This window comes from Heloderma suspectum, chromosome 9 (genome assembly GCF_057233095.1).
Source record: "Heloderma suspectum isolate Gila_16-S chromosome 9, 16-S_ref, whole genome shotgun sequence".
Taxonomy (NCBI): domain Eukaryota; kingdom Metazoa; phylum Chordata; class Lepidosauria; order Squamata; family Helodermatidae; genus Heloderma; species Heloderma suspectum.
The window spans coordinates 1615413-1755116 of NC_139466.1; the positions used below are offsets into that span (position 1 = coordinate 1615413).

At 51.5% G+C, this 139704-nt stretch overlaps 5 protein-coding genes across 16 annotated transcripts; 2 read left to right on the plus strand and 3 right to left on the minus strand.

The window, feature by feature from the left end:
- The first annotated feature begins 403 nt into the window (after positions 1-403).
- Positions 404-19889, plus strand: LOC146338304 (tumor necrosis factor ligand superfamily member 10-like). 4 transcript variants are annotated; one of them, XR_014784784.1, is made up of 6 exons: positions 404-3796; positions 11728-11874; positions 12638-12674; positions 13202-13312; positions 14517-15310; positions 17302-19889. XR_014784784.1 is itself a non-coding variant. In XM_084813432.1 (5 exons), exons 1-5 carry the CDS (start codon positions 2798-2800, stop codon positions 14951-14953), a joined length of 1731 nt encoding a protein of 576 aa, XP_084669558.1. In that variant the 5' UTR covers positions 404-2797; the 3' UTR covers positions 14954-18935. The 4 variants fall into 4 exon arrangements, 2 of the variants coding, with proteins under 2 accessions (XP_084669558.1, XP_084669559.1); XR_014784783.1 differs by having other exon boundaries at positions 14517-15343; positions 17302-18932; XM_084813432.1 differs by having other exon boundaries at positions 14517-18935.
- CLCN5 (Cl-/H+ antiporter 5) lies at positions 18912-69273 on the minus strand. Of its 7 annotated transcripts, XM_084813424.1 has the most exons (14): positions 69188-69273; positions 55364-55513; positions 48172-48324; positions 39946-40097; positions 39137-39236; positions 38731-38921; positions 38393-38515; positions 37136-37342; positions 36604-36684; positions 35292-35834; positions 34142-34328; positions 22906-23304; positions 20269-20485; positions 18912-19304 (listed from the first exon to the last, which is right to left on the minus strand). In XM_084813424.1, exons 2-14 carry the CDS (start codon positions 55506-55508, stop codon positions 19214-19216), a joined length of 2589 nt encoding a protein of 862 aa, XP_084669550.1. In that variant the 5' UTR covers positions 55509-55513; positions 69188-69273; the 3' UTR covers positions 18912-19213. The 7 variants fall into 7 exon arrangements, with proteins under 7 accessions (XP_084669550.1, XP_084669553.1, XP_084669552.1 ...); XM_084813427.1 differs by lacking the exon at positions 55364-55513 and having other exon boundaries at positions 69231-69273; XM_084813426.1 differs by lacking the exon at positions 55364-55513.
- Positions 69274-87110: 17837 nt separating this feature from the next.
- LOC146338306 (regulator of cell cycle RGCC-like) lies at positions 87111-99983 on the minus strand. 2 transcript variants are annotated; one of them, XM_084813438.1, is made up of 5 exons: positions 99885-99983; positions 96866-97024; positions 96083-96169; positions 88518-88580; positions 87111-88010 (listed from the first exon to the last, which is right to left on the minus strand). In XM_084813438.1, exons 1-5 carry the CDS (start codon positions 99910-99912, stop codon positions 88003-88005), a joined length of 345 nt encoding a protein of 114 aa, XP_084669564.1. In that variant the 5' UTR covers positions 99913-99983; the 3' UTR covers positions 87111-88002. The 2 variants fall into 2 exon arrangements, with proteins under 2 accessions (XP_084669564.1, XP_084669565.1); XM_084813439.1 differs by lacking the exon at positions 87111-88010 and having other exon boundaries at positions 88510-88580.
- A 1836-nt stretch (positions 99984-101819) lies between these two features.
- On the plus strand, positions 101820-113533 carry LOC146338307 (ras-related GTP-binding protein A). 2 transcript variants are annotated; one of them, XM_084813436.1, is made up of 11 exons: positions 101820-102047; positions 103007-103170; positions 103393-103426; positions 103626-103725; positions 104864-104930; positions 105642-105864; positions 106563-106658; positions 110017-110139; positions 111148-111239; positions 112643-112758; positions 113034-113533. In XM_084813436.1, exons 3-11 carry the CDS (start codon positions 103400-103402, stop codon positions 113129-113131), a joined length of 942 nt encoding a protein of 313 aa, XP_084669562.1. In that variant the 5' UTR covers positions 101820-102047; positions 103007-103170; positions 103393-103399; the 3' UTR covers positions 113132-113533. The 2 variants fall into 2 exon arrangements, with proteins under 2 accessions (XP_084669562.1, XP_084669561.1); XM_084813435.1 differs by lacking the exon at positions 103007-103170.
- A 3681-nt stretch (positions 113534-117214) lies between these two features.
- On the minus strand, positions 117215-130322 carry LOC146338308 (uncharacterized). The gene is made up of 7 exons (XM_084813434.1): positions 130045-130322; positions 129070-129247; positions 126016-126159; positions 125556-125678; positions 124755-125000; positions 119498-119623; positions 117215-118674 (listed from the first exon to the last, which is right to left on the minus strand). Exons 1-7 carry the CDS (start codon positions 130188-130190, stop codon positions 118414-118416), a joined length of 1224 nt encoding a protein of 407 aa, XP_084669560.1. The 5' UTR covers positions 130191-130322; the 3' UTR covers positions 117215-118413.
- Positions 130323-139704: the final 9382 nt, after the last annotated feature.

Below are 139704 nucleotides of genomic sequence, written 5' to 3' on the forward strand. Positions count from 1 at the left end.
GTACCTGTGTGTGTGCCCCATGCATGCACACCTAAGAATAAGTGGGCTCTAGGGCAAGGAATGAATTTGCCACAAGACTCTTGTTGGTTTTGCTGCCAGAGATTGGTAGGGCTGTCCCTCTAGACTCTTGTCGTTTTATGCTACAGCCCTGAACCTGACACCATAATGGTGTCTAACAGTGTGTGCTACACATTTTGCCAATTAGCTGCAAATTAATAAATTAGTATTCTGGCCCAGAAGATGAAATGCAAGCCTCATCTAATGCAATACATCTTGTAGCTTCATCTCTGAGAAAAGGGAGGTTTGCATCCTGAGAAACTCAAAACAAAGGAGACCATTTACTGGACAAACAGCTGTGGGGGAACATCACAAAATAGTGGCATTAGGACAGCCTTTTAAAAAAATGCCTTGCTGATTTTTAATGCCATAATTTAAAACTATTCACTAACCTAAACAGGTTACAACAGCTGGGATTGTTTAGCTTGGAAAAAAGGAGGGTCAGGGGAGACATGATAGAGGTCTACAGAATGATGCATGGTGTAGAGAATGTGGATAGGGAGACTTTTTTCTCCCTCTCTCAAAATACTAGAACCCAATGGGGTCACCCCATGAAGCTGATTGGTGGAGATTCAGGACAGGTAGGACTTCTTCACACAGTGCATAGTGAATCTATGCAACTCGCTATCATAGGATGTGGTGATGGCCACCAATTTGGATGTCTTTAAAAGGAGGTTGGACAAATTCATGGAGGAGGAGGCTATCGATGGCTACTAGTCCTGATGGCTCTGTGCTACCTCCAGTACCAGAGGCAGTGAGCCTATGTACACCAGTTGCTGGGAACATGGGTGGGAGGGTGCTGTTGCGCTCATGCCCTGCTTGGGGGTTCCTGGTCGACAGCTGGCTGGCCACTGTGTCAACAGAATGCTGGACTAGACAGACCCTGGGTCTGATACAGCAGGGCTCTTACATTCTTACGAGAGCCTCACATTTCCTTTCCATGGAATTGCTCCAGCCAAAGCTCAGAAATGTCAACACGAGTCTCAGATTTCCTATCTGTGACCTTCCCTCTGATTGGCTGAGGAGTCAAAGAAATACTTGCCAGGTTGCAAATTGTTTGAGCTACCACAGATTGCCTTGGTCTCCTCAATCCCCCCCCCCTCTTGTGCCTTGTGTGGCATTCCAAGGCTGACCTCGTTCCAGTTTTGCCTCTGCTTATCTGCTGTGAGTCTCTGCAGAACCTGGAACCCTCCCCATCCCTGAGAAACTGAGCATCTTGCCTGGCCCCACTGATGGCTGTGTGTCCTCCCCTTTCTGTCATTTGGATTCAGTGATGTTGTTGGACTGCTGTTTTAATTGGCCACGGATGAGCTTTTTTTTTATCACCTGGTCACAACTGGTAAACCTCCTGCAGCACTTACAGCCTGTTGCCTGTAACTGCTGACCCCAGGGCAAGATGATTTTTATATTTACTACACCTCTGCAACAGATTAGAAATCCAATAAAGTGGAGTTGTGGTGAAAATGTCTTTGTCACATGCCTAAATGCTGATGGATACTGCTACTGGCCTTCTCCCCATGTGCTTGCCTGAACACTGTGGCAAGCTGAAGGCTGTGGCCACGTGGGAGACAATTATTAGTAGCAACCTGCTGTTCTGAACCCCTCCCCGCCCCTTTGGCTTCCTCAGCTGCCCCCCCCCCCCCCGCTTCTGCTCATTGGAAGGACAGATACTGAAGCTGAAGCTCCAATATTTTGGCCACCTAATGTGAAGAGAAAACTCTGGAAAAGACCCTGATGCTGGGAAAGACTGAAGGCAAAAGGAGAAGGGGACGGCAGAGGATGAGATGGCTAGATAGCATCACCGATGCAATGAATATGGACTTGAGCACGCTCCGGGAGAGAGCGCAGGACAGGAAGGCCTGGCGTGCTGTGGTCCATGGGGTCACGAAGAGTCGGACACGACTGAACGACTGAGCAACAACAACTGACACCATTGATAGCCAGCAAGCTGAAGTCAGACCAGTACGCTCCTCCTGTGCATGAAATGCTTACTATAGGCATTTGCTCCCCTGGGCTAAAAAGGCAACTATTTTTATAATGACTGAGGGATGACTTGAACACATGCTTTCCCTGCTCAGAAAATTTCCCCTTCTGGGAATAAACATATAATCCACATGCAGATTGTCATGTCTGATGGTTGCACATGCGTCCATTTCACCGCGTACTGTGCACGAATGCTAGGGAACCACGCCACATCGTGGCTTCCCAGCGTGAGGCCCTGGTGTGTGCTCACCAGCCATGGGTGGCAGCCTGCACACAGGCCCCACGCTCATCCCTGTTCAGAAGTGCTTTGTGGAGGAGCGTCCAGAGTCCTCAAGCTGCGCCCTTCAGTTTGCTGCATGCATCATCGCCCTTCAGTTTGCTGCATGCATCATCCGTAGCCGAGTGGGAAGGGGTCATCCATGGGAGTTCTTGGCATCACTCTGTCTGTGCATTCACACATGCGCTCGGATACCATGTGACCCATGACACTGAGGGGCTGCTTTTATCATTACCCCACTGAAATGAGGCCTCCCCCCCCCCGACCACCCAAACGTGGCAGAAATCATCCTAGCGCACATGAGCGCCACTCCAGCGAGCGCCATCGGCATGGCAGCGGCCCCGCCCCACTTTGGGCTTCCAGCAGCAGTGGCGCGGCTGCGCCTGCTTGGGAGCACACCTGGACTAGCTTACGGTGCCCAGCGCCTTCCCGGACGGCTCAGTAGCTGGCGGGCCCAGGCCGGCAGGCCCCGAACTGCCAATGCCAGAGGCGGAAGAGGGCTGGAGACGAGCAGGCCCTGGGGCGGCGGGGCGGCTGTGCGAGCGCTTCCCGCCTCTGCTCCTCCCTCGCCGACGCGGACGCGGCCCTTCGGCACCCGCCTCGAGAGAGGGCCCGCTCTGCGCCCCCGCGCTCCGCACTCGCGCGCCGCGGATGCAGAGGGCCGTTTGGCCGAGGGGTCGCTCGCCACCGCGTGGCTGTAACCGCGCGGCAAGCCGGCCCCTCCTCGCCGTGCCAAGCCTGCGGAACTCTCGCCACACGCCTGGGCCGGGACTCGCAGTCCAGGGCCGCAGCGGGGGAGCGCGCGTGTGCGAGGGACCCCGCGCCGCCCGGGGGGCCACGCTTTCCCGTGGCGAGCGAGGCGCCCCGCCCGGGGCCCACGGCGAGCGGGGGCGGGGCGCCGGGAGCGGGTGGAGCGGCGGTCCCCGGCTGGGAGGCTGGGGCGCCGCGCCGCTTGCGGGGCCTGCCGAGGCCCACGCGGCCAGGCGGCCTTCTTTGTTTATCCGCCGCCGGGCTGCCCCGCCGACCTTCGCCCCCCGCGCCGCCCCGCCCCGCGCCAAGGAGGCGGGCCTGCTGGGCGCCTCGGAGCAGACCCTCCTCCCGGCCCTGGAGAGACGGAGCGGGCGGCGCGGCTGGCGCTGGAGCGGGCGAGCGCGTCTGCGGCGGGGTAGCCGCGCGTCTTGGCTGCCGTCGGGAGCGGCTGCGCCCCGGATCGCCCGCCGGATGGCTCCGTGGCTCGGCGCTGAGGTGGCCCAGGCGGCGGCCCCTGCGGGCCAGCAGTACTTCCGATCGGACAGCAGCGACTCGGCCTCCCGCATGCTGGGCGCCGCCGAGGGCGAGGCGCCGGCCCGCGCCGAGAAGCGCCGTCGGAAGAAGCGCTGCAGCCCGGTCTGGCTGGCCGTGGCCGCCATGGCCATCCTGGCCTTGCAGATCGCCTCCACCACCGGCCTCTTCGTCTACTTCACCATGTCCATCGCCAAGGTGAGCGGGGCCGCCGCGGAGGCGGGGCCCCGTCGGGGTGCGATCCGCAAAGCGCTTCACCCACGGGACGCGCAAGCCCGAGGCTGCCGCCGAGATGGCCGGAGGCGGGCGGGCACGGCCAGCGGCGCGGCGTACCGCACTCGGACGGCAGCGCGGCAGCTCTCGGTCCCAGCGGGAAGCAGCGCTCGGCCGCCAGCAGCGGAGGCGGGGGAGGGGCGCCGGTCGGGTCGGGCGAGGCTTCGCCCCCAGAGCAGCCCGTGGCGGCCCCTCGAGGGCGGAAAGGCGCCCCTGGCACCAGCTGCCCGCCTCTGGGCTCTCCTGTTGCGGGCGGGGCGACGAGAGCCCCTCTGCGCCCCCCGTCTCCAGCCGCACTCTTCGCCCCCTGCTGCTGCCCCAGCTGGATGTCGTCTCGGAAGCTGCGGCCGGGGTTGCTTTGTCGAGAGGGGCCCTGGCGGCGCCTGGCGTGGGGGGCGCTTGGAAGGAGGGCCCTTTGATGCCAGCGGGGCTTCCTTCCCAGGAGCTGCGCCGCGGGGAATCGGCGCTCGGGCTGGGGCTCTGGAGGCGCGTCCGGCTGGGATCGTGATGGAAGCCGCGGCGAGGGAGGGGCTGGAACGGCCGGATCCAAACGCCTCCTAGAGAGTCAGGGAGCGTGTCTACGACAGATTGGGGCGCTTCTGAGGCGCTCTGGAGCGGCAGAATTCTGGGCGGGGGGGAGAAGTATTTCGGACCTGCGGACCCCCCCCCCCCCGCTTTCCAGGTGCCTCGACAGGTTTTGAGCAGTGGCTGAGGGACCGAGCGCCCTGCAGGGAAGCGAAACCGAAACCCCGCGGCCCCCCCCCCGCCCTTCCGGAGAGGGGAAGCAACAACAATGGTCCGGGCAGCAGACCAGGGCAGGGCCGTCTGGCCTACCCTGAGCGCCGCCTCGGCTCTCCTTTACAAAAAAATCGGGCAGAGGTACGCCCAGGCGGAGCCCGACCCCCGCCCGCGAGCCCCAGAGTAAAGCCACAAGGATGTCCCTGCTCCCCACTCTCAGGGTTGGAAGAAAAGCATCCCAGGAGAGCTAAGAACAGTTGCGTACTCTTGAGCAAACTGGTGCGTTCCAGATATTTTGGACTACAATTCCCATCAGCCCCAACAACAGCCAGTGGTCAGGCATTGTTGGAGCTGTACCCCAAAACATCTGAAGGACGCCAGGCCACCTCCCGCTGCCATAGCCAACAGCACGCCTGGCAACGGGGGGGGGGGAGGCTGCAGTAGCGCCTTTACGGCCGGGGGGGGGGGGGCTTTGCTTGGCCATCCGAAGCAGCTGTGCTTTGCTAGCCAACGGAAGAGTATGCAGAAGTCACACTAAACTGAGGTGTGTGATGGAAGGAGTGGGCGGGGGCGGATACCTAAGGAGAAAGAAATAAGGACACGCTGGCTTTACATCTGCCCCATCTGTGCAATTCCACCTGGATTCTCCCACCAGCTCCCACCAGTTGCTTGGCTTGGGAGGAGTGTGCAGCCTCTCTTGGAGAAGCCCCTGTAGCATTGGGGTGTTGCCATTTTCTTGCTGCTTTGTGTCATTGTATGTCGGGGAGTTTAAACCTCGTTTAGAAGCACCTTCAGGCCATTTTCACAGGTAATGCCTAAATAGGTCTCTTCACTTGACTGCAAAATCTATATCTTTGAGGCGTGCTAACACCATTCCTAAGTGCACTCAAAGAGTGCATAAGAGGTTCAGAAACAAAGTTGCTGTCTTTATTTTTTATTTAAAATTATTTTTAGGCTGTCTTTAAGGGTAGAACTCTCAAGGCAGCATATGAGATAAAAACCATACAAAAGTATACAAATAGGCAATAAATAAATATACAATAAAATCCTATAAAACACAACAAAAACAGATTACACCAAGAAAACCTGTAGCCCACAGGTTATGGGAAGCCCAGCACAAACAAGTGGGTCTTTAAGAGGGTGAGAATGCTCTACAGTCATATACACACTTTCTTGGAAGTAAGCCCCATTGAACTCAGTGAGCCTTACTTCTGAGCAGACATACATAGAATGCCACTCCCACCCTTTCCACTTGGGGTTGCTTCTGAGGGGCTGGCTTTAAGGTGGGAGAGGACACAGTGCCACCCCCAGCTTAAAGCCAACCCTAAATGGGTTTTTACTGAATCGTAAGGGGATCCTTGACATTTGCTTTTTGATCCACCATGCCTTCATATTAGGATGGGATGTTAGATTTCAACAGAGGCATACATTCTTGGTTCCAGATGTCGTTTTGAAGATACCCACTTTAGAATCCTGCAGCAAAATGCCTGTGTGAAAGGGAAATGGTGTTTTGCAGCTGCTGACCTCCCTTGTTTTTAATGAAGGGGGGCAGGAACAGAGTTACCTGTGAAGTCCAACTCATTGCTGATAAGGACGTGATGGTTGTGTGAGAATCGTGCCTTCTGTCCCTGGGGTAAATGGGAGAGGAGTTATCTCTGACTAATCAGGCTGGATTCAGGAGAGTTGCATCAGGCCAGCATGTCAGTTCCACACTTAAGGGGTGTATTTATTTATTGCACTTTTAAACCACCTAATAAGTGAAGTTCTCTTGGTGGTGTACAATACATTAAAAATACAAACAATAAGGCAATGAATAAAAACAGCACATAAGAAATGTGCTTACCAGAAAAAAGATGGAAAAAGCAGTGGGAAAACACTGGAGGGTAACAAACTGAAGACAGTGTCATCTGGACCCCCTTGCAAAATGTTGAGAATGAGGCAGGGTGATGGTGCAATAAAAGCCTCAACTGGAAGCCCGCCAAACATTGTTTTGTATTTGATACAGCCATGAATATCTGTCACCCCAAGAAAGCCATGGCAGGCTGCAAAGAGTGCAAGCGCACTTTTGCAAACACAGAAGCGTGACTCCAGTGGCTAAGATAAGGAGCACAGTGACTTGCAGGCATCAGAGTTGCTGATTATCCCCATAGGGCTTGGGAAGGAATTTCACCATTCCTTGAAGACAGGCTTTTGCACAACTGGAAGAGTGCCTTTGGGCTCCTCCACGGTAGGTTGGCGGCGGCTGCAAGTCCTCTAGCCTGATCTTTTGATCTGCAGTGGAATGCAAAAATGGGAATAGAGTCAGGTCCAAGGGATTCCGTGTCAGCGCAAAGCAGAGACTTGTGTTGTATTGGTACAGGAATCCAGGAAAACTGTACTGGGCAAAGTCCAAGTCAGGTGTGGATGGTGGAGGGGCGGAACCCACATGGTCTCTCAGGAGGGTGGCAATGAAAACAGACATTTTCCTGCAAATTGCATGTTTAAGGGGCAAGTCAGAGAGTATTTGCTCTGCTCCCTTCCCTTGGGCCAGCAAGCCGGGCGAGGCTGCAGCAGCCAGATGTGTGCGTGGCAGCAGTTGAGAGCAAAGGCATGGGACACAGCTGGTCCCCAAGCACCTCTATTGCTGCTCCAGGGTCCTCCAGTGGGTGGACCAGCCCTAGACCTCATCAAAGTCTGGCTTATTTGTGTCACCTGGAACAAGGGTGAGGGTTGGAGGAGAACAGATGCTTGAGAGGGAGCGTCATTGGATGAAGCTACCGAAAGGACAGAAGGAACTGTGGCTGCCTAGTTGGATGTCTGGCCTGCCTTATCTCTAAGGCTTCTGGGGAGTTGTTGTTGTTGTTGTTGTCGTCGTCGTCTGGGGAGTTAATCACACACAAACCACATCAGTTAAGGATAAAACTGCACTGATCTCATCTACGACAATTGCAGCAAACAGCCAAAGGTAGCCAGCCGGTGGGAGGGGGCTCTGCAAGAGTTTCGAGAGAAGCTGGTGCCTCGGGAAGAGAGCCCACGCGCACCTCCACTGTGCCTCCCCTCTTCCCTGTGCTGCGTCTCTGGGCTCTCGCCTCCCTCCCATTGGTGCCGTTGCTGCTCCGTGTTGCTGCTGCTGCTCCCCTGAAGAGCCACATCGGCCATAGAAAGTAGCTGGCGCGGCTCTGCGGAGAGAGAGCCAGGCCCAAGTGCCTGGCTCTGAGGGGCCCTTCCCCAGCACCAGGCATGGTGGGAAGGCTAGGTACTTGGGCCTGGCTGAGTTGTGCCGGCTGCTTTTTACCGCCAACTGGGTCTTCAGAGAGACCGCCCGCCCTCTGGATCACCCTGACAGGATCCCCAGGGTGAGCCAGCGAGTGGGTGGCTGCTGTGGAGAGCCCCGCTGGCTGCTCTCCCTCTGGCGCTGCTGCTGGGGGGAGCAGAGCTGTTAGTGGGGCCTCGGGGCTCTCTGAGCACCTGCTGCTGTGGTGCCAGTCTGGGCGGCAGGTGAGAGGCCACCCTGGCCAGTGAGCGCTCCAAACCACCCGCCCAGCGGCGCCTGCAAGGGGGCCTCCCACTGGTGGTGGTGGGGAGCGTGTAGTCACCACTCCTCCCACTCTGCCGCCTGAGGAGGGCACTTCACCCTGCTTCATGGGAGGGCCGGCCTGTAGAGAAGCCTGCGGTTTGGGTGGGTGAAAGGGAGCTCCTTTTAAAGAAGCTGTGGTAGACAAGGTACTGGAGAAGCGCCTTCAAGAAGCAGAGGAAGTGCCCAGGACCTCCCTGGAGTGTTGTGCCTTGTGTGTCACCTTTCTGTGCAATAATTAACCACTGCTGGGAAACCCATTTCCTTGTAACTTCTCCAGGCCGGCCCTTGCAACGTTTATGGACGTTGTTGTCAAACCGTTCACTGAACCTTCAGACAGAGAAAGCCGTGCCTGGTTTCCTGCATTGCTCTGGGCCATGGTAGGGTTGCTTCCCCACTTGTCAGTGTTTGTAAGCCTTGCCACCTTTGTGAAGGATAGAGGCCCTGTGTCTTAGACAGCAGCAACACACGTCCGAATCGACAGGTGAAGCATAGAAATGCAGTGATCAGCACAGCTTCACCTGTTGATTTTTGCCTATTCAGCTGTTGAAAGCCCAGTGCCTCTGTCCATAAAGGCTGGCAACTGTCTTGAGGAATGGCGCCATTTCTTCACATTCAGAGGTCTGGTTTGTTTGATGGTTTTTTCTGTGCAGCCCCTTAGTAGTGGGCAGGACCCCTAAGAACAGTAGCTCTTGCCCCTCATCCAGCAAAGGGTCAGAGAACAAAGGGGGTATATATGTGGCGGCTTTGACCAGTAATTTCATTACAGGTACTGTGGTCTCCTGTGGCCCTGAGCACCCCACACATCTGGAGCCCTGCAAATCAGAGATGAAGGGGTCTAAAGCAGCAGTCCCCAACCTTTTTGGCACCAGGGACCGGTTTCGTGGAAGGCAATTTTTCCACGGACTGGGGGGGATGGTTTTGCTGGTGGACTTCTGGCTGCTGGGATGGAAATGGCGTCCACTATGCGGACACCGTTTGTTTCCCTGTTCTTTGCAGTAATAGGCTACGTAAAGATTTATGTAGCCCATTACTTGAAGAACAGGGATGCAAATGGTGTCCGCGTAGCAGATGCCATTTGCGTCCCAGCGGCAGGAAGTCCGCCAGCGGCCGGAGCTGGCTGGCAGCTGCAGACTCACCGTGGAGCAGAGCCGGCCGGGGCCAGCAATGATTCCTGTGGGGAGGGACGGATCACCTCCCCCTCGCCTGCGGACCCCCGCAGACTCAAGCTAAGGGGGTTTCACACACCCCTACAGCCCGGTTCCTAACAGGCCAAGGCCCAGGGCTTGGGGACCCCTGGTCTGAAGAACATTTGCTGTTTACATGTCTTTGTGATGAGCATCTACAGCTGCCAGTTGCTAGCAGTCTCCCGCCTCCTCATAATCTCTGCTTATCACACAGCAGTTGATACATGCAGCCTCAGGACTCTTGGAGAAAGTTGGCAACAGGTCTGCCTCTGTGTGCTCGGTTTTGCAGCTAGGGAAGGATGGGTGGAGCCATTTTAAGTAAAGTTTCCAAGCATGTTTTCAGCAGCTTAGTTTGGGTCTCATTTCCCCATCAGTTCCTGCATTGTTTCCAAAGTTCTGCGAAGTGTAGCCTCCCCGGGACTGAAGAGGCGCCCAGGGCAGGCTGGCGATAGCCATCCTAGGGAAGGCTCTCTGATGCGCCCCTTGCAGGGACAGTTGCAATCAACTTGCCCCTTGGGTGCCGGTGCTCGTCGCTTTTTGGCAGTAATCTTGGCTGTGGTGATCTCTTGAGTATGTTCAGCAGCCAACGTAAATCAAGCACCTCGGAACTCTACGTTTGCCTCTAGCACTCCATTTTTCACACATCAGCCGTAAGTGTACATACATGTATGAATCAACAGAGAGGGAGGGTGCCAGCATCATTAAACATGGAATTAACTTCCACAAGATGGACTGATGGCCACCACTTTGGACAGCTGTAAAAGGTGATTTGACAAATTCATGGAGAATAAAGCTATCAATGGCTACTAGTCCTGATGGCTATGTGCTACCTCCACTATCAGAGGCAATATTGCTCTGTACACCAGTTGCTGGGGAATATGGGCAGGAGGGTGCTGTTGCACTTAATGTCCTGCTTGTGGGTTCCCGGTCGACAGCTGGGTTGGCCGCTGTGTGAAGAGAATGCTGGACGAGATGGACCCTGGGTCATCCAGTGAGGCTGGGTGGTGGTGAGGATACTGAACAGGTAAAAGGACATCCTTCTCCACACAGGATATAGAATTCACTTCCACAAGATGTGGTGAAACTGTCAGCTTGGACAGCTGTAGAAGGGGACTGAAGAGATTCATGGCAGACAAGGCTGTCAGTGGCTGTTAGTCACAGCTATATATTTCCTGCAAGATCAGAGACCTTTCAGTACCGGTTGCTGGGGAACACAAGCAGGAGCGCCTGTTGCTCTCCTGTCCTGCTTGTAGAAAGTCCTTTGGCGGGCTCTCCCACACTGGAGGCGTTCAAGACGAGGCTGGACAGCCATCTGTCAGAGATGCTCTGACCTGGATTCCTGCGTTGAGCAGGGGGCTGGACTCGATGGCCTTGTAGGCCCCTTCCAACCCCACTATTCTATGATTTTATGATCAAGCTTCAGGGGGCTTCTGCTGTTAGCCTCTCGCCCTCTTGGACTGCCCACCCGAGAGGCTTCGAGAGCCTTCTTTGGGATGGGCCTTGATCACACAGTGGTGGGTCACGAGGAGCAGCTGCCGTGGCCGTACAGACCATGCGCTGCCCCACCATCTCCCTTGCTGACAGGTGCATGCACAGTACAGCGGCATTGTGTTTTGTGTTTGCACCCCGTGCTCGTTCTGTGAGGCCTGGCCCAGTTCCTTGGTGACCACTAAAGCAGTGCCCTGAACGCCTGGTTTGCAAACTAGAATGAGTCCGTGTTTGGGCATTTCACTGGACACTCCTTGTGCCCCTCAGTCTTCCTCCTCCCCATGTGCTTGGCCAAAACAGACCTCCCGCCTTCTCCGTTCCTGAGCAGCGGCTCCTGGCCAGGTGTTGGAGTGTGGGCAGCCTCATGGCAGGAGAGGGGGTCGTGTGGAGAAGGGGGCTGGGCTGCTAGGCCCCTGTGTGGACCTCCTTGGGTCAGGAGAGAAGCTGCTGCTGGCTGTCAGGAAACAGATGGATTTACTTACGTGGCTTTCTAGCCTCTGCTAAGGCCTGGGCTTGGGATAAGCTACATTATGCATAAACAATATGGATGGATTCATGTCCTTAAAAAGAGGTCTTACCAAAGTCTGACATGGGAGTCAGAATTCATGTGGGAAATTGCACAGTTCTTATGCATTGTTGTTGCATGTGATGACCCTTCCCATATGCCAACTGCTGCATGTGGGAGGTGTGCCCCGGACTCTTGCAATTTTAGCCAGACGAAACAGCCCTAGAGGACCGACTGTGTGAGGCAGCAGCAGCAGCCTTGCTGGAACCTTTCCTTCCGCAGGTAGAGGCACATGGCTGACTCCTCTGCTGAGGAAGCACTGCACGCACGCACGCCCCCGCCCCATCTAACAGACCCTTCCTTGCCACCCTCTTCTCTCTCTCAGCTCAGAGCTCAGGCCCAGGGGAGCTCGGAGGAGCTGAGGTGCCTCCTGCTCCTCAACAGACTGCAGGAACTCCCCGACATGGAGGAGCTGATCGGCAGCCACTCCTGCCTCAAGCTGGCCAGCAGCATCAAGGACTACGTTGCCATGGTGAGCCCTGGGCAAGGGGAGACGACGTCACCCCCACACAGGACTTGCGGGATTGGGAAAGCCCCCAAAGAGGCCCGTAGCCCCACACCCCCAGCGCCTCCTCTCATCAGCAGCAAGAGATCGCCTGCCTGGAATGGGAGGTGCTTCACAAGCACAGGCTTTCCATGGTCACATCCGCCCCTGCCCCATAGCTACATGATGCTGGCAGACAAGCCTCATACCTGTGTCTGTGTGTGCAAGTCACTTTCAGAAAATGTAATGAGAAACCATCTCACTGTAGACCGACTGTCGGAAATCAATGAATGGCCTACCTAGGCAGAGGAACATGTGTGGGGGGGCATGCCGCTGAAGCTGCTGTGGAGGGGTGTGGGCAGAAGCATAAGAACAGCCTAGTTCAGGGTGGGAGGGGGGCACACCACAGATCTGGCAGCCAAACCTCATTTTCTTTAACCTGAACAATCCTGCCCCAAACACAGGCACGCCTACACAGAGGCTTTGCCCCACCCGCACCTTTCCTCCCCACTGGTCATGCATGAGATCAGCAACTTTGCTCCGTCAGAATCCACTCTTAACAGCTGGGGGATCTCACTTGGCCTGGCCATTCCAACCAGGGCTCTTGGCTTCTGGTGGTTGGGGACCAGTGCACTGGGGCCCAAGTGGGAGCGGCCCATGGCCACTTGATGACCAACCTGGGCTGATCAGCACCAAAAGAGTCTTCGTGCTCATTATAAGTTCTGAATTCCCTTTCTTGCTCCTGTTTCAGGTGACTGAGAACATCGTCCGCAAGAGCGCTCAGGGTGGTGAGTCTGAAGATCATGGGGTTAGGCAGGATGGCTCAATGCCTTGGGGCTGGGGAAAGGAAAATACAACGGTGTGCAAGATAAATAATGGGCAGATCATCTTGGATGGAAATGGTGGCACGCACACCCGTTTCTCCAAAGATGAAGCACTGAAAGGGGTGGGGGAGGCATGTTCCACCCATACAGGCTTTGCTGGGTGCAGAAGCTAAGATTTGGGTGTATGGGGGGCGGGGGGGCTAGAGGAGGAATGGCATTCTCCCCACTCGGGCGTGGAAGGGGGCTTGTCTGATGTTTGGCAGTGTCATCCTTTGGGTTGAATGTGTCAGCCGGGAACCAGGAGAGATCAGCAATTGCCCTGGTCCAACTCCCCTATGAGGCATGCAGTGGCTTTTCTTGTGGGGAGGGCTTCAGTACCCAGGACCACTCCCAGCTGCTCCCCCATGGCTTTTACACATTTGCTCTTCCCACGAAGGCCCTCCAAGGGCTCCCCTAAATGCTGACCAGGATATCTTACCCTTGTGCTGCAGACCACTCCAATAAGCACACCAACTCCACAGGTGCGCCACTGGTGAGCCAGCAGACGGGCGGCAGACCCTCAGCACACCTGACGCTCTGGAGACAGAGTCCATCTGAGCCAGGTGAGTCTGGCTGTGTAAGAGGCCACTCTGACGTGGGAGGGGGGGTGCACATGCCCATGAGTGTGAAACATCTCTTGGGCATCGGTCAGTGACCGTCTTCGATGATTTCTTTGACTCAAGCATTGTGTTCAGGCGGTTCCTGGTTGCCTGTGAATTCCCGGCAGAGCACATGAGAGGCCACCTGGGTTCAGCCCCGTGTGGATTTAAGAGCTCCTAGCTGCCTCCGGATTGGGCTAGGGAAGCCCAGCAGAGCAGCAGGCAACTGCTCCCGGGAACTCCTCCTCCATGTCCTCCTGCTCGACTCCAGGGTCTTTGAACGACCATACAGGAAGGGAAGAAGGCGCCTGCTACGGGATCCAGTCACCGGCCCATCTAACTAGTGCCATCTACTGCATCCTTCCCCAGCCTGGGGACCTCCAAATTTTTTGGACTACAACTCCCACAATCCCTGCCCATTGGCCATGGGGTGGAGGCTGATGGGAGCTGTAGTCCAAAACCTCTGGAGGGCACCAGGTTGGGGAAGGCTGGACTGCCGTGATTGGCAGTGGCTCTGAGGTCTCCCCCGCTGCTGCGCGGAGCCCCTTCCAGTGGGAACGGCGCATGTGCCACTCCGGCACCGTGGCTCCTCATCAAGCGGATGTTCCTGTTTGCAGCCATCGCTGCTGGTGTCTGTGAGCAGATCTCCACCAACGTGTCCATCAGCAGCACTGCAAAGGCAGCAGCAGCATGCCTTGTGTAAACCAGTGACGGTGGAGGCCTGGCCCACACAGCAGGGGCTGTGGACCTTGTCACTTGTTCCCATCAGGGTGGCCAGAGCACAGACCTGCCCAGCGTGGCTCAGGCCATGAGAGAGAATTCAGGAAAGGAGCACTGGGCTGCCCCATAATCCTCCTTTGCAGACAGCCTATCCAGCATGCCCCCCCCCCGCCCGCCCGCCCGCCCGCCCGATGATGTGCTGGGCTGCAGCTCCTGTAGTTCCTAGCCAGCATGGGCCAGAACCTCTGGAAGGTGCCAGGTTGGGGAAGGCTGCTGTAGGAGGGAGACTCCTGCCCCAGAAAGTCTGTGGATTGAAAGGCCTCATGGGTATTCCCAGAGCTCATTACCTTCTGTCATATGATATAGCCTCTTCCACAGCTGTGCCGGTATCCCCCCCCCCCAACACGCACAGCCTCTCTGTGATGCCCCACTTCTGTTTTCCCTCCAGGGAGCCTGGGACTCTTTGGGGAGCTGCAGCAGTCCTGCCAGCACCCCATCCACCACTGGGCCAGCAGGACCATGCATGCACACCTCCAGAACCTCACCTATCAGGATGGCATGCTGCAAGCAAGCCAGGCCGGCACATACTACGTCTATGTGCAGATCTACTTCCGCTACCCCACCGAGGGCGGGGACCCCCGTGCCTTGGGGCACCAGCTCGTGCAGTGCGTCAACCTCCAGAGCTCTTACGGGCAGAACATCCTTCTGCTGAAGGGTGTGGGCACCAAGTGCTGGGCGCAGGATGCCACCTACGGGCTCCATGCCCTTTACCAAGGCGGCCTCTTTGAGCTAAAGGCCGGGGACAAGCTCTTTGTCTCTGTCTCCTCGCTGGACGTCAACTACGAGCAGGCAGGCAGCTACTTTGGAGCCTTCCGCCTTGCGTGAGGGCAGGGGGCGCTTCTCAGAACTGCCTCCGGAGGCATCGCTGCTGCCTGGACGTGCTGATGTGCCCTGCGGGGCCTGCTTGGACCCAGCAGGAGGTGCCCACTGAGCCCAGGACACCAGCCCCCCACCCCTGCATACTGTTGCTGTGCACGTCCGTGGGGCCTTCTGGGGCTGGAGAGCCACCCCCCCCCCCCATTCCAGCATGGGGAAACGGCTGCAAAGCGGAAAGGAGCAGCTGGCCTTCTGCGGATTTATGGGAGCCCCATCCTGGAGTAGCTCTCTCGGTTGTACGCCTTCTGCCACAAGCCCAAGGGAAGTGGAAGGCAAGGGGGAGAGACCGCTGAGGTCACCCAGCAGGTGAGAGCACTTCCCCCCAAGTAGGTGAAGCAGGTAAGGTAAACAATATGAGCCAGTCCCTTGTCACTGGCCATGTCTAGCTGGCAGGTATCCAGGCAGGCTGCGGAGTTTGCAGGGCTTTCAGGAGATCACGATAGCCAGCCTTCTCTTCTGTAAGACCCACCTATGGCTTACTTTCCCCTAACCCCAGAATTCTTTCAATAATTTCCATTGAAAAAGGTAGGATTCACATTCCAATTGTAGCAGGACAAGCAAAGCTGACTCTCAACCACTGGCCTGCTCCAGGGTTGCTCACGCACAGGACTTCTCTGCACTTGCAGCTCTCGTTCAAGTCAAGTGCTGACCGCTTTACGGAGGCTGCCAACTGCATAGGCAGGAAATGCAGGTCAGCGTGCTAACCATTCGCATAGCCTGCAGGCATCTTGAGAGGGAACAGACTGGGGAGACACAGGCATGCTCCCTCTCCCTGCAGCGCCTGCACCTAGGTGCACAACCGCATCTTCTCATCACGCGGGGTGGGGCGCGAGGTGGTGTTTCGAGTTTACACATTTGCTCCGGTAACCCAGGCTGAGGCTGCCGTGGCTGGCTGACGCTGGGCAGGGAAGTGCAGAAGCTGGCTGCACCAACTTCCCCGTTTGGCTTTGAAAAGTCCCAGTGGCCAAATGGGGGGTGGGGGGGTGTTGCCCCTAGAGCTGGAACGTTGTGGAAATCGAAATGGTTGTTGGTTTCATGTTCCAGTACCTGAGTTTGGTGGGAGCTTCTCGCTGTCAACCTAAACATCGGTGTCTGCGTTGCATTTTAAATACGGGAGTTACAGCTGGCAATGTAATTGGAACGCTGATTTTGTGGGGAAACGTTCACCGCTAAAACGTGCTAGCCCAAGAGCTTGAAGTAGACCTGGGTACAAAAGGAACTGAGAAGCTTTGCAGGAATGTGAAAAATGCCAAGCAGCATTTCCTCGCTTGAGGATGTTCGTCTAGCCTGCCGGTCCTGTTGCAAAAAGACGCCCATTGCTCTGCCCCGTGGTTGTTTCTCAGAGGCAAATGTTACCTGAGAGAATGAGTTCTGAGGAAACACGAGACGATGTAAGGATGTGGCATCCCCGATTCGGCAAGGTAGTTCAAGCCAGGGAAAGCTGCCACCAAGTGCACAAGCCCCTGGGTGTTGGGGGAAGGCCACCTTCCCAACCGGGTGCCCTCCAGATGGGTTGGGCTGCAGCCCTCAGTCAGCATAGCCAATGGCTGGGAATGACGGGAGTTGCAGTCCAACCCATCTGGAGGGTGGCTGGGGTGAGGGATACAAAACCTCTTGCTGCGCTCTCCAGCCCACTCAGCCACCCATCAGGGTGGGTCTACAGGGGAAGCTGCTGCAGGGCAGGGCAGGGGCCTGGCTACCCCGCTATGGCTTATCCTGACTGGCAGCGGCTCTGCAGAGTCTCGGGCCAGGCGAAGCCCCTTTCACCTCCCCTGCTACCTGGCCCTTTGAAACTGGCGATGCCAGGGATGGAACCTGCACTGAGCCATGGGCCCTCCCCAATAGGCCTGTGGAGGAGGGATTGTAGCCCAGTGGTGGAGCGGTTGCTTTGCACGCAGAGCACCCCAGGTTCAATCCTTGGCATTGCCAGGTGGGGTTGAGACACAGTCAGTGTGGACAACACTGAGCTAAATGAGCCAATGCCTGAGGTATGGGGCAGCTTCCTATGTTCCAGATCCTCTTCTCTGGGATGGCAAGGAAGAGGGTGGACTGCACCTTCTGCTGAAGTATGGGATTTGGAGGTGGGGAGAGAGAGAGAGATCTCCTGTGGCTTTTCCTTCCTGCCAGATTAGGCTTCAGCCCTTGATCCAGCAGGCAGGAACCACAGCAAGGGAGAAGTGCCGATCAAGACACCGGCCAGGCCTCTGGGCGGCTCGGCCACCTTTGCTTTTTTTAAGTTGGCAAAGAGTCTTGAAAACCAACACAGTTGTTACAGCATCTGTTTTTGTGAACTGCAGTACGCTTCATTAGATGTGGCCATGTCTTGTGCTTCTAACTGCTGCTGACATTCAGAAATTGCACAAGTGAAGCTTTTCCCACCACCTCCCCCAGAACTGTGTTGCCTGCTGAATTTCAGTGTGTCGGGCTGCTGCTAAGAAGTCCAGGAGGAGGAGGGGAGTCAGGAAAACAGTGGCAACTCTAATTTCCCCCTTGTGGGCCACAGATTGTTACATCCACGGGCGCTGCAGGGCAACCCACCCTAAATCCAGTTTGCGTCAGAATGAACGTGAGAAGATGGCCTGCGCTCCAGGCTCTGCACCAGGTTTTGACCATGCAAAATCTAGACCCCAGGATCTGTCCCTCGCCCGAGAGAGAAAATATTCTGCACCTCAAAGGCACCGGATGCCGCTCTAGACTTCCCTTGAAAATCAAGGACAAACGCCCAGTCTCCCCGGGCACCTTGCTCTGGTGCTGAGCCACAGCCCGGATGGCAATTGTAGCCCAAGCCTGCCAGTCCTACGGCTTCTTCCCCAGCACCCCCTCACATTTCGTCGGCGGCAGCTGGGCCCACAGCAGAAGTTGTGCAAGCAAATCTGAGTCTCTGGAACCATGGATTCGGAATACAGTGGGCCTTCCCCCTCCCTGAGGTTAGCTGCCTTTGGCCAGGAGTTTGGGTCTCCGCCTCTTCCCCAGAAACTTTGCCAACAGGAGGAAGTTACAAGCGCAACAGAGAGAGGAAACGAGGCTCTGACCCAGCTGCCTCTTCAAAGAGAACTCCAGGCTGTGAACCAGGGACAAAGGAGGGCAGTTGGAGAGAGAGACGGCATGAAGCCGCAGGATTAGGGAGGCCGGCTATGCCGTCAGTTACACCACCCAGACATTTCAGCAAGGCTCTTAATAAGGGTGAGGAAAACAGGAGAGAGTCAAGAGAGTTGAGGCAGGGAGAAAAATGTTTGCTGGTGAGACACAGGACTATTTTGGAGAGCAAGCTCTGACGTAGCCCGTCTAGAGCTCCAAAAGAGATGTGAATTGACCCAGCCAAATTGTGGAAGAGCTAATAGAGCAAAAAGGAAACATGCAGGGCAACTGGGAGTCCAAGGGGTGATTGAGGTGCCAAAGGAGGAGTCTCGGGAAGCCAAAGATGGTGTGTGCATGAGCTAGGCCAGCCCAGCCCAGCCACATATGTTTTTGGTGGGGGAAGAAGTGGAATGTTTGGGAACATCTGAATCTCTAGGCTAATCTATTAATTAGGGATGCCAATTCCTGTTGGTTCTTTGGGCAAATTTAAGCAGGATTAAACTGCTGCAGGTCCATTCACTGTATTCACAAAGAACTTGTTCTGACTTGGAGCAGAGTTCAAAATAAACTTGGAAAGGGTTTCTCATTCATGAACTTCCAAAATAAAACTGTAAATGGGCACTGAATGGAGGTGGTTTTGAAGCTTAGTTAAGCGTAGATCTGAGCTTTGTACAAGTAGCAACTTGCAGTATAGAGCACTGAGGTCTTTCATCTGCAAGGTATGGACCAACCCCCCTACCCAGTTGTTCATCGGTTTCTGCAGAGCTTCAGAAAAGGCTTAACTTCTCTCTCCCCCTCAAACTTGATAAAGAAGTGTTACGTTAAAAATAAAGCAACAGGCTTATTCAGTTATATTGTTTCTTTTACTCCTTCATGGAATCTCTCTGAATGCACCTTCAAAAGAATTATATAATAAAGTCTTCTAAAGAGAAGATTAATTTCCACAGATTACATAGTGCAATTGGTTATCTTGTAGAAAAAAATAAAACATGATTATCGTTGGCTCCATACAGGGAAACTGAAGACTGCTCCGGATTCTCAGTAAAATGAGAAGCAAAACTTTGGGAGTCCATTCTGTAAAGTTCCTTGGGGCGGGGAGAGGAGTGTTGCATCCCTCCCCCTTAGCCATGTTCAGTTGAACAATATGGAGTCTGGATCCTGGTTTGCCATTTGTGCAATGTGCTTTAATACATCCTTTTTGGTAATGATCCCCAACAGCTTCCTGAAAGAGAGACCATCCACAAAAGCCGTTATTAAACAAACATGAGAGACTCTTTTCCCAACTCTGCCTCCTCATCCGTTTCCCACTCTTGGCAACAAGAAGGCAACACATCTTTCAGAATTCAGTATCCCCTGACTATTAACTGAGCCCCATTAGCACCCATTCACTTAGAAGAAATGGATACCTGCCCAGTTATGAATCCAGAGAAACAGCTAGCCAAGTTCATATTCTCTCTCTCTCTCTCTCTCTCTCACACACACACACACATACACACACACACACTTAGGTGAGCCTCCTACCCCCTTTCCCAGAACTGCAGCTCCCACAGTTCCTTGGCAAAGCATTGCATCAGCTGAAGAATTTCATAAATGGATTTTAATTTGTAGAACAGTTGAAAGCTCAAGGTGCAATAAATTCACTGCCCAAAAATGACAGGCCTTTTAAGGAAGTGACATTAAAAAAAGGATGACAGTTGGACACACAAACCTGAGTTTGCAGTAATTGTGATGCCAGCTTTTTTGTTTTTGATATTACTATGTGATGTGTATCATTTGTATATACAATATATTCCCCACTATTGTCAGGTAACTGTCTTGTCTCATTTTCGTGATGTACTTCAACAAAAACGGCAGCAGAGAGACCCTTGGAGCGCTCCTGCGCTCACAATGGCAGGCAGCAGAAGGTGCCGCTCTACGGTGCAGCGTGTCTCCACGTGAGGGGCTTGGGGCTGCTGCACCACCACCACCACCCATGTCCAGCAGCCGCTCCCAGAACAGGGCATTCGCGGGATTCTTCCCTCTTTTGATCGGGGGCAGCTTGGAAGGCGGGTCATGCGCTGGACAAGAGTGCAGTGCAAAGTGAATCAATGTGGGAACAGGAACATTTGCACGACACCACGAAGCAGCACTCAAGGCAGCCTGTGGGGGCTTGAGAAGTGCCCCCCCGCCCTCTGAGTTGCTCTCACCCGTTGTGCGTGACCAGGCACTGGCGTAGCCCAAGCTTGCGGAAAATGTCCACCACAATTTCCATGGGTGTTTGGTCTGTCACGGTGAAAGGGCTGAGGTCGAGGATGCTCCGGAGCTTGAGAGTGGACGGCGAACTGGGAGGCAGCGGTGGGGAGTGGTCAGCGAAATAAATAACAGAGCTGCTCACAATTCCATCTTGCTTCTTCCGGGCAGTTTCTGGCAGAGGGGGAAAAAGATGCTGTTGAGAAGTGAAGACGCAGGATTCATACTGACTGGCACGCAAGGCCTGCCTTGAGTAGGTGTGGCACCTGGGGGTCTGGATTGTGGGGTTAATTTGTGGATGGTCTCTGGGAACTTTGGATCTTTTTGAGCGCTATAACTTACTTTAGTTTTATACTGCCCTTTATCTTACAATATCAGGCCAGTATATAAAATGTAACCCAAAATCCCAGTAAAATATACAGTAAACACAACATCACAACTACAACGACAAGAGGGAGGAAATGCATGCAATAGACAGCTCACGTCAATCAGCTTAAAACGCCTCGGCAAACAAATTGGTGTTGACCTGGTGCTGAGAAGAGTATAATGCCTGTACCAGTTGCACCTCCATGGGGAGGGTATTCTACAACTGGGGTGCCACAACAGAGAAGGTTCCTTTCTCATTGCCACATTATGTACGGGTGGTGCTTGGAGAAGCCTCCACAGCAGAACTCAAGACACAGGCAGGCTGATATAGGGAGAGGCACTCCTTCACTTGTTGGGGTCCCAAGCCATTCAGGTCCTTCAAAGCTAAGCACCAGCCCCTTGAATTGGGCTCGGAAGTGGATACGCGGCCACTGCAGCTCTTACGATTGGCAAAACATAACTTTACCTTGCTGTACTGGTTACAATTCTGGCAGATGCTTTCTGCACTGGCAGAAGCCAAAGTCATTTTAAAGGGCAGCCCTGTGTGCAATGCATTACAGTAGTCAAGAGGTTACAGGAACAGTCATAGCTGGTGAACTAGCCAAAGCTGAAGCTGGTAAAAGGTGCTTTTAGCCATTAAGGCCACCTGGGAGTCTCTGCTGTAGGAGAGGGCAGGGCACATACTCTGCTACTGCAGCCTGCAAGGGCTAGAATAGCACCAAGAGCAAAAATTGGCGCTGGAGACGCCTGTAAGAATACACGTTTCTACCCCAAGGCTATGAAAATGTGTGTAGGCAGTGGCTGGTGAAATCTCAAGAGCAGGGTGGGCTGCGCAGCCATCCCAGCATGGATGGGGGCCTCAGCAACCGGACTGCCCGTTGTCCCAGCCCGAGTGCCAGGAGAAGCACCCTGGACAACACACAAGAGCAGCCACGCAGGATCAGACCGAAGGCCTCTAGCCCAGCATTCTTGCCCCGCAGTGGCCAACCGGGTGCCCGTAAGCAGGACATGAGCCCAAGGGCACCCTCCCGCTCACTTTTCCTAGCAGCTGGTATCGAGAGACACACTGCCTCTAATACCGGAGGTGGTATACAACCATCATGACTAGTAGCCATGGTAGCCTTCTCCATGAATTGTTTAATCCCCTTAAAGCTTCGGCTATTGAGTGGTATAGAAATGAAATAAATAAGCCATCCAAGTTGGCTGCTTGTGTAGCAAATGTCGTAGTTTGTGATGTGTGAAGTATTTCCGTTCATCTGTCCTGAATTTCCCATCACTCAGCCTCATGGGATGACCTCGTTGGGCTCTAATACTATGACAGAGGTACCTATCCACTTTCTCTGCATCATGTATAACATGTAGATAAACGTGTCTAGTTTATGCCAGGTCAAAGAATTCAGCTATTGGAACAGAACTTGGGTGACCTGCTTACAGACATTCATTCGTACTGTTGGCCCAGGGCTTTTCCTCAGTTCCCCTTAATGGGTGTGCATTTCTGGGCACCCAAATTCCCCAATAACAAGGTAAGATGAAGTGGGAGGCCTCTGTGAACGCCAAGCAAACCACCACCCACATCTCTGGCTGTGTAGACACGCGGATCAGCATGGTCAGTGATGCTCTGTCTCCATAACACTGGTGCAAAGGAGACATACTGTGTCACAAACAGCACGGCACTGTGTAAAAAGCAAGATGCCTCGATATGCTGTGGTAAAAACATAAACAGAGCCCTTAAACTCGATCAGACCATAGGCCCATCTAGTTGAGCCTCCTCTTTCCCCACAATGGCCAAGCCACCAGGTCTGGGATGCCCACAAGCAGGACATGAAGGTGATGAATAGCCCTCCCCATTCTGTGCTGGGAGCTTGCAAGCAGAGGGCCCATAGCAGTACCCATCAGAAGGCTTTGTGCAGTTCATCTGTCTTCTTCCGTGGCAGGACACCCCCTCCCTGGGGTAATATTCTGGGGGAGCCAGGGCCATGGTGTGATAAAAGTTCCACCTGGAAGCACCCCCGGTCCCTAAACATGGAAGCTCCACTTAGCCATCATGACTAGTAGCCACGAGCAGACCCCCCCCCCCCCCCAATGTGTCTAGTCTTGTTAAAGATGACGGTGGGGAAACCTCACCAACCTCCAGAATGGAGGGGAAAATCCTTCCAGATCCCAACCGCCTGCAGTTCAGGTAGGAGAATGAAAAGACCGCCCCCCCCGCCCCGCATCTGCTCACTCACCAATGGAGAGGATGAGGTCTCGCCTGAGGACAAACCCAACAAGCCGCTGGGATTCCCTTGACACCACCACCGGGTAGCCACTGTAGGTGGTTTCACTGATGATGGCCTCCACATCCTCAACCACCATGGTGTCCTGTGTAAGGACCGTCAAGGCTGGGTCGTTGCGCCGCGGCCTCATAACGTCCATGGCCAGAGTCTTGTGAGAGAACTCCTCCTTGGCCTCCAGGAAAGGGTAGCCGTTCAGGCGGATGTGGGCATCATAGATGCCCTCCCGGCCAATGGCATCTGCCACCCACTTGCTGGTCATGGCGGCAGCCATCAGGGGCACAATGTATTCCAGTCCTCCGGTGAGTTCAAACATGATGACCACAAGGGAGACCGTCATGCGCGTCACTCCTCCTGCAACACACACACACGGCCATGTGCTGGTGAGCAAGAGACATGCTCCCAGGGAACATCCCACACTTCTTCACCCTCCTGTTAATCAACAAATATCCATTGCAGCCCACATGCACCCTGTGGAAATGGCCAAAATAGGGGCGGGGGGGGCAGAATGCTCAATACATCGACTTTGATGTACATTACAGAAAGATTAAGTTCCTAGTCCTTCTGACAGCAAAGGAAAGCTGGAAAACTAACAGGCCACCATTACTGAACTCGCAGGTTTGTGAGTAGGAAGCAGCCTCTGGTGGCCATCACTAACTCAATAGCTCTGTATATCAGCAGGCTGAAAAAAGTCAGCTAATAAGGTATATATATGGTCAGGGCAGTCCTGCCACTGGATCCGGCCCATGTTCAATCCAGTCCAACATCCTGTTTTTACCACAGTGTGTTTTTACCAGATGCAGCCAGGAAGCCCATAAGCAGGGCGATGAAGGCAGCAGCCTGTTCCCACTGCTGTAGGTCTAAGTATCTGGAAATGGAGGTTCCATGTAGTTATTATGGCTAATAAAGCAAATCCTCCAGGAATTTGACTTACCCCTTAAAAAAGCAAACTGTTTTGTGAAAGGCCACTCTAACAACATAATTGTCACTGTCTATACCCTTCCACCCCTTCATGGACCACTGCCTTGTTGTGGCGAAGGGGCTTGTGTAACTCAGTGAAGCCACGAGCTATGCTGTGCAGGGCCACCCAAGACGGACAGGTCATGGCGGAGAGTTCTGACAAAATGTGGTCCACTGGAGAAGGAAATGGCAACCCACTCCAGTACTCTTGCCAAGAAAACCCCATGGAACATATCACAAGGCTAAAAGATATGATGCCAGAAGATGAGCCCCTCAGGTCGGAAGGTGTCCAATATACTACTGGGGAAGAGCAGAGGGAATTTCCAAGTAGCGCCAGAAAGAGTGAAGCGGCTGGGCCAAAGCCGAAAGGACACTCAGCTGTGGATGTGTCTGGTGGTGAAAGGAAAGTCCGATGCTGTAAAGAACAATATTGTTTAGGAACCTGGAATGTAAGATCAATGAATCAAGGTAAGCTGGAGGTGGTCAAACATGAGATGGCAAGATTGAACATCGACATCTTGGGAATCAGCGAACTAAAATGGACAAGCATGGGCGAATTTAATTCAGGTGACCATCATATCTACTACTGTGGGCAAGAATTCCTTAGAGGAAATGTAGCACTCATAGTCAACAAAAGGGTGGGAAAAGCAGTACTGGGGTACAATCTCAAAAATGATAGAATGATCTCTATCTGCTGGTGTTAACATTCAAAGCCCTTAATGGCTTGGGGCCAGGTTATCTGAAGGATCGCCTCCTCCCATATGTGCCTGCCCGGACCTTAAGATCATCGGCAGCGGCCCTTCTCCATGAGCCCCTGCCAAAGGAAGGGAGGCGGGTGGCTACTAGGAGGAGGGCTTTTTCTGCTGTGGCAGCCTGGCTGTGGAATGAGCTCCCTAGTGAGGTTTGCCTGGCACCTACATTGTATTCCTTTCGGCGCCAGGTGAAGACCTTTTTATTTTCCCAGGCATTTTAGCTTTCTAAACTTTTAGCTTTGCTGTTTTAAATCTGATTTTAAACTCCTGCACTGCTGCTAGGTTTTATTGTGGTTGTATTGTTATATTGTGGTTTTAATGTTCTATATATTTTAAATTGTTTTATTGTGTGCTGTTTGGTTTTAATTTTTGTGAACCGCCCAGAGAGCTTTGGCTATTGGGCGGTATAGAAATGAAATGAATGAATGAATGAATGAATGAATAAATAAATAAATAAATAAAATCTCAGTACGAATCCAAGGCAAACCATTCAACATCACAGTAATTCAAGTCTATGCCCCAACCACTGATGCCGAAGAAGCTGAGGTTGATCGGTTCTATGAAGACCTACAACACCTTCTAGAGCTAACACCAAAAAAGGATGTCCTCTTCATCATATGGGATTGGAATGCCAAAGTAGGAAGTCAAGAAATCACCGGGATAACAGGCAAGCACGGCCTTGGTGTACAAAATGAAGCAGGACAAAGGCTAATAGAGTTTTGCCAAGAGAACACGCTGATCATAGCAAACACTCTTTTCCAACAGCACAAGAGGCGACTCTACACATGGACATCACCAGATGGTCAATATCGAAATCAGATTGATTATGTCCTTTGCAGCCAAAGATGGAGAAGCTCTATACAGTCAGTCAAAACAAGACCTGGAGCTGACTGTGGCTCAGATCATGAGCTGCTTCTTGCAAAATTTTGGCTTAAATTGAAGAACGTAGGGAAAACCACTAAACCATTCAGGTATGACCTAAATCATATCCCTTATGAATATACAGTGGAGGTGAGGAATAGATTTCAGGGATTAGACCTGATAGACAGAGTGCCTGAGGCACTATGGACGGAGGTCCATAATATTGTTCAGGAGGCAGCAACTAAATCCCTCCCAAAGAAAAAGAAATGCAAGAAAGCAAAGTGGCTGTCTGATGAGGCTTTACAAGTAGCTGAGGAAAGAAGGGAAGCGAAAAGCAAGGGAGAAAGGGGAAGATATATCCAACTGAATGCAGAGTTCCAGAGAATAGTAAGGAGAGACAAGAAGGCCTTCTTAAATGAACAATGCAAAGAAATTGAGGAAAACAAGAGAATGGGAAAGACTAGAGATCTCTTCAAGAAAATCGGAGACCTCAAGGGAACGTTTTGTGCAAAGACGGGCATGATGAAGGACAAAGAAGGCAGGGACCTAACAGAAGCAGATGAGATTAAGAAGAGGTGGCAAGAATACACAGAAGAACTATACAGGAAGGATCTTAATGTCCCTGATAGCCATGATAGTGCGGTCACTGAACTTGAGCCGGACATCCTCGAGAGTGAAGTCAAGTGGGCCTTAGGAAGCATTACTAACAGCAAAGCTAGCGGAGATGACAGTATTCCAGCTGAGCTATTTAAAATCCTAAAAGACGATGCTGTTAAAGTGCTGCACTCAATATGCCAACAAATCTGGAACACACAACAGTGGCCACAAGACTGGAAAAAGTCAGTTTACATTCCAGTTCCAAAGAAGGGCAACGCCAAAGAGTGTTCAAACTACCGCACAATTGCGCACATTTCACATGCCAGCAAGGTTATGCTCAAAATCCTACAAGCTAGGCTTCAGCAGTATGTCAACCAAGAACTACCGGGAAGTATGAGCTGGGTTCCGAAGAGGCAGACGAACTAGAGATCAAATCACCAACATTCGCTGGATCATGGAGAAAACAAGAGAATTCCAGAAAAACATCTCTTTCTGCTTCACTGACTATGCTAAAGCCTTTGATTGTGTGGATCACAACAAACTGTGGCAAATTCTGAAAGAGATGGGAGTACCAGACCACCTTACCTGTCTCCTGAGAAACCTGTACGAGGGTCAAGAAGCAGTAAGAACCAGACATGGAACAACCGATTGGTTCAAAATTGGGAAAGGAATACGATAAGGCTGTATATTGTCGCCCTGCTTATTTAACTTATATGCAGAGTACATCATGAGAAATGCCGGGTTGGATGAATCCACTCCCAGCAGCTGAGTGGGCGGGAAGCTTCAGTCTGTTTCCTGCCTCCCAGCTGAGCAGAGCAGAGCAGAGCAGAGCAGAGCAAGCTGGTCCAGCTGGTCCAGGGACTAAAGAAGCAAGCAAGCTCCCAGATAGAGAGCGACCAGAGCGAGCGCACAGGGGGAGCAAACAGGAGTTGGCCAGGGGAGTTGCAGTGGTTGAGGAGACAAAGGAGACAGCGGCTAAGAGGTAAGTGGGCTGCAGGAAGCCCAGGGGGCTGCCCTTTATCCTTCTGATTGGCTGTGAGCTCACCAGGTGCTTCTGAGAGCTCCAACTGAATTGGGGGGGGGTGGCCTGAGTATCCCCAGCAGCTGAGTGAGCGGGAGGCTTCAGTCTGTTTCCCACCTCCCAGCTGAGCAGAGCAGAGCAGGGCAGAGCAGAGCAGAGCAGAGCAAGCTGCTCCAGGGACTACAGAAGCAAGCAAGCTCCCAGAGAGCGAGTGGACAGGGGGAGCAAACAGGAGTTGGCCAGGGGAGTTCGGCGGGGGAGGTCAAGGGGGAGGCCCCTAACATTTTTTTTATTATTTTTTTTCATTTTCATTTTTTTTATTTTTTAACTAACTTTTTTCCATTTATTTGTCTTGTAACACACACTTCCACACCAGTGGGACTCTGCTTTTAACCTCTACTGAGTAGAGGAACAGGCGCAGGTTAGTCTAGAACAATCACAGAGCTAGACACAAAAAGGGAAAAGAGGCTATGGAAGGACAGGACTCTCCAGTGGTGATGACCTGCAAGGTGTGTGCAATGTTTGTTTTCTTGCCTGAGAACAACATGGCCTACACCTGCAACAAGTGCAAGTTGATCACGCTGCTGGAAAAAAAAGTAAGTGGACTGGAGCGGCGACTGTCGACCCTCCGGGGAATAAGAGAACACGAAGAGTTCTTGGACAGAATGGGGGAACTACAGCAGCAAAGGAAAGACCAGAAGCTTGAAGAGCAACAGCAAGATGAGGCAGAAGTGGGAAATGCTGAGGTGAAGAAAAATGGAGTAGAGGATACTCCTTGGAAAAGGGTGACAGTTAGGAGAAGAAGAACTAGACGCCACTCTGCACCAGTGGAAGCAGTGGAGCTGTGGAACCGATTCCAGGTACTTGTGGATGAGACTGGAGGACAGCCTGCAGAGGAAGAATCACAGCGGAACCTACATGAGAGCGAGCAAGAGGCTGAAGGTCAGTCAAACAGAGGCGATGAAACCCAGGCCTACAACAACAAGAAGAGAAGAGTGGTAGTAGTGGGAGACTCCTTGCTGCGTGGGATCGAGACCCAAGTATGTCGCGAAGACCCGTGGACTCGCCAGGTATGTTGTCTCCCGGGAGGATGGATTAGAGACGTGACTGAAAGGCTGCCTGCACTCATAAAGCCCACTGACAGGTATCCCTTTCTTCTCATCCATGTGGGAACAAATGATACTGCCAAGCGGAGCTACGAAGAAATCACGTCAGACTTTGAAGCTTTGGGAAGGAAACTCAAGAACTTTGGGACCCAGATAGTTTTCTCATCCATCCTTCCACTAGTTAGAAGAGGGATAGAAAGGGAACGAAAAATACTCCGGGTGAATGACTGACTACGAAGGTGGTGCTGACGAGAGAGATTTGGATTCTGGGACCACGGGCTATACTTCCTGGAAGATGGGCTGTTGGCAAGGGATGGGTTGCACCTCACAAAGGATGGGAAGAATGGGTTTGGCCACAGCATGAAGAACTTCATCAGGAGGGCTTTGAACTGAATCCTATGGGAAAGGGAGATGTCATGTTGGGGGTAACAATGGACGTAGGCGCATGCACTGCAACGGAGAGAACAGCTCTGATAGCGCCCAATGATAGTCTTCAGACACATGTAGGAAGAAAGCCAGACTATGAAGCACATGGTCTTCGATGTCTATATACTAATGCCCAGAGTATGGGAAACAAACAGAACGAACTTGAATTCTTAATACAGGAGGGAAATTATGACTTGATAGGTATAACTGAGACTTGGTGGGATAACTCCCATGACTGGAATACAGCAATTGAAGGATATAACTTGTTCAAAAAGAACAGGAGAAACAGAAAGGGAGGTGGGGTTGCACTGTATGTGAAAAATACATATCTCTGCACAGAAATACAGGAGGATGAGCTTGGTAGCCCCATCGAGAGCATCTGGATCAAAATAAATGGAGCAAAGAATAAAAGGAACCTGGTGGTTGGTATCTACTACCGGCCACCCAACCAAGGAGAAGACGAGGATGAAACTTTTGAAAAGCAAATAGCCAATGTTTTAAGGAAGTATGATGTAGTAGTAATGGGGGACTTCAATTTCCCCAATATTTGTTGGGAGACAAATTCTGCAAAACATGGCCCCTCCAGGAAATTCCTGACTTGTGCGGCGGATAACTTCCTCCTACAGAAAGTAGAGGAAGGAAGTAGAGGATCGGCTATCCTTGACTTGATCCTAACCAACAGAGATGACTTAATGGGTAAAGTAGCAGTTACAGGAACTCTGGGGGAAAGCAACCATGTTGCACTTGAGTTCTTGGTTCTAAGGGAAGCAAAAGCCGAGTGTAGTCAAACACATACCCTGGATTTTAGGAAAGCTGATTTTAATAAACTCAGAACAATGATCAGTAAGGTCCCATGGCAAGCGACTCTAATGAGAAATGGAGTCCAAGACAGGTGGGAGCTTTTGAAAAAGGAAATTCTCAAGGCACAATCACAAACAATTCCAACAAGAAAAAAAGGTTGAGACAACAGAAGAAGCCAATGTGGCTTCACAAAAAGCTTATAGATGACCTGAAAACAAAACAAAAAAGCATACATATAGGAAGTGGAAGGAAGGACAAGCAACAAAGGAAGAGTACAGGCAGGTAGCACAGAATTGCAGGGATGGTGTCAGGAAGGCTAAAGCTGAGAACGAGCTGAGGTTAGCGAGGGATGCTAAAAACAACAAAACGGCTTTCTTCAGCTACGTGCATAGTAAAAGGCAGAGGAAAGAAATGGTTGTTCAGCTATTAAATAAGGATGGCAAAACGATAACAGATGACAAAGAAAGGCAAAGGTGCTCAATTCCTACTTTGGCTCAGTCCTCTCCCAAAAGAGGGTCTATGACCCCCCTGGCAAAGGCGAAGTACAGGCTGAAGGGGCAGGATTGCAGCTTGAGATCGATAGGCATATGGTCAAGAAACACCTAATTACTTTGAATGACTTCAAATCTCCAGGGCCAGATGAAGTGCATCCTAGAGTAATAAAGGAACTGGCAGAAGAACTCTCAGAACCGCTGTCTATTCTCTTTGAGAAATCATGGAGGACAGGGGAAGTGCCAGATGACTGGAGGAGGGCTAATGTTGTCCCTATCTTCAAAAAGGGTAAAAAGGAGGAACCTGGGAACTACAGACCAGTCAGTCTGACATCAATCTCTGGGAAAATTCTGGAGCAGATGATAAAGCAATGCATCTGAAAGCACCTTGAAAACAATGCCGTGATTACTCGAAGCCAACACGGATTTGTCAAAAACAAGTCCTGCCAGACAAATCTGATCTCACTTTTTGATCAAGTCACCTCCCTTGTAGACCGTGGGAATGCTGTAGACATCATATACTTCAACTTCAGCAAAGCTTTCGACAAAGTGCCCCCTGATTTCCTGATGAGCAAACTAGCTCAAAGTGGGCTAGATGAAACAACGATCTGGTGGATCCACAGTTGGCTACAGAATCGGACTCAAAGAGTGCTTATCAATGGGACCGTCTCAAACTGGGGAGAGGTAACGAGTGGGGTACCGCAGGGCTCAGTCCTGGGCCCAGTGCTCTTCAACATTTGTATTAATGACTTGGAGAAGGAGGTGCAGGGAATGCAGATGACACAAACTTGGGCGGGATAGCTAATACTTTGGAAGACAGAAACAACATTCAAAGTGATCTGGATAGACTGGAGCGCTGGGCAGAAAACAACAGAATGACATTGAATAGGGATAAATGCCAAGTTCTGCACCTAGGAAAAAGAAACCAAATGCACAGTTACAAGATGGGGGATACGTGGCTCAACCACACTACGAGCGAGAAGGATCTTTGAATTGTTGTCGATCACAAGCTGAATATGAGCCAACCATGTGATGTGGCTGTAAAAAAGGCCAATGCTCTTTTGGGCTGCATTCTTAGAAGCATAGCTTCCAAATCCCGGGAAGTACTAGTTCCTCTCTACTCAGCACTGGTTAGGCCTCATCTGGAGTACTGTGTCCAGTTCTGGGCACCACACTTTAAGAAGGATGCAGACAAACTGGAGAGGGTTCAGAGGAGGGCAACAAAGATGATCAGAGGACTGGAAACAAAGCCCTATGAAGAGTGACTGAAAGAACTGGGCATGTTTAGCCTTGAGAAGAGAAGACTGAGGGGAGATATGATAGCACTCTTCAAGTACTTGAAAGGTTGTCACAGAGAAGAAGGCCAGGATCTCTTCTTGATCATCCCAGAGTGCAGGACACGGAATAATGGGCTGAAGTGACAGGAAGCCAGATTCCGGCTGAACATCAGGAGAAACTTCCTGACTGTTAGAGCAATACGACAATGGAACCAATTACCTAGGGAGGTGGTGGGCTGTCCCACACTGAAGGAATTCAAGATGAGGCTGGACAGCCATCTGTCAGGGATGCTCTGACTTGGACTCCTGCATTGAGTAGGGGGTTGGACTCGATGGCCTTGTAGGCCCCTTCCAACCCTACTATTCTATGTTTCTATGAATCACAGGTCGAAATTAAGATTGCTGGGGGAATTATCAACAACCTCAGATACGCAGACGATACCACCCTAATGGCAGAAAGCGAAGAGGATCTCAAGAGCCTCTTGTTGAGGGTGAAAGAGGAGAGTGCAAAAGCTGGTTTGAAACTCAACATTAATAAAACTAAGTTCATGCCATCTGGCCCCATCACTTCCTGGCATATAGAAGGGGAAGAAATGGAAGAGTGACAGATTTTATTTTCTTGGGCTCCAAGATCACTTCAGACGGTGACTGTAGCCATGAAATTAAAAGACACTTGCTCCTTGGGAGGAAAGCTATGGCAAACCTAGACAGCATAGTAAGAAGCAGAGACATCACCTTGCCAACAAAGGTCCATATAATCAAAGCTATGGTTTTCCCAGTAGTAATGTATGGCTGTGTGGACTGCAAGGAAGGCTGAGTGCCGAAGAATTGATGCTTTCGAACTGTGGTGCTGGAGAAGACTCTTACGAGTCCCCTGGACTGCAAGGAGGTCAAATCAGTCCATCCTAAAGGAAATCAACCCTGACTGCTCATTGGAAGGACAGATACTGAAGCTCAAATATTTTGGCCACCTAATGCGAAGAGAAAACTCACTGGAAAAGACCCTGATGCTGGGAAAGATTGAAGGCAAAAGGAGAAGGGGACGGCAGAGGATGAGATGGCTAGATAGCATCACCGATGCAATGAATATGGACTTGAGCACGCTCCGGGAGAGAGCGCAGGACAGGAAGGCCTGGCGTGCTATGGTCCATGGGGCCACGAAGAGTCGGACACGACTGAACAACAACAACAAATACCCTTCCTGGTTTTCATTTCTCTTTGACCTCGTTGTTCACAATCATTCCCCCAATGTGTACACATGCTTGCAGCAACTCAGGATAACACTTCATGTCGTCCACAAAAGGTTAAGCCATAACACACGTTGTTATTCTTTAAGGTGCCACAAGGCTCTTTGTTGTTTTTGCAACACTACTGACTTAACACTGTATCCTGTGGCAGGATATAAATTTGCTATGTCACATAATATAAAATTCTTTAAAACTGACTTGATTAAAAGCTGCTCACCTGATCGACAGGGTGCCAACAGCAGCGCGCTGGAAATCCAAATCAACCTGTTAAAATGGCTCCAGTGCCCAACATTCATCTCATCTGAGGTCTAAATAAATATGGTTGGGATTATTATGACTAGCTGCTTAAAGAAAGTTACTTTTTAATAGGCGCCTTTAAAGAAGGCCCTGCTTCTGAAGAGAAGTGGGTAGAACCTGACTGTGGTAAACCAAAACAAAACTTATCTCCTCCACTGAGTTCTGTGCCAGGCTGCTATGTGGAGTTTAAGATCAGATAAAAATACCAGTGTCAAGGCTATTGCTTCGTGTTCAAATGCCAATTAAAGATGGCTCCCAAAACGCCTTACAAAAGTTTCAGAACAATCATTTGGTTTCAACACGGAATCAGTACTTCAAAAATATATCTTCTTAAAAATCTCAATTACAATTCTGCTCCCCCTGCAACTAAATGAGCAGAAACAAAGATGCATGTTTCATTTTGTGGAGTGACAGGCATGGTCGAAATAATAAATTATGGTGAGCGAGGATGAGGAGAAAGGACAAGGAGCCACTTCCTCACAGCTCTCTGCTATAGCTAGGTAGATCTGCCGCGTTTTAAGGGCTTGCTCCAGCTGAGGAGTCCAGCTAGGGGTGTCAGAGAATTTCGCCACGAATCTCGGGGAGGCCAAAGGCCAGTGCATTCGGCCCCCCGAAATCGGTGGCGAAACGGTCTGCCACCCCCTCCCCCGGGACGGGACTTACCTTGTGCGAATCTCCCTGGCGGCGGCAGCTCCGGCAGCGGTTTGGCGGTGGTGGCTGCGGCGGCCGGTCTTCCGACCAGCTGCCGCCGCTGCCATTTCCAGTAAAAAAAATACCCCCCCCCCAAAAAAACGTGATAGGCTACGTAAAGATTTACGTAGCCTATCACGGCTAGATTTTTAAAAAATACCGTGATAGGCTACGTAAATGTTTACGTAGCCTATCACGGCTGAGTAAAAAAACCCCCAAAAAACCGCGCGTACGCAAATGGCGGCGCACATGGGCGCCGCCATTTGTGTACTCGCGGTTGTTGTTGTTGTTTTTTTTACTCAGCCGTGATAGGCTACGTAAACATTTACGTAGCCTATCACGGCTGACTGCAGGGACGCAAATGGCGGCGGCTATGGCCGCCACCATTTGCATTCCCAGCCAGCCAGGATTCGTGGCGGGAGGGACGGGGCGCCTACCCCCCGGCAAGAATTTCGGGGGGGGGGGAGGGACGGGGCGCCTCCCCCCCCACCGAGAATCAAATTTCGGTTCAGGTAAGTGACTTTCGTACATCCCTAAGGCCAGCTGCTCCAGCATTCAAACTCGTGGTTTTTAGCAGAGGATGCTGGGCCCACCTGAACAGGGCCAAAGCACCAGTCCCAGGGCTGGGCTCTTATGCCTGTGACACGAACCCCCCTGCCACTCACCTAGGCAGGCGGCAGCCCCCACCATGGCGTAGAGGCCGGGAGTGATGCAGTCGGCCCCTGGGCTGCACCATCCTCTGAACATGGCCCAGTCGTGGTGGTAGTAAGCCAGCTGCTCCATCCCTACCCCCAACAGCCGGCCTGCAATGGCTCCAACAGCCATGCTGGGGATGAAGAGACCCGATGGCACCTGCAAGAGAAACAATCTCAGCACTGCCTGCACAGGGAGCTAGGGTTCTTGTGCCCACAGGCAGCAGCAAATGGCAAGATCTACAGGAAACAAGCTTTGAATGTGCTGTGCAGAATGGGCAGAAGCAGCAGCCCCACGACTCTGGGGAAAGGCAGACTCTAAACCCGAGCACACAACGCTGCACAACCAGCACTGCAGAGGGAAACTCAGCCATCCCCCCGCCAAACCCTTTTTGGGATTATGTGGAAGAGGATGTTCACTTTTGCATAAGAAATCGCATCAATCCCACACGTTGATAGGTCATGTTGCGGAAACATACAGGTGTGTAGGCTCTGCCTGTGGGACCCACACGGCTTCCTATAAACAAGAGGCTTCTGAGTAGGAAAGCCCTGGATCATCTTGGCTCTCTCCATTTTCATTCTCTTGCTCCCATGGATCTACTTGATCTCTCTGTCTCTGCTCCAATACCCTCGTCTCACACTGCTGGAACACCTGCTGTCCCAACATCCACCTGTATCCTTCGTTCAGTACATGTGTTTATTGCATTTCAACTCCATCCTTCTTCCAAGGACCCCAGGCAACATGCATCGCTCTGCCCTCCCCAGTTTATTCTCACATCAACTTTGTGAGACGGGCCCGCTGCTCCTGCCAATGGAAGATCATTCAAGGAGCTTCATGGCTAAGTAGGGAGACAAAGTGAGGTCTCCCCACTTCTAGTGCAAGACTAACTACTACACCACACTGGCTCTCTTAAAATGCCAGATAAAAGCTCCCCGCTTCCAACTGATCTGGAGTCTTCTGCATTTCCCACCACTTCCCTTCCGTGCCTCGTCTTATCCAGACTGTATGCCTGAGGATGAAGCCTGTGGAATTTAAAGACACATTCTGTACAGCACCTCGTTTGGACGGATGCTCTATGGTATGTTATTGTTCCGCCTAACGTCTCATGCATTGCTTACTCACCTTCATGCCAAATGTGAATATAGTGATGAAGGCTTTCAGGAGGAGGGCCAGCGCCAGTTGCCACATGGCTGTGTGGACCCCCTTGCCTGCTGCCCTGTCAGGAAGGTCGTCGCCCTTGGTGCTCTTGGAGTTGTTGAGGTAGTCACAGAGCTTGGAGGAGTCCAGAAGGCTACAGTCATTGAACAGCTCCGAGATCAGCTCACTGGTGCTCATGCGGGTGTACTCATTGGGGAAGGCCAAGATGGCCGTGATGGCCGTGACCACGATCACCTCCACCACAGGGTACCTGCCCAGCTTGGTGGTTTTGCGCCTCCGGCACCAGGCTATGTTACTGCGGATGAAGAAGGCCCCCCAAAGGCCCCCAAAGATGCCCAAAAGAATAAAAGGCACCAGCTCCAGCAGGTGCCATGGGGTGTGAAACTCCACATAGAAGAGGACAAGGCGGCTGTTCCCGAAGGGGTTGATGGAGCGCAGGGTGAACGCAGCCACCAGGGCAGCAAAAAAGGAGCGCCACAGCGTCTTGAGGGGGAAATAGTAGCTGACCTGTGCAGGGGCAGAACAAGAGATGCAGGCTCAGGCTTGTGTTCCAGGGCCTCATACCAGAGACTCTGTTTGCTTTGTTTCATGAGTTCTAAAACCACAACTGACTCCTTCACTCACTCTGAAGCCAGGAAGGGCTAGAAACTGGCTTTATCGCTGTAAAGGCAAGCTCTTCCTTAGATTATGCTTTTGCATGGAACAACAGCCAGATTGCAGAATATTGTTCATTACTAGTAGCGGCAGTATGTTTACATGTCAATTTTTCCTGATTATGCTCAGAGCAGCTCACAGAAAGAGTAAAAGCAAACCAATATGCACAGCTGTGCACACTGGCTCCAATCCAGCGCAGTGTAGGAAGCTGCCTTACTCCAAGTCAGGCCCTGGATCCATCTAGCCTAGTATTGTCAACACAGAGTGGCAGCAGTGGCTCTCCAGGGCTTCAGGCAGGATTGTTCCCCAGCCCTACCTGGAGATGCTGCCAGGGATGGAACCTGGGACCTTCTGCATGTAAAGCAGGGGCTCTGCCAATGAGCTGCAGCCCCCGCTCCCCACCTTGCATTCCAGGATGCAGGCAGAACTCAGGCAAGCGCAGTCCTTCCCGCAGATCTCTAATGTCAAAGGCAGCTCTGTATTTGCAACATGCAGAGCCGCTCCAGGAACCAACGTCGGCGTGGAAGGCAAGAAGCAAGAGAGCCTCTCCCTGGCTCAGGGGGCCCACGCCTCTGAAAAGGCTGAGCACGCAGGCCAAGAGCAAGTCCCAAGGTTGCATTACCTCTTCTAGACTGAACAGGACACCTCCGATGGGGGCACCAAAAGCCACCGACACACCAGCAGCCGCAGCAGCTGACAAGACCTAACAGGGGGAGGGAGAACAGATCAATCGCATGCTCTTATGCCAAAGAGTTCAGTGCGGCTACTCTCGACATCTCAGCTCTCCAACAGAAAGAACACATCCTGGTCTTGAGTGGTTCAATGCAGCTTCCCTTTAGGCATTGCATAGCTGTATCAATTTTGTGACAGAAGCTGGAGCAAAGATGCCAGAGGAGGGAAGCGGAGTCCATCAGTCCCAGCAGGGCAGCTCAGCCTGACCCAGAACCCCCCCACTCCCCGCTCTGGGGACTGTGCAGAGTCAGCCACGAGGCCAGCCCCCCAAAACAAACACAGTCACCACTTCACAATGCAGTAAACTGCTGCATCCAAGGGAGCGTGGGGGCGGCAACGGCTTCATCGCTTCCAAGAAATGCATGCCTGGGCTGGGTCCAATACACGAACCTCCCGGCAGGACGTGGGAGCCCCGTTCTTACCTCTCGGCGCTTGGCCTCGTTCTTCCTATACTTGGTGAAGAGGTGGCAAAGGATGTTTCCGCAGCAGCAGGCAACATGCACCAGAGGCCCCTCTTTCCCCAAGCTCAGGCCTGACGAGACGGCCAACACCAGGGTGATGGTCTTGATGAGCAGCGTCCACTTGCCCAGGTAGCCCCGGATGATGAAGCCGCTCAGGATGGTTTTGATCTGAAAGCCAAACCCAAGAGGACTGCAGCAGCCGCAGCCGCACAACAGAGGCTGTGGACTTTACTCTGCCGCAGAGCCACCTTGATACCTCAGGGCAGGAAACACGGCGAGGAAGGTTACCCCCATGTTCAGTATGGGCAGGCTGATGTCAGGACCGTGAACTCAGGACCTGAGATGTGGAAGATATTCTTCCAGACGTTCCACAGAGCTTCCGCCAGTTATATTCTTACTGCATTTTAAACTTCTGTTCTCACAGAGAGAAGGGTTAAAATACAGAGGCAGTAGGAATATAAACCCCTACTTGGGGAGACACCGTAGAAGGTCCCAGGTTCAATTCCCCCTGGCATCTGCAGTTAAAAGGTTCAGATTGTTGGGGATGGGAAAGGAGACTCCAGAGGGCCAACTGCCAGTCAGAGTAGCCAATACTAGGCTAGATGGACAAATAAATAGCCAGCCATCAGTCCATTTATCCCGTATTGCCTACACTGACCAAGTCTCCAGGGTTTCAGGCAGGGTTTTTTCCAGCCCTACCTGAAGATGCGGGGGGAAGGGGGTGTTAAACCTGGGACCTTCTGCATACAAAGCAGGGGCTCTACCCTTGAGCTATGGCTCCTCCTTTATAGGAAGCCTACCGTAGCTCAGTGGGTAGAGCATGCAGAAAGTCCCAGGTTCAATCCCTGATATCTCCGGTTAAAAGGAATAGATAATCAGAGATGGGAAAGCAGACTTTGCTCTGCTTGAGACCATGTTGGGCTAAGTGCGTCCTGGTAACAAGCAGCTCCCTATGTTCCCTATTTCTGAATTGGGGTTTTAGCAGAGTAGCCCTGCTCTCTCTGCCCCATTCTGTCCATCATGCAGCAAACAACTCTTGAGTCCAGCACAGGAAGTCACCTAAAGAAGACTTCAGGCAGGGGCATGGGGAGGCAGGCTCATCCTCCTGAACTCATCTGTCAGGAGAACCAGCACTGCTTTGCTTTTGGCTCAAACAAACACAGTTCGAGGGAGAGAGAGGGGGCAGGCTTGCCGGTGGAAACCAGCCGCCGGACTTACCTCTGGGATCCCTGAGCCACAAGCATATGGCGCAAAGCCCCTGACCAGCAACACAGCGAGGAGAGAGAACAGCAGTGCCCAGAGGACATAGATGACGTAGCTGAGGATGTAAGCAAGCGCCCCCTAGAAAGGAGAGACAGGAGGACACCCCATCAGGCTGCTAAGGCATCAGATGCTTCTCAGTGAGTCAAAGGTTGTACGATCACTGCCTCTGTACACACATTCATTTTTCCCGCCCAGCTCTGGTCGAACAAGGTAAATTCAGAGGTGTGCATTAAGATATACAAAGTCCGCCCCTGCCCCAACACTTGGAACCGCGTTCTGCTCTGGCTACCCACCCCTTCTTCCTTGCCGATCAGGAGCTGGGCCCAGGTCCTCCATTCTGGGCATTTGTCCCTGTCCTGGAAGGTTGTTTCAGGAGAGTTCCAGCAGCAGTGCTCGTGGTTATACCAGAAGCCATTCAGGCACACCCCTTCCTTCAGGTCTGTCATCCAGTGGGCAGAGATGTCGATCAGGCCAGCTAACGCCCCTGCATTTGGAAGCCAGGAGTTTAGTAACACAGGAGGGGGTGGCACGACCGAGCCGTCGATCAGGGAGTGAACTGCCCCGGCCCTCCCAGCACCACTTCCACTGACATGGGGCGTTTGGGGTGATGAAAGTAAAGATCCCCTGCATCTGCTTTTCATTTCAAGCCCTGGGAGTGGGAGGAACGGAGACTAGGAGGCCACGGCTCTGCCCTCTCACCTGCCAACAGCCCAATAAGCAACATCAGCAGCCATCCTGAGAAAGCATCGCTGACACTGTGGATTAGGGCCCATGTGGACTCTTTGCTTTTATTGGTTATCTGGAGAAAAAGCATTTGAGAGGCAGAAGTTAAGTATCTTCATCAGCACTCCTGGGCAGGAGGACTACACAGAGCAGTCAGTGTCCTCCAGATGGGTTGGACCGCAATTCCCATCATTCCCAGCTGGGCGAATATGCACAAAAGTACGATCGGAGAAAGATCTCCTTTTGAAAGGAAGGGTGAGGATGAAAGCACGAGAGTGCAACAGGTACCGCACTTGCGAGGCTCCCACTCACAGCTTTCTGCAGTACAGCATCAAAATAAAAACAGGGACTGGTGGAAAGGGCTTCCTCCCTCCCGCCCCCCCCCCCCAAAGAACACAATCTGCTGCTGTTTCCAACAGTGCAATGCTACATTCTTCTCATGGGGCAGACTTTGCAGCCAGATGCATGCCCAGTCTCTCAAAAATGTATTGTGAGTGTCAAAGGCCTTTACATATTTTCTCAACTCCGGTTCCTAATTACTTGCTGCTGGCCCCCGGGGCTTTGAAATATCACCCCTGGCCCTGCTTCCAAGCGTGAAGACACCGATAGGCACCAGCTGAGATCTCGAAGTCTGCACTGAGCTGCCGACAAATCCTCATCCCCCTGTGCTACAAATGCTCCTGTCCTCATGGTGCCAGAAGGAGACCTTCAGAGACATGACAGCGGAGGCAGCAACTCCTTTTTCCCAGCTGCAACAAATCAAGCCCCCAGGAGTTCCGACTGACCTCTCTGTGCCTGTCCCGGTCACGAGACTTCTCGCGCACCCAATCTATCGTATTGAAGTCTTCATACGTCCCCACGCCAGGGACCGGCTCTTCCAGGAAATCCATCATCTTGCTTGCACCATTCATCCCACCTCCATTGTATGAGGAGAAACCTGCAGAGCGGACAAAGAACAAGGTAGGCTCTTGACTGAGGATAGTACAGCTTTCACAGGCTCTAAGGGAAGGAAGGGAAGCGGCAAGCATAAGATTTGCTTGGTTGAGTGAAACCGAGGGTCCATTTGGAACCCCACCTCCAGCCAGATGCCCTGGGAAGCAGAGCATGACAGAGCTGTGGATCATCCCCACCATCTGGTAACCAGAGGCAGACTGCTTCTGTAAACGGAGGTTCCATTTCAAACCCTCCCATCAGTATCTGATTCCATCTGCCTACAGCAGAGGGAGGGAGGGTACAGCAGGGCCCACCCATCGGCTTTCCTGAAAGACCAGCTCCATTGGACGCCTCCCTACATCACCTGTCGTCTGGCAGCAGCCATTAAATCAGGCTGCAGCTGAGGGAGAGAAGGGAAGCAGGGGTACTCCAGCGGCCCTGCCAAAAGACCAGCTACTCTCCCTCTCAACTGGTTCCGCTCCGGCTGCTTACAATGTAACTTTATTGTTCTCCGGCTGCTTTACAATGTAACTCCAGCTGCTTACAATGTAACAGTGTAACTTTAAGAACTGGTGAGTGCATTTCCTTGTTTTCCTCTTCCCACCTCATCCCTTTTATTTTTGGTGTTGCGTTTTTTAAATTGTAAGCCTGCAGACAGGGACTTTCTTGTTTGTTATTGATCGTATGAGAGCTGCTCTGGGAGCCTTTTTGGCTGAAGAGCAGGGCAAAAGACTTCAACACACACACCTACATACTTTGGCAGGCCCATCCTCTATGAGATACCCAAGAGGCTGGTGGCGAGGGATTTCTCCCTCCAAGTACTGGTCTTCCCCTGCCTATGGAAACTGGCACCTGCTGGGATTCCCTAAGCCATGGCAGTTTGCGCTGCAGTCTCATTAACTGGTTGGCTGCTGATGATTGAGTGAATGAGGCCCTGAGGACACAGTGAGTATAAAACATGAATTTATTTGCAAAGGCATGACCTGCTTTTCTTTATAAAATGAACTCAAAATGGCCTACAAAAAAGTTGAAAATATACACACAGTAAACACAGTCCAAACTACAAAAGTCAATTTCATATAACAAAACAAAGGGCAGGAAAATAATTCAACATAAAAACCAAGGAAACAAAACTTATAACCCAGACTAAAAAGCCTGGCACAAAAAAAAAAAAGGTTTTAGCAGCTCACCTGAAGTTTGTGGGGTGAATGTTTGCTTTATTGTTTGCTTTATTATTTGTTAATTGCATAATAAAGTTATTTTGTGAACTGTCCTGAAAACATTCACACTGATACAAGTATTTTAAATCAACAAAAAGGTGTAGGTACAGGCAAGGCTCGAGTTTAAAACGCTTCAGAAACAAAGCCAAAGGGGGAAAAGCAGGTCCTGAAGAAGCAGTCGGCCTTTCTGTTAAAGATCGTCATGGCGAGACTGCAGATTTAGTTATACGTTCTCCATGTCTGGCCCAATTCTGTTGCAGCACAGACACCGATGCACGTGTGCTGCAGGAACTGCATGGGCACCTTATTCATGTTTTATCCATTTTAAAACCTCTCTGGGACAAGGAGGTGAGACTGAAATGCTATCCTCTCCTTCCGAAAACGACACCGTCTCCTCCCAGATGAAGCAATAAAGTGCAGAAAGCTACATAGAACTAAAAAACACCCCCACATAGTAGAAGGTGGGGTGCTGTGCATAAGGACAGCCCCACAGGGTCTGACCAAAGGCCTATCTAATCCAGCATTCTGTTCCCGTAAGGCAGGGGAGGGCAACCTGGAATCCTAGGGCCACCTCAGACTAATTCCTAACACCCCCCCCAACCTAATTCCAAAAGCCCTCTACATGCAAGCAGTTCAGACCTCTGGCAAGGCTAATCTGTCCCTTCCCTGGCTGCCTGCTGGGTGAGAAGGAATGGGGGGAGAGAGAACAGAAAACAGCAGAACAGAGAGAGAGATGGCAGAAAGAGAGAATAGTGGCAAACCCATTTTTGGCTCAGGCCCTGCATGTTGCTGGCTTCACCCCTGCTCACCAACAACATGCGCCTCCCAAGAGCTTACTCACAAGGGAATGTGGCCCTCAGCAGAAAGAGGCTGCCCACCCCAGCTGGAGTGGGATCCCCAACACAGAATTTGCCTTTTTCACAGCAGCTGCACACTGGGTTGATATTTTCATCAAGCTATCCACCATGACCTCCCCTTGCCTTTCCTGGTCAGTCACTGCCAGCTCAGACCCCATTGGTGTAAATGTGAAGTTAGGATTTGTTGCCCAAATGTGCATCACTTTACACTTGCATACACTTGCAATCGCATTTCCCATTTTGATGCCCATTGTCCCATGTCGGAGAGATCCTTTTGGAGCTCTTTGCTATCTCGCTTTGTTTTGGCCACCCTGAATAACTGGCCAGCAGAATGCCTCCTGCTCACTGAAACTTCATTAAATAACTGGAGAGATGTGCCTGAATCCAAGCAGAGCCCCCAGAGGGGCACGTGGCGGCAGCAGCCAGAGCACCCAATGCAGGCGAGCTAACAGACCTGGGAAAGGCGTTCCACTCGTCTCCACCTTGAGGTCACTAGGCCAGGGAAGCCTGGGGACCTGCTTCTCCATATGCGTTGTGAAGCACCGCTCCCCTGACTGCAGCTCTCTTGCTGCTGCAGCAAGCAGAAACGATCCAGAAATGCTCTCCTTGAGACCACAGAAACGAATGCGAAGTCCAGAGAGAGCAAAGTCATTTTCACAAGAAGGTGACGGGGCCAAGTTAATCTTTAAGCGACTCCACGCTGAGGAGAAGTCGGCCAATGGGCAAGATGGCTGCTGGATCTAAAAAATTCCTAGCACTGCTTTCCCCGCTGTAGCAAAAACGGAGATGTGTTAAGGACAGCTGTGACGGCATGGGAGGGCAGAGGAATCAGGATGCGCCAGTTCTCTGGTTCCAAATTGCAATGGCCCCATCCCAGAAATGGCCTCTCATCACCTCTCTCCCCCTGCCACCCCAAACCCAGACCTTCCTTTTGTTCACAGTCTCTGTGGCTCGGAGCCTTGACAGCACACCGCTTGGCCAGCGTTGCCAGCAAAAGCCAACTGTTTAAAGCAGCACATTCACCTCCCCAATCCCAGCGACCTTCCCAGCAGACAACAACCCTGGAAGCAACGTCTCTTCAGTGCTACTCCCGTGTCATGTGACCTGCCCGTGAGCAGTTTGGAGATTTGGAGACCGGCAGAGAGAGAGACAGAGGGGCTGGTTTCCCTGAAGGAGTCCCACTACTTTACAGCGAGTTGCATGATGTCATCAGAGGCTCCACCTGTTTTCTCCTCCCACAGGCAAGCGCCCAGCAATTCCCCTCTTCCCATAGCAGGATGGTGCTCTTTCGGACAGCAGCCTCCTCCATCCCTGGCACTGCCAAGCACAGCTGCCCCTGTGGCTGACCCAGCAGGCTGGGGTCCTCCGAGGCAGCTGCCTCACCTTCCTCTCAACTTGGAGACAAGCCTGAGGAGTCTGCCTGGGACCAGGTAGAGGGAGCTGCGGCAGCCTGCCTGCGGACGTTTCCTCCCCTAGCGCCGTTTCCCCGCCAGGCTGCACCGCAGGGGCCGGAGTCAGTGCCGGAGAGTGTGCTGCCACCCAGCAGCAGTCCATGAGTCCAGCTGATCATAAGGTGCCCTCTTGTGGAAGAGGGAAGGTCCCAGCTAAGGGAAGGAGAAAAAGCACCTTCCATTAGCAAAAACAAAAAGCACAACAGGTGAGGGGGAAAAGAACAGGAGCTGGCAGGCAGGCAGGCAGGGAGCTGCTGAGGCTCCAGGCCTTTTCCAAACAGCATTCTTAATGGTGGAAGCAAGCTTCCCAGTTCCACAGAACTTTTCTTTGGGTGCTTGTGTTCGGGGCAAATGTTAGGACCAGGTCCTGGAGCGCCAGAGGTGAAGCGATGCTTTGCAGCTGTGTTACAAGTATTTCATGTGGGCCTCTTGCCCTACACTATGCTGAAATGTATTGTTCTTCTTGTGGGGAGAGCAGCTTAGCAGCAGCCTGGGCACTCTGTCTGGTATTTGTTAATGTTGCTGTGAATGCTTAGGAACACAAGAAGCTGCCCTGGACCAAGTCTGACCACTGGGCGGTCTAGTGTTGTCTACGCTGACTGGCAGCAGCTCTCTGGACCTTCAGGCTGGAGTCTCTCCCAACCCTTCATGGAACATTAGAAGAGCCCTGATGTGCGACCAGACTCAGGGCTCATCTCGTCCAGCATTCTGTTCACACAGTGGCCAACCAGCTGCCCTCAGGAAACCCACAGGTAGGACATGACTGCAACAGGACTCTCCCACCCATGTTCCCCAGCAACTGGTGGATACAGGCATGCTGCCTCTGATACTAGAGGAGGCATATAGCCATCAGGAGTAGTAGCCTTATCCATTGATAGCCTTATTCAAGATTTGTCCAACCCCCTTTTAAAGCCATCCAAATTGGTGGCCATCACTACATCTTGTGGAAGTGAATTCCCTAGTTTAATCCTGCACTGTGCGAAGAAGTCCTTCCTTTTATCTGTCCTGAATCTCCCACCATTTACCTTCATTGGAGGACCCCACTGGGTTCTAGTATTATGAGAGAGGGAGAGAAATGTTTCCCTATCCACTTTCTCCACACCATGTATCATTTTGTACTCACCTCTCATGTCCCCCCTTACTCGCCTTTTTTCCAAGCTAAACAGTTCCAGAAGTTGTAACCTTCCCTCATAGGGGAGATGCTCCAGCTGCTTGATCATTTTAGTTGCCCTTTTCTGCACTTTTTCCAGTTCTACAATATCTTTTTTTAGGTGTGGTGACCAGAACTGTATACAGTATTCCAAGTGTAGTCACACCATAGATTTGTATCAGGGCAGTATCATCTTGGCAGTTTTATTTTTGATTCCTTTCCTAATTATGCCTAACATGAAATTTGCCTTTTTTCAGCAACTGCACACTGGGTCGGCACTTTCAGTGAGCTGTCCACCACAACCCCAAGGTCTCTACCTTGGTCAGTCTTTCTTGATGCAACACGCATCACTTTACACTTGCCTACACTGAACATTTGCCATTTGGATGCCCATTCTCCCAATTTGGAGAGATCTTTTTTGGAGCTCTTTGCAATCCCTTTTTGTTTTAACCACCCTAAATAATTTGGTCTAAGCAGCCAGCCTGGCCACCTTACTGCTCACTCCCAATTCCTGGGCATTTATGAAGAAGTTGAAAAGCACTGGTACCCATGCAGATCCCTGTGGGACCCCACTGTTTACATCCCTCCAGTGGGAGGATTTACCATTCATTCCTACTCTCTGCCATCGACAAAGCCAGCTCTGAAGCAGCACTACCCTGTGGCCTTGGGTGCGGGGGAGAGAATAGCTGGGAGCCACTACCTGCATGGGCAGGTGCAGGACCACTGCAGGCAGAAGCAAACTACATGCTTCAGGATACCCTGAAACAGCTTGCACAGCAAAACACCTACAAAAGAGCCCCGCATGCCCACAGTGAGGGGCTACAGCTCTCTGGTAGCACACATGCTTTGCATGTAGAAAAGGTTCCCTGTTCAATCTGTTCTTTCTATCACAGACATCGGAAGACCAAAGATAATAGCCGGAGTTTGGGCTTAGCAACACTTGGAAAGCTCCAAAGAACTACCTGCTTTCATGTACAGCCTCAGGTCTCTTAAAACTTGGCTTGGATGCTCATTGATGAAAGAGGCAGCGTGGACGAGGAAAATCCTGTGCTAGCAGCTGGCCTCCAATTACTACCCACTGGAAAAAATGCATCCCACTGGCAAACCAGTCTGCTGGGGCTATGCTCCCGCTGGATCCCAGTGTCTTCCCACGTGCTGGCCAAGGCCACCATCCAGCTGGCTGGAGGCAGCAGGGGTTTGTGGTGGAAGTGCTCAGTCGAAGACGAGCAGCGTTCCTTGTGGAAGGCCCCAGGTTCAATCGCTGGCATGTCCTGGGAGGACTAGGGGGGAATCTGCTGAAGCCCCGGAGAGCCTTTGCTGCCAGTCGGTGTCGACAGTACTGGGTCAGATGGACCAAGGGCTGACTCAGTATAAGGCAGCTTCCGGTGTTCTTAAGCAGACGGTTGGTGGCCATCACCACTTATTCACTCAAGGTGCTAGGCATGTGGTTGAGATTTTGCCCCTCACAGCATGTACAACAATGCCATAAATGTCACAGAATCACAGTGTTGGAAGGTACCTCAAAGGCCATCTAGTCTAACCCCCACCAAGGCAGGAAATCTACTACTACAGCACCCCAGACAGGGGGCCACCCAGATTCCGCTGAAAAATCTCTAGGGATGTGGACTCCACTGCCCTCTTGCAATTGGGATGCACTGGGTTGGCTCCTACCTCTGGAGCAACAGAAAACAGAAAAGTCAGGCTTCAGGCTTGGGCATGGGACAGAAATGGCCTTGGTTGCCTTGGTAGATGATATGAGGAGGGCTCTGGATAGGGGTGAATGCTCCTTCCTTGTTCTCCTCGACCTCTCAGCGGCTTTTGATACCGTTGACCACAGTATCCTCCTGGACCGCCTGGAGGGGTTGGGCATTGGAGACACCGTATTGCGGTGGTTCCGGTCCTTCCTCTCTGGCAGGTACCAGAGGGTAGCACTGGGAGAGGAGGTTTCGGACCCGTGGCCACTTACTTGTGGGGTGCCACAGGGTTCCATCCTCTCCCCGATGCTATTTAACATCTATGTGAAGCCACTGGGGGCTATCATCAGGAGATTTGGGGTGCAGTGTCATCAATATGCGGATGACACGCAGCTCTACCTCTCATTCAAATCTTCACCAAGGTTGGCCGTAGAATCCCTGTCCAAATGTCTGGAGACGGTGAGTGGCTGGATGGGGAGGAATAAGCTGAAGCTCAACCCTGACAAGACCGAGGTACTTTTGGTGGGAGACAAGAGGAGGCTAGGGGATGTTGACCTGGTGTTGAATGGGGTACAGCTACCCTTGAAAGACCAGGTCCGCAGCCTGGGGGTCATTTTGGACTCCCAGCTGTCCATGGAGGCTCAGGTGTCAGCTGTGAGCCGGACAGCGCTGTATCAACTCCATCTGATATGGTGGCTGCGCCCCTTCCTTCCTGACCATCTGCTTCCATTGGTAGTACATGCCTTGGTCTCCTCTCGTTTAGACTACTGTAATGCGCTCTACGTGGGGTTACCCTTGAAGACGGTTCGGAAGCTGCAGCTGGTACAGAACGCAGCGGCTCGCCTGATTAAAGGCAGCCGCCGGTGAGATCACATCACTCCAGTGCTGAAGGAGTTGCACTGGTTACCAGTTGTTTTCCGGGCCAAATTCAAGGTGTTGGTTTTGACCTTTAAAACCCTATATGGTTCCGGCCCAGCCTATCTTAAGGAGCGCCTCCAGCAGCACCAGACAGGCCGCTTAACAAGATCAGCCTCGGATGGCCTTCTCTCTGTCCCATCAGCCAGGACAGCTAGACTGGTGGGGATGAGGGAGAGGGCCTTTTCTGTGGTGGCCCCCACTCTGTGGAACTCCCTCCCTAGGGAACTCCGTCATGCCCCCTCTTTAATGAGCTTCCGTTGTGCATTAAAAACGTGGTTGTTCAGGCAGGCATTTGGGGTGGGTTAGGGTATTTTAGAAAATGTTTTTATGGTAGAATTTTATTGTCTTAAACTGTTTTATTGTATGTTGTACATCACCCAGAGTGGCTGGGTGACCAGCCAGATGGGCGATTAATAAATTTAATAATAATAATAATAAAACAAAGTTGCTCCACCATCTATGGGACAGCCCCTCAATTATCTGAAGATGGCAGCCATATCACCTCTTTATAGTCTCTTCTCCAGGCTCAACATTCCCAGCTTAGCCCCCAGGCCCCTCACCATCTTTGTCGCCCTCCTCTGGGCATGTTCCAATCTGCCGACATTTGGAATGAGACCACAGCGGCCTTAAAATTGCCGAAGGGCTGCTTCCTCCCCTGTCCCCAGCCATGAGCTCAAACAGACATCCTATTTTGACCGAACCAGAAGCAGCAGCTGTAGAAGGAACTCCGTCAGCAGAAGCCTTTAGAGCGAGGAAGTAAAAGGGGGACCAGGCGACCTCAGCATTACCTTCTGCCATCTCTCTGTCCAAAGGAGGGACATCATCCACCAAGGAGAAGTCCAACGTCCCCCCTGCGACCTCCACCATGTCTTCATCGCTGGTGCTGCTCTGGAAACTCCCTCGTCGAAAGCCTTTATTATCCATAGCTTGTGCCCTGAGACCTGAAGTGGAGAAGACACAGATGTTGCTGCTGCCAAACATGGCAAGGACAACACTGCTAACACCCGTGCCCTGAGTCCACCAAGCCAGCCAGAGCTGGTGAAGACCTTGGCTGGCCTGGTATCCATGCAATAAGGCAGGCAAGTGTCTCTCAGTGAGATAAGCCTAGAGCAGAATCTGGTCATTGAGATCTGGTATTGGGAGAACCTTAGATTTTGTTTTCAACGAGCATTAGGCTTCTAACTCTTATGGTACGGGCTGAAGGGTCCGACAGTCCTGAAGAGGGCTTTCCATGTCCTTCCAGACACAAGGATTCTGTGCGCTGCCTGGCTCTGATTCTCCACCCTCTTGTCCTTCCTTCTCTTTCCCTGTGATAGCCATGCTCCAATTTGCCTTTGCAAAGGAAGCTCTGGGGGGAAATATTCGGAGTAGTGCAAGATTGCAAATACAGCAACTTAAATGAAAAGAAGCCTTCTCAAAATGTCACTTTGATCAGCAAGTTAAAAATCTTAAGGCTTTTCCAGGTTTTCCCCCAAGTCATCTAAATGAGCTCTGAGACAAAGATTTCGGATATATAGGGCAGATAACATCTCAGTCAAGAACATCTGAGTTCATCAGCATGGTTAATGCCAATGCAAGGCGAAATGCCAACTTCTTCCAAGGTCAGGAGTTCAAATCTTGTAGTGGGACGTATTAAAACGTACTCTGTGCTGCTGAAGAGGATTTTAAAAGGGTAAGGGACAAGGGACACAAGAGACCTGGAAAGCGCTCTGCAATGCACTTGGAGAAGGTTAATTAAGGCTACAGAGACAGCACAGGTTAACTTGGCAAGAGCTTTCCTGGGAAGCATTTTATATCGTCAAAAACTCTTAAATGAGCAGGGAAGGCTCCTCTGCAGAAGCACCAGGGCATAGAATCAAGATGCAAGAAATTGGAAAGGGGGGGGAGAAAGAGAGAAGCCAAGTGCATGTCCATCTTTTCAAGTCCTCTTGAAAAATGACAGCAGCAAGTTTCCCAGCATTACCATTTGTGTTCTCTCTCCTCCGCCCTCCCCATGTTAAAAAAAAACTTGTAATATGCCCACGGCTCTAGACTCTGCAAGTAAGGGCTCCTGCAACATGTGAAATCACGAAATGCAGCCACTGTGGCAAACGTGCAGGGTAGCACATGGTCATAATTTGATCAGGAGATTGGGGGGGGGGGCGGTAAAGGGAGAGGCCCCTGGCAATTAGCCATACATGGCTCTCAGGAACTTTAGTCACCCTCCATGTGGACGTTTTTGAAATTGGAAAAGCAGCTGGAGAGGAGTGGTGGGAGGGAGGAAGAGAGATGAGAGGAAATTAGCATACTGGCCATGCTGGACGGGGATCATGGGAGTTGTAGTCACACACATCTGGAGGACACCAGGCCGGGGAAGGCAACTCCCAAGAGACACTCTGGTCTCAGGCCATTTATTTATTAGGGCTTTAAAGGCCATTCCAGCACTCTGAATTCAGCCCCAAAACAAACTGGTAGCTAGAGCACCTGGTAAAGGATTGGCATAAAATGAGCCAGTCCCAGACAAAAACTTTGCAACCATGTGAGTTTCCTTGCAAGCTGAGGCCTTTCCACATGGGAGAATTGCTCCAGCCTCTGATCACCTTGGCTACCTTTTGCACACAGTTTCCAGCTCTACAATATCCTTTCTGAGGTACAGCGACCACAACTGTCCACAGCACTCCCAAGTGTAGTCGCACTGCAGATTTGTATAAACTATAAAGGCACTCTGACACTGGCAGTCTTATTCGCTATTCCTTTCCTAATGACCCACAACATGGAATGTGCCCCTCTCACCTAAGCCACACACTGGGCCAACATCTTCACTGAGCTATCCACCAGAACCCTTTCCTGGACAGTCCCTGCCAGCTCAGACCCCATCCGTGTATTTGTGAAGACTGGATTGTTTTGCCCCAGTGTGCATCCCTTCACACTTGCTTACACAGAATGCATTTACCCATTCATCCAGTTTGGAGAGATCCCTTTGGAGCGCTTCACAATGCTTTTTCATTTTTACCACTCTGAATAATATGGTGTCATCCGCAAACTTGGCCACCTCATTACTCAGCTCTACCTCCAGGTCATTTATGAACAGGCAGGCAGGCAGGCTGAAGTTGGCAGAGCTGCAGCTCAGCCAATCTGCACCACACACTAGTCTTGTTGCACATGCGGGAGAGTTCCTCCATCAGCAACTTGTCCCCACTAATTCAAACAGTCTTAAAATCAGGACTGCCAACTAGCAGGAGCTAGCAGGACCTTGGAAGTTTGGGCCGGGGGATGTGCAAGGCAAATAGAGGGGGAGATCTATGGAAAATCTAAAGCTCTGGGGGCTTTAACAGCCACAGAACTGGCTTGTTGTGCCATGATGACATTGTAACAAATGCGCTTTTGAAGGATTACCTTGAATGCCCTGCAAATACTCGTCGGAAGACAGACATTCAGCCACGTTGCAATCTCATCAGACTGCAAACAGTTATTAAAAAGGGAAAGACTGAAGGCAAAAGGAGAAGGGGACGGCAGAGGATGAGATGGCTGGATAGCATCACCGATGCAATGAATATGGACTTGAGCACACTCCGGGAGAGAGCGCAGGACAGGAAGGCCCGGCGTGCTATGGTCCATGGGGTCACGAAGGGTCGGACACGGCTGAACAACAACAAATGCAAAGTGATTGGGCTGTTGTGTCAACACCATCAGGACTTGGCCAGATGCCAGCGCAGCAACACCAGCATGCAAAAAACAGCTGCCCTTTGGTGCAAACGCTGTGCTGTGGCTTCAGTCGCAGAATGAGAATGTCACATCTTGAGGGCTACAGGGAGGGGAGGGGGGCGTTTGCCAGCAAGTAACTGTTTCGTCATGGTTAAGATGCTGGATATAAATAAGCAAAAGCTACCTGAACAGAGACACAACAAGCAGTGTCACCTGGGTATTTCATTAGCGTTATTTGCTCTCCCTCCAAGATCCAGGCAGGGCTTTTTTCTTTCTTTTTTTCAGGAGAGGGCAAGGGTGGGAGGGAGAACGGGCATGGGGTGTGCAGACATGGGGTAAGCAGGAAGAAAGGTGTGGAATACCGGCTCCCTCACAGAGGACCAGGGAGATGTGCGGAAGCCCGGCAGCAATCTGCGGCAGCTTGTGTCTGGCCCTTACCTGGACGGTGCCCCAACACTTCTGAGTCGCTCTTACTACCTACCAACAAGGCTACGCATCCGGGTCTCCTGGAACCATGCCCAACTCTGCACAGTGGACCACACTGCCTCTGGGGTGGCGGCTTACAAGACAGGGGGGTCTGTTCTAGTGTTGCATGGAGGACAATCTTTGGCTGCTTTCCTACAGTGCTTAAGATTATCTTGCCACAGCAGGAAGGAGGCGTGCCCCAAGATTGGCCATGTCTAAACTGTCCCAGAGCATGGCAGGGCAATTCTACACCCCTCCAGACCCATTTGCAGTCAGCCATAGGCAAGGATCTCTTCACACGTCACTGCGGCAAAAATGAAGGCTAAACGCAGGAGACTGTGGGGCCCAACATCACAGCCACAGCCTGGAAACAGAGGCACATCCTTTGAGTGGCTCCGCGTGTGACCCTTCTCTTCTTTTATTTACTTTACGTTTCCAAAATATACCGGCCAAGTAATCAAGTTCTATCACACACGTAGGAGAGACAATCATATAAGCCTACAAAACAGATCAAAAGGCTAATGGTCAGCATTGAAATAGTTAAGTTCTTGGACCCAGGCACCAGGATGTCAGGATGTCAAAACTGAAAGAGTGGCTTTAACAAGGGGCTGTTCCCTCCAAGAGGAAAGAAATATTTCTGAGGATATCACACTTCCAGGAGAGGCAGGCTCCCCCTGGAAATGCTGGTCAAACAAGCTCCAGACATTCCCAACAGGGTCCTTTGTAGCAAGTATCTGACTCCTTTAGCTGCGTGGCTGGCAGGCGTCACTCTTCTCTGCCAGACGTTCAACATTCCTAGCTTCCTTAGTTGTTAGTAAACTCCTTTTTGAGGGATGATTCGCACATGCTCCCACGTCACTCAATGACTTGGCAGCTGAACATGAAAACAGCGTCCACTGAAAACAGTCTTGCATTTGTGGTGATGTCACTCAATACGAGTGTTCTTCTACCTGCAGTGCAGACCCAAAATGGTTCATGCATACCAAGACTTGATGTTGCAGTCACTGAGTGACAAACACATATGCTTAAATGCACCTTTTTAATGGGGGGGGGGGATTTTTACAGGCAGGGAACAGTGGCTGAAATTCAGAGACTTAGCCAAGACTGCCCTATGAGTCCTTGGCTAAGACTTCAACTTTGGTCCAGGTCCATCACTCTCTGTGTGACCACACCACAGTTACAGGGGGGAAGGATGCACGGTGGCCCCTCCCAACAAGACCAATGCGATGTTTGTGTCTACCTCTTCTACCAGGAGTAACTATTACTGATTCGACTCCCATCTTCCCTCAGTGAAAGTATTTCACTTCTGCAGCATTAGGGACACAGGAACGTAGCAAATTGTCTAATACTGAGTCAGACCCTGGGTCCATCTAGCCCAGTATTGCCAACACTGACTGGCAGCAGTGGCTCTCCAGGTTTTCAGGCAGGATTCTTTCCCAGCCCCACCTGGAGATGCCATCAAGAATCAAACCTGGGACCTTCTGCATGCAAAGCATGAGCTCTACCAATGAGCTACAGCCCAGTTTCCCACTTGCATTTCAAAAGCACAGTTCTGCTGAATATTTACTGTGAATACACCTGTAGTCCCATATGTTGTCTTCACCTGGTGCACTGAGGGAGATCTTACCACCACTGAGCTAAGCTAGGACATGATCCACAAAAAGGCATCGTATGTAACATGCGAGCTTGCCTTAAGGAAGCACCCTACACACAGCTAGCACTATGCAAGAATACACACCGATGTCATGGGTGCCCAGTGCACAGAGCAATTCAGCTGCAGGTTCTCCACATGGACAAGGAGGTGTGCCTTTGCAAAGACCGCAACAACGTCTGCTACCTTCCAAACTCATGATGCCTTTAAGAGAAGTGCTGGCAGTTTCATTAGCTACAAGCACTCTATGGGGGCTCCTTCTTAATCCTCAGAAAGGAGAGCATTTCAACAAAAGTCAGGCACAAACACATCTCCAGTTGCTGTAATAAACAAGCGAATAGCAGAGAGAAGAGAATGGAACTGGCCAAATGCCTTTTTTTTTTTTAAATGCAGGATGATGGAAGAGGTCAAGTGAACACCCAATGAGCAGCCCATCTCATCAGAAATGCAGTGAAGGGAGCCGTCATAACTGGATGCATTCATCTTCCCCTCTGGTAATTGCCACCATTTTAAAAAATACCATTCAATTCCGCCAACGTAAGAGAGCTACTTCTCCTGTCGGACCAGCGGGGCTGGGGACAGCAGAACAGGGAATCGAGTTACAAGATCTGACTCAGCGCTCTCGTTAATTTCAGCTTGGAAAGACATCTGTGGGGTTTAAAGTTAGTTTTCCTGTGGAGCACAGAAAATACAGTACTTTGTCTCCCCTTCCGCATGCCAAATTCTCTTTGGCTTGCTCTCCCCCACACCAGCCACAAAGGACGTTTTGTTCCACGTGCAACTATTGTGCAAAGGCACACTTATGTTATGGCTGAGGTAATCATTGTTCACTGGAATGTTGTTCAGAGCAGCTGCAAACCACAACGCAGATTCGGAAGTTTTCAGCAGCATTAAGCTGAAGCCTCAGATCCAAGATGCTGCCAATGCCATCAAAGCCAGACAGCCTCCAGCATGGCTGGCACACCAGGAATCACGCTTTGGGGATATTATTCTTCCCATACAGGACGAGGTGGCTGCTGCTCTACGGTCAGAACTTTCTGATGCGGGCAAGCCTGTTCTAAACATGTCTCAGTTTTGGTCCACAGATGTGGATGAAGCTCCTTCACTCTTCGGTTCAAAACCAGCCAGGGTCATGCAGCAAAGGTGCTATGTGCAATCTCTGAAGTGTGCGGACTGTGCAAGGCAAGAGATGCGTCGCACTTCAACCATGCTTCATGTGATTTCACCAAGAGAGTCGAAACAGGCAAATAAACGCTACTGTTAAGTTACTCCTCTGTCCAATTACAAGCTACAGATATTTGCTGAATGTCCCAAGGCAGATGTGTGACCACACTTCCACAGGTTTACCCTTTTCTCTGCAACAGGCTCCAGCTGGGGGCTGCCTCTCTGGCTGACTGTCCCAGAATGCGTTCTTGTCACAGTTCAAACATTTCCTAGGACAAGCGAAAGGCCTCCCTCTTCCTCTAAAGGTTGGGTTAGCCAGTCCTGGTATTTTAGCTATTCATGTGAAAACTGGAGGGAAATGCCTCAGAAGGAACACCAGACGGGCCTTCCCTAGGTAAGCTTTCCGTATTGACCAGAAAGTCTGCTCTAGAGATGAATGCATCCTTACAAAAAAATCAAATGATGCCAATACATACAAAAAACAGGCACGTCCAGGATCTTACGCGTGACGGTGTCCGTGCTGGTGGTGACTTACCAGGAAAGGGATCTAGGGCTTGGGGTGGAGAGCTCCATGAAAACATCAGCCTAGTGTGCGGCTGGTGCAAAAAAGGCAAATTCCATGTCGGCAATCATTAGGAAAATAACTGAAAATAAAACTGCTAGTATCATAATGCCTTTATACATTAAACAGTGCGACCACACTTGGAATACTGTGTACAGTTCTGGTCGGCACACCTTAAAAAAGATACTGTAGAGCTGGAAAAGGTACACAGTGGGGAACCTCTGAAGAAAGGTTACAACATTTGGGTCTTTTTAGCTTAGAAAAAAGGTGAGTAAGGGGAGGACGACATGAGAAAGGTGTATAAAATTATACATGGTGTGGAGAAAATGGAGAGAGAGAAAGCCTACTCCTTCCTAATAGTAAACACCAGGACATCCAAAGAAGGTGAATGGTGGGAGACTCAGGACAGATAAAAGGATTTCTTCACAGTGCATTGTTAAACTATAGAACTCACTTCCACAAGACGTAGAGATCATCACCAACTTCGAAGTCTTCAAAAGGGGATTAGACAAATTCATGGAGGACAAGGCGATCACAGTGGCTACTAGTCCTGCTGGCTCCATATTATCTCCAGTATCGGAGGCGGTATGCCTCTGCATACCTGCTGCTGGGAACACAAGCGGGAGGGTGCTGCACTTGTGCACGAGTCCTGCGAGTGGGCTTCCCATTGGGGCATCAGGTTGGCCGCCGTGGAGTAGAATGCTGGACCAGAGAGGCCTTTGGTCTGACCCAGTGTGGCTCTTCTTACGCTCTTAAGAGTCTGCTAACTTTACACAGGTGGGAACCACGCCCCAGACCTGCAGCTGCCATGCCCACAGTCCATTTGGGGGCAGCTCACAATGACAGCCACACCAAGTACATTTAAATGAGGCAGGGACCGTACCCCACCAGGTGTGCATATGAAAGCTGAGGGCCAAACGCAGGACGTTACACATATGCATTAACAGAGCGTGTGCATGCGTGCTCCATACTGTAAAGAACAGCTGCTGAGGGGACCACTCTGTATCAGTACTGTGGCAAGTGGGGGGGAACCATCTCCTCCCAATGAAACACGCACACCCCGGGCCAGAGCTGCTATTTGTCATGGGGGGAGGCCCCCGAAGAGAACGCAGTATTTGGTCAAATGGGCTCAACGGTCGCCTTGCGCATAGCTCCCAGAGCCCCTTGAGCACACATGTTGGCCCCACGGGCACACAGTTAAAACCCCTCACATTTATGCTTTATTCTCGAAACCCCGGATAGGGAAGTCTGGGGGTAGTTTTTGCTGTAGCCAATAAAATCTCCAGCCATGTGCTCAGCCACTCAGGAAAGTATGCTTCTCAAAGTGTTCCCTTTCCTCAAAGGATAGGATCTGGAGACGTCACACACTGTTTCAACTTTCAAAAAAACCTGCCAAGAACAAAAGAGGAGACAAAGAGGAGAGATGAGGCAGCCACCTCAAGAGGTCTCTGAGCACCTGGGGCACTCACCCACTAAGGCAAGCGGAAGCCTTGCACAGGCCTGTTTAAGCTGTTGGAAGCAGAAACCTTCACACTGGTTGTTTTCTTGCAATACTCCACGGACTCATCAATGTCAGTATGCTGAAGTTTATACTCACATCCCTTCAAGCTCTGCAGAAAAACATTTACCTAAAGCAGGGGTGGGCAACTTGTGGCTCTCCAGATTTTTTGGCCTACAACGTCCATCAGCCCTGGCCAGCATAGCCAATGCTGAGTGATGATGGGAGTTATCCGATAGGGAGGGGCCACGGGTTTCGGGGTGGAGCCCCTGCTTTGCACACAGAAGGCCCCAGGTTTAATCCTCAACATGTCCAGGTAGGGCTGGGAAAGAATCCTGCCTGAAGCCCTGGAGAGCCGCTGCTGCCAATCAGCGCTGACACTTGGCAATACTGACCTAGATGGATCCAGGGTCTAACTCCGTATAAGCCAGCTTCTTAGGTTCCTATGAGATGTGGGCCAAAACAGCTGGAGGGCCACAAATTCACAAGGTGTGGTTGGTGGCCAGAGAGTGTCTTGGTTGGCAGTAGAGGCGATGAAGCCCCAAAGCCAGGAGCTCCAAGGTGACCAAAGGGAATGAAGCAACAACAGCTAAGCAGATGAGTGCAGAGAAGGCACAGGCCCATTCCTATATCTGTGTTAACCCATCGCTGACCATGCTGGAACAAGAAAGCTGCAGGGATAGATCATATAAGGAAGAAGAGGCGGCACCGGCAGGATGAGAGCAAAGACCAGTTCTTGGGTGTTGGCCGAGGCACTTCCTTTGTCTCTGTAACAACTGAGTGAGCAATGTTGGCCAACCGGAAATGGGGATCATGACCGCATGCCAGCATAGTTGCCTGTCAGGCAGGTGAGACCAGGGTCCAAAATCTCCCCTGAACATAAGTCACAGGATGGCTTTGGGCAAGAAACACTTTCCATGGGCCTCATTCCCCAGCCATGTGAAGGGGCTATTGTTGCCATCATGGCTGCATGCAACCAGACTACAAATAAAGGAGCTGAGATCCAAGGGAGAACCTAGCCTAGCCTCCTCCACAGAAAGTTCTCTGGTTTCTCTAGGCTAGGCCCACGTAGCTCACTGCGTCTCATCTGCTGCCATCATCACAATCTAAGCACCGCTTAGACCAGTGCTTGGACTGGGTTCACATTAAATCCACATTAGGATGATAGAATAGCAGGGTTGGAAGGGGGCCTATAAGACCGTCGAGTCCAACCCCCTGCTCAATGTAGGAATACAAGTCAAAGCACCCCTGACAGGTGGCTGTCCAGCTTTGTCTTGAACGCCTCCAGTGTGGGAGAGCCCACCACCTCCCCAGGTAACTGGTTCAATTTCCATATTGCTCTAACCGTCAGGAAGTTTTTCCTGATGTTCAGCCAGAATCTGGTTTCCTATAACTTGAGCCCATCATTCCGTGTCCTGCACTCTGGGATGATCGAGAAGAGATCCTGGCCTTCCTCTCTGGGACAACCTTTCAAGTACTTGAACAGTGCTATGTCTCCCCTCAGTCTTCTCTTCTCAAGGCTAAACAGGCCCAGTTCCTTCAGTCTCTCTTCATAGGGCTTTGTTTCCAGTCCACTGATCATCTTTGTTGCCCTTCTCTGAACCCTCTCTAGTTTGTCTGTGTCCTTCTTAAAGTGTGGTGCCCAGAACTGGACACAGTACTCCAGATGAGGCCTAACCAGTGCTGAGTAGAGGGGAACTAGTACTTCCCGGGATTTGGAAGCTCTGCTTCTATTAATGCAGCCCAAAAGAGCACTGGCCTTTTTGCAGCCACATCACATTGCTGTCTCATATTCAGCTTTCAATTTACAACAATTCCAAGATGTTTCTCGCTTGTAGTCAAGCCGTATCCCCCATCTTGTAACTGCATTTGGTTTCTTTTTCCTAGGTACAGGGCATAAATAAGGCATTTATCCTATTTATAAATAGCCTATTTATCCTTAATAGGGCATTTATCCCTATTAAATTTCATTCTGTTGTTTACTTTGAATTACTTTGAATTTTGTTTCTGTCTTCCCACCCAGTTTTGTGTCATCTGCAAATCTGATCAGCATTCCCTGCACCTCCTCCTCCAAGTCATTAATAAAAATGTTGAAGAGCACTGGGCCCAGGACTGAGCCCTGTGGTACCCCGTTCGTTACCTTTCCCCAGGTTGAGAAGATCCCATTGATAAGCACTCTTTGAGTCAGATTCTGTAGCCAATTGTGGATCCACCTGATCACTGTTTCATCTGGCCTACTTTGAGCTAGTTTGCTCATCAGGATATCATAGGGCACTTTGTCAAACGCTTTGCTGAAGTCGAGGTATATGATGTCTACAGCATTCCCACAGTCCACAAGCGAGGTTACCTGATCAAAGCCATGTTAGCTTTGAGTAATCACTGCATTGTTTTCAAGGGAAACGGATTGCTTTATCATCTGCTCCAGAATTTTCCCAGGGATTGATGTCAGACTGACTGGTCTGTAGTTCCCAGATTCTTCCTTTTTGCCCTTTTTGAAGATAGGGACATTTGCCCTCCTCCAGTCCTCCATGATTTCTCAAAAATAGACAGCGGTTCTGAGAGTTCTTCTGCCAGTTCCTTTATTACTCTAGGATGCAGTTCATCTGGCCCTGGAGATTTGAACTCATTCAAAGTTCAAATTAGGTGTTCCTTGACCATATGCCTATCGATCCCAAGCTGCAATCCTGCCCCTTCAGCCTGTACTTCGCCTTTGCCGGATGTGTGTGTGTGTGTCATAGACCCTCTTTTAGAAGACTGAGCCAAAGTAGGAATTGAGCACTTCTGCCTTTTCTTTGTTATCTGTTATCATTTTGCCATCCTTATTTAAAAGCTGAACCACTATTTCTTTCTTCTGTCTTTTACTATGCACGGAGCTGAAGAAAGCCTTTTTGTTGCTTTTAGCACCCTAAAAAAAGCAGCAGGTGGTCTCAAAGGCATATTTGGAGGAGAGATGAAAACAGTGCTGCTAAAAGCAAGCACATAACCACCATGCTGACCATGTGCAAACTCTTTGGATGCGAGCCTCTGTTCTGGAGCAAAAATATATCAGGGTAAACCTGAAGTAAATTAATAGACAGGCTTGAGTGGTTTGGGAGCACAAAACAGCCCAGACACAGGCAGGAAGAGGTGGAATGTCACACACTGAGACAGCCCAAATTTCAGTACACTCAAGTCTACAGAAGAGCGAACATGAAATCTCTCAATATAAAAGAAGTGAACTAGCTTTCCAGGAAGCCACTGAGAAAATTAAGTGGAAAGACTGTGTCACTAAAAGGCAAAACAATTGCATCAATTGCTTTTTCCTTTGAAATGTTTTGCTGCCTTCTTGATGGAGGCAGGGGCATTTGTGGTCACACCAACTTCCTTCCTCTATGCTGAGTAAGCCCAAATCTTACTGGAAGCCCTGGAGCCGTCAGCCATACATCAGGCACACAAGGAGTAAACTCAATTTTTCTTTTGTTTATTAAAATATTTCTAAATCACTCTTCATCCTTACAGATACCAGTGCAGTGTGCAGAGGTAAAAACTGACTACATCTGCTCATGTAAGTTGGCAGAATATTAAACAACAACAACAATAAAGGTAGGTTGAGGAAGTAGATTTAAGGTTTATATTGACAATAAGCAGTTTTACGGGCTTTTTGCAACGATAACAACAAATGTTAAAAATAACTTTTTGTACCATCTAGCCTGATGAAGAGTTCTGGAGAATTCGAATTTCGCACAATTTTGTGGAATTTTGTTTGGTCCTAATAAAGGTATTGCCCAACTGTGGATTTTGACTAATCGAGTTCACCTAGCCTAAGGAAAAGGCCACAAAAAGCAGGGCAAGAAGGTGATAATCCTTACCCACATATGGGACTCCTAGGTGTACTGCCTGTGAACACAGAGGTTTTGTTCAGCTTTCATGCCCAGCCAATAGCTGCTACAAACATAAGAGCCCTGAAGCTGGATTAGACGGAAGGTCCATTTGGTCCAGCATCTTGCTTCTCACAGTGGCCAGCCAGATGTCTCTGGGAAGGAGACAGGCAGGGCAGGAAGGCAAACAGCCTCCCCCGGCTGCTGTTCCCCCGTGACTGGTCTCGAGAGGCATGCGGCCTCAGATCCTGGAGGTAGCGCAGAGCCAGCATGAGTAGCTGGCCCACCCCAAGTGCATCTAGCTCCTTTTAAAAGAAAGCTACCTAGGAGCAATCCTATTGGGATAGGCGGCTGCCTCCAAACTCGGAGGCAACCGCCCATCCGATGCAGGGCAGGTGGAGACGGAAGGGATCTTCTCCTCCGCACTCCGACTGCTCTGCAGTCACGCCTCAACGACTGATTTCGGCAGTCTAGCCACAGGACTGTCTAGCGGCCATAGATTTGCACCCCCAAGCTAGTGGCCATTCCCACATCCTGTGGCAGCAAGTTCCATAAGCTAGTTACGCACTGTGTGAAACAGGACTTCCTTTGGTATTTGTAAACAAGATGCCAACAAGCCCAAACAGGTTTTTCCTTCTTGGCTTGTGGAGATTCCCCTTGGCAAAAATGTTGCAACACGTCTCTTAGCTGTACTATGCCCTTTCTATTTACCTCTAAGGATTATGGGCAGTTACATTCCTTCCATCATATTTAAACAGGTTGTAGGAGTACAGGAAATGAGGCACCCAGATGGATGATTACAAGACTGGCATTCGGCTCCGAGTCGGAGGAAGGAATCTCAGTTGATGCTGGAATCACATAGTACTGCTTAAAATGCCAAGATGGCAGAGACTGAACTGGGCAAAATATAACTGGACCGAGCCAGGTTATGTTTCAAGATGAACCGACACAGACCATGTGTCTGGAACAAACACAGTCCTAACAGAGCTGCTCTCAGGCTTAAAGCACCAGCAACTAGCAACTTCTGCCAACATCCATACACACAATTTGCCCCTTGAAAGCAGGGAAGTGAAAAGGGAACTTTGCAAGGTGAAAGCAGAGAAGGTCAGGACTTTGTGGGCAACTCTTCTGCAGCAGCTGCGCCAGAGGGCCGCATGGATGGGCAGGCATTGCAGAAGTGGGTGTGGCTGAGGCGGTGCTTGCTGGAAACTGCCCCAATCATATTTGCCAAGAAGCACCCCACACATTGTGCAAGATCATGAAGCAACAGGGCAGTGTGGGTGGAGCTGCTGGAAAACACACACTCCTTTCCTCCTGCTGAAAAAATTGTCAGCATTCCTTAGTTGCGAGCATGAGAGGATGACATTGCAGGCCCCAGGGATTCTTTCCCCCTCACTTGTTTTCCATGCTAGCAGAGGAGGACAGTAGAATGTGAGCACCCAGTGCAGACAAGCACACCTCTCGTCTCAATAAACTCGAACGAGGAATCGCTCCTGCAGCACGAGGCTTCCCAAACACTCCCAAAGCCCTCTCAGACAATAGCCCCTAAGGGAGTAGGATGGTGGGGGTGTTACAATCATTGCTCCCCGCTCCCACTATACTCCCTAGTCAAACATATTTTGTGGCACTTCAAATATCCATCTGCACAGAGACGACAATGGGAGGAAAAACACAAGCATGTGCACCCACGTACAACAACGGCTGTATCATCTCTCTGAAAAAGTCATCTGTATGCAGTAAGCTTTTGTGTGCATCACAATCTTAGGCACGCTCCTCTTTGGGCAGAGAATAAGCCTTTTGCAGCACGCTTTCTAACATAGCTGGATCCTCCTGCTAGGCAACCTGGTGTTAGCAAGCCCCAAGATTAAGGAAGGCAGTCCTTGCTACATGTGCCCCCCCCGCCTTCTGCCAAAGACACAGATACCTGTGTCAAACTCCCAACGGAAGCCACGTTACACCTTCACCTGCAGTCCCAAGGGGAGGCACTCAGGAAGGGCTCTGTTAGTGTCAGAAGATATCAATTGTGCCAAAAATTGTTACCAAATATTTATATGGTGCTTTTAGATGTTCAGAGTCTGGCTTGTTTGCCCTGACAAGCCTGGGGGTAATGCCTGAGCTATTCCTGCTTTACAGATGAAGCTGCAAGGGCTGACTAGTGGAGGCCACTGGGATTCCAATCCGGTTTCCCAGGTCCACTGCACTCTGTCCAGCGCTACAGTCTAGATCTGCACCCGAGAGTCAATGTTTAGTTTGATTTCACTAAGCTGCTTGTTCTTATCGTTTATGATCAACTTGCAAACTGCCTCCCTCTCCTACACAAAGCACACAGGAGCAATAGGCCAGCCAAGTAAAGCTCCTGCCAGCAGCCCAAAAGCAAAAACATGAAGACAGATGATGTGAACAAATGCAGGAAGGGACAGACTCATCTCATGTTCATGCTCCTCTGCTCCTCGACTAGGGCACTGCTTCAACTAGAAAGGGAGCAAGATGAAACAGGCTCATTGCTCCGCCCCCATACACATTTGTGTCACATTTTCAAGAGTGTCCATAGCACTTCATGTGCATCATCTCAGCATTCCTTACAACACCCCTGCAAGGTAAGCTAGTGTTAATATCCCATTTTGCAGTTGGAGGGCTGAGGCCGAGAGAGTGGCTTGCTGGAGAATGACTAAATAGTTAAGAAGTGATCATGACGGATTGTTCCCACGGGCAAAACCTTTCAGGTTCTCTTCCACCACTGACTGTAACATCTCTCTTTCAACATTTGCTTGGCAAACCACATTCCATGCTTTGGAAAACAAGAATTGGAAGACAACATTTTCCAACCCTGGCTAAACACCTGAGAGCCAGTTTTGCACAGGTCTGGTGGGGTGGGGGTGGGCGGATCAAACTTCCAAGCACAGGGCTATGAGGAAACTTGGAGTCTCTCAGGGCCGCTTTAAGCTGAGGCCCTGTTTTATCTTTCCTATTGATTTTTTTAAAACCAAAATCAATTGAAAATGACATACCTAATCTCTTTGAGTGCGATGTCATGTCGATTCTTCCTTCTTTGATGCTGTATTTATATCAGACCTCACCACTCCATCCCTTCCCACCTTGGCAAGCAGCAAAGGCCACCCATAGCAGGCAGAAATGATGGAGCAGGAGAACAGGCTATAAGCAGCATCCATTCAGGCTGCAGGGCGACATCAAAGCACAACATGGTCCTCAACATTGGACTTTGTGCCAACAGCCCACCAGCCTGTGTTTTCCATCCACACCCTGCCTGCATTCTATGCCATATTTCCATGCCACTTGACTCCGTTTGGCTTGGCACCATGCTAGAGGCAGAGCTGATGTGCAAACCGAGTACACCTGCCAGCACCTCAAACACCAACATGTTGCACAAGAGGCACTCGGCTGAAAGGAGGAGGCCACTGAGGCATATGCATTCCTGTCCTGTCTTTTAGGGAAAGCCCTCCCAAGGTGGCCTACAATTTTTTTTGTAAAATACAACTGAACACACGTATAACAAAAACAGCATCACATAAAATCACATTTGGGGGTCCAGCAATAAGATCAATAAACAGTTTGGCGGAATAAAAGAGCCTTTAGAGACTTTTTAAAGACCACAAGACAGGGGTCAAGCAGAGTTCTCAGGGGAAGGAGTTCCATAAGTGTGTGCCCACCATTAAGAGGCCCCATCTCTGGTACCCACCAACTTGACTGATCTCAGTGGCAGGCCAGAGAGCAGAGCAGGGTCTCGAAAGTCAATCTTAGGGCCCAGGGGAAGTTCACACGGGTGTAGGATTCCTTCAAAGATCCTGGTCCCAAACCATTAAGGGCTTTCAAGGTAAGCAGTAGCACTTTAAACTAAGTCCAGAGATAAAAAGGGAGACCAATGCAAAATTGGTGCAATATGAGAGAACTGCCTAGCCTCCATGAGCATTCTGGTGGCCAAATTTTCCACCAGCTGAAGTTCCCAGATGTTTCAAGGCAGCCCTACATAGAGAGGATTGCAGCAGTCTGGTCTGGATGCAGCCAATGTGTGGGTGTACCTGAGACCAGCGTATTCCTTCTACATCAGCACATATCAGACATGGATATAACATCTCCACACATACTCATCAGCAACTAGCTATTTTGCTGAACAGCCACTCTGAGACACGGCCGATGACCCAGGATGCCAAACCTCCACCAAGATAGTTCCATAACTATGCCAACAAATCCCCTTGCCTCAAGGGTCACTCCCCGCAAGCACAACTGCCTGCAAGCAACACTCAAGAGGGCGGGGAGAATCATGCCCGCCCCTGGGTATTTTAGAAGACAGCTTACTTGTGTGTGGTCAGCAACTGGTGGCCCCTCACCAGTTGCTGACCACACACAAGTAAGCTCTCTTCTAAAATGCTCCGTCTTCTCTGCAAGGATGGCAAGAGGCGGAATGGAGGGAGGGCAAAACTAGCAAAATAAGGCCCTCAAGAAGAGAAAGCAAAGCCTCAAACTGGTACTGAATTCTGAAGCTTATTCTTCTGGAGTAAAATGCATGAAATGCCCATTGCATTTTGATTTTAAATCTTTCCAGGAGTCAATACATTCTGGTGCACCTTTCCTTCAAGGAAGCTCTCTCTTGAGGTCCTCTCTCTCCCAGAGGGAGGGCTCAACTTTATGCTTTGAAACATCCAACACATTCACCTCAAACTACAAGTGGGCAGATCAGTGTTCCAGATGCGATCTTACCAGAACTTTGCAGAAGAAGAAATTCTGAGATCATTCATACATAGGGAACAAACGGACTGGCCTGGGTTCCAGCCACTTTCCTGCAACTGTCTCACACTCTTCACGTGTTTGACCGTGGCTAGCAAGTGGGCGGGTGTGTTAGAAGGATCAGACATCACAGCCAGAGGGTGTTAAAACTTTTCCATAGCTTTGTATTTCAAGACAGCACCATATGGTTGGGCGCTTGTTTCACCTTCCTTATTTTTATGAAGATAACACAGTAACTAAATGAGGTTCGGTATTTACTCTGTGCCAGTGGCAGCTCTTAGCCGCTATACAAACAAATATTCAGGCACATCAAAACAAACCAGGAAAAAGCCATCTGAGAAGCCGGGCGGCTTCAAGTTATGAGTCAATCCGTGCGGAATCCCCAGAGGTTTCTTCAAGCCTGCTCAGGAACCCAAAGCTATGTCGCCTCACAAAGAAAACACACACCACAGGGCGCCACAGAGTAGCTATCCAAACCGACAACGGCAGACCTTTCCACCATCGGCATCGCCAGGGGAAGCTCACCAAAACACCTCTTGCCAGCAGTGCTGTAACACCAGAACATGAGACTGAACCCTCCTAGACCCCCGACTTGCAGAAACAAACCACAGATCATGTGGCACCCATGACTAATTACATCCCCCCCCCCCCCCGAACAGCTCTTTTAGCATCATTTTAATGGGACATTTAGGGAAGCCACAGTCTTCTTAGAACAGTCATTTCCAAAGAAACACTCTGAAATCTTTTGATGTGGACTGGTATATAAATATTGTAAATAAATAAAACAAATAACGTAAGAAAATGTGTAATTTCAGCAGAGCTGAATAAAGGTTTTCCAGTGCTGAGCCTCAACTGGGTGTGTGTGCGTGTCCTCACCTCGTCCTCTACAGTGCAGAGCCTACGCTGTCAGGAATTGCCATGAGAAGAAATGGGAGGCCGTGTGGGGTGGACACATGCTAAAAAGTCAACAGCCTTTACAAGGCTGAATGAGCAGCCCCAATAAGAGACTGGCGTTTATACACCCCTGCACCTCAAAGGAAGAGCTGGGTTATCCCATCTCATATATTTTCAGACCAGGGGCATGGCCCCTTGGAGATCCACAGGAATTCTCTTCAATCAGAACTGGGTTTTGCAGAATGCTCTTTAATGCATGATGACCCCAGACAACACTTACCGTTGAGGAACTGGAGTTGTGCATCCCAAACAAAGCTTGGGGCCATCACAAACCATACACAGATGGAATCAGGAGAATGTTGCCATCCAGCCCAACCCTTTGTTTTCGCAGAAGACACTGTCAGCCATACAGTCCCCATGCCTATACGTGAAAAAATGAATAAGAGACAATAGGCAGCACATCTGACAGCATCTCCTGCCAAAACAAAGTAGGGGACCATAGACAGTGCTACGTTGCCTCATAGGTGACAGTGCCCTGGTTATGTCATTGGATGATTTGGGGTGGACTAAAACTTATACGGGAGGGGGGACACTCCCAGTTACTTATTCATTTATACATATATTGGTTATTATTGGGACATGGCTGTACAAGTCTCCATCTTGCTGCAAAAGAAAGCACTGGGCCAGACATGCTGCTAGGTGTCTTGTGGGGCACACTCACCAGGAGTGTGGGCGTATGACTTTGGGTGGCAAAATGGGACGCAAAGTCCTAGTTCCTTATGTGTGCTGTCTGCAGTCCTCACTTACTAAGATCACCCCAAACACAGACATATATAGCATGGAGACAGCCTACTTTTATTTTGGGATGCTGGGGCATGTAAACGTCAGCTCCTTATTGAAGCTGCTCATTCAGCTCCATTCCACATTTTCATGGAAATAAGGACCTGGGAATCTGAAGCCAGCTTCAGCCTCTTAAAACCCCTTCCTCTTCCTGGGAAGCTTTCGCCACAGGGGGTATCAACAAGCCCCACATCATGCAAGCTTCTGATGCCCCGAACACTGACACGTTGTTGGGGGCATTCTCCAGGAAGTTAAGGAGTGGGTGAGAAGGCGCCTCACCAGAAGCTCTGCCACTTTCCTGGTCCCCAAGCCAAGCAATCTCCTCCAGCTCCTCCGTCCCATACCTCTCATAACATCTCTCCAACAGTATTCTCCATCACATCAATTCCTACATCGTCATCAATTAATGCTTGCTCCTACAAAAATACACAACACAATCATACCTTCGCATATAAAGAGGCACAACTAGGGATGGAAGATGCTCCCCAGGTCCAGGCAGGTGTGGATCTGGCCACCATGATCCATGTCTTAATCACTTCCTGCTTACATTACTGCAATATGCTCTACATGGTGCTTCCCCTGAAGTATGTTCAGAAAGCGCAGCTAGCGAAAATGCAGCACCCAGGTTGTTTTCTGACATGCGCTTTGCTGACCATGTTACACCAGTCTTGCAACAACAGCACTGGCTTCCAATTTGATTCCAGGTGCAATTCAAGGTCCTAGTTCTTACCTATAAAGCCCTAAACAGTTTCAGGCCAGGACATCTGAAAGACAGCCTCCTCCCACATGAATCTGCCTGTAGTTTACCCAGAGAGGCTAGGTTGATGGGAATATGGGATGGAGCCTTTTCTGTGGTGGCACCTTGACTTTGAAACTCCCTCCCTCCCTGTGGAGGTTGGACTAGTTTTATATTTGTTTAGTTTTAGGCAAGCCATTAAGTCTTTTGTTGTTGCTGTTGTTCCACATGGGTTTTGGATGATTTTCAGTCCAAAAGCAATCAATTCTGCTTGTTTTCTTTTTTGGAAAAAAAAGGTTTCTCTCTAGTTCTTAAACAGTTATTATATTGTTTTAAGTTAAAGTTTTTTAACTGTAAATTGCCTTTTTGCCCTTTTTTGGCCAAAAATAATCTCAAACATGATTTTATAATATAACCATAAATAAGAACGCTTACACCACTTTTTCTACAAACACAAGACTCCAACAAAAGCAAGCAGCTGCTCCCTCATTAGTGCTGGACTAGCTATGTTGCTCCTGCCATGTGACTGATTTTGTGAGGTGGAGACCCTCCTTGAAGGCCACGTACCTGAGGGAAGCAGGATGCAGGCATTCCTATTCTATTTCGATCAGACAACTGTATTTGCCACAGAAAGCACTGCAAGAGAGCTTGGAAAATCCAGAGCACCAAAATCTACAGGCAGCCCCTCCTGCTGCCTTCTGCACTGATCCCATGGTCGCCCGCCAGAGCCTCAAGTTCACTCGGGACGTTCTGGGACAGGTGCCAGAGAGAAGAACAGAGCCATCAAAGTGGACCACAGGGGCCAGAAAGAGAACACTTCAAAGGTACATGAAATCACAGGGGAAGTCCAAGGAGATGCAACACCTGCTCTACGGGGCTGGGGAAAGCGCTGATTCAGTCAGACGTGGAAGCAATTTCTCCCACGGGGCTCCCAGGTGGGCAGAAAGTAGACCAGGATTTACTGGTGGAGCTCCTCCGGGTGATTTGCAGATCAGCAAGGCTTCTTGACTCTCAGAGGCTCAATAACGGTGACAACAAAAACTTTCTTTCATCCCTTAACTGCGGAAACCCAGAACGTTTGGGGAGGAAAAGGGAGTAGGTTTCTGCGCAGGCTCCAATCCTCGCCCTAAACCTAATTCCTGGGCTGAGCAGGGCGCAGAGGCGCCTAGTCCCACCGCTCCATGCCCCCTTCCTGAGCCGTCCCTTGGGCCGTGGCTCTGGTCGAGGAGCCGCGGGGCGCTAGTGGGAACCAAAGCCGCCCTGCAGGCTTCAGGCCCGCCCGCTCCTGCTCTACAGGCTGCCCCGGAGTGGGAAGGCGAGACCGGGCCGCCGCGCAAGGCCTGCCAAGCCCCGCGCCCTGCTCCGGGCGGCAGCCGGGCTCCCCGCACCAGCGGCCCCGGAGGCGCCGGCCCTCCCCTGCCCTGCCCGGCGCCCCGTGCCAGCCCGGGGCGCGGAGGGCTCCGGCCGGGCCAGCCCCGCTCCCGGCTCGTGGGAGACGGGCGGCCGGCGAGGCGGGCCGGCGAGGCGAGGCGAGGCGAGGCGAGCGGCGTCCCGCGCGGGAGGGGCTGCAGCCGCCGCCCCTGCGCGCCGCGCCCCGGCTGCCGAGAAGCCGCCAGGGCGGCCGCGGCCCGGGCGCGGCGGAGGGCCGGGCGCGGCGGCGCGGGCGCGGAGCCCGCCGTGGGCGCCCGCGGGCCGGCGCCGCGCCCTCACCTGCGCGCGGCGGTCCTCCGGCGGTCAGCGGGCGGGCGCGCACCTGCGGGCCGCGGGCGGCGCCATTCCGACGTCCGCGCGGCGGCGCGCACGTGACCGGAGGGAGGCCGCCTCCGGGGCCGCCGCCGCGGCGGAGAGGGCGGTGCCTTTCCTCCGCGCACGCGCACGCGCAGGCGCAGGCCGCGCCGAGGGGCGGCGGCCGGGCCGCCATCTTTGGCGCGGGCCTGCGGCCGGGTCCCGCGGGGCCCCGAGGAGGCTCCCGCGGGGCCCCGGCGGAGAGCCGCGCCTGGCTGCCGGGCTCGGGCCCGCGCAGCTTCCGAGGCTCGTCGCGGGGCGCCGCGCGCAGCCCGCCTGGCCTGAGCTGGCGGCCGCCTCCCGCGCCCGCGCGGCTCCGGGCCAGCGACGCCCCGGCCGCGCCACCCCCGAAGGGCGGCCGCTTTGGCGGGCGGGCGGGCGCGCGCGCGAAGGGGCGCTGCTCGCCTACGCGGCGGCAGCCTCGCGCGTCCTCGGGCGCCGGGCGCCGCTTGCGCCCTCCGGACGCCTCGGCGCGGCTCTCGGCGGCTCCCGGAGCCCCCAGCCGGCCAGGCGCGCGGATCGGGCCGCGTCTGACTTTCCGCAGGCGTTCCCGGCCTCCGGAGGCTTTGGCCCGGCGCTCCCATCAGCCCCAGCCATGGCCGGCGGCCAGGAATGATGGGAACTGGAGGCCAAACCCGTGGAGATTGAGAAAGGCTTGGACAGCATCTGGTGTTCCAAAATCCAAACCAAGTTTCCCCGACCTGGTGCACTCCAGAGGCGGCGGGCTGCAACTCCCTTCATTCCCAGACAGCATGGGAGTTGTAGTCCATCGCCTCTGGCGGGCACCAGGTTGGGGGAAGTTGGTCTTGGCTATTCCCTGGGCCGGCGGCTTCACAGGATGGTGCTGTGGCTCCCCCAAGCGGTGGGAAAGGGTATCAAGGTAACCAGCCAAGAAGGTTGGGGATTCTCAAGTCCCATTAAAATTCACAGGGCTTGTTTGGTTTGTCAATGAGGAACGTTTAAATATTCATTCTCATGTACATAGAGAATTTAAAAAGGGAGAATAGAAATTCATGGGACTCAAGCCTTTCACTACGCAATTCAGTCCTACCAGTTTCAGTGGGGTCACCAATTTTCCCTGGATTGTGCCTTTCTATTGTGACTATTTATATAAATAGGGGAACCTACTCCTTCACATGCCATTAACCTCTGTCTGCAATGGTCAAGGTAGAGGCACGCTCAGGGGTCATACCACCATCCACCCTAGAAGTTTATTGCAGAACAACGCTAATTTGAAGCACCTGTCACATTCCTGAGCCGCCAGGTTTGCTCCGTACAATGCACCTGCCCTGCAACATCTGTACTGACCACCTGATGGCACTGGGGCTCTTTGGTACGCTACTGAGAATTACACTGCAGCTGACAACAGTGGCAACTTTCCCACTGAGCCTTTCCGGGTCACTGAAAAGAAAGGAGGAACCTAGGAAGCTGCCTGACACCGCGTCAGACCCTGGGTCCACCTAGCCCAGTATTCCCGATGCTGACTGGCAGCAATGGCTCTCCGGGGTGTTGGGCAGGATTCATTCCTAGGCCTACCTGGAGATGCCGGGGTTGAACTTGGGACCGTCTGCACGCAAAGCAGGCGCCCTACCCCCGAGTTAAATAAGGGTTTAGAAGACATGTTCTGTATGCATCTGACACCAAGACTACTGTAGTGGAAGCATCTTAACAGGCCAGACCTTAGGCAAAATGCTAAAATGAGTAATATGCCTTGTGCTGGTAATCTGAAAAGTGATTTACGGGCTCTGTTTAGTGTTGCCCTTACAATAACCCTGTGAGGTAGGTCACTATTATTCCCGCTTTGCGAACAACGAGGCTGAGGAAGGGCGCCTTGCCCAAGACCCCGCCACGCGTCCGCGTCCACACGTTGCAGACGCAGCCCGCGGAGCAGCCCTGGCAGCTTACTGGCGGGCGGGGCTCGTCGGCGTCGCCCTGCCGCTGGCGATTGCGGGCGGGGAAGGGAGCCCGAGCAGGGCCGCCGTCCCGGAGCGCCTCTGCGCCGCGCCGCCCCCCTTCTGCCACGGCACGCGGGCCCTGTGCGCGGAGCCCAGCCCGGAGCGGCCTCGCGGACGGGCGGACCTCGCTCCCCCGGCTCGGGGCTGCCTCGGCCCCGGCGGGCACCAGGCCTTCTCCAGCGGCGCGGAGGAGCCTTTCCGGGCGAAGCTGGGCGCGGGCCTTCCGCGCGCAAGCAGGGGCTCTGCCGCGGAGCCGCCGCCCCGAAGGAGCGCGTTTGTGCGCAACCCGCGAGGCCCAGCCGGCCGCCGGGGCGTCGGGGGCAGGACCAAGGGGCGCCCCCCACGCCCCCCCTCAGCCTTATGCCGAGCAGGCAAACTGCGCCTGCGGGGGGCTGCAGGGGCCTGTAATCCCCTAAGCGGAGGGAGCCCTTTAATCGGGGTCTCAGGCCATCGGAATGATATCATAGAATCATAGCATAGTGCGGTTGGGAGGGGCCTACAAGGCCATCGAGTCCAACCCCCTGCTCAATGCAGGAATCCAAGTCAGAGCATCCCTGACAGGTGGCTGTCCAGCCTCGTCTTGAAGGCCTCCAGTGTGGGAGAGCCCACCGCCTCCCCAGGTAATTGGTTCCATTGTCGTATTGCTCTGACAGTCAGGAAGTTTTTCCTGATGTTCAGCCGGAATCTGGCTTCCTGTCACTTCAGCCCATTATTCCGTGTCCTGCACTCTGGGATGATCAAGAAGAGATCCTGGCCTTCCTCTCTGTGACAACCTTTCAAGTACTTGAAGAGCGCTATCCTATCTCCCCTCAGTCTTCTCTTCTCAAGGCTAAACATGCCCAGTTCTTTCAGTCTCTCTTCGTAGGGCTTTGTTTCCAGTCCCCTGATCAGCTTCGTTGCCCTCTTCTGAACCCTCTCCAGTTTGTCTGCATCCTTCTTAAAGTGTGGTGCCCAGAACTGGACACAGTATTCCAGCCGAGGCCTAACCAGTGCTGAGTAGAGGGGAACTAGTACTTCCCAGGATTTGGAAGCGATGCTTCTATGAATGCAGCCCAAAAGACCATTGGACTTTTTTGCAGACACATCACATTGTTGGCTCATATTCAGCTTGTGATCAACAGTAATTCCAAGATCCTTCTCACTTGTAGCGTTGTTGAGCCACGTATCCCCCATCTTGTAACTGTGCATTTGGTTTCTTTTTCCTAGGTGCAGAACTTGGCATTTATCCCTATTCAATGTCATTCTGTTGTTTTCTGCTCAGCGCTCCAGTCTATCCAGATCACTTTGAATGTTGTTTCTGTCTTCCAAAGTATTAGCTATCCCACCCAATTTGGTGTCATCTGCAAATTTGATCAGCATTCCCTGCACCTCCTCCAAGTCATTAATACAAATGTTGAAGAGCACTGGGCCCAGGACTGAGCCCTGCAGTACCCCGCTCGTTACCTCTCCCCAGTTTGAGGAGGTCCCATTGATAAGCACTCTTTGAGTCCGGTTCTGTAGCCAGCTGTGGATCCACCAGATCGTTGTTTCATGTAGCCCGCTTTGAGCTAGTTTGCTCATCAGGATATCATGGGGCTCTTTGTTGAAAGCTTTGCTGAAGTCGAGATATATGATGTCTACAGCATTCCCACGGTCTACAAGGGAGGTGACTTGATCAAAAAATGAGATCAGATTTGTCTAGCAGGACTTGTTTTTGACAAATCCATGTTGGTTTCGAGTAATCACTGCATTGTTTTCAAGGTGCTTACAAATGGATTGCTTTATCATCTGCTCCAGAATTTTCCCAGGGATTGATGTCAGACTGACTGGTCTGTAGTTCCCAGGTTCCTCCTTTTTACCCTATTTGAAGATAGGGACAACATTAGCCCTACTCCAGTCATCTGGCACTTCCCCCGCCCTCCATGATTGCTCAAAGAGAATAGACAGCGGTTCTGAGAGTTCTTCTGCCAGTTCCTTTATGACTCTAGGATGCAGTTCATCTGGCCCTGGAGATTTGAACTCATTCAAAGTAATGAGGTGTTCCTTGACCATATGCCTATCGATCTCAAGCTGCAATCCTGCCCCTTCAGCCTGTACCTCGCCTTTGCCAGGGGGGTCATGGACCCTCTTTTGGGAGAAGACTGAGGCAAAGTAGGCATTGAGCACCTCTGCCTTTTCTTTGTCATCTGTTATCATTTTGCCATCCTTATTTAATAGCTGAACCACCATTTCTTTCCTCTGCCTTTTACTATGCACGCAGCTGAAGAAAGCCTTTTTGTTGTTAGCATCCGTCGCTAACTTCAGCTCATTCTCAGCTTTAGCCTTCCTGACGCCATCCCTGCAATTCTGTGTTACCTGCCTGTACTCTTCCTTTGTTACTTGGCCTTCTTTCCACTTCCTATATGTGTCCTTTTTTGTTTTCAGGTCATCCCTGAGCTTTTTGTGAAGCCACATTGGCTTCTTCTGTTGTCTTCCACTTTTTCTTCTTTTTGGAATGGTTTGTAATTGTGCCTTGAGAATTTCCTTTTTCAAAAGCTCCCACCCATCTTGGACTCCTTTTCTCATTAGCGTTGCTTGCCATGGGACCTTACTGATCATTGTTCTGAGTTTATTAAAATCAGCTTTCCTAAAATCCAGGGTACGCGTTTGACTACACTCAGCTTTTGCCTCCCTTAGAACCAAGAACTCAAGTACAACATGGCCGCTTTCCCCCAGAGTTCCTGTAACTGCTACTTTATCCACTAAGTCATCTCTGTTGGTTAGGATCAAGTCAAGGATGATCGATCCTCTAGTTCCTTCCTCTACTTTCTGTAGGAGGAAGTTATCCTTTTATTCTTTGCTCCATTTACTTTGATCCAGATGCTCTTGATGGGGCTACCAAGCTCATCCTCCTGTATTTCTATGCAGAGATATGTATTTTTCACATACAGTGCAACCCCACCTCCCTTTCTGTTCCTCCTGTCCTTTTTGAACAAGTTATATCCTTCCATTGCTGTATTCCAGTCATGAGAGTCATCCCACCAAGTCTCAGTTATACCTATCAAGTCATAGTTTCCCTCCTGTATTAAGAGTTGAAGTTCATTCTGTTTGTTTCCCATACTCTGGGCATTAGTATATAGACATCGAAGACCATGTGCTTCATAGTCTGGCTTTCTTCCTACATGTGTCTGAAGACTATCATTGGGCGCTATCAGAGCTGTTCTCTCCGTTGCAGTGCATGCATCTATGTCCATTGTTACTCCCTACGTTACATCTCCCTTCCCCTAGGATTCAGTTTAAAGCCCTCCCGATGAAGTTCTTCATGCTGTGGCCAAACACATTCTTCCCATCCTTTGTGAGGTGCAACCCGTCCCTTGCCAACAGCCCATCTTCCAGGAAGTATAGCCTCTGGTCCCAGAATCCAAATCTTTCTCGTCGGCACCACCTTCGTAGCCAGTAATTCACCTAGAGTATTTTTCATTCCCTTTCTATCCCTCTTCTAACTACTGGGAGGATGGATGAGAAAACCATCTGGGCCCCAAAGTTCTTGAGTTTCCTTCCCAAAGCTTCAAAGTCTGACGTGATTTCTTCGTAGCTCTGCTTGGCAGTATCATTTGTTCCCACATGGATGAGAAGAAAGGGATACCTGTCAGTGGGCTTTATGAGTGCAGGCAATCTTGCAGTCATGTCTCTAATCCATCGTCCTGGGAGACAACATACCTGGCGAGTCCACGGGTCTTCATGACATACTTGGGTCTCGATCCCACGCAGCAAGGAGTCTCCCACTACTACTACTCTTCTCTTCTTGTTGTAGGCCTGGGTTTCATCGCCTCTGTTTGACTGACCTTCAGCCTCTTGCTCACTCTCATGTAGGTTCCCCTGTGATTCTCCCTCTGCAGGCTGTCCTCCAGTCTCATCCGCAAGTACCTGGAATCAGTTCCACAGCTCCACTGCTTCAAGTGCCAGATGACTGGAGGAGGGCTAATGTTGTCCCTATCTTCAAAAAGGGTAAAAAGGAGGAACCTGGGAACTACAGACCAGTCAATCTGACATCAATCCCTGGGAAAATTCTGGAGCAGATGATAAAGCAATCCATCTGGAAGCACCTTGACAACAATGCCGTGATTACTCGAAGCCAACATGGATTTGTCAAAAACAAGTCCTGCCAGACAAATCTGATCTCATTTTTTGATCAAGTAACCCCCCTTGTAGACAATGGGAATGCTGTAGACATCATATATCTCGACTTCAGCAAAGCTTTCGACAAAGTGCCCCATGATATCCTGATGAACAAACTAGCTCAAAGTGGGCAAGGTGAAACAACGATCCGGTGGATCCACAGTTGGCTACAGAATCGGACTCAAAGAGTGCTTATCAATGGGACCTTCTCAAACTGGGGAGAGGTAACGAGTGGGGTACTGCAGGGCTTAGTCCTGGGCCCAGTGCTCTTCAACATTTGTATTAATGACTTGGAGGAGGAGGTGCAGGGAATTTGATCATATTTGCAGATGACACCAAATTGGGCGGGATAGCTAATACTTTGGAAGACAGAAACAACATTCAAAGTGATTTGGATAGACTGGAGCGCTGGGCAGAAAACAACAGAATGACATTGAATAGGGATAAATGCCAAGTTCTGCACCTAGGAAAAAGAAACCAAATGCACAGTTACAAGATGGGGGATACGTGGCTCAACCACACTACAAGCGAGAAAGATCTTGGAATGGTTGTCGATCACAAGCTGAATATGAGCCAACAATGCGATGTGGCTGCAAAAAAGTCCAATGCTCTTTTGGGCTGCATTAATAGAAGCAGAGCTTCCAAATCCCGGGAGGTATTAGTTCCCCTCTACTCAGCACTGGTTAGGCCTCATCTGGAGAACTGTGTCCAGTTCTGGGCACCACACTTTAAGAAGGATGCAGACAAACTGGAGAGGGTTCAGAGGAGGGCAACAAAGATGATCAGGGGATTGGAAACAAAGCCCTATGAAGAGAGACTGAAAGAACTGGTCCTGTTTAGCCTTGAGAAGAGAAGACTGAGGGGAGATATGATAGCACTCTTCAAGTACTTGAAAAGTTGTCCCAGAGAGGAAGGCCAGGATCTCTTCTTGATCATCCCGGAGCAGGACACGGTATAATGGGCTCAAGTTACAGGAAGCCAGATTCCGGCTGAACATCAGGAAAAACTTCCTGACTGTTAGGGCAATACAACAATGGAACCAATTACCTGGGGAGGTGGTGGGCTCTCCCACACTGGAGGCGTTCAAGACGAGGCTGGACAGCCCCCTGTCAGGGATGCTCTGACTTGGATTCCTGCATTGAGCAGGGGGTTGGACTCGATGGCCTTATAGGCCCCTTCCAACCCTACTATTCTATGATTCCACTGGTGCAGAGTGGTGTCTAGTTCTTCTCCTGACCATCACCCTTTTCCAAGGAGTATCCTCTACTCCATTTTTCTTCACCTCAGCATTTCCCACTGCCTCATCTTGCTGTTGCTCTTCCAGCTTCTGGTCTTCCCTTTGCTGCTGTAGTTCCCCCATTCTGTCCAAGAACTCTTCGTGTTCTCTTATTCCCCGGAGGGTCCACAGTCGCCGCTCCAGTCCACTTATTTTTTCTTCCAGCAAGAATTTGTATGAATATCTATGAACGTTGAAAGGTCTTTAATATGATAAAATCTCTTTCACTCAACAAAAAAGAATACTTTTGCCAAATCACATCTCTTATTGGCTTAAATTTGCAGATCAAAGCTGACAGCGTGTGTCACATCTTGGTTCAATAGGGATGCGGATGGCAACAGGTTGCAAACTCTATCAAATGCCACCCCACGTCTAAATTTGAGGCCCCCTTTGAGCGTGAGGGCCACTGCTTGCCCTGGTCATCTGCCACACACAGTTGGTGATCCAAAGATGTGCATTCTCTCTCATAGCCCCCATTCTGGCTACCGTTCTGTGGAAATTGTGGTTGCTTTTTAGTGGAGTGACTGAGTTGCTTGCCTTGCTCACCCCATTTTGTAACTTCCTGACAGCATCCAGACATGTAATTACATGATCTTGGGAGAGTGACCTCACCATGCTGGCTGCTATTGTTAACTTCTTACATCATAAGAGGTGTGATCTCCAGACCATCCAAATGTGGAACTGCCACTGGGCCACCCCAAGGGTCATGGAGGTTCACCTCAAGCTTAGGGTGAGATCAAAGTCATTAAGCTCAGTCTTTAGTTCAGGGTCAGACAAAAGTCTTAGGATCCAGGTGAAGCAATACACTTCTCACACTCTGGACCAGCCTGGATTGCCACAGCCCTAAATCAGGTGCCACTTTCTCCCTCGTAGGGTCCTTCTGTGAGAAGAGGCACTTTAAAATAAGCCATCCCCCCAAAGGTGTTCCAAAATGGGACAGGAGAGGGTTGTATCATGTGCCTCTCTAGATGTTTGAGTGGACACGTTTTTTAACTGCCAAACTCCTCTTGCAAACAATTAGGACATTTCCCAACAATGTTTAACCTCATCCTACTATTTTGTAGCGGAAAGCCATTGTCCTTTCTAGTCCTATCTTTGTCTTGGTTGTTTACTCACCTTCTCTTTGATAACTATTGGGAAAACTCTTAAAGCCATCAACACTGCATTTCAATGTTTACATTAAATTTTTGGAGTTTTTTTTTTTAAGCTGAAATACAGGGAAGGAAAAATACAACAATATCACTAATTAAAAAGTTGATGATGACAGTTAGAGCAAAATACCCGGAGGAGAGAATTATAACTTTGGGGAGGATTTGGGTGTGGGGTAAATTACATATATTTTCTGTGGTTTAAACATTGCCCAGTTCCTTCATCATTTTCTTATATGATGATATCACCCACATGATTGTATCACTGGCTTGCCAGTATCTTTCCTGAACTCAGAACAAGATGCCAAAAGAGACACCATTAGGGTTTATTCAGCCAGCGCTCTTGTTTCCCAGGTCTTGGGATTTATGCTCCCGCTAACATAATCCCAGGGGGCACAGCAGGGGGTCTGTGTCACACCATCACACCATCACACCAATGATGTATTTATTTAAAAGATTCATAGAGATATCTCTATATAACGGCCTGGGGTTGCTTGTTCTGGACAATAAATCCCCTGGAGGGAGAAAGGAAACCCTTTCACCTCGTTGGCTCTCCGTCTTCGTATTCTAGGAAACACACCCATGATGCGCAAATGAAATTCCTCCAACGTGACATTTTAAAAATGGGACTTGCCCACATGACTCCCAGCTTCCTGCCCTGGTGCCACCCCCACTGTTTACATGTTGCTGAGAAGTCACTTTACAAAGGGGAAATGCCAAAACAGGAGTGTGGCAGCACGAGGAGAAGTTGCGACATTGGCTATAAAGAGGAATTCCCAGAGTGGCGCAGAGGTCACCAGTGCACCCCAAAGCAGCCCAGTGTAGATGTGAAGTTGGGGTTTTTTGCCCCAACATGCATCGCTTTACATTTGAGTACACCAAGCCGCATTTGCTGTTTTGGTGCCTGCTCCAAGTTTGGAGAGAGCCTTTTGGTGGTCTTTGCTGACCCTTTTTGTTTTAACCACCCTAAAAAACGTGATGTTGTCAGCAAACTTGTCCACCTCAATGCTTACCCCTAACCCCAGACCATTTATGAACAAGGGTAAAAGCACAAGTCCCAGTTGGGGATCCCCCCGTTTACATCCTTCCACTGGGAGAAGTTACCATTTATTCCTCCTCTCTGCTTCCTGTTATTGAACCAGCTACTGATCCATAAGAGGACCTCTCCACTTGTCCCATTACTGCTAGGTTTGCTCAGGAGTCCTTGGTGAAGGACTTTTTGAAAGCCCTTTTGAACTTCCAAGTAAACAGTGTCTACCAGATCACCTCCATCCCCATGCTTGTTGACTCTCTCAAAGAACTCTAAAAGGTTAGTGAGACAGGACTTACCTTTGCAGAAGCCATTTGACTCTTCAGCAACACATGTCTTCTATGAGCTCGATAATTTTATCTAATATCTTTACAAAATATTTATAACATCTTTAATATTTTATCTTACATTCCACCAATTTATCTGGAACAGACATTACACTAACTGGTCAGTAATTTCCTGGATCCCAACTGCATCCCTTTTCTAAAACCGGCATTGGGCACTTTCCAATCTTCTGGTACAGCGGATGATCTTAGGGACATGTTACATATTTTTGTTAGAAGATCAGCACTTTCACATTTGAATTCTTTAGAAATTCTTTAGATATCATCTGAACCCAGTGATTTGTTAGCTTTCAATTTGTCTATCAGCTCTAGATCACTTGTCACCACTATTTGCCTCAGTTCCTCATCCTCCCTCCCTGAAAATAACAGGTCAGGCAGGGGTATCTGTCCTACATCTTCTGTAGTGAAGACAGATGCAAAGAATTCCATTCAGCTTCTCTGCAATCTCCTTTAACTCCTTTGTTATCCAGTAGTCCAATTGCCTCCCTAGCCAATTTCTGGCTTATGATGTATTTAAAGAATTGGGGGGTGGATCATCTTAACGTAATTGGTGCTTCCTTTTCTCTTGTACAAATTTGTGCTCTTTTCTGTTCTCAGCTGGGCAAGACTTCCATGTTCTGAAGGAAGTTTTATTTTCTCTAATAGCTTCCTTGACACAGCTTCCAACCATGCTGGTGACCTCTCAGACTTGGTGCTACCTTTGTTGACCTGAGGTATACATTCTAGCTGAAGTTCTATTATTCTGGATTTGAAGAAACCCCAAGTCTTCTGGAGAGTTCTGACCTTTCTGACTTTCCCTTTCAACATCCTTTTGAGCAATCCCCTCATTCTAGAGAAGCTTCCTTTTTTGATGTCAGATGTGACTGTGTTGGACTTCCTTAGCAATTTTCCACTTAAATATAAATTAAATCTGATAGCATTGTGGTCACTGTTTCCAGTTGGTTCAACAGCACTCACATGTCATACTAAGTCCTGGGCAGCACCACTTGTGATTAAATCCAGGGTCGTCTCCTCTCGCTCAGTTCCATGACCAACTGTACTAGGGCGTAGTCATGTAGGGCATGGAGAAGCTTTACCTTGTTGTCATGACCAGAACTTGCATTTATCCTGCTTATGTGGGAGTAAATGAAGTCCCTGATTACTACAACACTTTTTCCTTTGCATGCCTCCCTGATTTCATTCCCTATCTCAAGATTACCCTCTAAATTCAGAATCTCAAGATCAGGGTAGTGATAGCATGCCCCCATTTATTTATTTATTACATTTCTATGCCACCCAATAGCTGAAGCGCTCTGGGCAGTTCACAACATTTAGCCATGAGAGGAGCATGGAATCTGTGTGTGCGCACGTGCAACTGTGGAGCGAGAGAGGGGGAGAGAGAGAGGGAGAGAGAGACAGATGCTGGGACAAACAACAGGAGTTATCACATTCATGCGCTGCTTATGAACTTCCTGGAGGCATTTGTCTGACTGTAGTTGGAAATAGTGCAGGGGCAGAGCTAGATAGACCTTTGAGCCATTAGGACAGTTCCTACGACCTTTTCAAGGGCTAAAGTAGCTTTTCATTCTTGCGTGTAGCATTATATTACATTTATTTCAACTGGGGAATATTGTTTATTTACATATTTAGTTATTTCAAAGATTTATAAGCCCCCTTTCAGGGTAAACTCTCCCTAGGCGGCACACAACAAAACCTAAAACCGCAGAACATATTAAAACAATAAGAACAATAATAAAGACAATGAGAAAATGAGAATTAACCATTGAAGCCAGTCAGTGCCACACACACAGCGGCCCCAGTAGAATCCTAGCTCAAGTATAGGCCACGGCAACCAATCAGCTCTTGAGGGTCTGTCATGACGAGGCCTGGGGCGGAGCAGTTGGAACAGAGTTCTACGCACAAGGGGTGCTACTGAGAATAATGATCGGGTTGCAATAGTATCTGCTGATGAGAATAGGTGTGATTATGTCCCCCTTTGCCCACCTCCGCTTGGGAAGCAGGCTGTGGTTCAGTTGCTGGCAGGTGATGGGAGGCAGTCACGGTCGTCTTCCAGCTTTTTTATCCAACACGGCAAGGGTTCCCATCTCCATATGAGGAATGACTTCACCTGAAGAAATTCTGCCTGTCGTTGCACTGTGAAGTACAGCAGCCATGTCAGCAAAAGTTGGCGAACCTGTTTGGAGGCAAGAGATCCAGGCAACACCAGTGCATTACCTCTGGGTCCAGAGTTGGTAACCCCAGAGAACGGCAAGCACGGGGCTGCGGGCTTATGCTCATGTGCCTGAAATCACGTGCAGCCCCAGAGAGCGATCCCTCTTGTCCCAAGTGGCTGGAGACAGCCTGTCCCCCTCCCGCCCCACATTTGATCCGTTCATCTTTATAGGCCTGATTCCCAGGACCGTGCACAGCCCACCCTTTTCGGCACAATGGCTGGCAATCGATGCATGGAAGTGACCGAGCGGGTGAGGGGGGCGCATGTGGCCCGTGGAGAGTGGCGGCTGCATGGTGTCCCTGGATGCTGCAGAGGGGAGGCCACTGCCCTAGAGGGAGAAGGGCTGTGATGCCTGAGCGATCCCCGCCGACCGGGCTGCAGAGGGCAACGGCTGGCCAGGCCGGCCCCACGTGGCACCCCCAAAATGGCTCTTCGTCCTCCGAATGGTGTGGCTTTCTGGGGTCACAACACAGTGTGCATGCGGGGGGGGGGTCAAAGGGGATCGGGCAGGGGCCTGGTAGCAAGGGAGGCTTCCCCTCCAATCTGATCAAGCGAGAGGCTTGGGAGTTCTAACTGCTTGATAAGGAAGTGAACTCTGCAGTGTGACAGATGCAGCTCCGTATTACTCCCGCCGATCCTCCATGGCCACCCTTGCCTCCTTGGGCCTGAGGGGCCGGCACAAACCCAGACTTCCATGGGCTGCAGTGGCTTCCCCGGGCAAGAGGCTGCAGGCGGCGGGCAACCCAGGGGAGACCCCGCGAGGCCCGGCCCGGCCCGGCCCGGCCGCGGCGCCTCCTCGCATCGCCCCGCCCCGGACGCCGGTGGCCCTCGCCCGCGGGAGCCCGCCGCGAGCGCGCGCCCCGGCATGGCTCCCCGCCTGAGGAGAGGGCGGCGGCTCACGGCAGCGCGGGCTTGCGAGCGGGGAAGGCCGGAGGCCGTCCGCGGGACGCCCGGGGCGGCGGGAAGGAGGAGCGCGCGGGCGCCGCGCTCCCCAGCGCCGCCGGAGGGCCGGGCGCGCGCGGAGGACGGGGCTCCCCCGGCCGCGGCCGGCTCAGCGGGCGTCGCAGCCCGGCACCCTTCAGTCGGGCTTCGGCGCAGAGCTGCCCCGGGCCTCTGGCGGGCTGGCGCGTCCTCCTCGCGAGAGGGCCGCCTTCACTCTCCGGCAGGGCTGCTCCGCCTTGGGGGCGGCACTGCAGCCAGCGCCCCCCCGCCCCCGGCGCAGAGCTGGCGGGACGGTTAACGCGGTTCCGCCGCTGGGTTGCCGCGCGTCAGCCGGGCGCTGAAGGCTCAGGAGCCCGCCAGAAAACGGATGCTGGCCGGTCTCCAGGGAGCCGCCTCCTTCCTGATGCAGCCGTCCTGCGGAGCGAAACGGCAGCCAGGCTGGAGACGGGCCCTGAGCAACGTGCTCGGGCGGGGGGAGAAGCCGCGGCGGCGGGCGGCGGCGCACCGCCAGCCCCTCGCTCCGCAGGCGGCGAGCGCAGGCTGCCCTGGGCCCGAGCTCCTTGTCTCGCCCCTGCTGCCCCCGCTTCAAGCGGGGCCGCCGTGGGCATCGGAGGAGCGGGGGGAGGACGCCGCGGTGGTGGAGCGGAGCCAGGGGCGAGGCACGGTCGCCGGCCCCAGCATCCTGGCGCTGCCGCCCGGCGGCCGAGGCAAGAGCTGCAGGGCCTCGGGCAGGGCCCCGCCGCCGCCGGAACCAGGGCCTGGCCTGAGGGCGCGGCCCTGGAACATGAGGCGAGAGAGCGGTCGACGCTGGGCCGCGGTAGGAGGAGCGCGGCCCTGTTCCAGCGGGGTTCATTGGGAGCGCGTGTTAGACGAGCCAGAGTCAGTGCTGGCAGGCCGGCCATTCTGCACCCCCTTTAGCCTCTTCCTTTGGTGCCCCAGTAAGGTCATCCAAACTGACCTGCAATCCCTAACGGAAGGCTGGCGGTCGCTTGCCTCACGGAAGTTATTACTCCCCTGGCAACAGCAGCCCATCTGAAGCCACAGACTCCCACAGACCCCTTGCTGGGGTTGCTCTTTGGAAGCCATGGCTGGCGTTGCCCCCTCTGCAGTCTAGAAGAGCGGGGACCCCCAGTGTCGGCTTAACACAGGAACAATTCCTGTAGGGAGTGGAGGGATACCCCAAAACACTTCTGAGCCCTGAAGAGGCCCACGTGTGGAGAGACCTTAACAAGCCCCGTGCTGCCTGGAAGGGAGCCCTCGGCCTGGCAGCCACACTCCAGGAGACAAAGCACCCTCCTGCCCACGCAAGCCGCTGCCCCAGTATTTTGCGGTCCTGGGCTAGAAGCAGAGAGCGGCGCAGCCCTCCCCACATTTGGCGCTTCAGTGTATTTGTAATGGTGGTGGTTGCTTGGCAAGGGCTCTGCTCACACAGCAGTGCTCGTGAGTGGCTGCCGCTCTCCGAGCAGCGTGACATCACCCTAGGCAGCCACAGGCTGAGGAAGTGGCTGGCCTCAAGGCACCCGCCGCTGCCAAGCACACAAGAGACTAGCAAGTCCAGTAGGGAAGGCTCGAAATAGATGCTGCACCCATCTGCACACTTCCCAGGCCGCGAGCACTCACGGGCCAGCCTTCCCGCCGCCATCTGCACCCCTTCTGCCAGAGCTGCCTGCCAGGCCTGCAAGTCCCTGGCCCTCTCCTCTGCTTCTCTGGGCTGCACCAGCAGGCCCATGGGGCTTCCTTGGCAGCCCCAGCCTGCTTGCTCACTTGCCCCTCCACTTCCACCTTGTTCCCTTGGACGGTTCTTCCCTCCAGCCCACAGCAGAGCGGAACCCCTCAAGCAGCATGAAGTTTACTGCTGAATCATTTTGCAAAGTGGTTTATTTCGCATGGGCAGGATCCAGAGCATTATTTTGGGCACAGTGAGTAGAGGGCTTGCGCATGGCCAGCGACATGCGGCCCTTTTCTTACAGCAGGCATGTACCCGTCAGGAGCTGCTTCTGAAACTCACACAGCGATTCAGAAGCCAGCCACGTAGCATGGGTGAAGGAGGGGGAGACGCAGCTGTTCCAGAGGCAGAAGTGACTCCCGCATGTCCAAAGCTCTGCTGGCACTCGGAGCTTGGCATACAGTTCTTTGGATCACGGCAAAGGCAATTGCAGGGGCGCTGATTGAGCAGGATGGCAAGTGTGACGGTCTGAACATCCTAGCATTCATTCATGTTACATTTTTTCCCCAGGGCCAAATGGTGCCTGTGCCCCTTGGCAGATTTCTGCTTTTGGGAAGCCTGCTCTGGTCTTTTGCTTCTATGTTCCCTTGTACGTAACAACCTTGGCCCTGGGTGCTCATCACCCAGTTCTAGCCAGTGGACTGCATGCCTGTGTGGGAAAATGCCACGTGGACCAATACTGGCCATGTGAGATTCTGACTGAGGACTAGCCACAGTTCATTCACAGACTTTTAGGCTTCCTCCTTCCCCGCGGGGAGTAAATTCTCACAGGGTCCAGAGCAGAGCATTTTCTGGGGCAATGCTGCAATGTTCAAAGGCCCAGGTGGCCACCTTGCCGTTAGCATTTTTGCACAAACCCAAGGCCCATTTTGTTCTCCCATGCCTTTTCAGTTGTTTTACTCTTTGAATGCTCGCCTCCCATTTGTATTGGCGGTATTTCATAGTTTGTGTCATTTGACTGCAAAATCACCTGGAGTGCAATACGCAAAACCAGTTGCATTACTTTATTTATAATGCCACAAGGGGAGTGTGAGAACTGCCCTGACAGGCCGGACACAGAGGTGTCCACATGCCAGCTCGTTAGCTGTCTTGGTGGAAGAGGTGCAGGTGCAAGAAGAACCATGGACCAATGCCTCTTGCCACCCCTCCTTGCAGCAGATCTCTGGCTGTGAGAGTAGGGGGCTCTGGGGAGCAGCCATCCATCAGACTGCAAGGAGGGGAGGCCGTTCTGGGCTGGATGTACCAACTGGAAGCTATCAGGAGGAGGGGAAGGGTGGTCTTTGCCCCCTGACCAGAGGACCCAATGAACCAGGTGTGGCATCAGAAGCTGGCAGCAAAACCTTCTGGAGTGCAGTTCCAGCATGCTTTTCTCTTGAACATCCCCATCTGCATCCCTACATAGCAATAGTTCTAAAATCATAGTATTGGAGTTGGAAGGGGCCACTGAGGCCATTAGGTCCAACCCCCTGCTCAGTGCAGGAATCCAGCTTAAATCACCCCTGATGGTTGCCCCATCTCTGCTTGGAGAGCCCGCCACCTCCCTCGGCAGCTGATTCCATTATCCGACTGCTGACCACTGAGAATTGTTTTCCTGACATTCATCCAAAACCTGCCATCCTGTAACTTAAGCCTGTTATTTCATATCCTACAGTCTTGGATGACTGAGAACAGGTTGCGTCCCTCTTCTGTGTGACAACGCTTCAGGAACTCGGAAAGTGCTATCGTATTCCCCCCTCAATCTTCTCTTCTCAAGGCCAAGCACACCCAGCTCCTTTAACCTTTCCACATAGGACTTAGTTTCTAGTCCCTTGGTCATCTTTGTTGCCCTTCTCTGAACTAGTTACTGTGTACAGTTCTGGTCACCACACCTAAAAAATCTTATTGTAGAAGTGGAAAAGGTGCAGAAAAGGGCAACTAAAATAATCAAGGGGCTGGAGCATCTCCCCTATGAGAGAAGGTTACAACAGCTGGGGCTATTTAGTTTGGAGAAAAGGCAAGTAAGGGGAGACATGATAGAGGTCTGCAAAATGATGCATGGTATGGAGAGTGGGTAGGGAGACATTTTTCTCCATCTCTCAAAATACTAGAACCCCATGGGGTCATCCTGTGAAGATTATTGGTGGGAGATTCAGGACAGATAAGAGAAAGGACTTCTTCACACAGCGCAGAGTTAAACTATGGAATATGCTACCACAAGGTGTAGTGAGGGCCACCAATGTGGATGGCTTTAAAAGAGGGTTGGACACATTCCTGGAGAAGGCTATCAAGGGCTCCTAGCTCTGATGGCTATGTGTTACCTCCAGTACCAGAGGCAGTGAGCGTATAGCAGTTGCTGGGGGACATGGGCTGGAGGGTGCTGTTGCACTCATGCCCTGCTTGTGGGTTCCTGGTCGACAGCTGGTTGGCCACTGTGTGAACAGAATGCTGGACTAGACAGACCCTTGGTCTGATCCGGCAGGGCTTTTATGTTCTTAGTTCGTTTATCTGAATCCTTCTTCAAAGGAGGTGCACGGACACAGTTTTTGAGGTGGGGTCTGGCCAGTGAGAGCCTCATGTGGAGCAGAGTGGTAGGCAGCAGTATTGCAACTGAAACTCTCCCCATGACCCGAGTTTGATCCCAGTGGAAGCTGGGTCTCGGGTAGCCGGCTCAGGTCAATTCAGCCTTCCATCCTTCCGAGGTCGGTAAAAGGAGTACCCAGCTTGCTGGGGGAAAGGTAGTCACAACTGGGGAAGGCAATGGCAAACCACCCCGCTATAGTCTGCCATGAAAACGCCAGCGCAAGCAGGTGTCCCTCAAGGGGTCAGTAATGACCCGGTGCTTGCACAGGAGGAACCTTTCCTTTCCTGGCCAGTGCAGAGTAGAGTTAAACTATTACTTCCCGTAATTTAGAAGCTATACTTCTATTGATGCAACCTGACATTTTGTTTGCCCTTTTTCAACCACCTTACACTGCTAACTCATATTCTACAGGGATAAGCAGGTGGAAAGCTTAGAACCACTTAGAACCTAGTGCTTTGGCCCATCCCATAGAGTAGGCAGTGCACGCTGTGAAAGCTAGATACACAAAAAGAGTGAGATTTTCTGCAAAAACACAATTTATTTAAATAGTTGCATACATACCTGCTGCCTCCTTTAAAAGGAAAGGGAAGCACAGGCTCATCAGAGATTCCTGCGTGCATTGGAACAGGAACACACACACACACACGCACAAGCACGGGAAGTAATTCCTTTGTCTATGGTTGCAGGAGTGGGAAGTAGCTCTTTTGTTTATGGTTGAGGGAGGGGGATGTGCAGTTGCAATGTTGGCTGCCTCTCCTCCAGTTTTAAGTTGTCCCAGCAAATGAAGAAGGGCCACCTGGGTATATTGGTCTGGCCTGAGACGCCATGGAGGCACCTCTGCAGACAACAGGAATCCTACAAGATACCAAGCCCCACAGTTGTCCATCCCTCCATGCAGAGCCTGCCGTGGCTTTTTAGCCTTTCCCAGTGGGGAGGAAAAGGACTGTTGCTCATTCTCACCTACAAGTTAATTTTTAAAAGTATGTACATTTTTTAGAAGATGTCCTTGCCTTATCATCAAGGCAGAATTTTAAGAAAGAACCAGATGGCAAGAAGAACTGAGAAAGTGGCAAGTCATTAGAATAGCCCAACTAGCTTCCTGCCTTTACAGCTGGACTCGAAGCTGGGTCTTAGTGATGATGAGAACTCCACTCCAGGCAGGCAGGCAAGCCCCACGATTATTCGGCTTCAGCTCCTTCTCCGAAGAGGAGGAGCCCCTTGCGCCCCATGCGGGTGGAGATAAGGGACAGCAGGAAACCAGAGCAGCTGCATCTGAACCTGCGGGGCGGGGTAGGTGGGCGGGTCTGGTGCTGCAGAGCTCCATTTGTCCTGCCCATACAGTAGGAGAAGGCGCAGCAGAGAGAGGATTCAGTCAGGACACTCATCTTGAGGTGACAGGAGCATAGCAACTCATATCTCTGCAGGAGAAAGGAGGGGAAGAAAATGGTCAAAGAAAGCAAAAAACAAATCCAGAAGAAGCTCCACGTCTCAGACAAGTCTCCTCAGCAGGCCAGGATTCATAACTGTCAGCTCAAATTGTGAAACTCAAGCACATTTCACAGCAGAAGGCAGGACAGACTGTGTGTGGGCGCACACAACAAGAGTGGGGATGTGTGTTCCTCCTGTATGGTGTGCACTCAACACATCAATGTCCTTATTTCAGCAAGTTTAATGAGAACAAGGCAGACCAGACGGATTTTGTGAAAAGGTGTTTTCTCCCTTAAAATCTATCAGATGATTGTTATAACAACTCTTTTGAAATGGCAGTAAACAGACAGCACAGCATGGCAGCCAAAGTATTTTCACCAACTGCTTAGCTTTGCATTACACAAAGCGGTAAAACTGGAAGACGTGAGCAGCGTGGCGGAAGCCACATCTGCCTCTGCAGCGAGCAGGGGCCAGAGCAAGGGCTTCATCTCACATACCTTCCAGCACTCTGTCCAGGTCTGCAATGAATTCCTCCAACTCGCGGGTGTCTCCAAGCTTTGCTATGGGACAAAGATGTACAAAGATGAAAGTCAATAAAGTTTCAACGTTAGGATCTGAAATTCAGTTCCAGAGAAGACACTGAAAAAAACCTACATTAAAGCTTTGATCAGAATTATTTTTACTGCCTTAAAATTAAAGCCAGTAAAGGAGCTTTTTAAAACTGCAAATCAAGGTGATGGAGCCCAATGGCCTGGCTGCTGCGGCATCACAGGCACGGACTGGAGTCTTAGTGTTGCAGAACCCAGAGTCAGAGAGACCACGGAGTGAAGGAAAAAGAGATTCTTTATTTAACGCGCGGGCTTAAGGCTGGAATCATTTCCAAAGAGCCAGAAGCCCCGAAATACATCAGCACATTGGTTTTATAGACATTGTGACACATATGAAACGGCTCCTCCTCTCCCTCCCACGTGGGGTTGCAGTCCTCAACATTTCTTCTCCTAGCACTATTGTTTATAATACAAGAACTGGGTTATAGGGTAGCCGTGATAAGGAGAGAACAGCAGAGAACAAGATATACAATTGTATGACCTTTGACAAGACAAGGAATTCCTGTGTCTCGTCAGCTTACAACAATATATTCAAGGGAGAAAGAGCTCAGCAAGAACATGAAGCATGATACTGCATGAGGCTACTTAGTCTGACCCCCGATATGGCTGCTACATTCCCCCCTTAAATGCATAATTTAATTACAATTATAGCATTTTTGATAACTATACAAAGCTTTTTGTGACTTAGCCTCTTGTTGGGCTATTAGAGCGTAGAGGGCAGCAGTTTTACTAGCTGAGACATAAAACAGATTGGTTAGACAGCTCATAAGACAAGGAACGCAGAGACATAACAGTATCTCTATGAACAACACTGGTAGAATTAGGATGAACAATGCTTCAAGCCAGCTAAGATCTGGAAGCCAAGGGGTCAACTAATTGAGCTAATTGTTTTGTCTTATTGTTTTGTTAGCTACTATATTGTGCAGCTTGTTGATCTGTTCATCTACAGCATTGCCATTATTAGTTAAGTTAAAACAACAGAGCTTTTGGTGTGTCTCACAACTTAAATGATGAAGAAGGAAGAGGTAATCTATACCAGCTTTATTTTCTAGAACTGCACCTCTTAGATCACGCAACTCTTTATTTAACAATGACAATGCTCGTGAGGTGGCATTTATGCTTTTGGCTAAGCTGCAAGCTAACCGGTTGATTTCTAGACTATTAGCCAAGGCTAAACCTGGAACCCCAACCAGTGACATTGTTAAGGCCAATTTTTCTGAGTCAGAATATAACTGCACATGACTATTACAATTTTTAGTTAGTTGGAGTGCTCGAGGCTGCCGTTGACGGATTTTCTCGGGCTACAGGGGAAGAATTGGCACCAGTTCAATTGGCGGCTGAGGCAACATGGGTGGTTATTAGACAAGTTGGCAGGAATGAATGACCAAGTGCGGGAACCACATGTCTAAAACCATCTATGAGGCAAAAGTATGTGGGCATCATTAAAAGATATGTTTTGAATTTTATTACAGTGGAAGGGGGGCAGGGATAGCTTTGTATTTTCTGGAAAATTTTTGACAATTAAGCATTCGTGCACACGTAGCATTTGTTTCAGCAACGATGGGGGTGCATAGAGTGAACTCTGTAGGGGGTAGGATCTTTGCAACCACGCCCCAATTAGCATTTTGGGAATAAGTTAAACTTACACTATAAACTCTTAACATGGTATCTTTTTGAATTTTTCCAGGATGTCTACAGATAGGTATTAGGCAAGAGCTAATAAGCCTGTTTGCAGGTATACCTCTTGGCAAACAAAAATGTTTTACTCTCGTGATGTTAGCCAGGTGAAGCCAGTAATTATCAGCAAATCCCTGGGACAAACTTTTCTTTCCAGGGGCAGACCCCCCTTTTTGCACCTTATTAAGGAAACACAATGCAACACTACTAACACTACAACACGCATGTTTGATCTTCTTTGGGATCTGACCATACGCAGGGGGACAGTCTCCCGGTGTGTCCACAGTAAGGGCTAGCCTGAGTCTTCTTACTGCTTTTTCAGAATGATTTTTAAAGGATTTTCAGGATTTCTGTTTACAGTCTACTCTCTCCCTCTCGCTCTCTTGACTCATGTCCAATGTATCCAGGGTTTAACTTCAGCTGCTTTCATAGCTGCGGGGGTGGGAAGTATGACAGTTTTCAGTCCTCTCCATCTGGGAGTCAAAGGGTTGTTTTTCCCTCTTTAACTCATACTTTAACTCTTGGTTGGAAAGGATGAGCTTCTGTGATGGGAATGGCTTAATTTTTTAAGACAAAGCGACGCTGGGCTTGAAGAACTTTGCTCAGTGTTTGGACTTCTTGTTTAAGGCTAACGTTTGCTTGCTTTTGATGCTGCTCCAGTGTCAATTATGAAGTCAATGTCACGGCCCTTCACAGTCAATGTCACAGCCCCTCTCAAGCTGTCTCCCTCTTCGCCCATTCTGGCCCCTTTGGTTTTCTCCTTTGTGTATTTGATTCATTTTATTTGGGCATTCATGCCACTAATGTCTATCTTGTCCACACTGGGCACACTGGTTCTTTTTTAAGAATCTTCTGCTTTTGCCAGGTCTTTTTCTTTTTTCTTTCATCCACGTCTTCTTGGGCCTCTGGGTTGAGGGAGGTGTACTGGCGATAGGCATCTGAAAGACGCTCCAAGTACGCTCTGGGGCCTCGGTGGCACCTTGCAGCACTTTAGACACTTTGGTCATATTAATTGACTTCTTCATACCTGCCTTCATGGCTTCTAACAGCAGGGTTTGATACTGGGTGAGGCGCTCTAGCCCCACTTGTGTTTTGGGATTCCAGCGAGGGGGGGATTTACTTACAAGGAGACTTTATTGGGTAACTTACAGCACACAGGCGTACTTAATGGTTGGATCAGACAGCTTCTCTGAACCACGAGCTATTGGGCTAAATGGGTTTTTATACCATACATGTTACCCATGAGGCAGCACAACACTAGCAAGCATTTTCAGCATAGGCTAGAAGTGTTTGGTTCTCAGGCACAGCTTCCTGTAAACAACTTCGCTTCCCAAGGTGCTTGATAACACTTTTATTTATTAGTATGGGAAGATAAATTTTTTCTCTTTCTTTTGCTTTCTTTTTCTTTGCTGATCTGCCTGTATTGCAGATCATGTTTCAAACTTTTTATATAAAACTTTCTGATCTATGCACCAGCCTTGTTTTTTTATTTGTCTTTTTCAAGTTAAACTCACTTACTTAAACCTTTCTGCCTTACACTAGTCCCAATGACACACATTTGGGATAGGCTCTTCTTCTCCTTCTAGTTACATTTTCTTCATCTTAAAGAACTATTACATTATTGTGGCTACTTTACCCCAGGTAATAAGCTCCAGGCACAATCAGCTGCTTTTAATTTACCCTGGGGGCAACTGTGGCCATGCTTCTTTTCTACAAATGTTTTTTTTCTTTGCCTCTTGCCTTTTTTCTTCTTTTTTCTCCCTTCTCTATCTGTCTTCTACTTTCTCTATTTCCTTCTTTTCTACTTGCTTTTGTCTTTCTTTCCTTGTCATCCATTGGGAACTACACTTAGTATTATTTGGAGTTGCAACTAACACTAATCTGCAAATATCACATATATTTTATGATATCCAAGAAATCATAAAATATACACAACAAACTTTTTCTGCAATTTAACACAATGAATGGAAAACACTTTTTGCATGGTAAGGCATGATGGAGCAGATCCAGCAATCATACTGCTCTTCTGGCTGAAAGCTCAGGGCCCATTAAAATCAAGGGACGGGCATACTTACACACGCAAAGAGTTCTAGGTCACCATTTTTGCATCGGCAACTCTATGCTGCATGAGTTCTGGCAGAAGGAAATCTAAAAGTTATAGATCAAACTCAGCCTGCTGTACACTGAGCTGACTACAAACATAGACACACGGTCCACAGCGATGAGAGCTCAAGTTTATCAAAAGCTTCACAGCACTGTCCATGGCAAGTCTTTGACAATTTAAAATTTTAGTTCATGTGCAGAGTGTCTCTAAAAAGCCCAGATGATGATGGAGGCAAACAGAGAAGGCTCTGGGCAATGAAGATGCAATGTTTCCAGCAAAGGCTCTCCACTTTTGCATCAGTTTAAAAAGGGAAAGTGTGGCCCTACACCCCTTCTGACAGACAAGGGCCTTTAACTTTTTAGCAAGGCCTCTGTCTAAACAGAGCGGCACAGCTCAGCTCTCTAGCCATGACGCTTTAACCTGGGCAACTCCTTTGTAAATTTTATTTTACTTCTGTCAGGTTCTCTCACAGACATTTTAAAAACTTAGTCTTTTTTTTTTTTTTTCCTTCTAACCTGGTACACGAAAGCACTGAAACACTGAGTGCCAAAACTCAGGACGCTGGGGGGTGATGGGCATCGCCTTATACTTGCATTTTTCAAGCAGCCATTAATCTTCGGGGAGGCGGTGGGGTGATTTGCAGGACTTCAGAGGCAAGCTTCTCAGTTTGTTTGTATTTGTAGATCCCAAACTTAAAACAGGACACGATGAGGTACAGGGCAGCCAAATTCTTGCTTTGGCACGGGCAACAAATAACTCGGGTCAGCTTTCTTCGCGGGGTTCTCAAACAGGAAAACAGTCTTAATTTAAAGTTGTAACATCACTGACAGCGTCAGCCAGCCAGCTACACAGATCTCATTGTTTTTTTAAGACAGTTGCTCCAGTATCTTTTCTTCTCAATCAGGTTGGGTCTCCCAGCTTACGCAGTTTATTGCAGCTTTCAGGAGCATGGTAGTAGCGTGATTTTGGCTTGGCCAGGAACATGCTGTCTGGTTTCTCGGTCTCTTCAGCACACACACTTAGGCACTGGACACTCAAATCAGTGAGATTTCTTCATTGCAGGGAATCCCACGGCAAAAGCTTAATGGTTACGCTCTTCAGAAATCATATAGCTGATGGTCAGTAGCTACAGGCTCTGTGCAATTCTAACACAGTTTAAAGCTAAACACGGTTACCTTGACAGAGATCTTCAACCTGGTATTTCTACTTCATTCTGCTTTGGGACAGTCTTATGGCACACTTTCCACTCGGAGAGGGGTCTAGCCTGTGCTCTGGGGGCTGATTCTTCACCTTTATTTTCTATTTTGCCTTCATCTTCTGGGTCTTCATTTTCAGTTTCCATTTCTTAGGGATTTCATCTCGATTAGGCGAGGTGATGATGTTGTACAACTCAGAACGTTGTGGGCAATTTTCCTGCCCCCCCTCTCTCGGCGCGCTAGGCTAACAGCTACTTCTTCGGCCTTACACTCTCACGCTCCCAGGCTTTGTTAAAAGTCAGACTGTCCAGCGAACATTTTTCTAATTAACAGCCTCAGATCTTGTTCTTTTTTTCCTCTCAGCTCGACCTTGAGCTTTTTGCTGTTTTCTCTTTCTATTCTGAATCTTTTTAAAAAAACCTTTTTCCTTCTTTGTTTGACATACATCTCAAGGGGGTACAAGGTTTGCTTCCCCCACCACCCATACCCTCCCTCCTAAATTGAAGACAGACACAATTAGGGAATGGGAATTGGTCAGTGAGTAAGGGGTCTCACTGGCCGACACAAGAGGATTTTTCACACCACGCACTTTGCTACTGGCCTGGGCACCCGGACGGTCAACGGTATGCGTCAGAAACCGCAGTAGCCACTCACACAATCATCAGTCTCTCCACTACATCCATATGTCCCTGCCACCCACTTTTCCCACTTTTTACCAGAGCGGAAAACGGCTTCCCCAGCTTCCTCAGCTTCCTACTGAGTACTGGCATGCTGCGTACTGGCGCCCACTCGGGGGTGTGATCAGGCCCCCCTTCTACCCGCAAGGAGTAGGTTCTTTTGTATACGTATACCACCAACACTGACCTTCTTCATAAGGCGGGGCCCTCTTTTTTTCTGCCCAGTGGCCTTTCTCCCTAAAGGCGGGGCCCTCTTTTTCCCATATACTTGCCTTTCTCCTGAAGGCTTCCAATGTGGGTTTCAACTCAATTGCAGCTGCGATACAGGCAGGGCTCAAGTTCCTTTCTCCGCTTCTCAAGGTTCTCTTGCCGCTCACTGCCGTTTGGGCGATCTCGGCACAGGCTTTCTCCCATTCACTCGACAAAAAGGTCGGTGGCGCCAAGAAAGGGAGGCATGCGCCGAGCTCGTCCTCCTGGTGCGGCGATCAAGAGCAGGCAACTGCCACCTGTCTGGCTCAGAGCCTGCCACATCCGAGTCACGGCACCATTTATGTTGCAGAACCCCGAGTCAGAGAGACCACGGAGTGAAGGAAAAAGAGATTCTTTATTTAACGCGCGGGCTTAAGGCTGGAATCATTTCCAAAGAGCCAGAAGCCCCGAAATACATCAGCACATTGGTTTTATAGACATTGTGACACATATGAAACGGCTCCTCCTCTCCCTCCCACGTGGGGTTGCAGTCCTCAACATTTCTTCTCCTAGCACTATTGTTTATAATACAAGAACTGGGTTATAGGGTAGCCGTGATAAGAAGAGAACAGCAGAGAACAAGATATACAATTGTATGACCTTTGACAAGACAAGGAATTCCTGTGTCTCGTCAGCTTACAACAATATATTCAAGGGAGAAAGAGCTCAGCAAGAACATGAAGCATGAGACTGCATGAGGCTACTTAGTCTGACCCCCGATATGGCTGCTACATTAGGACACATGAACCACAGTGCTGTATTGCCCCACACACAGATTTGCACTTTGGAAGCAGTGACAGATTTTACTTTCTTGGGCTCCAAGATCACCGCAGACGGTGACTGTAGCCATGAAATTAAAAGACGCTTGCTCCTTGGGAGGAAAGCTATGGCCAACCTAGACAGCATAGTAAGAAGCAGAGACATCACCTTGCCGACAAAGGTCCGTCTAATCAAAGCTATGGTTTTCCCAGTAGTAATGTATGGCTGTGAGAGCTGGACTATAAGGAAGGCTGAGCGCCGAAGAATTGATGCTTTCGAACTGTGGTGCTGGAGAAGACTCTTACGAGTCCCCTGGACTGCAAGGAGGTCAAATCAGTCCATCCTAAAGGAAATCAACCCTGAGTGCTCATTGGAAGGACAGATAATGAAGCTGAAGCTCCAATATTTTGGCCACCTAATGCGAAGAGAAAAGTCCCTGGAAAAGACCCTGATGCTGGGAAAGACTGAAGGCAAAAGGAGAAGGGGACGGCAGAGGATGAGATGGCTAGATAGCATCACGGATGCAATGAATATGAACTTGAGCACGCTCCGGGAGAGGGCGCAGGACAGGAAGGCCTGGCGTGCTATGGTCCATGGGGTCACGAAGAGTCGGACACGACTGAACAACAACAACAACAACAACATAAATAGGAGGCATCACAGTGACAAGTGATACTAAGGACTTGAAACAGAGCAGCCCCCTCCCCAAAATTACATGGAGAAGGGACTTCGGCATCAGGCCGCCCCTTAGATCATGCGCAGTGTTTTTAGCCAGACTGCTTTTAGCCTTACCTCTGGAGTCAGATGCAGTTGTAACCGCTGGAGTGTTGAGGTCCTCCTCACTGGTGTTCAAACTGCTGCTGGGAGATGGGCTGTTGCCTGCAAGAGAAGCCAGTGGAGATCCTAGAAATGCCTGACTTTCACAGTGGTGCATCCCCATCGCCCCAACAGCCAGGAGCAGGAACTAGCCAGGGGTGCCCCCTCAGCCCTGATGCAGCTCCTGATGGCGAAGTGGCCTCTCCTACCCTCCTTCCCCTGGAGCAGGCATGTTTTAACACGGAATGCAGGTATGACACTATGTCTGCCCACAAGTCTGTAACCTCAGCTGCCACTTGAGACAAAGTGTTCATAGTGAGCAAAAGGGGCAGGGGGCAGAGAAAATGGGGTATGTATGGGGAGATTACACTGGACCATGTCCACCATCCTTATGATCACGACTGGCATTTCCTGTAGCCTTCCTGGACCACTGAGGCCAAGAATAGCAGTACAGTTTCAAGGAAGTTCAGGACATGTTTTGAACACAGCATCTGATCCCAGCCAACTTGTGATGGATTCATGTGCCTGCAGTGAGCCAGCTGAATTACTCTAAGTTTGCCAAAGGCCATGAAAAAGGTTTGTGCCAGCTCTGCTCAATACCCAAGTGATGTCAAGAGTGGGAACAAGGCTGTAGCCACAGCCAAGGACCTCCACCACAAAACCAGAGCAAGTGGGGAACAGGAGGAAAGGCACACAATGCCTCCCCCCCCTCCCCCCATCATGATTTCTCAAATGGAAAGAATTCACATTTGCACTCACTTTCTGAATCATCGATGCCACTGTCATACATGCTAGGGAGGGTCCTTTTCTTTAGCTCCTCCAGGTGTTGCTCATACTGGGAAGGCTCTCCCTTGTCAAAGTCCTGAACCACTTGGTCAAACTCCGTCAGGAAGTCATCAAGGTAGTCAGTGGACAGCACTGTAGACGGACACGCATACGCACACCTCAGCCAAGCACATGGTTCCTAGGCAGCAGGTGCCAGCACATGTGTTGATGCCCCCCCCCCGAACACCCCAAGTCTTTGCTACAAAGCTTGGAAGTCATAGGGCACCATCGCCCCTCCTACACTGCTGTTCCCATGTTCAGCTGCTTCCAGAAGTCATCCTTGGTTTCAGCTGAATGCTTAGGATATTGTTAACCAACAGGGGAGTAAATGCTTGACTTATTTTATTTATTTACAGCATTTATATACTGCTCCACATCTAAACAGATTCCACAGTGACTTGGGAGCTTCCCAGAGGCATTTGGCTGACCACGGATGGAAACGGAATACCGGGCTAGATGAAACTTTGCTCCAACCCAGCAGGACTTATGCTTATAAGTCAAATAGCTTCAAAGCAAAGTTAGGGTTTACTTCAGAGAGCGAGAACACATCCTGCATCACACATTTAGACCGAAGCTTCCTCTGACTGAGAGGGTAAATCAAGAACGGAGTACAATGTGGGGCTACTGTACTCCCAAGTCATTGCTGTCTCTGACAAACCATCTCTTGCTCAGCTCTCCTGTGTCTTGAACAACCGCAGGTCCAGATAGTGACCAACTCACCATTCCGGAGATAAGGAGGTCTTCCGCCAGGGAGAGTTCACGGAGCAAACCCGGGGCAGAGATTTCAGCCTCAGCCCAATTTAGCACCGAGCTTCCCTTGCTAGAGCGCTAATTACGGAACAGGGCTGCCCCACAGCTAGCTCTGATGGAAGGCCCGCCCGAGAGCTGGGGGTGCTGCGTTACAGAAGTGCGTGCGAGAGGGAAGATCGTGCCCATATCTGCTGCGATCGCAGCCCGCCCCTGTTCCAGGCACTCCCGCCACCGCATGCGATCGGAGAACGTTTGCGTGGCCAAGCCAGCACAAGGCCTTGAGACGAGGCAGCCCGGGGGGGGGGGGCACAACACTGCGCCCACCCCGCGGTAGCCCTCTCCAGAGCAAGCCCCCTGGGAAAAAGGCCGCCCTGCCGGCTTATCTTTCCATCCCCTGGTCTTGTTGTCCGCGCAGCAGCGCGGGAGAGGACGTGCTCAGACATTCGGGTCTTTGCGCTCGTGTCCCTGGGAGCTGCGGGCGCGTGCACGTGCGCGCAGCAGTCCCCCTTCGCCCCCCTGCCCGGCGCGAGAAGGGCTGGCGGGCTGGCTCACGGCGGACCTGCCGGACCTACCTGAGCAGCTGGGCAGAGGCCATTCTCCCGCGAGGGAAAGCGAGGGCCGGCTCCCCACGCCCGTCGCCTACCCCGGGGCACGCACGACTCCCGCGTCGCGAAGACAAGCGGATGTGCCGCTGCCGAGCAAGGGTTCGGCGAGCGCGCGCTAGGCGGGGAGAGGCCGTGCCGCCTGGCGCGCGCTGCCCCTTCTCTCCGTGCGAGCGGAGCGGCGCCCTCGCCGCGCCCGCCCCCAGCGTCCGTTTCTTTCGACCCCGGGCAGACGCGAACCAGCGGCGGGCAGACGCTCCCTTGGAGTTAAGCGTTGCCTCTCAGGTAGCAGGGGAAAGGGGACCCCCCCCCCGTTTCCTGAGGAGAGGCTCTTCCCCAGCCCCTCTCTCAGCGGTTCGTTCCTGAGAGAGCCCAGGAGCGCTTCCAGACCAGGCTTTAGCGGCACCAGAGTCACCCACGGCCGTTTACGGGGGTTCCAAGACGGCGCCACCTTCTCCTCCTAACCCACGCGCGTTTTCACACCACGTCTTCCACCTTTCTCCATACCACAAACAGTCAATCGTGGGGGGAAAGACAGAATTGCTGCACGAAGCCTTCCGGCTGTTCGCGCTAGGAGCAGCCTCGGTCTGGAAGCACTCCGCGACTGGGAAGCGCCGCTTTCTTCCCGCAGACATTCACCGCACATCATGGCTACCTTCCCAGCTGTTTGACGCAGATGTCAGGAAGGTGGGAGCCAACGCGCGTTATCCGCCGGTGTCAGGAAATGCCGCGGGCAACTCGGAGGGGTAAGATCCTGGCGCCCTGAATGGTGATGCCTTGTTGCACGTGGAGGTGTCTAGCCTAGCAAGGCAGGAGCGCCTCGGTCAAGACTGCCCCACGGGCGAGCCTGGGCATCTGGGTGCGGTCTGCCACCCTCCCACACGCAACCCAAGACTGGGACTTTCCAGGAAGGAGGCGGGTGGTGGTGGGGAGACGAGGTGAGTTTGAAGGAAAGGGAGAGCCTAGAATAGACGGGCATTCCTGACCGGGGGGTGGGGGTGGGATGCTACAAACAAGACGGGCCCGCCCCAAGTGGCACCGTGCCCACCAAGGCCAGGAACAGCAGCAACCGCTATGGTAAGGGCTGTCTGTGGAGCCTTTCAAGAAGAACGCCCTTAATGAGGGTAGAGCTCGGACAGTCTCCGAAACCTGGGCAAGACGTGTCTAGCCACCACAGCGCCAGTTAAAACAAACGCCCCAAACAAAAGAGAACAAAAGCTGAGAAGTTAGATTATCCACAGTCCGAAGCTACGTTTAGGTGTAATGAATTTAGTGTGGCTCGGCCCAAGGGCTGATGAAATAAGGGGCATCGTTTGGTTACTAAATACCAGGAAGCCCGTTATTTCAGAGAGGTTCTCTTCGATTCTCTTTCGGGACAAGCCCTAGATCGACATGTCCTCGTAGGGTTCCCTCGCACTTCTGCCCCCCTCCCCGAATCAACGCGTGGAAACAGCGCACAGCGACAGAAGCGCCGGACGAGGCATTCGTGAGCACATCCAAACCAGCTCTCCCGAATCGGGATCGCCTCGCATATCGCGTGCGCGCGCGCGATCAAAGCGGCTCCCCAAGACGAGGACCGCGGAAAGGAGAGGCGGCCCGACCTGCCGCGCTCGCCGCCCCGGCCTCCATCGTCGGCGGGCCGCGCAGCGCCTTCGCTCGCGCCTCCTCGCCGCGCAGCGCCGCTCCGCTCCGCAGCCCGCGGAGACGCCCCGGCGCGGCAAGGTTTTGTTCTCTGGCCGCGCCCCTCACGCTGACCGCTGGGCCAATCGCCGAGCGGGCGGGCGGGCCCCCGGCGAGCCGTCCCCGCGGCTCCGGGGCGCCCCAGCGAGCGGGGCGGGGGCGCGCGCGGCAGGCGGCTGGTCCCTCGGGGAAAGGCCTGCCGGGCGGGGCGGGGCGGGGCGGGGCGGGGCGAAGGTGCCCGGCGCGTGCGGAGCCCGGCTGGCCCACGCTTCTGAGGCGCCGCAGGGCGCAGCGCGCCTTGCCCAGCCTGGCGCCCCCGCGCAGCGCGGCCCTCCCGCCCTGGCGAGCGCGGCCCGCGAGGCGCTGCCGGGAGCTGCTGCCCGAGACGTCGCGCCCGGTGCCGCCCCTGCAGAGGCGGGAGGGGCGCGCGGGCGAACGGGGCGCCGAGCCCAGCCCGCGTGGGGGCTCTCGCCGCACCCCCGCCGGGGGGGAGGCGGCCGCTGAGGCTGCTTGCGCTCCTGTCCGCGCTCTTCCGAGGAGCAAGCCCCGCCGAGCTCGACGGGGCTGGCTTAAGAGGAGACACGATGAGCGCGCGTGCGGGCTCGGGGCCCTCGTCCTCCGCGCGATTAGCCGCAGCGCCCCCTGGCGGGCGAAGTGCGCGGCGGCAGCGGCCTGCGCGCCGAGTCCGGACCGACGGGGCTCGCTCCGCGGCGTGGGAAACGCCGCACTTCGAGCGCGGCAGAACTGGCGGCGGCGCGGCTCAACTGTCCCAGGGGAAAAGGGGGCCGGGAGGAGGCTAGGAAGCGGCGTGAGCGGGAAGAAAAATCGCACCTTCCCATACCGGGAGTCGAACCCGGGCCGCCTGGGTGAAAACCAGGAATCCTGGCCGCTAGGCCACACGGGGGGCCGTGAGCAGCCGCCCTCCCGAGCTCCTTTCTCGCACGTGCGCGCTGCGCAACCTCGCTTCTGCGCGGGATTTCAAAGACGCAGCGGCAGCTGGATGGGAAGAACTTTGCCCTGGCTGCCAGCTGCCGGCGCTGCTTAAGAGAACGGCGACGTCAGGCCACGAGAAACGAAGCCAGCCCCAGCGGGGCGGCTGAACAGCGCGCCCGCGTCCAGCGGCAGCGCAGCCCGCGCATCAGTTGCTGGCGGAGGCTGTCGGCTTCCCCGCCTGCTCGGAGTTCCGCGGGGCATCCGGCTGTCCGCCGCCGGAGACAGACCAGTGGGCTAGGTGCCGCGCCCTTGGGCGCCCCCGAGCCGGCGGGTCGCGGCGCGCCCGAGTCCGCGCGGGCCGGCGGCTAAGGGGCGCGGGCGCGAGAGGCCGGGGCGCCCTCCGGCCGGCGCTGGGGAGGGGAGGGGCCCCGCCCGGACTCGCCCCGTGGGGCGCGGCGCCCGCGCGAAAGCGGCAAGGGCAGCCCGCCCCAGCCGGCTGGGCCGCGCTCCGCCCGCGGCGGGAGCGGGGCGGCGCACGCGGCGGCGCCGGCCGGACAGGCGTCGCGCCGAGCGGGCCGCCCTGCGCGGCTGCGCCCGCCGGGGAGCCCGCGCCGAGCGCCGGCGGCCGCCAGAGAGGCCCGCGGGGCCGCGCCGCTGCGGCTCGGCAGCCCGGCCCAGCGCGCCGAGCGGGCCGGCGCCCCGGCGAGGCCGCGCAGGCCTGCAGGCATGGCGCCGCGCCGCCCTGCCGCGCTCGGCGGGGCCGTCCCGGGGAAGCGCCGCGCCGCGCCGCCTGCGGGGCACGCTGCCCTCAGGAGGCATGGCCTCCTCCGCGCCGCCCTGGATGCGTAGCGGGCGGGCCGCTCTAGGCATCCAGGACTCCGTGGCCGAGGCGGCCTCCAGTCACCTGACGGGAGCGGCGGGCCGAGGGAGTCGGAGCGGCGGCTCACGTGACTGTCCCGAGGCGCTGCCGTGGGTTGGGCTGTCCCGGGCCGGGGGAGGCCGCAGCAGGCGAGACCCGCGCCGGAGAGCGGCGTACGCGAGGCCGAGGCTTTGAGGCCTAGCAGCGGAGCAGGAGGAGGAGGGAGCGGCATTGCTCTCCGCGGCTGCCGCTTCCCTGACGCCGCCGCCGCCGGGCCGGTCCAGAGCCAGAGGTGAGGGCGGGAGGCTGCCGCCTGGAAGGAGGGAAGCGTAGCCGAGGCGGGACCCCCTTCAAGGGACGCCCCCGTATCAGCTGCTCTGGCGGGGCAGCCTCCCCCAAGAGGCGAGTGTGGGAGGGGGCGGCGCTGAACCTCGGGGGAAAGGTGCCGATGTCTGCCTGGCAGGGGAGAGCCCCTTCCCCCTCCTCGCCTTCCTGCTGCGTGGGCGAGGAGGGAAAGCCCTCTGCACCTGCTCAGGGGCACTCTTGCCTGCTCTGACTTCCTGCCCCCTGGAAGAGGGCCTGGGGCAGAGCCCCGAAAAGAGAGGGGGGTTGTGCCCTGGGCCTCATCTCCCCCCGCCTTCCAGGCTACCTATCCAGGGGCTCCTATGTGGCTTCCTTCCATATAGGGGAGGTGCATGCCTGGGAAAGGTGCTCTTTTTCTCTCTCCTCCCCATCCCCCAAATTGTGAGTCGCATTTTCCCGAAGGTGCTCTATGCTGGGAGTTGCAGGTTGTCATGCGTGCAGACATGCATTGTGTTACATGTGGTGATGTTTGCATGGAACATGCTAATTACTGTGTAGAAGCATCTTCCATGTAGTGACTGGCATCCTAGGCGAAAGAAGGGGCTGTCTGCTTGTTAATGTGTGTTAAGGGGTAACAACCCAGTGCTGAGAAGCAGCTCTGGAGCTAAGCTCCTGGCTTCAGTTGGGAGACCTGCTTTCCTGTGGGCCCACGGAGTGGCCTTGGGTCACAAGATGTGGTGGTGCAACTGCACCCTGGTAGACCGCAAGATGCCAACTCTGTGGCATTGGTGTAAACTGTGCAACGGAAAGCCCTTTGTGGGCACCAGGAGTAGAGGAAGTGTGTCTGTCGAACTGGCTCAACATCAAAGGTGCATTTTCAAATATCCCCCCCTTTATTCAGGATTACTTATGTTACCCTCTGTCACTTTTCTCCCTGTACATTGATAGTGCACTGAAACGACATAGGGACAACCTGACTGGTAGCGGTGCTTATTGACTGTACCCCGAGGGACAAGAATTTCTTATGAAATGACACTTTAGGCGTGCTGTGAGAACTCGGTGAATAAGTCCCTTCGAGCTCCTCCCTGGCACAGGCACTGACCCTCAAGAGAGTAAGGCTGTGCTTCAATATCCATCAGTGGGCCGTGCGTGTGTGCTGCTTGCTCCTGCTTGCCTGGGAAGGACTCCTGCCTCACCTCGGCAGAGCTGTTCCCCACTGGCGCAGGAAGTGCTTCATTGCCGCCAGCCTTCCCACAGCTGTGGGTGTTGAGACGCGAAGCCTTGTGACTGTGGAACTTTGAGCAGGCAGCTGACTGTCTGCTTTCTCTTTGCAGGTGTGGGATGCCGAACACAGCCATGAAGAAGAAGGTAAGAACGGGATCTCTGCCTTGTCTTTGGACAAAGCTGGGGGATGTTTTCCCTGCAGGTGTCAAGTAAAAGAGCTTCTTTGTCCCTGAAGAGCTTTCAGAGTCTCTCCCCAGCTAAACTCCTTCCCAGAGCTGTGCAAAATCTTTCAGGGAAATATTGAGAACATGACATGTTTGCCTCTTCTCTTCCTCTTAACCAGGTGCTGTTGATGGGGAAAAGTGGGTCTGGCAAGACCAGCATGAGATCCATTATTTTTGCAAACTACATTGCACGAGATACGCGGCGCCTCGGAGCTACAAGTAAGAATCCTGCTAATTGGGTCTCAGAGGCTGCTATGTTCTGCTGCAGCTCATTAGAATGTCCATTTGAAAGAGAGAGATAATCAATCCTAGGTTCAGTCCCCGGCATCTCCAGGTAGGGCTGGAAAAACTCCTGCCGGAGACCCCGCCAGTCAGTGTCAACAATACTGGGCTAGATGGACCAAGGGTCTGACTCAGTAGAAGGCAGCTTCCGAGGTTCCTTTATAAATTTAGGTAATTCACCAGGGTTCCTCCTGAAACCCAGAGCCAAAACGATCTGGAGTCTGGACTGGGGCAATAAGGAAGGTTTACACCACCTGCCCACCTCCTGCAAATGGAGAGGAAAGGTCTCCCTATGGGAAGCCAGAGCCGCTCCCTCCTGCTTGCTGTTTGGCTCCCCCCTTTGCTTCCACTGGATCCGGCTATGCTCCAGCACTCCTTCTTTGTGCTCTAATGGAGCTTCCCTGATAAGCCAAGGATGCTGGTTTATCCTTGGGTGTGGCATAGAGGGCGCAGGGAGAATGGGGTTGGGAGATTAGTCAGAGCACTTTATCTGAAGTGCTGTAAGACCTTTTTAATTCAGAGCTGCTTATTGGTAGTGTGGGCACCTTCCCTACTCCTCCTGGTAGTGTCTGGCTTTCTTTCTGAAGATGGGTTAGCTTGGGCAGCTGCAAACAGCACCGTTTTAGGTCCAGGGAAATGTCGGAGGGACTGCTGTTCTGTTGGCATTCCTCCACCTGCTTTATAGGACATTTTCTAACTCTGAAAGACAACTTCATGTCTAGGAAGTGACAAGGACTATTAGTCCAGTCCTCTGCAGCCCCAGCAGGGCTTTAGGAATGGGTGTGCAAGCAAAAGGGAACAGCAGCCTGGTTGGATAGGGATGGGATTTACTTTGGGTGGGGGTCTCTTGCAAATGGGCTGATGGAATGGTGGCTGCATGTGCCCAGCTACAAAGTCCGCGTGGAGTCTGCCCATCTTCTTTATCCCAGGTTTTAAGCGCCGTGAGGCACCTGCTTGTTGTGCAGTTGGGCTGTTCCGTGCCTTCCTGAAAGCTTGTTCTGGTGCTCCTGATCTTTGTTTCACACATCTGCAGTATAGTGACCAGTGTTCCCCTTCTTTGTGCTTTTTTCCCCAGTTGATGTGGAGCATTCACATGTTCGATTTCTGGGCAACTTGGTGTTAAACTTGTGGGACTGCGGCGGGTAGGTACTTCTCACATGCTTGCCTTAAGATGTTCAAAAGAATGGCTGCAATACAGGGGTGCAGAACCCGCTTCAGCCAGAAGGCTGAGTTCCATTTCAGAGACGCTCTTGGGGGCTGTATTCCAGTAGTGGGCGGGGCCAAAGGTAAAGGGGGCGGGGCCAAAAATACCAGCTTAAAGTTCTTGCTGCCTAACGCTAACTAAGCTTTAGGAGAGGCATTTCAACCTTTTAGAATAGGGAGGTGGGGGGACTGTACAAAAGCCATGACACCGGCCAACGATTGGTGGATGGGAGGAAAGGAGTGGGGCTAGAGAAGGGGGCGTGGCCTTCTGGGAAACCCCAGAGGGCTGATTTGGGACCCCAGGATTGGGACCCTGGGCTCAAGGCTCTGCACCCCTGCTGTAGTGGGTGGACATCTAAAGTGGCTCTTCCCGGAGGAGTGTTTTTGGGATGCAGAATAGGAGGCACAGGCAGCCCTTGAACTGAACCGAAGCTGAAGTGTTCTAAAAATGGACAGTGATCTCAGATTGAGGGCCTTGGAACCTGTAGTTCTGACACCAGCATCCAGACTGAACAGAGCAGAAGCAGCATTCTTGGCTCAGAGTTGGTGGTGGGAGCGGTGATCTCGAAAAAACAGGTTTTCACAAGGGCTCCTGCCTTTCTCGACATGTGGCTCAAACAGCTCTTGCGGGTTGCTCTTCCCCTTCGCAGGCAGGACACCTTCATGGAGAACTACTTCACCAGCCAGCGCGATAACATTTTCCGCAACGTGGAGGTCCTGATCTATGTCTTTGATGTGGAGAGTAGGGAGCTGGAGAAAGACATGCACTACTACCAGTCGTGCCTGGAGGCCATTCTCCAGAACTCGTCGGATGCCAAGATCTTCTGCCTTGTGCACAAGATGGACTTGGTGCAGGAGGACCAGCGCGATCTGGTGAGGAGCCCGTGGCGCGGGAAGAGTTGCTTGGGCTGCATGCTTGTCCTTCGGGCCTGAGCTGGCTCTCTGAATGACATGGGGACGTAGCTGCTTTCACTTCAAGGGGTAATCTTTGGAACGGTAGCCGTCTGGACTAATTTAAGGGCAACCTTTCCCCTTTGCCTCTGGATTCACACACCTGTTGCCATATTTCCTAGTGCATCGGTGTTCTTTGGTTGTGTAAAACTCACTGCTCCCTGCGTTCTTCTTCCATGCCCTCTGCTACTGTTGACCTGACCAAAAGTTCTACATTCTATGCCAACAACTGCATGCATAAAGGGAATTAAACTTATTAAGTACGCTTCTCAGTTGCAGGAACCAAGTGATCTTGGCAGAGAAGCTGGGTTTTTTTCTGAGTTTGCAGGTTTGTCTGCAGTGTAGAATGCGATTCAGATTTATGCAGTTGGCTCCTCCCATTTTCCTCCCCCTTCCCTGTGCCAGTCCCTTGCTGCCTGCAGCCCCTTCTGCTTGCCCACCTTGCAGGGACCTGCATCATCATCTCCTGGCCTGCATGCCCCTTCCCAAGCAGGCGCCGCCGCGCGCGCCCCCCCCCCCCCGATCATGACTTTCTGTTCTTAGTTTTCAAAGCGGGAGCAAGTCACTTTCTCAGCAAGGTTTATCCTTACCAGGCGGTTGTCACATTTTTTCCTCCTCAGATTTTCAAAGAACGGGAAGAGGATTTGAAGCGTCTGTCCCGCCCGCTGGAGTGTGCTTGCTTTAGAACGTCTATCTGGGATGAAACTCTCTACAAGGTGTGCGCTTCTGTGCCTGCCCTCTCTCACCGCCTGGGTTGTTCCCGTTCTCTGCACTGTAGAGCCAGCATGGTGTAGTGCTTAGAATGCTGGGCTTGGACCAGGAAGACCTGGGTTTAAATCCCACCCGTCCCAAGCTTACCGAGTGGCTTTGGGCCTGCCCCTCTGCTGAGCCTGCCTCGCAGCGTTGTTATTGGGGGATCACGTATACCAGGCTCAGTTCTGTGGAGGCAGCATGGGATAAAGGCCTAGTATTTCCGTATAGCCATGGGAGGGGTAGGTTTGGAGCCACTGCTTATTTTCCCCAGCAGTACTGTGCCACTCCGTCTCTGGGCCAGTCCGTCTCTCAGCGTTGGGAACACTCAAATGCTACAGCTCTGCTGTGTACAGTTCTGATCACTGCAGCTCAAAAAGGATATTTTAGAGTTGGAAAAGGGGCAGAAAAAGGCACCCCGAATGATCCAGGGGCTGGAGCAGCTCCCCTGTGAGGCAAAGTTAGTGTTTGGGGCTGTTTAGCTTAGAACAGGGGTGGGCACTTTCAGCGCTCCAGAAGTCTGGCCTATAACGCTCATCAGCCCTGGCCAGTGCAGCCAGTGGTGCGGGGGATGGGAGTTGTGGCCATCCATATAGTTTGGCCTGCAACTTGCCACCCTGGCTTAGGAAAGAAGTGAGTACAGGGAGACATGATAGAGGTGTATAAAATGATGCATGGTGTGGGGAAGGTGGACAGGGAGACTTTTTTCTCCCTCTCTCATAATACTGGAACCCAACGGGGTCCTCCCATGAAGCTGATTAGTGGGAGATTCAGGACAGACAAAAGGAGGGACTCCTTCACACAACACATAGTCAAACTATGGAATTTGCTGCCGTAGGATGCAGTGATGGCCACCAGTTTGGATGGCTTTAAGGGAGGGTTAGACAAATTCACGGAGGAGAAGGCTGTCAATGGCTGCTAGTCCTCATGTGCTACCTCCAGGACCAGAAGCAGTAAGCCTATGTATGCCAGTTACTGGGGAACATGAGCAGGAGGGTGCTGTTGCACTCATGTTGTACTTGTGGGTTTCCCACGAGCACCTGTTCGGCCACAGTGCAAGCAGAATACTGGGCCAGATTGGTCTGATCCAGCACAGCTGCTCTTATGCAGTCAGGGTCCTCTGCTTGTTCTCTCCCATGAAATTGGAAGCCAGTGCCATGTGGGGGAAGACTTATGCAGTTGGCTCAGATGTCATGGTTGCAGGCCTTTAAATGTTACATTAGGGCTGCAAGATAAACCCACAGGAAAGTGCCTCCTATGGTGCCCTGGCGATTCCTGTTGAACCACAAAAATTCTGCCATTTGAAGCTGACCTTGGCTGCCTGCGTTCTACATAGGGATGGTGGGCATCTTGCCATGCCCAGCGGGTGTGTTTTTTCTGAGATGCTGTTAAGCTACAACAGAAAGGCAGTTGTAACTCCAGTGGTGTAGCAAGCTGGGGAAATGATCTAGTTCTCTGCATGAGCAGGATGAGAAACAACTGGTTAAAACCCAGCATGGTGTGTGTGTAGTACAGCATCCCATCTCTCTCCTCTTATTTCAAAATAAGCGCTAGTTCTCGCCCTCATGGTTACAAAAAATGCTTGGCTGTGTGTCTGTGCCACCTCCTGAAATTTCAAGGACAGAAGTGGGGAGGGCCAAGTAGGACTTCCAGGGGCTGAGGGTCCTCTGCGCCCATGCTCCTCTGCATGGCCAGAATAAATAGTGGCAAACCAGAGGAGAAATGGAATGTTTCCCCTCTGGGAAACGTTTCCAGCGTTTGGGTGTTTGTGTGAAGTATATGCACCCCTTGTTGAAACACGTGGGAGAGTTGGTTGTAAGCTTGGTCAGTGATGAAAAACGCTTCCTCTGATGCTGGTGGGATTTTCTTCCCCTGGAGGCTGTCCAGGGAAGATTTGGGCCCCTGCTGGGAACGCTTTGTTCATTTTATAATGTGTAGCTTTGTTACTGTACCACCATCTGGAGCGTTAGGTGTTCCTGTTACATGGCAAGAAACACCAGGTTCCCAGGAGCAGGTCTCAAATGTAAGTGCTGGATGTCCTGTCTCTGGATGACATGCGTGTGGACTGCAGGCTTCCACCCCCACGCGCCGCGTGTGAAACAGTCCCCTGCCCACCGCCATCAGCACGTGCAACAGCAGACGAGCCTTGAAAGTGCCGTGCAATGTTGCCTTCCTCAGTTGCCTACAACGGAAGCTTCGGTTTTGTATGCAGGACTTGTGGCTCCCCGACCAGTCTGCCTGATCGGAGCTTTAGAACAGACTGCTCTTCTCAGGTCCAACTGCTGAGGCGCCGAGAGGAGGCTCAGGTGTCAGCCGTAAGCCGGGCAGCGCTGTACCAACTCCATCTGATACGGCGGCTGCGCCCCTCCCTCCCTAACCATCATGCCCTGGCCTCCTCTCGCCTAGACAACTGTAATGCGCTCTGTGTAGGGTTACCCTTGAAGATGGTTCAGAAGTTGCAGCTGGTGCAGAACGTGGTGGTCCGCCTGATAAAGGCAGCTGTTGGCAAGACCACATCACTCCAGTGCTGAAGGAGTTGCACTGGTTACCAGTTGTTTTCCAGGCCTTGACCTTTAAAACCCTATATGGTTTCAGCCCAGTCTATCTTAAGGAATGCCTCCAACCACACCAGGGATGCCACTCAATGAGATCAGCCTCGGTAGGCCTTCTGTCTGTCCCATCAGCCAGGACAGCTAGGCTGGTGAGGACTAGGGAGAGGGCCTTTTCTGTGGTGGCCCCCACTCTGTGGAATTCCCTCCCTAGTGACCGCTGCCATGCCCCCTCTTTGATGAGTTTCCGCTGGGCTTTAAAAACCTGGCTGTTCAGGTGGGCATTTGGGGTGGTTTAGGGTTTTTTAGAGCAGTGTTGTTTTGTTACGTTGTTTTGTTCAGTTGATTATGTAAATTCATTGTATTTCATGTTATTAGTGTTGTATGCCGCCTAGAATGGCTGGGTAGTCGGTCAGATGGGTGGCTAATAAATCAAATGGATGGATGGATGGATGGATGGATGCTGAGCAGAACCTCTGGAGCTTGTTGGTTTGGCTGGAGCACTCGGCTCTGAGTTCTGCCCTCTTAGCAACTTCCTCAGACCCCAGTGGGCTCGGGTACAGTGGGGACAGAAAAGAAAGCTGGAGCAAAACTGCCTCTTCTAAGTTCCAGGTTGTCCTATTGGCTCCTGCCTGAGCCCTGCCATGCTCCCCTCTTTGTGGGTCTTGTTCCTGCTGTTGTGGTAGGTTCTTGCTGCACTCTTGCCATGCCCAGTTGAGGCTTGGTGGGGAGCTGGCGGCAGCTGAGCTGTTTCCTGTGCTTTATCTTTGGGCAGGCTTGGTCCAGTATAGTCTACCAGCTGATTCCCAACGTCCAGCAACTGGAGATGAACCTCAGGAACTTTGCTCAGATCATTGAAGCCGACGAAGTTCTTCTGTTTGAAAGAGCCACTTTCCTGGTGAGACCGAGCAAAATAACTGGGGTCCCTCTCTCCTGTTTCAGTATTCACTGTGGCCCAGTACATACAGCAGAAAGCAGGTCTCCAAAGACAAGGACACACCCCACTTAGGAAGCTGCTTTATACTGAGTCAGGCCCTTGATCCATCTAGCCTAGCATTGCCGACACTGACTGGCAGCAGCCGCTCTCCAGGGTTTCTGGCAGTTTTTCCAGGCCCTTCCAGGAGATGCTGCCAGGGACCGAATGTGGGTCCTTCTGCGTGCAGAGCAGGGCTCTGCCGCTGCGCTACGACCCTTCCCTGTCAGGCCGAGCCCCTACCCACCTTGGATGCAAGCGGAGGGACTCGCCCAAGGCCACCCACCCTTCAGCCCTGATAAAGTGGAACATGCAGTGTGTGCTGGCTTACAGGATTGCTGCAGCGGGGAGGAGAGGGAAGCGGACCACTTCACCTGCTAGAACAGATCTCATTCCTCCTCACAAGAAGCCAGAAGCTTTGCTCTGTGATTCCCATTTTGCAGAGAATAGAGTGACCCAGGACAGGATGTGAACGCTGTTCCCCTAAATTCGAGCCTGACGCCTGAGCCACAGCTTGCCCCGGCTCCTCTGGGTGGCACCACAGGGCCTGAGTGCAAAACTGCATTGGGTGCTCTGGGGGGGCGGAGCTTTCAGAAAGACTAGTTTATTGCGTTTCTATACCACCCAAGAGCCAAAGCGCTCTGGACTTGCTAGGAGGAGTGCAAAGCTCCCCACCACCACCAACCTGAGTTGCAGCTTCTGGGGCTTCCTCTTGTCCCGGAGTGACCATCTCATTCCTTCTCCATTGGTGTTTTCTCGGGTAGCATGTGGCAAATGCTGCCCTTGGCACCCTGAGGCGCGTGGATGACCCTCCTGCCTTCACTCTTTCTCTGGGTCGCTAGTTTCTGAGTGTCTGACATACCGGTAGAATTTTTGTTTTGCTTCGGAACCTAATGCCAGCTGCCCTTTTATGGGCTACACCTGTTCCCATAGGTCATTTCCCACTATCAGTGTAAAGAACAGCGCGATATCCACAGATTTGAGAAAATCAGCAACATTATTAAACAATTCAAGTTGAGCTGCAGGTGAGAGCACGCGTCAATTGCACCTGCTTTTTTGGCAAAGTTCTGACTTGGGGCAGTGGAAGGGGCCCTGGCTGTGACTAGGTGGAAATCAGTGGCGAAGGAGCCCAGTCTAACTCGCCTGTGGACAACCCGTTGGCCACATGTAGCCCTCGGCCACTCTCTGCGTGAACTGTGGAGTCCCTGGGTGCCCTGCCTATTTTTCTCCACCGCCCAGCTGAGTAGTCATCAGCTGGGTGGCAGGGAACAGATTGCTGTGGGGAGGGAGGTTAGGGTCTCCCCACAGTCCTATTAGCAGCGGGGAGACGGTGATCTTGAGCACAATTCCTGGCCGGAGGAGGGAGAGCATGGGCATACATCATGGCAGCATCCATGGTTGCCAAACTTTTGTGGCCCCCGAAGGGTTCTGCAAGCATCAGTGCAGCCCCTTCCCCTGCAAAGGTTGCCCATCCCAAATCTACCCAGTTCACTTTAGGACTCATGTCCATGATGGCTTCCCTTGTCCTGGAATTTTAGGAACCAAGGAAGCTGCCTCATCCCGAGTCAAACCCTGGGTCCATCTAGCCCAGTATTGGTGACACTGACTGGCAGCAGCAGCTCTCCAAGGTTTCAGGCAAGACCTTTCCCAGCCCTACCTGGAGATGCTGCTGGGGATTGAACCTGGGACCTTCTGCATGCAAAGCGGGGGCTCTGCCGCAGACCGATGGCCCCTCCTCACTTAGAAAGTGGCATGAGGGTCTTCTCTCCCCCCCACCCACTCCAACGCAGCATCTGCTTGAAATCCCTTTCAGGGCCAGATCCTGGGTCTGCTACTTACAGAGCTGGAACCTCTCTTGAGAGCCCGCCTTGGGACAGAATCTGCTTCCCAGAGGCTGAGTACCAGGGCCAGGGACCAAGCCCATCCTGGGTCGCAGCAGTGCTCCACTCGTGGCAAGGTCCCCTTGGCAAGTGCCGCATGTGTGAGCAGGCCCAGAGTTCCCTTCACCACCACTGTCTGGAGCATGTTGGTGTCACTCCTGTTGTGGGTAGATCTGTCTTTCTGTTACCATTGTTTAGTCATCTTGGGTGCTCTTTGTGGGAAGGCAGGCTGTACATTGCAATAATGAATGCATCTGTCCTGACGCAAACTGCATAGGGGTGAGCGTGGCCAGCCCACACTGGGCTCCTTTGCCTTGACTGAACATGGCAGTAGAACTGGTTTTGATGAGGATCTGGGTGGGTTTTGTGTGGTATTTCCAGTGGGACTGCATTTCTCTTGGGTTAAATGGGAGAAGAAACTAGGTAACCAAGGCAGGTGTGTTTGTGGGAAAGTGGGGCTTAGGGGGTGTTGAGGCACTGAGAATAAGGTAACTATGGATTGGAGGCAAATTAATGTTCTCCCCTCCCCTCCCCTCCCCTCCCCACAGTAAACTGGCCGCATCTTTCCAGAGCATGGAGGTCAGGAACTCCAACTTTGCAGCCTTCATTGATATCTTTACATCAAACACTTACGTGATGGTCGTCATGTCAGACCCCTCCATACGTAAGTCTGAACGCGCTCAGCTTCTCCCTTTCTAGCTTTGCAAGGACTGAAGCCTGGCGGGTTTAGCTCGGCCTCTGCTGGTGGCTGAGTAACATTGCAGGGTGATGCTTCTCTGAGCACAGGGGTCAGTTCAGCTCGCTTCACGCTTTTTGTAAGATGACTGCCATTCCAGTCCCCTGGGTTTTTTAATGGCACCAGTTCTGCTTTTGTGGACCATCACCCTGTTTTGTGCCACTTGAGGACGCTCTGCTCGTCCGTCTTGTCTTCTCTTTCAGCTTCTGCAGCAACACTGATCAACATTAGAAATGCCAGAAAGCATTTTGAGAAGCTGGAGCGGGTGGATGGGCCAAAGCATAGCCTGCTGGTGCGCTGAGCCATCTCAAGGCGCAAGGCTGAAGGAACTGCTCTTTTCCTAGGAGACTCTCTAACATGGTGGGTGTCTGTTTTGTGGGCTTTGAAATGAGTGTGCTGCTTTCCACCGCAATCTTGTCTTTTCTCTTAACGTCGGATGCTGCTCTGCCAGACGATGTTGGGATACACTGTGGACCTTCTGAAACTGCTTCCGGGAGCACTGGGGAAGGGTCTCCCGCAATGGCGTGGAGTTTGCTCCTTGTTGGATTGTTAAAGACAGCACAGCCTTTCCTGATGTCCTGCTCTGTTCCAAATGATGATAAACTACAAAGATGGAATATTCACTATTTTATCACCAGGTTGCTGGAGTACATTTATAAAACTTCTTGTCTTCAATCATGACAATAAATTTTGTTACCAGGGACTTGAGTTTCCAGAGCTCTGGAAGTATGTCGCCCTGTGTGGTTTTTCTCTCCCTCTTCTTAATTTTTTTTAAAAATACTTTTTATTCTATTTTTTAACTTTATAAATTAAATAAACAATACCAACAACCTAATCTATAACTACAATTTCCTAACAATATAGTATTCTTAAGAGGACACAGCAATAACGGAAAAGAAAGAGAAAACAGAAGAAGGAAGGGAAAAAAATGAAAAAATATATAAAGAATTATTTAAAGAAAATTAAATTTAAACTCCATTACACAGAAACTTCAAATCCCATTCTGCTTAAAAATTATACCTATAACATTGGCAATACTGCAATTCAGTACAGCATAAATAATCAACCTAATATTTCAGTATCATATCATCAGTCTTATAGCAAGGAAGCAGGCCTACAATTCATTTCCAGTAACCATATATTGCCCTTCAGCTAACATATAGTAGTAAAGCTTAACAATTTAACCAGCCAAAGATCTTACTAACTAGTAATAATGGTAATAACAATTAAAAGAGATTTAAAAGGATACATCATAATAACAAATCACTAATAAATTTTATATTGTTTTATAACAATAAAGCTTAAAATCAACCTCACAACAATCACTAATATATTTTGTACTAGATATATAAATGAGTGTATACGTTGTACAGTATATCATGAAGGATTTAAAGAAAAGAGAAAGGGGGAAAAAACAAAAAACATCTCTGGCCTAGCCTGTATCTTCCAGGCTAAACATAGTCAGTTAGCAAAACATGTTTGTAGATTCCAGTTCATGGTGCTGGAATAGAAATCTCACGTGCTTTTCCATTTAGCCACGCCTCCACCATCTCATGATTTAGAAACTTCTTCATCTTACCTTCAGAAAAAATGCAAAATGTAGCAGGATATTTTAAGTGATACTGTAAGTTCATTTCTTTTGCCATATTTTTCGCCTTGGTAAGTTGCCTTCTTTTACCAGCAATTTCTTTGATGTAATCCGGAAATAGCATAACATTATCAAGTTTCAAAAAAAGGTTTCCAGCCTCTCTTGCCAAACGCAGGATATAATTTTTTGTGGAGATTTTTGCAAATTGGACTGTAATCGTATAACCAGTCCCTTTGGCATTTGACACACGGAATGCCTGCTCAATATCAAATGGATAATCAGATGGCACAGGGAGTATCTCATGCAGGAACTTATCTACAAAAGCAGACAGATTTACATCAGTAGGTAAATATTTAATACCAATAATATGTACAGTTGCCCTGCGCGCTAATGCCTCCAGTTGAGAAATTCTGACAGAAAAATTGTTGAAAAAAGCTTGTGACGTACTTTCATTCCCTGCCAGCCGATCTTGCAACTCGTTAACCTTCGCCTCCATTTTTTGCCAAGAAGCGTTAATTAAATCCACAGTCCCTTGCAGGGCAGTGATGGAATTTTGGATGGTGTCCAGCCACTTAGCCTGTTCCGCAAATTGCAAGGACAAAGTTTTTATCAAAGCAAGTAACTCCTCTGTATCTCCACTTCTTGAAGCCTTTGCCAAGGGAGGTGTGGGGGTGGGTGGCCAGAGATCCTTTTTTCCCCCTTAGTTTAGTCATCCTTCTCTTCAAACAAATCTTGCAGTTCCTCAAATATTATTGATATTTCTTAATCCATTCCTCAGATGTTGGCATTTCTTAATCCAAAAACTACAATGGAGCACGTCAGCCGTAGTTTCTTCTAATTAATTAGGAAGTTCAAACAGCTTTGAGCAATGATTAAGCTCTGGCAGCCTAGCCCCGGAGTACAGCTCCCCTGCTACCACGTCGAGAAAGCTGTTCTTCCAAAACTTCATCCAGAGCTGCTCCCGCCTCCCCTTTTAATTCTGGGGAGAGATAAAAAGGTTTTTCAACCTTTTAAAAAGCTGTTTGAGATAGCGTCCCGCGGAGACCCCGCGGGAAGCAGCAAGGGCGACATTGGCTCTGACCGGAAGTCTCCCTCTTCTTAATTAGAACTACTCCTAATTAGATATGCCCCTAGTGCTCATCATGGTCTATATATCGTGTAACTTCCCCACCTCCTTTGACCGGGCAGTAGCATTTCTTCTGAGCCCTGCAGCCATCAGGTGCTAAAGGCTGTTTCTCCTGGGATGTCTAGACCGATTGCAGGGCCTCTGTTCCGAACTGCCCTTGTGTGACCCTGGAGCACTTCTCATGAACACTGCAGTAGTGCTTGCAAAGATCCCAGAGGGAGGCAGCCATAAAGGAGAGTCTAGGAACAACATGCACTACTGAATACACTGGGATCTTGTCCTAGGACTGGATTTGCCCAGAAACTGTAGTACGTTTTAAAAATTATTACAGCTTTACATGTGCACAGTGTTAAGATATCAGTTCCCATTCAGGAACGTAAAACAAAGCGTATGTATCCACAACTCGGTCAGCTTAACATATCACAGTAACACTCTGTTACATCCAGCCCGGAGAGTATCCCAAGGCTTATCTAATCAACCTCTTACCCTTGGACCTTCTACCCTATTCTGCTTTTGAGCACTTTCCAGTCTTGGTGTTCCTTTTGCACCAAATAATTGAGGGAGCCCAATAAGCCATATTGGGAAATGGGGAAGTAAGTTATACTACCAATTTCAACCGCTTCCTTCCAATAATGTACATCTTCCCCACGTATCAGTGACATATATTGGGTTTTCCACTATTATGCTTACTGGTGAAAGATATCAAATAAAAGAAAAATAATTACAAAGTTCTATAGAAGTTAACAGAAAAAGAGCATAGCTTGTTGCCTTGGAAAAGGGACTTTTCCATTAGGATTTCTTTACATGTTACAGCTGCCTTTGACTTCCTTTCCTTCCCTGCTAGCAGGATGCTTAATTTTTCTGAGTGACCTCTGATCTAGGAGCAAGTCCTGTAGCTGCCCCAGCCCAGCTTCACCCTGAAGTGCTCTCTGCGCTCTCTCGCACACTCGTCTGTTGTCTCTGCATTCACCTGAGTAATGGTTGCTGCTTTTCAGAAATTATCCACTTCACTTGGAGCCCTGCAGCCCAAGCTGGCCTCTGTTGGTTGCATTTCACTCTTACCAGCCTTTCTCTAAGCAGTTGTAGTGAAGGGGCTGCTGGCAAAAGCGCATCCCTCGGATTTTCAGGGTCCTGTTGCTGACCACCTCATCTGCCAGGAATGCTAGCGCTCTTTTTGCCTATCAGCCATAGCACCTTGGGTGGAGAGGAGCACATCCAGTGTGGCAATGGTGTAAAGCAGGGGTTAGCAACTTGTAGCCCTCCAGCTGTTTTGGCCTACAACTCCCCATGAGCCATAGCCAACATACCAATGGTGAGAGATCATGGGAGTCATAGGAGCAAACATCTGGAGGTCACAAATTGCCCGCAGTTCTTTTTGAAGAAGCTTGGACCTCAGCAGCTCCCAGAGGCTCCTTTCAGAGCGGGGAGGGCGTCTTTCCCCCTCAGAGAAATCTGTTTGGGATGCTCTGACTATCTGTCAGGGATGCTCTGACTTGGATTCCTGCACTTAGCAGGGGGTTGGACTCGATGGCCTTGTAGGCGCCTTCCAACTCTACTATTCTATGATTCTAGGACCAAGAGAAAAGAATGCCTGGGACACACAGCACAGCCCAAGTGATTATATGACCCAAAGGTCATATCTAATCATCAATGAAGAAGGGCTAGTGATTGACTTTTTTTAATAAATGTTTTATTCGTGTTCTTACCCAAATTCATAGTACAGTTCACATGGATTACAGAACAGAATAAATAAACTGAAGGAATTCACTAAGCACATACCAGTGAGATGAGAGAGAGTTCATCTGATTATTAAGCATCAGTTCCATTGATTTAGTCTTTCATTGTAGAGCTATGCCCAAAGGTATCTCTTCAGAGGGGGCAGGGCGGGGGGGGGGGGACACCTTGTATGCTTCGTGCCATTTATAATGTTCATCGAATGGTACCGTGTTGCTATGAAATAATCTATTCCTTCTCCTTGATAAACTTCTAAGTTGTTAATGTTTCTGCTAATATAATGTTCCATATATTATGATAACACATTTCTGTTGTGAGGTTCTGTTCAGCAGGTGGTTGATTTCTCCACCCCGCTAAGGTGCATTTCAAATGGTGCAAAACTACAAAACAGTCATTTCTGTGTAGAGAACTGTGCAAGTCCTAAATGTGGATCACTTGAGACAGCTGGATATGCACAGCCATGAAGTGGCATAGCTAAATGTAACTGCTGATGCTTCTGTTAGCAAGCTCAGCTCAGCTGAACTGTGGAAAAGCTGGACTAGCCTTGTGGCGGCCTAAAGAGTAGCGTGTGTATTGTGGCAGAAGCTTTGTGGGGATGGGGGGACTAGCGCCCACTTCAGGTGCAGGATGGCCTCTGATCCATAAGCGCTTCTGCTGTAACAAACCGTCTGTCCTTTTTCTGTCACAGACGAAGGGTCTCCTGGCACCTTAAGCCAAGCACAGCTCCTCCTCCGGAAGATGGCATCATGGCTGCGATGCCAAGTGCAATGGCCAGAGTTACGTAGTTTGGGATGGTCGGGGCAGGATGAAGGGCGCTGGGAGCATGAGCGCCCCTCTGCTCAATAGCTGTTGCTGCTGGGCAGGCCCTGCAGACGGCACCCTGATCGGAGAGGGCAGCAGAGGGGTGGATGGGCCCTGCCTTGCCATGAAGGAGGTGTCTTGCGCCAATGGGGGGATGCACTTGGATTTGCTGACCTGTGGGCCCGCCTGGCCCTTCAAGAGGCTGGGCTGGCGGCTCCTGCAGAAACCCCTCCTGGTGGGCCTGCCTCATGCAAGAGGAGCAGAGCAGCAAAGGCGGAGCTCTCCGCAGAAGGCTCCCAGCACTTCCCCTGGCCCTGGGAGCTGCTGCTTGGCCTTAGTAGCCCCTGGGGGAGGCCGAGGCCGTCCCTTCGGGGGCATGCGAGGGCTTGTTGCACTTCTTGCACACGGTGTGGCGCTTCCTGTGGCAGCGGCTGCTGTGCCTGGGCGGTGGCGAGACGGGTGCCGGGAGCATCTTGTGGCCATTGCAGCCATGGACCAGGAGGGGCTCCTTGGCCTTGGGGCCCCTCCTCAGGAAGCGCTGCAGCACCTGCTTGTCAGAGCGCTCCTTCCAGAAGTCGTCCTCGAAGATCCTCAGCTGGGTGAAGCAGGGAGGAAGAACAAGGTGAGGGGGGGCAGCGCTAGGAAATCATGAGGGGCACAGTGCAAAGGCAGGGCGGCTTGGGGAGCTGTACTTGCAAAATGACACTAGGGCAGTGGAGCGGCAAGATCGGTTACTGCAGACACCCCCGTGCCGCGCCGCGCCGCGCCACGCCACGCCACTGGCTGAGGTGAGTCGTGGTCTTGGCTGCTGCTCTGGGTGGAATGTTCTGCCTTCCCTGGCAGCAGGAGAAGAGGGGGCTGAGGAGGGCCTCCTTGCAGCGCGTGCGCATCCTTGCCCTGCACGGAGTTCTGGTGTCTTGGCCGGGGCTACCGGCACTGTTCTTGGGACAGAGGTTGGGGAGGAGAGGTGCTTGGGGTCTGCTTAATGGGGCCTGGTGCCACCAGCGGTCCGGTGCAAGAGCCCTGCGTGGCCCCGGCGGTGGCAGCCACAGCCAGCCCTCTGTGGGAGCAGCCCCCGAGCTCTGCCGGGGCCGGCTCAGACACAGACAGGCAAAGAACTGCAGCTGCGTGGCGGGGGTGGGGATGGAAAGCCGGGAACCCTCCTCTCCCTGCCCGGGACACATCGCAAGCCATCTCTGCTCCGACGTGGCCCTTCCGTCTCCACCGCCATCCGCTTTGCCTGTGGCGAGAGGAGCAGTCCATCAACCTGCTGGTCACTTTTGGAGTCTCTGCCAGCCAGTCCTGGAGCTGCTGCCCAGCCCAGGCCAAGATTCCGGCCGGCTTTCCCCCCAGCTGAGGAACACCCTCCGCCCACCAGGCGGCACCTGTTCCCAGCGAGGGGAAATAGGGGAGCCTACCTGCTCCTCCAGCAAGGCCATCTGCTGCCTCATCTCCTCCTGCTTCTTCTGCAGCTTGGAGTTCTCCGCTTTGATGCGCTGCTGGTACTTTTGCTCCGTCCTGTATTCAGCCTCATAGATTTCGGTCTGTAAAAACAGAGTGCAGAGCCACGCAGCTGGTCCCTTGCAAGTCTCCTGGATGTGTGATGCCCTTCATGCGGAACATGCAGGGCTGTGAAAGCTCTATCCTAGCTGGCAGCTCATTTTGCTGAGACTGACACCTGGCTGGGCTCTTAGCCTCTCTTTCAGTTGTAGGGCTCCTGCAGTCCTGCCTCTTTAACAGTGCATGAGAAATGCAACATGTGCAGCTTACCCCAGCAGGGAGATGCAGGAGGGTGGAAGCCCTCACTTGCTCCGCTCGGGTGCTGTGCAGCTGCTGGTGCCACGGCCCTGCAAGAGGGGCGACGGCAGTGGTGCAGTGGAAGCGGGGCTCACGGGGCGCAGCGCCGGTACTTTCGTATTAGCAGGGATGCTCCCCTCATCTGCTGCCCCCACCCCTCCTAATTCCCTGTTCCCCTTGAACTTAACTGCAGTTCTCACAGCAGCTGGGGGGAAATTTGAGCTCACCAGGCGCTCCTGAGCTCCAATTGAATTGGGGGGGGGGTGGCCTGAGTACTCCCAGCAGCTGAGTGGGCGGGAAGTTTCAGTCTGTTTCCCGCCTCCTAGCTGAGCAGAGCAGAGCAGAGGAAGCTGCTCCAGCTGGTCCAGGGAGTACAGAAGCATGCAAACTCCCAGAGAGCGAGCAACCAGAGCAAGCGGATAGGGGGAGCAAACAGGAGTTGGCCAGGGGAGTTCAGCAGGGGAGGTCAAGGGGGAGGCCCCTAACATTTTTTTTCTTTTTTAACTAACTTTTTTTTCATTTATTTGTCTTGTAACACACACTTCCACACCAGTGGGACTCTGCTTTTAACCTCTACTGAGTAGAGGAGCAGGCATAGGCTAGTCTAGAACAATCACAGAGCTAGACACAAAAAGGGAAAAGAGGCTATGGAAGGACAGGACTCTCCAGTGGTGATGACCTGCAAGGTGTGTGCAATGTTTGTTTTCTTGCCTGAGAACAACAAGGCCTACACCTGCAACAAGTGCAAGTTGATCACGCTGCTGGAAGAAAAAGTAAGTGGACTGGAGCGGCGACTGTCAACCCTCTGGGGAATAAGAGAACACAAAGAGTTCTTGGACAGAATGGGGGAACTGCAGCAGCAAAGGGAAGACCAGAAGCTTGAATAGCAACAGCAAGATGAGGCAGTGGGAAATGCTGAGGTGAAGAAAAATGGAGTAGAGGATACTCCTTGGAAAAGGGTGACAGGAGAAGAAGAACTAGACGCCACTCTGCACCAGTGGAAGCAGTGGAGCTGTGGAACCGATTCCAGGTACTTGCGGATGAGACTGGAGGACAGCCTGCAGAGGAAGAATCACAGGGGAACCTGCATGAGAGTGAGCAAGAGGCTGAAGGCCAGTCAAGCAGAGGCGATGAAACCCAGGCCTACAACAAGAAGAAGAGTAGTAGTAGTGGGAGACTCCTTGCTGCGTGGGATCGAGACCCAAGTATGTCGCGAAGACCCGTGGACTCGCCAGGTATGTTGTCTCCCGGGAGGATGGATTAGAGATGTGACTGAAAGGTTGCCTGCACTCATAAAGCCCACTGACAGGCATCCCTTTCTTCTCATCCATGTGGGAACAAATGATACCGCCAAGCAGACCTACGAAGAAATCACGTCAGACTTTGAAGCTTTGGGAAGGAAACTCAAGAACTATGGGGCCCAGATGGTTTTCTCATCCATCCTTCCAGTAATTAGAAGAGGGATAGAAAGGGAACGAAAAATACTCCGGGTGAATGACTGGCTACGAAGGTGGTGCCGATGAGAGAGATTTGGATTCTGGGACCACGGGCTATACTTCCTGGAAGATGGGCTGTTGGCAAGGGACGGGTTGCACCTCACAAAGGATGGGAAGAATGTGTTTGGCCACAGCATGAAGAACTTCATCAGGGGGGCTTTAAACTGAATCCTACGGGGAGGGGAGATGTCATGTTGGGGGTAACAATGGACATAGGCGCATGCACTGCAATGGAGAGAACAGCTCTGATAGCGCCCAATGATAGTCTTCAGACACATGTAGGAAGGAAGCCAGACTATGAAGCACATGGTCTTCGATGTCGATATACTAATGCCCAGAGTATGGGAAACCAACCGAGCGAACTTGAACTCTTAATACAAGAGGGAAATTATGACTTGATAGGTATAACTGAGACTTGGTGGGATGACTCTCATGACTGGAATACAGCAATGAAAGGATATGACTTGTTCAAAAAGAACAGGAGGAACAGAAAGGGAGGTGGGGTTGCACTGTATGTGAAAAATACGTATCTCTGCGCAGAAATACAGGAGGATGAGCTTGGTAGCCCCATCGAGAGCATCTGGATCAAAATAAATGGAGCAAAGAATAAAAGGAACCTGGTGGTCGGAGTCTACTACCGGCCACCCATCAAGGAGAAGACAAGGATGAAACTTTTGAAAAGCAAATAGCCAATGTTTTGAGGAAGTATGATGTAGTAGTAATGGGGGACTTCAATTTCCCTGATATTTGTTGGGAGACAAATTCTGCGAAACATAGCCCGTCCAAGAAATTCCTGACTTGTGTTGCTGATAACTTCCTCCTACAGAAAGTAGAGGAAGGAACTAGAGGATCGGTCATCCTTGACTTGATCCTAACCAACAGAGATGACTTAGTGGATAAAGTAGCAGTTACAGGAACTCTGGGGGAAAGCGACCATGTTGTACTTGAGTTCTTGGTCCTAAGGGAAGCAAAAGCTGAGTGTAGTCAAATGCGTACCCTGGATTTTAGGAAAGCTGATTTTAATAAACTCAGAACAAGGATCAGTAAGGTCCCATGGCAAGCAACGCTAATGAGAAAAGGAGTCCAAGATGGGTGGGAGTTTTAAAAAAAGGAAATTCTCAAGGCACAATCACAAACCATTCCAACAAGAAGAAATGGTGGAAGACAATAGAAGAAGTCAATGTGGCTTCACAAAAAGCTTAGGGATGACCTGAAAACAAAAAAGGACACATATAGGAAGTGGAAAGAAGGCCAAGTAACAAAGGAAGAGTACAGGCAGATAGCCCAGAATTGCAGGGATGGCGTCAGGAAGGCTAAAGCTGAGAACGAGCTGAGGTTAGCGAGGGAGGCTAAAAGCAACAAAACGGCTTTCTTCAGCTATGTGCACAGTAAAAGACAGAGGAAAGAAATGGTGGTTCAGCTATTAAATAAGGATGGCAAAACGATAATAGATGACAAAGAAAAGGCAGAGGTGCTCAATGCCTACTTTGCCTCAGTCTTCTCCCAAAAGAGGGTCTATGAGCCCCCTGGCAAGGAGAAGTACAGGCTGAAGGGGCAGGATCGCAGCTTGAGATCGATAGGCATATGGTCAAAGAACACCTAATTACTTGGAATGAGTTCAAATCTCCAGGGCCAGATGAACTGCATCCTAGAGTAATAAAGGAACTGGCAGAAGAACTCTCAGAACTGCAGTCTATTCTCTTTGAGCAATCATGGAGGGCGGGGGAAGTGCCAGACGACTGGAAGAGGGCTAATGTTGTCCCTATCTTCAAAAAGGGTAAAAAGGAGGAACCTGGGAACTACAGACCAGTCAGTCTGACATCAATCCCTGGGAAAATTCTGGAGCAGATGATGAAGCAATCCATCTGGAAGCACCTTGAAAACAATGCCGTGATTACTCAAAGCAGGAGGTTGGACTCGATGGCCTTGTAGGCCCCTTCCAACCCTACTATTCTATGATTCTATGAAAGCCAACATGGATTTGTCAAGAACAAGTCCTGCCAGACGAATCTGATCTCATTTTTTGATCAAGTCACCTCCCTTGTGGACCGTGGGAATGCTGTAGACATCGTATACCTCGACTTCAGCAAAGCTTTCGACAAAGTGCCCCATGATTTCCTGATGAGCAAACTAGCTCAAAGTGGGCTAGATGAAGCAACGATCCGGTGGATCCACAGTTGGCTACAGAATTGGACTCAAAGACTGCTTATCAATGGGACCTTCTCAAACTGGGGAGAGGTAACGAGCGGGTACCGCAGGGCTCAGTCCTGGGCCCAGTGCTCTTCAACATTTTTATTAATGACTTGGAGGAGGAGGTGCAGGGAATGCTGATCAGATCTGCAGATGACACAAAATTGGGCGTGATAGCTAATGCTTTGGAAGACAGAAACAAAATGCAAAGGGATCTTGATAGACTGGAGTGCTGGGCAGAAAACAACAGAATGACATTTAATAGGGATAAATGCCAAGTTCTGCACCTAGGAAAAAGAAACCAAATGCACAGTTACAAGATGGGGGATACCTGGCTCAACAACACTACAAGCAAGAAGGATCTTGGAATGATTGTCGATCACAAGATGAATATGAGCTTGTGATGTGGCTGCAAAAAAGGCCAATGCTCTTTTGGGCTGCATTCATAGAAGCATAGCTTCCAAATCCCGGGAAGTACTAGTTCCCCTCTACTCAACACTGGTTAGGCCTCATCTGGAGTACTGTGTCCAGTTCTGGGCACCACACTTTAAGAAGGATGCAGACAAACTGGAGAGGGTTCAGAGGAGGGCAACAAAGATGATCAGGGGACTGGAAACAAAGCCCTATGAAGAGAGACTGAAAGAACTGGTCCTGCTTAGCCTTGAGAAGAGAAGACTGAGGGGAGATAGGATAGCGCTCTTCAAGTACTTGAAAGGTTGTCACAGAGAGGACAGCCAGGATCTCTTTTTGATCATCCCAGAGCGCAGGACACAGAATGATGGGCTGAAGTGACAGGAATCCAGATTCCAGCTGAACATCAGGAAAAACTTCCTGACTGTTAGAGCAATACCAAAATGGAACCAATTACCTGGGTAGGTGGTGGGCTCTCCCACACTGGAGGCATTCGAGACGAGGCTGGTCAGCCATCTGTCAGGGATGCTCTGGCTTGGATTCCTGCGTTGAACAGGGGGTTGGACTCGATGGCCTTGTAGGCCCCTTCCAACCCCACTATTCTATGATTCTATGAAATGTATTTTCCTAGCTGCATTGTGTGTGTGTGGGGGGGGGGCTTGGTTTTGAATGGGCAATTAAGGCCCCTTAGCTCTACAAAAGACCTGCTTCTGGTGGAGGTGAGGACTGCTGGAGCTGGTTTGTTGGTGTGGATCCACAGAGCTGCTTTGGCCCTCCTTACCTGGCACTTCAGGGCCTGCAGCTGGTCCTTGAGATCTGTGAGCTCTTTCTCGGTATCGGTGATGCTGTCTGGGCACTGCTGGGAAATGCGTGGGTGCAGCTGGCTGGCAGGGCTTTCGTGGCCGCAGACTTTTGCGGATGGGGCTTTGCGCTGCCTTGTTCCATTTTCCTTTGAGCTCTTTCTGGGAAGCAGATGCTGGGGGGCTGTGAATTCCTCCCAGGGCAGGGACACACATGCTTTGGATTCCTAAGGAAGAAGACAGGAAACATTCAAGATAGGTTTAATCCTGATGCCAGCATTCTGCTGCTCCTACGTCCCTTTCACCCTGAGCAGTTTTAAAGAAGTCTGATCATAATTGTGTTTTGTTTTAGATGAGGAAGGAAAGTATAGCTGCTAAAGGCATCCACCCACATCAGTAAAATTCTGTGAATGAGGCAGTGTGATTGCCCCCAAAGAGAAAGAGGGAAGGCAGGCAGGCAGGCAGGGGGTCAGAATGAACATGCAGTAGGCATGACAGGTGAGAGATTCTCTCTACCCAGTCCCACTGACTGGGTAACTAGGTGGGGAGGTCTGAGTGCATTGGAATGATCTGGCAACAGCGATCTGGTGTCTAAGAGTGCTCCCAAAGAAGAATTCCGTTTGAAACACATTGGGCTCAATAAGCATCTCCTCCCCCAGGCCTGAGGGCTGCCTCTTCCTTGACCAGCTTGCCCAGGCCACTAAGCCTCCCCGCACCCCCGTTTGCAAGGGCAGAGGAGCCCCCCCTTGGGAGGATGGGAAAGCGGCTTTTCGGGGACTCACCGGGGCTGGCTGTGCCTTCTGGCTGCAAAGCTGTTGGCCTTCAAGTCCCCGCACATACTCCTGCAAGGCCTGGCTCCGTTTCAGCTCCTGAAAGAGGCTCTGCTCATGATGTTCCCTCTTGCTCTGCAGTGGGGGAAAGGCAGGGTCACAGAACTCATGCCCAGGAAGACCCCCAGCAGTCAAAGGCTGGGCTGGCTACGGGTTCAGCCCACCCTCCACCTCTGGTATTCTGGGCCAGTGTCCCCTAACCACCCCACCTCCTCCTCCCATGCCCACCCAGGGCAGAAATCCTCCCGTATCCTGTGCCATGCAAGGGTGGCTCCGCTTTCTCCAGGCCGACCCCCTTTTCCTCACTGCAGGGTCTCCATCCTCCACCCCAGGCCTGCTCTCGGGAACTGCACTGCCTCTGCCGAACGGGGGCGGGCGGCTGACCTGCCCCAGCAGGCGCCTGTGTGCTCACCTGCTCGTGCTCCAGCTTTGCAGAGAGCTGCTGGGCTCGCATCCTGAGGGCGGCCACCTCCTCCTGCAGGGCGCCCACTTTGCGCTGCAGCCCCAGGCTGGTGGAGTGGTAGATGCAGCCCCAGTCCTGGTTGAGCTTCATTAGCTGCAGAGGGCAGAAAAAAGAGCTGGCGAGGGGCTGCGACAGACCCGCCTGGGGCAGGGCGGGAGTCGCTTGAGGTGAAGTGGCCATCTTGTGCGAAGAGGAAATGGCCTAGGAAAGCCGCTGCAGTTCTCAAAGGAAGCTTTATGGGCACAAGGGCCCTGCCTGCTCCTCCTCCTCCTCGCCCTCTTATTCTCCAAAAGGGTGTGTGAGGCAGAGGGATGGGATTGGCACCCAGCGGCTGCTGTGAGCCTGGGTCTGCTCCCTCACACCACCCAGGCGCACCCACCTGCCCCATATAGGGGGGAGAGCTCCAGGTTTCTGGCACTGGATCCCGGCGACTCACTGCCTCTGTTTTGCCCCTATTTGCCAATGTGTGTGTGTGGGGGGGGGGCAACAGGAGGGTGCCTCTTTAAAATGCCTGTTGTGTGCAATCATGGCTCATGGATGTGGACAGAGAATCCCAGTGTTTTCTTCTATGCACTTATTTCAGCGCCTGCTCCAGGATTTTAAGGGCCCCTGGGCAAGGCACCCTCAGTAGCCCCCCCCCCCCGAGTCTGCCTTCTCGCCTCCCCTGTCATCAGCTGCTGTGGCTCTTCATCCTTTTTCTCACAATTGTCCCCCCTTGCTTGCTTGGCGGTCAGGGAGCCAGGCGGCTGTGGCATTCCCTGCTCCACCTCCTCACCTCCAGCATTGCCTGGGCCAGAGCGAGAGGCAGGGGAGCCAGCAGGATGCGGGGGTGGAGAGGAGGAGCAGCTCCAGAGGGTTCTCGTGAGGGGCCCCCTGCCGGGGTGCGGGCCCTGGGCCGGTGCCCAACCAGGCCTGCCCTTGATGCCGGCCCTGACTAATTTGCTCCCAAAACTTTATCTGAGTGCTCAGGGCGGAGTAATTTTTTTTTAAAAAATAATAAGACATGTATGCAAAATCAGCATTGCAATAATGCAGTCAAAGTAAACCAGATACAGTCAGAACTTAGAAAGCTTTAAAAAGAAGAACGAAGGAAGGAAGGAAGGAGAGTGTCCCCTTCCTTCCTCCTCTCCCTTTGCAGTCAACACCCTTCAGGAAACAAGGCTTCAGGCTAGGGTTGGCAGAGAATTCCACCACGGATCTCGGGGAGGCCGAATGCCAGTGCATTTGGCCCCCCAAAATCTGTGGTGGAACGGCCCGCCCCCCCGCGGATCCCCCCGGGACGAGACTTACCTGGGGCGGATCTTCCGGGCGGCAGCGGTGGCGGTGGCAGCGGCTGGTCTTCCGACGGCTACCGCCGCCACCATTTGCAGGTGTTTTTTGTTTTGTTTTTTACACCGACGTGATAGGCTACGTAAGTTTTTACTCAGCCTAAAACGTCTGGGTAAAAAAAAAAAAAAGGCGTACGCAAATGGCAGCTACGGCTGCCGCCATTTGCGTTCCTTATTTTGGGCTGTCTTAGTCTACGTAAATAATTACGTAGACTAAGACGGCGAAAATAAGGGGAACGCAAATAGCGTCCGCTACGCTATTTGTGTTCCCCTTATTTTTGCCGTCTTAGTCTACGTAAATATTTACGTAGATTAAGATGTCAAAAATAAGGAACGCAAATGGTGGCAGCTGTAACTGCCACCATTTGCATACGCGGTATTCCCCCCCCCCCCCGAGCCCTCCGTGGCTCCAGACGGCTCTGGCCTGGCTGGGCCTGGCCGGCTGCTCCGCGGAGCCACCGCAGACCACAGCCAGCCAAGGAGGATTCCGAGGGGGGGGGAGGATTCTGGAGGGAGGGATGGAACGCCTCCCCCCCCCACCATAAACATAATCCGCGAAAGGTAAGTGATTGTTATACATTCCTACTTCAGGCTCACTCCTGTATTGGTCAAGGACTCACTTCTTTACAAATGCAGATTCTAGGAATCTCTCAGACTGCAAGGAAACAGCTAATCCACGGAGGAATATCAACGGAGGAAACGACGCGGACTATAGAGAAGCTGCCAGCAGTCTGGGCATGAACTTCTTGGCCAGACTCGCTTCGCAGGGATGCTCCTCCCTTAGGGTGGCTCCCTGCTGCTTTGGCTTCCATGAGTGGCCAACCTGGCGGAGCGCCTGAGCCCTGCCCAGCTTCACTCTGGGACAGACCGTAGCATCCCTCAAGCCCCTCCCCTCCCCACCCTCCTCCCCTGAAACCTGGGTTCTCAGGGTGGAGGAAAGGCGGGGGCGTTCAGGCTGGACCATCTGTGTGTCAAGGTCTTGGGAAGAAAGTTTCCCCTTGTTCTGGCTGTTCCCATTCTGAATCTGAGCTGCCAGACGTCTCCACACTCTCAGATTCATTCCCGACAGAGAGAGGGGCGGCGGGGGCAGGGACTGTGAAGGAACCAAGCCCGACGGTCGTCTTCGGGGAGAGCATTCCATAGCTGTGTGACCATCTCTGAAGAGTTCCTGTCAACCTTGGATTCAGCCCTTAAGCAAGTCCAGAGCTGAAGTGGTTGAGCAGAGCAGGAGGATATAGAGGGCAGAGCAGAGCGCGCACTGTCTGCCAGTCGCTGGGTGTCTCTGCCCTCCTAAAAGGCTGAAATGCCTCTCCTGAGGCTGCGTTATGGGCAATAAGAACTTTCAGCTAAAAGATGCTGGTATTTTGGCCCCACCCCTTGCCTTTGGCCCCACCCACCACTGCGATGTGTCCAGCCCCCACCCTCCAGCTTCTCCAAAATGGAATCCGACTGTCAGGGCAACCGGGGTTCTGCTCCCTGGCCACTTTGGACTCTTGCACTAGCTGAATCCGGACCTCTGGTCCTTGCTCTTGCCCAGGCCTCCCAGTACTCAGCCTCAAACCTGCCCCGACCCTTCGGCTGGCCCCCGTACATCTCCCAGGTGCGTCTCCCGCAGGCCAGGCACACCGGCTCCCTTGCTGGGGGCTTGGGTTCTTCCCCCTCCCAACACACACACCTCCGAGTTGATCTGCCGGAGTTCCGTGTTCTTGTTCAGCAGGAGCAGCTTCTCCTCGTCGGCCGAGGTCACGGTCATGTTGTCGGAGATGTAGGTGGCTATTTCCTCGGAGTCGTTCCTCTCCAGCACAGAAGGCCTGTTGTGCCCTTGGGGCGGCTCCTGCCTGGGTGTGGGAGGCCTGCATGTGCAAAGCCTGTTTCAGGGCCAAGTGCTGATTGAAAGGAGGCCTGCGCCTAATAGCCAAAGTCTGACCAGGGTGACTAAAACACATGCATGCATGCAGGAGGAGGAGTCAGGGTGAGATGCCTGCCGGGAACCTCACTGAAATCAGCCCCGGCAGAATGACATCAGCAGGCTGCAGCTTCCCCAACTGGTCCCCGGGGTTTCCCAACCTCGCTGTCCCAGGCTAGCCTTTCCATAACATGGCGCAAACTCATTTGGAAGGTGCTGGCTGCCCTGAGCCTCCTCCAGCCTTTTCTGAGGAAACCTCAGGCCATTTGCCGACCTCCTCCACCTCGCAGAATAGTTACTTTTGTTTTAATTAGCGAGGCAAATCAAGAGAACAGTCCTGTAAGCAACTGGCTCAAGGGACGCAGCGAGCTGCTTGGCAAGGCAGGGATATGAACACAGCCTCTCTCCAGCACAGCCCACTGGCCGTTGGCGCTGAAACCCCGGCACACCGAAGGAGGCCGCCTCCAGCAGCCACTGCAGGCACCTTAAGAGATGGGGCTTCAGAGGGGCATCTTTGTGAACTGCTGGACCAGAGGGGCGTGCAGCCTCCATCTCTGTGCTGTGTCCAGCCAGTCCCAGGTTTAGAAAATGGAGAGGCTGTGGGAGTGACGGAAGATGGTCAGGTTTACCTAGTGGCCCACCCGGGACCCCTAGGAGAGGTCCTCAGTCTGCCCAGGGACAAAGGAACGCGCTCTCCCTGGCCTCCAGTGTCCCCTTGGTCCAAAGAGGCATCCCTCAACCCACCTTGGAGAAGTCTGAGCAGCATCCAGCCCACGGGGAGTTTGGTCTCCGGAGTCCAGGGCAAGGTCCACAGGGGGGCACCGGCTCTGCAGGTCAGCCAGGGGCTCTGCTTTGCCATGCTGGAGCACCGGGACAGCCTCGGTCTCCATGGTGAGGGGTGGGGGGCTTCTGGAGGGGGCTCCGCTGGCTCTCGGAGTCGGGGCTGTCGGCACCTTCTGAGGCTCTGGAAGAGCAGCAGCAGCAGCAGCACCGTCTCCCTCCCCACGCTCGCATGGCCCGGCAGAACCAGGAAGTCTTGCTGGGGACTTTCACAGCGGAAAAGAGTCACTGACTGCTGGCTGCGGGATGGGGAGGAAGTTCCTCGCCCGCAGGCCCAGAGTGGGGAGATTTCTCCATTGCTGGCACAGGGCCAGATGGTCCCGCAGGCTGGCCTGCACTTTTTCCCAGCCAGGGCAGGGGAGTCCCCCGCCTCCCGCACGCTGCCCCAAGAGAGAGCAGCAGCAGCAGCGCTTCCTCGGGGTGAGGAGGGATTTGCATGGGGCCAGTCCATCCCCGTGCGACGTTTTCACCTGTAATGTTCAGTAGGGTGGCCAAGTGTCCTTTTAAATAGAGGACAGCCCTCTATTTGAAGGGCTGCCAGGGGACCACCCTCTATTTGGACGTGTCCTCTGTGTGAAGGACTTTCCCTTCCAAGTCCGGTTTAAAGATCCAGACGCCTCAGAAGGGAGAGCTCAATGGCCTCCAAGTTGCCCATCAACGACACGTGGACAGCAGATGGAGAAAGGCGCACCAGTCACCTGGTCACAGCCTTCCACACTGTGGTGAGATGTACTGTAGTTCTATTTAAATCATCATAATTAATTATTTCTAAATTTGCATCTATACATATAAATTAGCATATGCAAATGTATGCAAATAGGTGTCCTCGGTCCTATTTTTGGTAATGAATGTCTTCTTTTTTGGCAGTGGCCAGCCTCTGCCTGCCCTCCAGCCCAGTCTGCCCCACTGCATGGCCCTTGCATCCCCTGCTGTTTGTGGGGAGCTATGGAGAGGGCAGACGTTGAGGCCAGAGGCTGAACAGACAAGATAATTTCATGCCTCAGGTCTCTGTACAAGCAGAGGCATCTATAAAATGAGCCAAGCCAAGCCTGGACCAGTCCGCAGTCTTCAAAGGTAACAAACAGAAGTCATTCCTGAAGTTATTATTAAAAAATCCTAGAATCATAGAAGAGCAGGGTTGAAAGGGGCCTACAAGGCCATCGAGTCCAACCCCCTGCTCAATGCAGGAATCCAAGTCAGAGCATCCCTGACAGGTGGCTGTCCAGCCTCGTCTTGAAGGCCTCCAGTGTGGGAGAGCCCACCGCCTCCCCAGGTAATTGGTTCCATTGTCGTATTGCTCTGACAGTCAGGAAGTTTTTCCTGATGTTCAGCCGGAATCTGGCTTCCTGTAACTTGAGCCCATTATTCCGTGTCCTGCACTCTGGGATGATCAAGAAGAGATCCTGGCCTTCCTCTCTGTGACAACCTTTCAAGTACTTGAAGAGCGCTATCATATCTCCCCTCAGCCTTCTCTTCTCAAGGCTAAACATGCCCAGCTCTTTCCGTCTCTCCTCCTAGGGCTTTGTTTCCAGTCCCCTGATCATCCTTGTTGCCCTCCTCTGAACCCTCTCCAGCTTGTCTGAAAATCTGAACCACTTTTCATAAATTCCAAATAACAGAGACAAACCATCAGTACAGAAAACAAACAGTATCAGGATGAGCCAATGGAAAAGCTCCTGGGAAAAGGAAGGTCTTGACTGGCCTTTGAAAGACAGCAGGGAGGGCCTTCCAAAACACAGGGGCCACAGCAGAAAAGGCCCCACTACTTCTCATGGATGCTGATTGGCCACCATGATGAATGGGATTTAAAGCAGGACCTCACATCATTTGGAGATCTTACCTGCCCAGAGGGCAGTTACCAGTCCAGTGAGTCATTTAATTTCATTTATTACATTTCCATACTGCCCAACAGCCAAAACTGTCTGGGTGGTTCACAAAGGTTAAAGGCCAGTTTACAACATGATAGAACATAATATAAAACCTTTAACAAACAAAAAAATTAAATGGTTGGAAACGGCTAAAAACAATTAACAATAAACTACCAGGACTGATAAAACGATAACATTTCAAAGCCTCGTCTGCCTAGGAGTAAAGGAACATCTTCACCTAGTGCTAAAATGACAATGTTGGTGCTAGACGGACCTCACTGGGGAGCACTCTGCAGTTGTGGGGGCTACCACCGAGAAGGCCCTCACTCCTCTTGCCACCCTCCAAACCTCCCTTAAAGGAGGCACCTGCGGGAGGCCTTCAGATGCTGATTGTAGTGTACAGGTAGGTTCATACTGGGAGAGATGCTCCATCAGGTATTGTGGTCCCAAGCCATAAAGCTTTATAGGTCAAAACCAGCAACGTGAATTGGGCTCAGAAACATACAGGCAGCCAGTGCAAGCAGGCCAGGGTCGGTGTTATATGCTCAGACCTTCTGGTCCCCACCAATACTCTGGCCACTGCTTTTTGCACAAGCTGCAGCCTCCGAACCACCTTCAAGGGAAGCCCCACCCAGCGTGCACTGGAGGTTGCCAGCCCAATAGACTGCTGAAGCCAGGTTATCCCTGTCCAGACAGGGGTGTAGCTGGGCCACCAGCCAAAAATGGTAGAAGGCGTTCCATGCCACTGAGGCCACCTGAGCCTCCAGTGACAACGCTGGCTCCCAGGAGAGCCCCAGGCTCTGAACCTGCCCCTTCAGGGGGAGTGCAGCCCCGCGCAGAACAGGGAGAACCCTCTGCTAACAGCATCCCAGTCTTGTCTGGACTGAGTCCTCACGGACGGGGTCTAACCCTGAAAAGGCTCAGGAGGGTTGGGCCTCCTTTCCCCTGGGATGAGCTCAGTGCTGTTACTAGCGGCCACAGGCAGAGTGCAGGAGCGGCGGCAGCAGTCGGCATGGCGGGACCTAGGCTGAGCCCCCCGGGGGTGGACCCTCCACATGGCCCCAGCCCCGCCACGCCTGTGGCCCCCTCTTTGCCGCAGGCCCCCAAGAAGAGCCCTGCTCCTCTCTGCCCTCATCCTGCCAAGGCCGTGAGCCAGGCGGCTGGGTGAGGCCTCCACACGCGCAGCAGGCGGGCAGAGGAGGCGGCCTCAGTGGCAGCAGGGGAGGGTGCAGAGCTGCAGCCAGGGAGGAGCGGCAGTGGAGAGCAGGGGCTGTGCCTACAGCCCCCGCTCGCCCGCCCGGTGCTGCCGGACCAGCCCCCTGCCCCGCAGCACCCTCCCGCCAGGCTCTCCAGCAACGAGGGCGCTGCCTCTGATGCTGCACGCACCAGAGAGCCCCGGGCACCAGGAGCCATGGATGGCCTCCTCCTCCTCCTCCTCCTCCTCCTCCTCCTCCTCCTCCTCCAGGAATTTGTCCAACCCCCCTTTAAAGCCACCCAAAGTGGCAGCCATCACCCCATCTTGTGGCAGCAAGTTCAACGCTGCGCTGTGTGGAGAAGCCCTTCTTCTTGTCTATCCTGAAGAAAAAGGTCTCCCGCTCCACCCCATGCATGATTCTGCACACTTCTATCATGCCTCCTCTTACTTGCCCTTTTTCTAAACTAAAAAGCTCCGGACATTGTAACCTTCACTCACAGGGTAGTTTCTCCAGCCTCTTGATGGTTTTGGTTGCCCTTTTATGGCCCTTTCCCAGTTCTACAAAATCCACTTTGAGGGGTGGTGACCAGAACTGTGCACAGTATTCCAAGTGTGGCTGCACCCAAGATTTGTGCAAAGGCATTGCCAAATGGGCAGCAGCTTTGTTTTATATCCCTTTCCTAACGCCAGTTCGTTTATGAACTCATTAAAAGGTGCCAGTCACGGCACACATCCTTGGGGGAGACCACGACTTCCAGGATCCCTCCACTGCGAGAACTGCACGGGGAGGGGGGCTACGCGGTGGTTGCGGCTTCTCCTCTTCTTCCCCCGCCTCCTGCGCACCTCTCCCTTGCTGTGGGTTTGAGCACGGCAGGAGGTGACGGCGGGGGCAAGGGTCCTGCTTGCTCATGCCAGAGAGGAGGAGGTCCACAGGCTTAAACTTGGGGGGGGGGATAATAGAGGAAAACAGGCGGGCTGTAAACACAGTAATTAATAAATACTAAAGAAACCGTTCAAAGCAAAACAGCACCAGGCAGTGCCAGACAAAGGGCACCTGCTTCTAATTTAACCTGATGATCCGACCTCAGTTCAGCCAAGTTCACTCTCAGATGAAGGAAGATGTTCTGCCTATTTGTTATGACCATCCTGGGATAAAAGAGGAGATCTCCTTCATACCGGGCCTTAAACCTGCGACTGAGACGGCTCCTTGACAGAAGTTTGTGGGCTCTTTGCATGACGCCATGATTATTCAAGGTGTCTCCTGCACTAGATGCCCTTGGTTCTGTTTCTAAATAGATGGCAGATAATGAGCTACCAAATTACCCCATTTATTTCCGCTTCAGTGGCAAGAAGAGGCGAGAGTTCAATGACAGATAATGGAAGGCTCAAATAAGGGGGAGAGGGGGAAAGGAAAAAGGAAGCGCATGTAAAGGTGATCCTGCATTTAAAAGGGAAGCAGAAAGCCCCGTTTTAAATGCAGGATTTTAGGCAGGTGTAGATATGCCCTCCCCTTCATGGACCACTGCCTTGTTGTGGCAAAGGGGCTTGCGTAACTCAGTGAAGCCATAAGCTATGCCGTGCAGGGCCACCCAAGACGGACGGGTCATGGCAGAGAGTTCTGACAAAATGTGGTCTACTGGAGAAGGAAATGGCAACCCACTCCAGTATTCTTGCCAAGAAAACCCCATGGAACGTATCACAAGGCTAAAAGAGATGACGCCGGAAGATGAGCCCCTCAGGTCGGAAGGTGTCCAATATACTACTGCAAAAGAGCAGAGGGTATTTACAAGTAGCGCCAGAAAGAGTGAAGCGGCTGGGCCAAAGCCGAAAGGACACTCAGCTGTGGATGTGTCTGGTGGTGAAAGGAAAGTCCGATGCTGTAAAGAACAATATTGTTTAGGAACCTGGAATGTAAGATCAATGAATCAAGGTAAGCTGGAGGTGGTCAAACATGAGATGGCGAGATTGAACATCGACATCTTGGGAATCAGCAAACTAAAATGGACAAGCATGGGCGAATTTAATTCAGGTGACCATCATATCTACTACTGTGGGCAAGAATCCCTTGGAAGAAATGGAGTAGCACTCATAGTCAACAAAAGGGTGGGAAAAGCAGTACTGGGGTACAATCTCAAAAACGATAGAATGATCTCAGTACGAATCCAAGGCAAAACAACATCACAGTAATTCAAGTCTATGCCCCAACCACTGATGCTGAAGAAGCTGAGGTTGATCGGTTCTATGAAGACCTACAACACCTTCTAGAACTAACACCAAAAAAAGATGTCCTCTTCATCATAGGGGATTGGAATGCTAAAGTAGGAAGTCAAGAAATCACCGGGATAACAGGCAAGCATGGCCTTGGTGTACAAAATGAAGCAGGACAAAGGCTAATAGAGTTTTGCCAAGAGAACACACTGATCATGGCAAACACTCTTTTCCAACAGCACAAGAGGCGACTCTATACATGGACATCACCAGATGGTCAATATCGAAATCAGATTGATTATGTCCTTTGCAGCCAAGATGGAGAAGCTCTATACAGTCAGTCAAAACAAGACCTGGAGCTGACTGTGGCTCAGATCATGAGCTGCTTCTTGCAAAATTTCAGCTTAAATTGAAGAACGTCGGGAAAACCACTAAACCGTTCAGGTATGACCTAAATCATATCCCTGATGAATATACAGTGGAGGTGAGGAATAGATTTAAGGGATTAGACCTGATAGACAGAGTGCCTGAGGAACTATGGACGGAGGTCCATAACATTGTTCAGGAGGCAGCAACTCAGTCCATCCCAAAGAAAAAGAAATGCAAGAAAGCCAAGTGGCTGTCTAATGAGGCTTTACAAGTAGCTGAGGAAAGAAGGGAAGTGAAAAGGAAGGGAGAAAGGGGAAGATATATCCAACTGAATGCAGAGTTCCAGAGAATAGCAAGGAGAGACAAGAAGGCCTTCTTAAATGAACAATGCAAGGAAATCGAGGAAAACAATAGAATGGGAAAGACTAGAGATCTCTTCAAGAAAATTGGAGATCTCAAGGGAACATTTTGTGCAAAGACGGGCATGATGAAGGACAAAGAAGGCAGGGACCTAACAGAAGCAGATGAGATTAAGAAGAGGTGGCAAGAATACACAGAAGAACTATACAGGAAAGATCTGAATGTCCCTGATAGCCATGATAGTGCAGTCACCGAACTTGAGCCGGACATCCTCGAGAGTGAAGTCAAGTGGGCCTTAGGAAGCATTACCAACAAGAAAGCTAGCAGAGATGACAGTATTCCAGCTGAGCTATTTAAAATCCTAAAAGATGATGCTGTTAAAGTGCTGCACTCAATATGCCAACAAATTTGGAACCCTCAACAGTGGCCACAAGACTGGACAAGGTCAGTTTACATTCCAGTTCCAAAGAAGGGCAATGCCAAAGAGTGTTCAAACTACCACACAATTGCACGCATTTCACATGCCAGCAAGGTTATGCTCAAAATCCTACAAGCTAGGCTTCAGCAGCATGCGAACCGAGAACTACCAGAAGTACAAGCTGGGTTTCGAAGAGGCAGAGGAACTAGAGATCAAATCGCCAACTTTTGCTGGATCATGGAGAAAGCAAGAGAATTCCAGAAAAACGTCTATTTCTGCTTCATTGACTACGCGAAAGCCTTTGATTGTGTGGATCACAACAAACTGAGGCAAATTCTGAAAGAGATGGGAGTACCAGACCACCTTACCTGTCTCCTGAGAAACCTGTACGAGGGTCAAGAAGCAACAGTAAGAACCAGACATGGAACAACCGATTGGTTCAAAACTGGGAAAGGAGTACGACAAGGCTGCATATTGTCGCCCTGCTAATTTAACTTATATGCAGAGTACTTCATGAGAAATGCCGGGTTGGATGAATCAGAGGTCGGAATTAAGATTGCTGGGAGAATTATCAACAACCTCAGATACGCAGACAATACCACCCTAATGGCAGAAAGCAAAGAGGATCTCAAGAGCCTCTTCTTGAGGGTGAAAGAGAAGAGTGCAAAAGCTGGTTTGAAACTCAACATTAAAAAAACGAAGATCATGGCATCTGGCCCCATCACTTCCTGGCATATGGAAGGGGAAGAAATGGAAGCTGTGACAGATTTTATTTTCTTGGGCTCCAAGATCACTGCAGATGGTGACTGTAGCCATGAAATTAAAAGACGCTTGCTCCTTGGGAGGAAAGCTACGGCAAACCTAGACAGCATAGTCAGAAGCAGAGACATCACCTTGCCGACAAAGGTCCGTCTAATCAAAGCTATGGTTTTCCCAGTAGTAACGTATGGCTGTGAGAGCTGGACTATAAGGAAGGCTGAGTGCCAAAGAATTGATGCTTTCGAACTGTGGTGCTGGAGAAGACTCTTACGAGTCCCCTGGACTGCAAGGAGGTCAAATCAGTCAGTCCTAAAGGAAATCAACCGTGACTGCTCTTTGGAAGGACAGAGAATGAAGCTGAAGCTCAAATATTTTGGCCACCTAATGCGAAGAGAAAACTCTCTGGAAAAGACCCTGATGCTGGGAAAGACTGAAGGCAAAAGGAGAAGGGGGACGGCAGAGGATGAGATGGCTAGATAGCATCACAGATGCAATGGATATGTACTTGAGCATGCTCCGGGAGAGAGCGCAGGATAGGAAGGCCTGGCGTGCTGTGGTCCATGGGGTCACGAAGAGTCGGACACGACTGAACAACAACAACAACAACAACAAGAGATGCCCTTCATGTGGATGAGCCTAAAATAATCCTAGGTGTAAGGAAGCTGCAAAAACGGCCATAGGCCCCTTCCAACCCTACTATTCTCTGATTCTCTGATTCCTCCTCCTCTGGCCTTGCTGGAGTGCAGATGTAGCCATGAAACAGGCATGAGATGGTGGGTGAGAGGTCTGGTGGAAATTGACTTGTTGTTGTAGGTTACAACTTACTTAAAGGGATCAGGACAACATACAGAAGGATTTGGAAAATGTCAGTATTCCGCAAGTTCAAGAGAAGACATAAAAGCAGTAGGCCTCTTATAAACAAAAAAACAGAGAAATAAGGGGCCATTTACAAATGTGCAAAGAGGAATATATAATTGAAGTAAGTCACAATAATGACAGAAGAATAACAATTGATAATACATACTGTACAATAATAGTTTTATTGTTGACAAATTGCAATGTTGCAGAATAATTGTGTGTGTGTGTGTGTGTTACATTAATTAGATCAGTAGAAGTATGAAGTGGAACCTTTTAGACTAATAGTTACATTTGGCTTACTACACAGTTGTTTGTAGGTAAAACCGACTTCAGATGCAGCAATGGCTAGAAGCAAGGTGGGGTCATCAGCTGCAGGTAAGACAGCAAACATTCTCTTTTAATTTAAAGAGATATCTACAATATCTGAGTGCCATTGAACACAGCAGGCAAAAATGGAGGATAACCACAAGCTATGTGTTGCTGCAGTGTGCATAAAACCTATATCTGGTCAGATCAAGACTGGAGCAGGGATGAGCTCTTGTTCCACACTCTCTCATTCCATTTGTCCCCCTGAATTGGTTTTCTTTGGAATGGCTACCCTGAGTTTGCATAATCAAACAACGCATTGTTACCAAACCATAGGTTGTTTGTGAGCATTTTTTAAATCATTTTTTTTATTATGAGTTTTAACAAAACAGAACAAACAAAAATCAGAACAAAACCAAAACATTAACAATATAGCAACATATTCTGAAATCCTCAGTTTCAAATATTACAATATTCTAGAAAAGGAAGAGAAAAATAATAGATTACACATCAACATCCACAGCTGGCTACAGAATCGGACTCAAAGAGTGCTTATCAATGGGATCTTCTCAAACTAGGGAGAGGTAATGAGTGGGGTACCGCAGGGCTCAGTCCTGGGCCCAGTGCTCTTCCACATTCAATACTTGGAGGAGGAGGTGCAGGGAATGCTGCTCAAATCTACAGATGACACAGAATTGGGCGGGATAGCTAATACTTTGGAAGACAGAAACAAAATTCAAAGTGATCTGGACAGACTGGAGCGCTGGGCAGAAAACAACAGAATGACATTGAATAGGGATAAATGCCACTTTCTGCACCTAGGAAAAAGAAACCAGTTGCACAGTTACAAGATGGGGGAGACTTGGCTGAACAATACTACAAGCAAGAAGGATCTTGGAATTGTTGTCGATCACAAGCTGAATATGAGCCAGCCATGTGATGTGGCTGCAAAAAAGGCAAATGCTCTTTTGGGCTGCATTAATAGAAGCATAGCTTCCAAATCCTGGGAAGTACTAGTTCCCCTCTACTCAGCATTGGTTAGGTCTCATCTGGAGAACTGTGTCCAGTTCTGGGCACCACACTTTAAGAAGGATGGAGACAAACTGGAGAGGGCTCAGAGGAGGGCAACAAAGATGATCAGGGGACTGGAAACAAAGCCTATGAAGAGAGACTGAAAGAACTGGGCATGTTTAGCCTTGAGAAGAGGACTGAGGGGAGGTATC

Excerpts from the sequence above, each read along its gene's own strand:
- LOC146338307 (XM_084813436.1), top strand. The coding sequence starts at position 103,400 with ATGCCGAACACAGCCATGAAGAAGAAG. Across the intron at positions 103,427-103,625 it reads ACACAGCCATGAAGAAGAAG|GTGCTGTTGATGGGGAAAAG; the intron begins GTAAGAACGGGA and ends CCTCTTAACCAG. Across the intron at positions 103,726-104,863 it reads GCGGCGCCTCGGAGCTACAA|TTGATGTGGAGCATTCACAT; the intron begins GTAAGAATCCTG and ends TTTTTTCCCCAG.
- LOC146338306 (XM_084813438.1), bottom strand. The coding sequence starts at position 99,912 with ATGGAGGCCGGGGCGGCGAGCGCGGCAG. Across the intron at positions 96,170-96,865 it reads TGGCATCGATGATTCAGAAA|GCAACAGCCCATCTCCCAGC; the intron begins GTGAGTGCAAAT and ends CTTCTCTTGCAG. Across the intron at positions 88,581-96,082 it reads AACTGCATCTGACTCCAGAG|CAAAGCTTGGAGACACCCGC; the intron begins GTAAGGCTAAAA and ends TTTGTCCCATAG.
- CLCN5 (XM_084813425.1), bottom strand. The coding sequence starts at position 66,401 with ATGGTCCCCTACTTTGTTTTGGCAGGAGATGCTGTCAGATGTGCTGCC. Across the intron at positions 38,922-39,136 it reads GCTTATTGGGCTGTTGGCAG|GGGCGTTAGCTGGCCTGATC; the intron begins GTGAGAGGGCAG and ends TTCCAAATGCAG. Across the intron at positions 23,305-34,141 it reads GGGGGCTGCCGCCTGCCTAG|GAGGAGTGACGCGCATGACG; the intron begins GTGAGTGGCAGG and ends TGTGTGTTGCAG.
- LOC146338308 (XM_084813434.1), bottom strand. The coding sequence starts at position 130,190 with ATGGAGACCGAGGCTGTCCCGGTGCTCCAGCATGGCAAAGCAGAGCCC. Across the intron at positions 125,001-125,555 it reads AGAAGGCACAGCCAGCCCCG|GAATCCAAAGCATGTGTGTC; the intron begins GTGAGTCCCCGA and ends CTTCTTCCTTAG. Across the intron at positions 119,624-124,754 it reads TGCAGGCCCTGAAGTGCCAG|ACCGAAATCTATGAGGCTGA; the intron begins GTAAGGAGGGCC and ends CTGTTTTTACAG.
- LOC146338304 (XM_084813432.1), top strand. The coding sequence starts at position 2,798 with ATGCCAGAGGCGGAAGAGGGCTGGAGACGAGCAGGCCCTGGGGCGGCG. Across the intron at positions 3,797-11,727 it reads TCACCATGTCCATCGCCAAG|CTCAGAGCTCAGGCCCAGGG; the intron begins GTGAGCGGGGCC and ends TCTCTCTCTCAG. Across the intron at positions 11,875-12,637 it reads TCAAGGACTACGTTGCCATG|GTGACTGAGAACATCGTCCG; the intron begins GTGAGCCCTGGG and ends CTCCTGTTTCAG.